At 43.0% G+C, this 144179-nt stretch overlaps 2 protein-coding genes across 4 annotated transcripts; one reads left to right on the top strand and one right to left on the bottom strand.

Moving 5' to 3' along the window:
• Positions 1-78135: 78135 nt before the first annotated feature.
• Positions 78136-121305, top strand: SRFBP1 (serum response factor binding protein 1). Of its 2 annotated transcripts, XM_077936109.1 has the most exons (8): positions 78136-78278; positions 97074-97162; positions 98250-98322; positions 109290-109361; positions 114992-115073; positions 117429-118161; positions 119611-119648; positions 120960-121305. In XM_077936109.1, exons 1-8 carry the CDS (start codon positions 78249-78251, stop codon positions 121136-121138), a joined length of 1296 nt encoding a protein of 431 aa, XP_077792235.1. In that variant the 5' UTR covers positions 78136-78248; the 3' UTR covers positions 121139-121305. The 2 variants fall into 2 exon arrangements, with proteins under 2 accessions (XP_077792235.1, XP_077792236.1); XM_077936110.1 differs by lacking the exon at positions 109290-109361.
• Positions 121306-124738: 3433 nt separating this feature from the next.
• Positions 124739-139023, bottom strand: LOX (lysyl oxidase). Of its 2 annotated transcripts, XM_028748775.2 has the most exons (7): positions 138009-139023; positions 136381-136489; positions 134307-134444; positions 132427-132583; positions 131049-131144; positions 130807-130922; positions 124739-128646 (listed from the first exon to the last, which is right to left on the bottom strand). In XM_028748775.2, the coding sequence occupies exons 1-7, from the start codon at positions 139006-139008 to the stop codon at positions 128640-128642; spliced, it is 1623 nt and encodes a 540-aa protein (XP_028604608.2). In that variant the 5' UTR covers positions 139009-139023; the 3' UTR covers positions 124739-128639. The 2 variants fall into 2 exon arrangements, with proteins under 2 accessions (XP_028604608.2, XP_028604609.2); XM_028748776.2 differs by lacking the exon at positions 124739-128646 and having other exon boundaries at positions 130803-130922.
• Between the last annotated feature and the right edge of the window lie 5156 nt (positions 139024-144179).

Below are 144179 nucleotides of genomic sequence, written 5' to 3'. Positions count from 1 at the left end.
TCCTTCCATCCAACTTTATTGTAGATTCTTTCAACTCCCGCGAAGAGTTCAGCTCCCAGTTGCTGGATGTTCCACTATGAGGAAACTTTTTGTTTCTCATTCTTCCCTTCTTCTGAGATAACTGACTTCATTTTGAAATTGTGAGTTATAAATGGAGTACTGTAAATAGTTGGATCCTGCTAGCTAAATGGTCTGAGCCATGGAGTGTTACAAGAATCTTGGCTCCCACCCCATTTTATTTGCTTTTTTCAATTTTTACATATTTTTTTTTCCTTTTCAATGCCCATTTGATTTCCCTAATCCAAATGATAGTACTTTACCTTAGATCTTTCACCCTCCACTCACCCATTCCTGCTTGGGATGTTTTATAAAGTATTCTTTGAAGAACGTGTTTTTTAAAGCCCCCCACTCCTCTCTCTATCCCTTTAGGGTTTCTGCAAACAGGTTGGGATTAACTTGAAGAATACCTTTTATTGTTCTTTATTCCTCCCCATTTGCCACAGGGGGCATTTTCCAAGTACACACAGATACTCAAAATCCCATTAGATAGAGTTATAACTGAAAGGCATAATAGAAAAGGTTATTTCACACCAAGCGGCATTCAAGCAAGAAAAAGAGATGAGCAGAAAGCTATCTGTCCTTTGGAGATCTCTTCCAACTTTCCTGCCCCATGGGCTCTGAGCACAACTAGAGGAGCTGAGCAAAACGTCTCTTCTTCTTCCTTCTTAAAAATGTATCATCCCTTCCATTGTCTACGGGCCAAATAAATGTGATAGCTCTAGCCTAACTTTAGATTGTTCCTGAACAAGGCTTGTGGGGGCACACATGTGATTGCAGAGTCCATGAATAAGAAACATTTGTTTAAACCAAGCGGGGGGGGGGTTGCTTTTCAGTCAAAGGTCTCATTCTCAGGGTAATCTGTCAGCAGAGCTTCTTAGAACTTCCTCAAACTTCTTCAAATTTTCAACATCTTCACACTTTGGACTTCGAATTTCTTCGAACTTCGGACTTCTTTGAACTCTGAACTCAGTGCTTCTTCAAGCTTGGAAATTAGAACTCTGAACTTAGAACTTCCAACTTAGGACTTAGGACTTCTTTGAACTTAGAATGTCTTCAAACGTAGAACTTAGAACTTCTTCAAACTTGGAACTTCTTCAAACTTAGAATTTCTTCAGACTTGGAAATTAGAACCTGGATTTCCCTGCAGCCTGACCCACTCCACTGCTCCCCACCCCAGCAACTCCATCAGCTTCTGTTGCCAGTCCATTTGGGATGAAAGTGGGTGGGGAAATAAGTGGCAGGCATGGAAAGGGTTCTGTTTCTTTCCCCCATGCACTCCTCTTGCTCTAAAAATGGATTCTTCCTTTCCATTTTTGGCACAGTTGGAGCAGAAATGTCTTTAAATAAATGGTGAGTCTGTTTTGTGTCCCCACTCAGTTTGGACCCACACCAGAAGCCAATGGAGATGGTCATCTTTAAATGTGATCCTAATTCCATTTCATCAAAAGATATTATACTTAAGGTAAAGGTACCCTTGCCCGTACGGGCCAGTCTTGACAGACTGTAGGGTTGTGCGCCCATCTCACTCAAGAGGCCAGGGGCCAGCGCTGTCCAGAGACACTTCCTGGTCACGTGGCCAGCGTGACATCGCTGCTCTGGCGAGCCAGAGCCGCACACGGAAACACCATTTACCTTCCCGCTAGTAAGCGGTCCCTATTTATCTACTTGCACCCGGGGGTGCTTTCGAACTGCTAGGTTGGCAGGCGCTGGGACCGAGCAGCGGGAGCGCACCCTGCCACGGGGATTCGAACCGCCGACCTTTCGATCGGCAAGCCCTAGGCGCTGAGGCTTTTACCCACAGCGCCACCCGCGTCCTTTATATTATACTTACAGCTTCTCTAATGAGATGTCCATTATTTCTTTTTGCCCATTTAAATGCATTCTTGTGTGTTAACTGCTTAGGAACCGGGTTCTTGATATTACTAGAAACTTAGAGTGCCACCATTCATGGAAATAATGTTTTGGAGAGGGCGTGGTTTCCCAAATTTAACGTGAATTATTTTTCTGCACTCTTTATTCTCAAAAATGGGAATTATAATTCCTGCAAATTGATAATAATGATATTGATGAGAGTGTTTCACTGCAACAAGATCCCATGTGGGTCGTCCCCAGCATTAAAAATAAATGTAAATATTTCACTGCAATGCTTAAAGTCATCATTTCCAAACAGTCAAAATAGTTCTAATGTGCATGCCAGTTCAAGAGAACCAAACGAACAATTAAAAGGTCTGCTTTTCAATGTCAGAAGAATTGTGAAAAATTATTTGTTTTGGCAATAGATGAATCTTGAAGAGCCAAATTGGCTGCCACACACATTTTATTAACTTTAGTGTAATGTTTTCCACAGCTAATTTCCAAAATACATTATTCAGCTGTTGCCATGTTCTGTTAGCGTCAAACTCAGCTCCAAACAGTATTCAAAATGAAGTGTACTTTGAAATCACTGGGGCTTATCTATGCATTTTAATCCTATTGATTTCATCTAAACTTTAATGTGTATTATTTCCTCCAAATTGTGCCTGGGAGATGGGGGAGATTAATCAAGTACAAATACAATAGGATAATTAAGATGCAAATACAAATGACAAACTACTTTGCCATCATCTCCTATGGCATAAAATTGCAATGATTATCACTTCAGGACATCTTTTGTTCATCACTCCCTCTAATAGTGAATGCAGGTGGTAAGTGCTGAAAATTCAGCCGAAAAAATTATTTGTTTGCGACAAAACCAAACCAAACCAAACCTGGGGATGGGAGGCAGCCTGTCAGGCTTCTGTGAATTCCGATCCTCACCCCCCCCCCCTTTACAGCAGACAGCCAAGGAGTAGACAAGGAAGCTCTTAAAGGTAAAGGGGCCCCTGACCATTAGATCCAGTTGTGACTGACTCTGGGGTTGCGGCGCTCATCTCGCTTTATTGGCTGAGGGAGCTGGCGTACATGTGGCCAGCATGACTAAGCCACTTTTCGCGAACCAGAACAGTGAACGGAAACACCGTTTACCTTCCTGCTGGTGTGGTACCTATTTATCTACTTGCACTTTGACATGCTTTCGAACTGCTAGGTTGGCAGGAGCAGGGACCGAGCAACGGGAGCTCACTCCATCGCGGGGATTCGAACCGCCGACCTTCTGATCGGCAAGTCCTAGGCTCTGTGGTTTAACCCACAGTGTCACCCATGTCCCCTAAGGAAGCTCTTACCGGGTCTTTATTCAGTATTCACAGTGAGAAGCTCATGTATGCTGCCTCTAAGGTTAATGTTGTTGCTCCAGCTGAGCTCCTCCCACCCTTCCTAGCAAAAGCACTTCCCATTACCGTGGCCGCCAGGGGCTAAATGTCTCTGAGTCCTTTTCTCTTCCACTTTCAATGCACGCCGGGTTCTGGGAGAAGGGGGGTCAGAAATGCTCTCCAGTGATAACGTGTCAGCTGGCTTTAATTCAATACTGCCTTCCTCTTCTCTGGAAGGTTCAAGTGGGGATCGTTCCCCACCATTCCTCCTCAACCTTGTCCCCTTCAGTCCAGTCCCTGTGAAGACTAAGGATGTTCAATAGGTAGGTAATGGTTTACTCTCAGTGGATATGGTTATCCCAGTTTGTATGTGCATTGGATTTGAAATTGTTTTTACATACAAAGGTGTTTAATTCATTTTTAAATGGTTATAATTCTTTTTACGCATGGAATTTTGCAATTGTTTTCTTTCTTTCTGAGGTTTTTGTTGTGAAATTGCTTTGAGAGATTTAGAAGGAAGTTATTCCTAAATGGAATGAAAGAAAACAAAATGTCCCCAGTGATGTCATTGCAAGCACAATGACACACACACACACACACACACACACACACACACCCCGGCCTGAGCAGAGGTTCCCAAACTGTGGTCCGTGAGCTTCATTCAGGTGATCTAAAGTGTGCCTGTTGATTTGTGGTTGAAGTCGAGAGACAGCACAGCCATTACATTACATATCCCTACTAATTTCCAATTGTATTATTATGGTGTCAGGGACCAAGCTGAGGAGGGTTGCACTGAGGAGGAATGGTGAGAGCTGCCCCCTGACCCTGAATCTTCCCTGGAGCAGGAAGACAGTGTAGATTTGGAGTAGTGGTTTGCAGAGGGGCATAGTTCAGAAGGCAGAAGCTGGGAAATACTGGATGGGAAACAGCTAGGAGAAGAAACACTGGGAGAGAGAGGGTTAACAGATTCACAGTCACTGCACACCATACCTCCACCGCCCTCCCCAAGGTCAAGAAGAGCTCAGAAAGTCTTAGAACAGAAAACACGGAGGGTACAAGCTCACATTACAAGATGTAGGAGTGACGTAGATTAATAGGGACGGAAGGGTGGTGAGCCTTAATTGGGAGCATCCCACCATTTCTAGAGAGATGCTCTGGGTGATTAATAAAGAATCTAACTGGTAAGCCATTCTTTTCGTTTGATCTTCTTGGTTACTGCCATGGGAGAGGAAGCCGATTCCCAAGAGCCTGACATATGGCTTTTTTTATTTCTTATATTGTGTTTTATTGCATTGCTGTTTGAATTCATTGCAATTGCTGAAACAGGCAGAAAAAATCATTAAGTGGTCCACCCAGACCCTCAGCAATTTTCAAGCGGTCACTGTGGAAAAATGTGGGGGAAAATTGGGAATTGCTGCCCTAGGCTGGCCCAAGACACCTGAGACAAGCCAGAAAAAGGTGGCCCTTCTGTGGCAAAAGGTGAGAGTGAAGATCTACACTGGGAACAAAGGTGAGATGAAGCCAGCAACACCTGCGCCTCGAGGCCCCCAAGCCCTTCCCATGTAAATAACTTCACACAGACACATAATTTAGTTTAAGTTATTGGGCAAAATTTAGGCCACAACTTTATTGATTACAGCAAAGTGAGCAGTATTGGCTTAGGCATTGGCAACAGACTATAACTGACTCCTGCCTCTCTGGCTAGTAGTCTGAAAGGGTAAACACCAAACGAGGGAGCAACATCAATGAAGACCAACCGAAGCTCACCCCGGGGGTTCCTGTGGTCCTGGCATGTCCCTAGCCCCTCAAGCGGATTTTGGACGAAATCCAAGACCCCCAGGTTCCTTTACCGGAATACCCTGTTTTTGTAGTGGCAGGCGATGGCCGCACCTCCCCTCCCACACATTTCAATAAGCCAATGCCTAATCACCAAACCTTACACAGTTGTTTCGATTGCTAAGGGGGTAGGCAAAAACCAAGAGGCTACAGCCAGTCAGCCAAATGGAAAAATCCCTACCCAGCCCCTGTTCTAAAACAGGTGACCCAATCCAAAGCAAGACCAAAGCAGCAACACCTAAAACTAGGGAGGGAGGGCAGGTGTTTGGCAGCGAGGAGCAAGTGCCCCCAATTATGTCGCACTGCCGCTTTTAGAGGCCAAGGGAGTCCACCGTCCAACACGATTGGCCCAAACAGCCTGGCGCGATCCTGTTAGGCTTGGGCCATGCCCATAAATCAACACACTGAGTGGAGGTGCCTTAGAGGCCCGCGTGCAATCAGGACCCTCATTAAAGAGGATCCCATTTCCTATTCACCAAGAGGCCACCCTAGGGGTATGGGAGGGGGCTGCCGAGGAACATGCCACAGCTGCTGCTGCTGCCACTGCTGCAGCCACGAGTGATGCATTCCTGAGATGCATAATGGCATGTGGCTTTCCAGAAGAAACTGGAATGCAGAACCCATCATCCCTAGCCCTTGACTAGGCTGGCTGGGGCTGATGGTCATGGTAGTCCAACAACATTGGAGCATCACAGGTTTCCCATCGCCGATGTGCTCTACAGCAGGAAACAGAAAGGAAACAGGCCATTCATCTCCATGTTCTTCCCCATCCATTTGAGACAAGAAATGCAGGTTTTCAATTTGCTGCGCAGCAAAAGTAGCCAGCATTTGTTTCCAAGAATAGCGTTTCTGGTCAAGCAGGGCTTTACACTGGACCAATTCCCAGCTCACAAGGCCATCAATAAAGAAGACCCATCGGTGTTTTGCTTTGCCGCACCGTCTCTTGCTAAAATGAAAGCATACGTGGCTGGGGAGGGCAATTCATCAGCGAGACACCCTTGAAATCAAGCGATTGTCTTCAAAACCATAATCCAGTAGGGGTTTTGAAATTAGATCTTAATCGAGTTTGCCTCTCTGGTGGATGGATGTTCCAAGCTAAAGGCATTTGTTGTAGACAATCCATGCGCATCTCTGGATCCACACTGTTTACTCTCTAGTAAATGAGTAGAAGATTGCAGCCTCAAGCAATGCTTTCCTTATGATGATAAATGATTTGCTTTAGGGTGTCCAGATTCTAAAGAAGCCAGGACTCCAGCACCTTTTATTTTAATAGCATGGCTTGCATTACGAGCTACACATATTGATCATCCCACTTTTACACAACTATCAAAGGAGCAGGAATCCTGTTCTTTTCTGCAGCAGGCCGCCCTCATTTTTTGGTGTTACTGAACTGAAACACCAATCAAATCTCCCCCCCCCCCCACGCATTGGCCACAGTTGTTTCGTTAATTAATAAATCACCTGAGCTGGAAAGTGTAGTGAATTTATTTAAGATGGCAATCTTATTCGTGCTCACACAGGGGAAAAAAGTCCTATTAGAATTTTTTTTTTAATTAAACCTGCATGACATTAGGCTGCAAGGTTGCAGTCCTGACCACACATACTAGAGAATGCCCACACTGAGCTCAAAGGGACTTACTTCTAAGTAAACCTGCCTAGGAGGCTCACATCGTTGCAACCTTCTGCACCCTGACATGGAAAGAAGCCCGGTCAAACGTAGTGCAACTTCTAAAATCACTCAGAAGTTTCATCACTCCTCTCAAACCTATCATTCTCAGCAACGAAGCTTTGTCCTTCTCCTGTGAACAGGAATGGAGGCAGAATATGGCCACTGAGAAACCAGAGAGATGTACCAGCATGGGGGATTTGCAGAAACGTAGCATTTTGAATAGGAAATGTGGAGGTGGGAAAGAATGTCCTGGACGCCTGAACTGAAGCACTTAGAAGTTAAGGATATGGAAGAAACCAGAGGCCTTTCTCCTGGGCATGGCCGGCCAATTGGTGTTAAAGAAGGATAGAACTTTCTTTATGTATGCGACAAGAGCAGCAAGAATACTCATCGCGAAGTATTGGAAGACACAAGATTTACCCACCAGGGAAGAATGGCAGATGAAGTTGATGGACTATATGGAACTGGCGGAAATGACTGGCAGAATCCGAGACCAGGGAGAAGAGTCAGTGGAAGAAGACTGGAAAAAGTTTAAAGATTATTTACTGAAATATTGTAAAATTAATGAATGTTAGAAGAATGCTGGAATGAAGTTACATGGCTTTAGTAGAAATGTTATAAGGAATTAAGTATAAATAGATTAATAGAATATTAAAGGAAAAGATAAGGTTAGAATGTGTTAAGATAATTATAGGATAGAAAACAGAGGAAGATGGAAAGGAATTGCTGAAACAATTAACAGAAGTGGAATACAAAAAGGGAGGTGTGAGGAGGTCGTTGAAATAAGTGAATGAAAGATAAGATACTGAAATTGTTTGATGTGTTTTAAACTGTTTTTGTTTTGTTTTGTTAGTTTAATGTGTTGGTGTTATGTAGTGTTTTTGTATTGTATTGTATTGTTCTTTTTTGTAGTGTTTAAATTGTTGGAAAAGAAATAAATATTATTTTCAAAAAAAAAAAGTTGAGGATATGCAGGGTTCACGTGAAATCGGATATCTTGATTGAGTGGTACCCCTATGTGTGAGAATGGGCTAGGAGTACCATTTCAGATGGCCATGCTCTAGACACAGGGACATCGGCAGTGGGGTTAGGCTGGGCACAAATGGAGGATGGGATGGGTTGGCCTCGCTCCTGATTCAACACATGACTAATGCCCTGCCCTTAAGTGATGTGTGAATGTGCATCTATTAACACTTGCATTCTATATCTCATGTTGCTTTCTTAGACGCACAGCATCCTAGCTCACTGCCTGCTTCCCAAACGCCTTCTGCCCATCAACTTTCCCCTACATGCTCCGTTAGAAGTTGAATGCAATGGCTATCTTTCAAAAAGGGGGGGGGGGGAGACCTCATTGGAATATATGGATGAGATGGAAAAGAGCCTTGGTTTGAAATATAAAAAAATGAGAGCAGGCAGCTTTGCAGGTGGAAGAACTCTAATAAACTAGGTTTTTATTACACACACACACACACACACACACACACATATTTATATATATAACACACATTAATTTTAGAATTTGTGCATGAGACATTTTCCAGCACTCTTTTTGCTCCTTTTACTTATTAAAATTCATGAATGGGGGAAAAAACCCATAGAAGATACACTTTTACTGTGCCAGTGGCGCTGTGGGTAAAAGCCTCAGCGCCTAGGGCTTGCCGATTGAAAGGTCAGCGGTTCAAATCCCCGCGGCGGGGTGCGCTCCCATTGTTCGGTCCCAGCACCTGCCAACCTAGCAGTTCGAAAGCAGTCCCGGGTGCAAGTAGATAAATAGGGACCGCTTACTAGCGGGAAGGTAAACGGTGTTTCCGTGTGCGGCTCTGGCTCGCCAGAGCAGCGATGTCACGCTGGCCACGTGACCCAGAAGTGTCTCCGGACAGCACTGGCCCCCGGCCTCTTGAGTGAGATGGGCGCACAACCCTAGAGTCTGGCAAGACTGGCCCGTACGGGCAGGGGTACCTTTACCTTTACCTTATTAAGCACATATATCCTCCTTATTCCACAGTTTAGTATTCTGCCTTTCGACCACTTTGGAATCTGAAGTGACTTTTAGTCATAGCTGAGATTGTTATCCTAAAGAAGCAATTTGGATTCTTGGAAGACAGCTTTTCAGTGTCAATTGTATCCTTCCTTGTTCAAATCAGCAGGTAGGAAACTGTAGGTTGTCTAAGCGCTTTAAAGAGGCTTCCGACGGAAGCAAAGGCATCCTAAATTTAGATCAGCAGAAAAAGTTGGACTTATAAATTGAACAAAGTGTTGTGAGTGGGGGGGGGGTTTGGGGGGGTAGTGGTGGTTAGGCTTTATACCTTAGTGCCACCTAATTCTTGGATCAAGAAGGGATTCAGTTGCTGGAAAAGCCAGGCTAGCTTCCTAGAGAGGTAATGGCCTAAGTATGGTTTCTTAAGGTAAAGGTAAAGGGACTTCTGACCATTAGGTCCAGTCATGGCAGACTCTGGGGTTGCAGCGCTCATCTTGCTTTATCGGCTAAGGGAGCCAGCGTACAGCTTCCGGGTCATGTGGCCAGCATGACTAAGCCGCTTCTGGCGAACCAGAGCAGCACACGGAAACGCCGTTTACCTTCCCACCAGAGTAGTACCTATTTATCTACTTGCACTTTGATGTGCTTTCAAACTGCTAGGTTGGCATGAGCAGGGACTGAGCAATGGGAGCGGGGATTCGAACCGCCGACCTTCCCTAGGCTCTGTGGTTTAACCCACAGCGCCACCCGCATCCCTTGTTAAGGTAACGAAGGGCAAATGCCAGAGGGCAAGTGGATGGGGGTCCCTTCCTCAACTGGCTGGTAGTTAGAAGGGCAAATGTCAGAGCTGAAGTGTGTGAGGGAGCTAGAAGCAGGTGGAAGGAAGCCTGAAAGGGAGAGAGATGCTTGATTTCTGCTGGAATCCAAGGTAAAGGACACCCGGACGGTTAAGTTCAGTCAAAGGCGACTATGGGGTGTGGCACTCATCTCACTTTCAGGCCGAGGGAGCCAGCGTTTGTCCACAGAGAGCTTTTCGGGTCATGTGGCCAGCATGGCTAAACTGCTTCTGGTGCAATGGAACACAGTGATGGAAACCAAAGCACATGGAAACACCGTTTACCTTCCCACCACAGCAGTACCTATTTATCTACTTGCACCTGTGTGCTTTTGAACTGCTAGGTTGGCAGGAGTTGGGACAGAGCAACGGGAGCTCACCCCATTGCGGGGATTCGAACCACCGACCTTCTGATTGGCAAGCCCAAGAGGCTCAGTGGTTTAGACCACAGCGCCACCCATGTCCAAGGCTAGAGCTATGGGAAAAGCAAACCCAGTCATGATCTCAGGAACACCGCACAGACAGGTGAGCCACAGGGAGGGGTGTTGGTTACCTCCAACATTTATTAGTTGAAAATGTTCACCTTGGAGGTGTGTGTGTTAGAATTCCTGCTCCATGATTGCAGTCATGGGATTTTTGTCTATCACATGACAGTATATGTTTTGACTCCACAGAGTGGGAAGTGACGGAGACAGGATGTTTGTGTTACTGTGTTCCGTGAAGTGGGACTATTGTCCTTTGTTCTTTTTCTCTTTGCTGTCTGATGCTAGAAAGAGAAGGAGCCATGTGTGTTTATATGTAAATAAAGTAGATTAGCCAAAATGCTGAGTTGCTGAGGTCTGTCACGCAAGGTGTGCAAACTCTGCAGATCCCTAAGTGTGCCGGTGTCTGTTGGCATCAGTCGCTGTGATGTTCGGGCTGAAGAAAGCTTTTGAAGCTCCCGAACGATCGACCAGGAGGAAGAGAACATGCCAGTCGGCCATGTGTCTCTGCCCGGGTCCTACTCAAGTGCAGGACGAACTCCTGACAGTGTGCACCCCAATGTTGGTGAGTATGCATATTGCATCGTATGAATTGGTGCTGCACAGATATTTTTATAGATGCATTTATAAATAGACACTGCAGGAATCTTCCTTTCAACTCAGCTCTAGCAGTAGCAACACTAAGCTGAATGGTGCCCAAAGCACTAGAGTACTGAGGCAGGTGGGGGGGTAGAAGGAGAGACTGAAAAGACGCACTCTGTCCCTTTTATTGCAAAAAGTAAATCCCGAGAGCGCATGGAAACACCGTTTACCTTCCCGCCACAGCGGTACCTATTTACCAACTCATGCTGGTATGCTTTCAAACTGCTAGGTTGGCAGGAGCTGGGACAGAGCAACGGGAGCTCACCCCGTTGTGCAGATTTGAACTGCCAACCTTCCAATCGGCAAACCCAAGAGGCTTGGTGGTTTAGACCACAACTAACACTTACTTCTACATCCGTTATGTTTATAACCATACATATCCTTTATTTTGCAATATTTTTAAGAGGGGTGGAATTGAAGCTGCCTGAGGATATTGATTTCTTTTAATTGATATTGAATAGGGGCAAAGGAACCAGAGTGTCTCCGTTGTTGTTTTTTTGTGTGTGTTTTGCCTCTCTTTCTTCTCATCACTTGTTTCTTAGATATTTTCATTGCCAAGAGAAATTTCAATTTAGATTTAAGCTTCAGGGGGCTGAACAGCAGGGGTTTGATTTAAAGCACCTAATTTCCTCTGGAGGTAGAGCCATTTCATTCCAATAGCAGTTAATGGAATATTAAAATCCCAATTTATGCTATTTGCTCCTTTTTTACCCATCTGTTTTATTATTTACTGTGGAACTTAATCTCGAAAATAATTGTTTGTTTTATCAGCATTCCAGTAGATAGCTAAAGACAAAGGATGGAGACCACTTTGACCACCATTAGAGGTAGAACTTGCTGTGATGTTTTTCAAGAACTTTGTTGGTACGTTTAGCGCTTGACCTTGGAAAAAAGACAACCATGACTCTCCTGTGCATTTTGAATGTATATGGTCAAACCATTGGAATCCAGCTGTTCCCTTCTTTCTGCATAAGGCAAGTGGGAATCAAACCCCTTTTTTTACAACTGGGCTTCTCTAGGGAGATTTCTTTTAATAGCACAAATAGAATTTGGGGTGGGGATGGAGCAGAGAAATTATTTCTGAAGTGCACAGCAGTGGGACAAAAGAGCCTTCTGGAAACAGGCGGGGGGGGGGAGAATCTGGGAGATAACTGTGTTTTTTTAATCTGCTGGCTTTCCTCTTTTCCCATTGCAACCTTTAAATGCACCATTGATTGTTGGGCTTGTGAACCAACAGGACCCTACAAGATTCCCCCCCCCCCCAAAAAAAAAACAAAAATTGCAACACTAACCCAAGTTACAGGAGGAGTAAGAAGGAATGTTTAATCTATGGCTGTCCTGAACTGAGCAGGGGGTGGACAATATGATTTTCACGAGTCCTTCCAATACTATCATTCTGTGTAATGGTATCAGCTGGCTGTTAGGTCTATGTACTGTAACTATGTGTCTATTCCAGAGAACAGACAAATCTGGGACTTGCTGAAGCTGGAACTAACCACAGAATATATCATACCATATCTATATTGCCTCAATGATATGTAATTATTGCAGCAGTAATTTCCCGGCATCTTTTGAGCCTCAACACAACAGTTAAACCCAAAGGTTTCTGTTAATTAAATATGTGGAGGAGCATTAAAATATGTGGACTCCAACCTTCAATCTGATGAGTTACAGCCTGGGCATGGGTTTACCACCTTAGCGAGAATTGTCGATTTCATCCCATTGTAGGGATCAGATGGGATTGCCATGAGGAATTATAAAATATACATCAAGCCATCGTGTCCACGATGAAGACATTGTGTTGACTGGGTTTGATATATTGACGATAATTTCTGATTAAATCCCATAAGATTCTACCTTCATGTCCTTTTGATGCCCTTTTGCCTCTACTGCCCATTTCTCTCCCCTCACATGCCACGTACACAGCAGCTCAGCAGTTGCTTCGCCAGGCAGGCATCCTGGGCCATAAAGATTGTGGGCAAGCTTATTTGAAGTAGCTCTCCAATGTATATTAATCTTAGGATGTTAATCTTAAGGCCAGGAAACAGATCTCACATGAAGGTGATACTGATTGCTATCCTCCTGGCCATCCTCATCATGTGTACTGATTGTTTATGACCTCCGGGTTTGCCAGATACTCTTCTTTGTAGTTCTCAACATGTTTACCCCAGAAATATTTGTGCATAATTAGTTTTAGTAGTTTAACTTTCTCCCCACGTGGGGTTTGATGAAATGCTCAGAGGAAATATGATTGGTTTTTACGAGCACTGTGTAAAAGATTCTTTTGCTAATAAAATGGCCTGGCGAGGGGTGTGGTGTATGCACTTTCTCCAAGAGCCTTGCTGGTCAAAGCCTCGTGTCTTGTTTTTTAATCAGGGTCCAATCCTTCCTCTACTTTGCAAACGCAACACCCATGATGTGTAAGCAGTAAGCAAGTTGTGCCATAGATCTTTCCCTTCTGTTCCTCCTGAAATCTTCCACAGCAAAATCTTCTCCAGAGGGTTCAGGAGACCTGGAGCTGCAGAAGATGCTGCAAAGGATTGTCCATGCAGTATCAAAATTACCAGCGGACCACAGGACCCTTGCCCGATTTCTCCCCACTTCAGCCCCAGCTGAAGTGACTTCTGGTAACTCTTCTTCCAATCTGCTGGAGAGGCTTTTAGGGTAGGATGCACTTGTGAAAAGCACAGATTTGTTAAGTCAATATGTGCTTCCATTACTGCTAAACGTCCTCATCATATTTTGTCGTCAGGACTAGGAAGGTCTCCATATCAAACAGAGGAATTGAAATGTAATATGTGAAAGTGGTTTAGCTTAAGGCTTTTAACAAAACAAGCAACAACAACAACATTACAGCCGTTAAACTAATTTTTGGCCTATATATTCATGCCTAAAGGTAACCACAAATGAGTGTAAAGGTTATTGAACTTTGCTGATGATATTGGTGTGCGAGAAAAACGCACGACTACAAATTGCTTTGTCCTTATTCTTTCCTGGATATCCTTGTAGGCATAATTTATTTCGGAATGCCACAAACGCTAGTAGGGCAGTTTGGATTGTGCCGCTTTAATGTGTCAAAGGGTTTTTTAAAGGCTAGATCACAAAACTAATTGCTACAACTGGGAATACATTAAAAGCACTTAGCATAAACAAAGGAAGGAACAAGGCATAAAACAAATTAGCAGCTTCTTGAATAATAAAATACAGGTGGGCGTTTGCTTTGTGCCAACCAGATTTTATGGGTTCCTTGAGGCAAAGACCATGCATCTTTTTCGTTGTTGCCGTTTTGTTATAATGCTTAAATAGCTGAAGGGTTCGTTTAACTGTTGCCCTGAAAGCTGTAAATAATCACCTATGTGCAAACCATGGCTTGGCAACCAGACCAAAATGGCAATATCACGGACAATTCAGCATTTTGAATATATGTTTATATATGCAAAGGATCAAGCCAATGAGTCGCTGCAACAACAGCTTCTGTACCCATTTTCCTAGCTGAAATATATCCCTGTTCCAACAAGTTCATACACTCCAACTGTCTGTTTTTACCAGGACAATACTTTTCCTATCTTGTCCCAGTTCCAACTTTAGGGGAAATTTGGAAGTGGCTTGTTAATATCTTGCTCACGTGCACAAGCATTTTTCTTCTGCCTCATTCAGTGCTCTCTTTACATTCAGTATCTGAGTGGGAGATAGATGCATATTGAATTTAAAGCACATGCATCCAAAGAATTCTGGTAACCATAGTTTACCCTAAAGGTAAAGGGACCCCTGACCATTAGGTCCAGTCGTGGCCGACTCGGGTTGTGGCGCTCATCTCACTTTACTGGCTGAGGGAGCCGGCGTACAGCTTCCAGGTCATGTAGCCAGCATGACTAAGCCACTTCTGGCGAACCAGAGCAGTGCATGGAAACGCCGTTTACCTTCCCGCCGGAGTGGTACCTATTTATCTACTTGCACTTTGACGTGCTTTCGAACTGCTAGGTTGGCAGAAGCAGGGACCAAGCAACGGGAGCTCACCCCATCGCGGGGATTCGAACCGCTGACCTTCTGATCAGCAAGTCCTAGGCTCTGTGGTTTAACCCACAGCACCACCCTCGTCCCTATAGTAGTTTACCCTACAGTGTTACAATTGCCACTATCCTCAATAAACTACGGTTCCCAGGGTTTATTAGGGGAAATGTAGTTCAAATATTTGGTGTGTGTGCAGCCTAAAAGTGCCAGGATACTGCCATATGCTCCACATTTCTCTGATGAAAATAGGGATGTCCTATTTAGTAATAATAATAATAATAGCCCACCTATCTGAACTGGGTTGCCCCAGCCACTCTGGGCAGCTTCCAACATATAGGCAGTCCTGTATAGGGAAGTTTTCTTAATGTTTAATAATAAAACATTAAACATTAATAAAACTTCTCAATACAGGACTGCCTTCAGATGTCTTCTAAAGGTTTTCTAGTTACTTATCTCCTTGTCTCAGCAGGTCACATAGCTCCATACCCTCAAACATTTCTCCAGTGAAAATAAGGACGTCCTAAGGAAAAGCAGGACATTTTGGGATCAAATCATAAACGGGACAGATTCTGTAAATCTGGGACAGTCCCTGGAAAATAGGGACACTTGGGGGGGGGGGGTCTGTACTGCTTCAATCATTCCTTTTCTCCCCAGAAACACCTATTTATTTTAAATGTTACTATATATGTTGGAGGTGCAGTCATTCTGTGCTACGTACAGCCAGATTCACTGATAATAACCACAGACATGTTCATAACCACATATGTAGAGAAATGGGCAATGCAGGCCTCACACTAAAACCTTGCATGTTGCACTGTGACAGATAAAGTCAACACAGGCCACCAGACAAATTGTTCTGAACTCCCACCAAGCTTGTCAATGCAAAGCCAATTACAAATCAAACCAAGGGGAGCTAACCAATCGCTAAAAAGTTCCAGAGGTGATTTTTAGCTTTTAATTACAATCATACAGATATTTATCACACTTTACATCATTGGGAAGAAAATAGTGACTTCCAGCTTAATGATCCAAGTCAGGCTGCAAGAATATCAAGGCGACTCTGGGATTATTCCAGCTATTATTATAATTAATCGAGAGACTCCCAGTGAAGGTGCAAATGCTTATAATTTGTTTGCTGCAAACCTATAGTCTTCTTTTTTTCTTACGCCTTTGTATAAAATGTCAAAGAAAGATCGCCACCATTATCTTATTTGCAATCACTCGTTTCTTCGAGAAATAATTCGGAAATGTGCCAGCTGTTTATTTTGGAAAGATTGCAATCAGCTTTCCCGTTCCGGCATGTGTGTACATGAAACTCATTTGCAACTTTCTGTGATGTTGAAAGGAACACTCATTAGTTGCTAGAAGCCTGAAGCCAAGGAGCTGGCTGCTTAGTTCAAAAGAATATGTGAAATTCAGCCCCAGATTTATCTTTCCCACCCCATGCTTCATGGTTATTGTCAACTCCATTGGATTCCCAGGTCACAACAAGAAATGGTAGAAGCCATGACTGCCAAAATTCCACTGGCAGGAGTCTAGACTCCTTACTTAGCTACTCACTGCCATATCCAGCTTGCTCTCGTCTTTGGCTCTCTGTCACCTTCCTGTCAATATTGCACAACCCTCTCTTCTATCTCAAGGCCCTGTGTGGCTCCATTATCCATCCTTCTATCCAGATCTTGCCTTTGTAGGCAGTTCCTGACTTTCATCTCCATTTTTGTAGTGCCTTCCCCACAGTTCTCTCTTCAACGCTACCATGAAACCATACTGCCTCCTCAGATCTTGACCGCTTTGACATTTCTTCAGAGCTATCTCTCTGCTTGGTTTTTCTTTCTCTGAGTTTTCCTTTAAGCCTCCTTTCCCACTTATCTTTCCAGCCACCTCTTTTTCAATCCTGTGGTGGCCAATTAGGTAAAAAAAAGGGGGGAGGGGAGGCAAGTGCATTGTCCAACAGAGGAGAGAAGGGGACACAAATTGGCATAAGATTTCCATATCCTAATTTATGGCTGATCACTGCAGATGGTGACAGCAGTCACAAAATTAAAAGATGCCTGCTTCTTGGGAGAAAAGCAATGACAAACCTAGAAAGCATCTTAAAAAGCAGAGACATCACCTTGCCAACAAAGGTCCGTATAGTTAAAGCTATGGTTTTCCCAGTAGTGATGATGGAGCTGGACCATAAAGAAGGCTGATCGCCAAAGAATTGATGCTTTTGAATTATGGTGCTGGAGGAGACTCTTGAGAGTCCCATGGACTGCAAGAAGATCAAACCTCTCCATTCTTAAGGAAATCAGCCCTGAGTGCTCACTGGAAGGACAGATCCTGAAGCTGAGGCTCCAATACTTTGGCCACCTCATGAGAAGAGAAGACTCCCTGGAAAATCCCCTGATGTTGGGGAAGATTGAGGGCACAAGGAGAAGGGGACGACAGAGGACGAGATGGTTGGACAGTGTTCTCGAAGCTACCAGCATGAGTTTGAAGACAGGAGTGCCCGGTGTGCTCTGGTCCATAGGGTCACGAAGAGTCAGACATGACTAAATGACTAAACAACAACAGCAACTACAGTGGTACTTGGGTTACAGACGCTTCAGGTTACAGACTCCACTAACCCAGAAATAGTACCTCGGGTTAAGAACTTTGCTTCAGGATGAGAACGGAAATTGTGCTCTGGCGGCGCGGCGGCAGCAGGAGGCCCCATTAGCTAAAGTGGTACCTCAGGTTAAGAACAGTTTCAGGTTAAGAACGGACCTCCAGAACGAATTGAGTTCTTAACCTGAGGTACCACTGTTCTGTGTTATAGTCTAAGGTTTTAATGATATATTATGATGATATTTTAATGGTATATTATGAGCTAGTTGGAAAAATAGTTTCTTATGTTCCTCACAAGGTATGCTTTGCCTTTACCCGGAATTACAAGGGGCTTTGACTGGCTAACTAAAACTTTGCCGGCACATTCAGAGTGACTTCGATTACAGTCAGTATTCCACCAATGCAGTACATGCACAATAGAATTGTAGACTTGGAAGGGACCCAGAGGATCATCAAATCCAACCTCCTGCAATGAAGGAATATACAGCTGTCCCATACGGATATCGAACCTGCAACCTTGGCGTTATCAGCACCACGCTGTAACCAACTGAGGTATAATAGACTGCATCCAGTCAATTTGGACATCAGTGTATTATCGGATCATGAGGCAGGACTGACAATACCATCACCCTTAATAGGTACAAAGAGAGGGAAAGAGTAGATCTTTTTGCAACGACATAATTTCACTCATACTTTGACTTTACTCAACAGTGCACGGACTTTTCCAGAGCTCCGCTCATTTCCCCTGACAGAGAGGGAAGTGTGCAGCCTTAAGCTATTGAAAACACACCGTCGTCACCTTTTGAAATGTATTATCCTCAGGATCCAATTGTTAATCCAGGTCTGTGAAGCTCACTTGAAAGAATAGAGGGCCCCCTCAGAGAAGAATCTAATCTGCCCACTATAGATCTTCAGAGTTGGCGGAGTATGTGTGTTGTATTTAATTTTCTTCTTGCGCTTTGCACCAAAGTTTAAGGCAAAGTCAAACGCAGTCACAAGAGTTTTTGCTGGCCAACTTTGCATCAAAGAGCTCCTTTTAAAAGGGGGAGCAGTAAATGCGCTAATACCTATAGCTAGGCATAAAGGAGCAGGGAACATGAAAAGCAGCAGATACAGAACAGAATCAAACAGGTAAATCTGTTAAAATGTGTTCTCTTTTTATATGCTCCTGACCTCTCTGAAATACTAAGGGCAAACACTGGCTTTTTGTCTACAGCTATGGCACATTCTTTGGTGTGGTTCTATCCTGCTAGGCTGGGGTAAAGCAGCAGCCTTTGGGAGGTCTGTAGTGTGTGGTACCATCCAAACCCCATTTTCTTAGCAATGATGAATTGCATTTCAGGTTGCGTCTTTGGTTCCCAAACCAAAGCGCTCCAAAACCAAGGTGTACTTTCCCATAGAAAGCACTGCAAAATGGATTAATCCATTCCAGACTTTTAAAGACAACCCCTAAAACAGCACTTGAACATGAATTTTACTATCAAACGAGGCCACTGATCCATAAAACGAAAGCAATAATCGGTGTATTATACTATAAAATAAATAAGACAATAAATAAATAGATGATAAAAATTATTATTATTTCTTACCTGCACTGATGGTAGTCATTGTCTGGATGGGGGGCTTTTATCTATTTCTGCAGTCACACAATCAATCAATCAATCAGTAGCTGAACTGGGTTCCACACAGTCACAAAAACAAATGAACTGAAAAAGCCTCAAAAACAAAACTGCCTAATAAATAGCAAAAACAAAAGCGCCAAACTTAATCTGTTCTGGAAATCTGTTTAACTTCTGAAATGTTCCAAAACCAAAGTGCAGCTTCCGATTGGAAACAATAGCCGACAGCCGCTGTGATGGCCTAGGATTCGGACTCGGATGCTGAACCTGAGGGATCCCAGCCTGCACAGGATTCCCCGCTTCCAGAACCAGCTGAGCCGGGGCTGGGGCATGAGCCTGAAGGGTCCTCACCTGTGCTGGATCCTCAGGTGCAGGCACCAGCTGAGACTGCTCTGGCTCCTGAGGTGATGGAGGACCCATTGCCTGCAGGTGCTCCACTCTCAGCCCCGTCAGGGGAAGAGGAGGTTGCCTCTGGGTCTGGTAACCCTCCAGCCTCTCCTGAGCTGCAGAGGCTCAAGGCAGCGAGGCGGAGGGAACTAAGTTCCTGCATGAGGAGTGCTCGCCTCCAGGCCAGGAGAGGCGAGTCACCAGAAGATCGGGGCCGCCCTATGCCTCGGGGCAGATAAAAGCTGGCCAGCCCCAGTCCCAAGTTGTGGGAGCAACATTGTTGGTTGCTAGTTCCTGCCTGAACCCTGTCCTGCTTTCCTGCCTGAGCTCCTGACTTCCCCTGACTCCCTGCCCTGCACCCAGCTTCAGCTACTACAGACTGCCTCCATGTTGCGCCTTTGACCACGGACCAGACTTGGACCTTGCCTCTTGGGTAACCCACGGGACCAGCACAGCCGCATCGGATTTTCAGCTTCTGAAAAACGTTCGAAAACCAGAACACTTACTTTTGGGTTTTTGTTGTTTGAGAACCAAGATACCACTGTATAGCGATTTAATTCACCAAAATTGTAAGTGCTATGTGTTTAAATTTGATTGGTTGATAAATGAATTCTCAAGAGTCCTCTAGTTGTTCTCATGTGATTGGCCAACACTGGTCACATGCAAAGTATCTAGTGAAGGAGAGACTCCCATTTTATGTGAAGCAAGATGACTGTGTTTTAGAATCCACTGAGAACACTGCTGAGTTGAGTAGAGTGTCAGAGTGCTTCTTCTCTGCTTGAAAGAAAAAGAGCAAAGCTGAAGGAGAAGGTAAAAGTGGAAATCTCTCATAGGAACTGCAAGGCATAGCCTAACGGAGATGCAAAATGATGAGTGCTGAGCTCTGGAAAGAGAGGAAAATACAGTTGTTTGGAAGTTGGAGGAAGAGACTCTAAGCCCATGCTTAGGCAAGCATGTGATTGTAAATATTATGTTTCAATTTATCTATAACTATTGGTTTCTGCAAGTAAAGTTTTTGAATGTTAAAGTCTGGACACTGGTCTTGCCAAAGAAGGGTGTTAGTCACATATGTTGAGTAGAATACTTGTAGCCTGCAGACCCTCTATGTGTCCCTATTTTCCCGGGACAGTCCCGGATTTACAGATGCCGTCCTGGTTTCTGAATTGATCTCAGAATGTCCCACTTTTCCATAGGATGCCCCAATTTCATCAGAGAAATGTTGGAGGGCATGAGTGTGCCATTAAAACTGACACATGATTCCCTCTTCTACATAAATATCAAAGGTGCTGGAGCTCCTGTCCTCTTCTGCATCAAGCTACCTTATTACTACCTAAAAGCTGAGCAGCCAAGATCTTCTTGGGATGGAGGGCTCATGATCAGGATGCAACTACTGAGAAGGTATCCGCTTATGTAATCAGCCATTTGCCCAGCTTATTTATTGAACTATCTTGATGCCATCTTCCAAACACATTGGTATTCATGGTAGCTCACAGTCAAGTGACCATCACTGAAGACAAAAATACAGTAACTTAAAAAACAAAACAACAAGCTACCGCATCAGCAACACCAAAGAACTGATGCATCATCAGTGTCTGAATCAGCAGGAAAAGCCATTTTGTCTCACTATCAGGAAACCAAGCAAAAAATAATAGCCTTTCAACCATAATCAGACGAAAAGCTCAGGTGAGCAAGACAGCCCTCTCATGCGAAGGGGGTGTCTTGCATGAGAAGTGACACAGCCCATTAAGTAGAATCCAGCTTTTTTCAGTTATACTGTATAAATCAGATATGAGCTTTGAAATGCCGAAATGCCAAGGATTACCGCTGATCCCATTACTACAGCTAAATGCAAAGTTAATGAGCTGCAGATTCTGCTATTGCATCCAAGTAAATAAAATACAACAAGATGTCAGGAACATTTAAACAGAGAAAATGTGTATTATTACACTGGCAAGAATACATTTGTGGAAAACTATACACATGGCTGTTTCTAATAAAGAGGCAATTGTAAGTTGTCAGGTTCCCCCATCCCTTTCTTTCACTAACGGAAACAAGTCTATTCACAAGCATAATTGTCCTTAAGTAATTCAGTGCTGGGGCACCCTCTTGTGGACAGAAGTACCAAAAGGGACACTATCCTCTTTCAGCAGAAGAGCTTTGTCTGGAGCCAACCCTTCCATTAGGCCGCCTAAGGTGGCATCTTCCCACTGTCCAGTGGTAGGGCTGGTCTGTTCAAATATATTAGCAGGCTAGATCAGATGGTTTGGGCAAAATAGCTTGGGAATAGGACTGGACTATATGGGACCAGTTTGCTGCATCCTGATTTTGTATATGGGAAATGGACATGAATCACCATGAAACTGACAGCAACAAAGGCAAGTAATTGAAAGCAAATGTGTGAGCTTGTGTTCAGGATGCCATATGCATTATACGCAGTGCTATTTTTCTAGAAAAGGAGGCGCCAGAACTCACTGTGAACGCCTCACTTGTTCTCTGCTGGGAGCCATCATGGTGTAGTGGTTAAGAGCGGTGGACTCATAATCTGGTGAACCGGGTTCGCTTCCCCGCTCCTCCACATGCAGCTGCTGGGGGACCTTGGGCTAGTCACACTTCTCTGAAGTCTCTCAGCCTCACTCACCTCAGAGTGTTTGTTGTGGGGGAGGAAGGGAAAGGAGAATGTTAGCCGCTTTGAGACTCCTTAAGGGAAGTGGAAGGCGGGATATCAAGTCCAAACTTCTTCTTCTTCTTCTTCTTCTTCTTCTTCTTCTTCTCCTCCTCCTCCTCCTCCTCCTCCTCCTCCTCCTCCTCTTATAATGTCAATGGCGCCCACCTGAGAGGTGCCGGAACTGAGTTCCAGTGAATTTCAGCTGAAAAAAAGCCCTCTATAGCTACTCTTTTTTAGCACGAGCAAGTGACAAGTTTATGACTGAAGTGCCGGCCCTTTGAGTTGTTTGTATGCACAAATAATAGAATTGTAGAATTGGAGGAGACCTTGGGGATCATTTAGTTCAACCCCCTGAAATGCAGGAATGCGCAGCTGCCCTATAGGGGGAACAAACCTGAAACTTTGGCATCATCAGCACCAGACTCTAACCAACTAAGCTATCCAGGCTGATGATCAGCACTAGAAGGAAACAAACACTGTTTTTCAGCAACGCCCAAAGTAGCATTAGATTTTTCTCCGATATTAATTATTACACTGCACAAGTGGTGGTTGTTTTAGCAAGCATCAGGTGACCCCTACGGAAGACTGCAGTGTATAGTCAAGGCATTGTTGCCACTGCAAGGAGATTACTGCCTCTTTGTTACCATCGGGCTGTTCTTCTGCCAGTGTGACAGAAGCATCCCATATAGAAATTTTGCAGGTGGAGCTTTTGGGTATTGGAGAGAACCTAACAAGAGCGCTGCTGGATCAGAGTATCCTGTTCCACAGGAACCAGTGCAAGCAAGACGTCAGTGTTGTCATGGAATTCGACTCAATATTGATCCAAAGCAAAACTCCGACGTATAGTTAGCAGAATAACAACTTAAACACGTTGCAGGATTCCCCCCAAAATAGACCAGAGGCAATGAAAATTTCATCCAGCAGAGCTTTACTGCTACTGAAGGCAAGTGAGCATAATGGTCACAAATCCAATACATTCAGGATTGGCACTGTCCATAAGAAATCCAGTTGAAGCCGACTTAAACCTTAACACTATCTATGTACAGAACACCACACCAGACAGAAGAGAGATAGAAAGAGAAAGTGAAGCTCAGGCTTCTTCTGACCTTATTATTAGTCAGCATGACCTTGACAGAAGAGATAACAGAACCAGTTTAAGCCAGCTGTGCTCAGCTTCTCTGAATGTATAACCCAAACAACATGAACCTTCTGTTTGTTTCACACAGAGAAGCTTCCAGAACCCTTTTGAATTAAGTACAATAGGAAAGATCTTTAGACGTGAGATCAATACTTTCTGCACTAAGAAATGCAAGCAGCAACTCTTGCGATCCACAGCAACTGGTCTACAGATGTGCACTGCTTCTGATACGGGTTGGCTACAACATAGCCATCATGACGTGTCAATGAAAACGTTTACTAACAATGTTGTCCTATGCATTTGTGTGCAGCCTGGATAGCTCAGTTGGTTAGAGTCTGATGCTGGTGATGGCAAGGTTGCAGGATCAATCCTCATATGGGGTGGCTGCATATATCTGCATTGCAGAGGATTGGACTACATGATCCTCAGGGTCCCTTCCAACTCTACAGTCCAATGATCTTTACCCAGACGTAAGCCTCAATGAATTCAGTGGTGTTTATTCCCGGGTAGTTTTCTATAAGAAAGCAGCATGAATTGCTATGAGTCAGACTGTTTTTTAAAGGATGAGTTTGTTTTCTTGCTTTTGAAAAGCTGGCAACTTTAATTATAGGTACGGTATTCATGTGACAAAAATAATATCGGAGAGAAATGGGAAATGTGGTGAACTTGATCAAAGAGACAGAGATAGTGTAACAATCCTTTCCATTTGCTGACATACAGCAGAGGAGAAGAGACACTCAGAAGTAAGCCACGTTGACTTAAACGGGACTTACTAGCAGGTAAGCCTGTACAAGATTTCAGCTTCATTTTGGTAAATCTATATTATTCTGACATACCTAGAGACCCCACAAAAATGTTGCACCATCTTCTATGGATTTCATGAGGGTCTTCAAAAAAGACTTCAGAGATACACCAATGAATGCTGTCAATTGTATTGGTGCAGCTGATGATCTTCATATGAATTGGCCTTAGAACATTGTTTTATCTCTCACTTGAGCTGTTAAGGATCTTCCAGCCATAATTCAAGATGTTACGTTTATAAAGACACAGAGGGGGCCAAAGACCCTTCTGCCTCCTGCAGTTGGTGCCCCTGCTGTTCAGGGTAGCAAATGTGCATGCTTCTTGTATTGTTGAAACACACAACAGGGCTTTTCCAGTTCATCTTTGTGGATAAGGAAGTGAATAAGGCACACGGAACAGGAGATTTTTCACCTTCAATATAATCTCATACAGATCAACCTGCAGCTTCTATATTAATAATAATTATATTAGTTAATTAAATTTGCATGCTTTCCTTCATCCAAAGATCTCAGGGCTACTCACAGCATAAGAATACAAGATAAAAACACAAAATACATACGAAAAACAAGAACAAGAAAATACAAACCAATAGCACCTCCCAAACACATTTAAAAGGACATAGGATGTCAAGCAACCAGTGGGCTGGTTGATGAGGAACATTTTTACCTGGTGCCTAAAGGTATATAATGAATGGGCCAAGCAAGCCTTCCCGGGGATAACATTCCACAAAGATCTATATCCACAAAACAGGGTTTAGAAACATGAAGCCCTCCATAGGTTGATAAGTGACAACTGCCATCATCCTTGACCATTGGCTATGCTGGCTTGAGTTGATGTGAGCTGAAGTCTGACAAAGCGTGTTCTCATTAATAGAGAGCGCATGTTGCGGTGGGGTCTGGAAGGCCACCTCTCTGTTGCTGGGCGGATTAGTTTGGATGACCATCCGCAGTGATTGGGCGGTTGGGTTGTTGGGCAAATTTGGGTGTTGTCATTTAGGGGGTTGGACCAAAGGTTATAAAATGAAGTCACCCAGCTCTGACTAGGCACTTGCTGTGTGCATCGGATCACCCGCCCACCCACCCTAATTTAGGGCTCCTGGTTGACCTTGCTATGCCTGTCATGGGGTCGCCTGCTTTTGGGGCAGGGGCCTGGTAGGAATTTTGTCCACTTGGCTGATTGGCTGGTGCCATTTTGTTTTTGCCTACTGCATAGCAAATCGTCACAACTTGTGAGGTTGCGGTTAGGCATTGGTTAAAAAATTGGTTGGTGGAGGGGCATGGATTGGCAGTGCCTGCCCCTCCAATGCTGCTGCGGAAAGGGAATCCCGTTAAAGGAATCCAGGGGCTTGCCATTCTTTCGTCCGTACCCCTGAAGGGGGCTTAGGGCCATGCAAGCCCCAGGGAACATGGGGGTGAGGGTCTGGTGCCCAGCTCCATGCTCTCCCCAATATTGTTTTCCCTTACTGGCTTTCGCTGGAATCCGGAAGTCAGTTCTGTCCCTAGGCGTGGGGACAGATAGTCATAACCAATGCCTAAGAAACCACTCACATTTATGAATTATAATAAAGTTGTGGCCAAAATTATGCCAAAAACCTTAAACAAAAATTATGTGTGAAGTGGGGGTGGATTGGAGGACCTCAACACGCAACATCTGGAAGGTTGCATGTTCCTCATCTCTGGTATAAGAGAATCAGCCATAAAAAAAATGAAAAAATGACAATTATCAGACACGTTCCTGCACAGCCCAGGGTGCATATCTTATGAATCATAAAGCTAAGAAACATTTGGATGGATAATACTTTCTTACAAAATTCACAGACATGGAAGCAGATGAAAAGGACACATAGAATTTCCTCCCCAATGGTTTTGGCAGAGTTGGTACCAGTGCTTCTTGGGAGTCAGCCAAAGTTGTCTTCCGAAGTAGGGAGATAGGCTTATCAGCAGACCTAAAAGAATGGAAAAGATTAGCCAGTTAGAACAAAAGATAAAAGCAGCAACCACAAGGCAGGGGGAGCTGAATGCAACGCTACAGGAAATCTCTTTGGAGAAAAGAAATATGGAATATGTCCCTGCTTTTCAGGCAGGAATGAAATGTCGAGAAAGGAAAATTGCCACAAAACCCTTGACAAAAATGGCAACAAACCTGATAAACTTTTAACATAATGGAAAATGATTATAGCAAGCTCCATGATGAAGGGGAGAAGGAAGGGATGCCCCATGTCCATCTCTGATGATTAGAGTGTTTTCTATCATTGAGCAGATAAATAAATAAAATCCCAGGAGAATTGTGACACCTTCTGGTCCGCTCCTAAACAACACAGAACATGAAATCTGACCTGCATCCTGGAAGCCCAGTAGACAAGCTACTACTCAGGTGTGTAAGAATATGGCAGAACTCCATATCCTCTGGAATCCAGGCTAAAACAACACCTTCTAGTACAGCAGTTCTCAACCTGTGGGTCGCAACCTCTTTGGGGGGTCGAATGACCCTTTCACAGGTGTCGCCTAAGACCGGGGTTGGCAAGCTTTTTTGAGGGTGGGCTCCTCCGCCGACGACAGCCTCTGCTGTTCGCAAGGGCTGGCACTGGAGCCACGCTTGGCAGAGCAGTGGTGGCACAGGTGGCAGCAGCACAAGCAGCGGCGGCGGCAAACAGCTTGCTCCTATGAGGGACTGCTGGAAATGCCCTCGGCCAGCTCAGTCTAGTCCCCTTCCTCCTCTCAGCCACCCGCAGCCGCCACCCGCCATTGGCCAGGGCCTCAAACCTTAGCAGGTGATTGGCCAGCAATTTGCTACACTGTGAAGAGGGAGAAGGGGGGAAATGTCAGTGGGGGGGGGAACGGTGCCCGAGACACTACTCCTCTATCCATCTCCAGGCAGGTCCGCCCACATGCAGATACGCCCACATATGAGTACCCGGCATGATGACATCATTGTGCCAACCCCATCACATGCACCCTGTTGTTATATTAAGACTGTTACCCATGCTACACCATGCTTCAAGACAAAATTTCATTTATTTGTCATTAGAAATATTTCACAATATATAATTACATATTGTTTTTTGTGATTAATCACTATGCTTTAGTTGTGTTCAATTTGTAACAATGAAAATACATCCTGCATATCAGATATTTACATTACGATTCATAGCAGCAGCAAAATTACAGTTGAGTATATATTATTTGAGTATATAGAACTAGTTACATGACAGAAAATTTCAGGGACTGGTTGATCCAAAAGTTTAACAAAGAATGGGATATCTATAGACTATATTTAAAAGAACATTGTCCCCACATCATATCTCTAATATGCTTTGACTAACTCTCATAGTAACAAGTCAAAAAGAATTCAAACAACATTTAATATTGGTTAAGTTTACTGAAAAACAGATGCAGTCAATAAAGAAATAAAGGACCCACACAGAGGCGGTGGGAAGTCCCTAAGGAGAGAAGAAAGTTACTTTATTTTTTTCTCTTTCAAGTTATATTGTCCTTTTTTGTATTGGTAGTGGTTTGCTTGTAATGCTTTTGTGTTTTGGTGTTTCAAGGTGAATGGATGTATTGTTTATCAACCAATAAACCCAACCCTGTATCCCCTGATATTTAGGACCACAACCCCAAGTGTCCCTGACCATTAGTCGTGAGGGATGGGGCAGAATAGTGTTGTAGTTCAGAACATTTGAAGGGTGCCAAATTGGAGAAGGCTGGTTCAAACTTCATCCCAATTATATTCCATACAACATGTTACAATTTTGCAAGGATTTGTTAAGGGTAAAGGTAAAGGGACCCCTGACCATTAGTTCCAGTCGTGGCCGACTCTGGGGTTGTGGCACTCATCTCGCTTTATTGGCTGAGGGAGCCGGCATACAGCTTCCGGGTCATGTGGCCAGCATGACTAAGCCACTTCTGGTGAACCAGAGCAGCGCACGGAAACACCGTTTACCTTCCCGCTGGAGCGGTCCCTATTTATCTACTTGCACTTTGACATGCTTTCGAACTGCTAGGTTGGCAGGAGCAGGGACCGAGCAATGGGAGCTCACCCTGTCATGGGGATTCGAACCGCTGATCTTCTGATCGGCAAGTCCTAGGCTCTGTGGTTTAACCTACAGCGCCACCTGCGTCCCTTGTTAAGGGTAGGATACCTCTAAATTTAGGATTTTCCATAATTTCCATAACTATGTGTCACTGTCGCTAACAGCTGTTATTTTGCAAAATATACCCTGGATGCCGCCTCAAGAAAATTTTTGTTTGCTGTCTTATGCAACCACGAGAAAGGCGTGTAAGCTGGAGTTGAAATAAAGGGAATAATGATTAAGCTTGCATCTATTCCAAAAACCACCCTCTCCTATCCTGCAAGAAAAATGGGACATGAGTTTTTGCTCACAAGTAATAGGCATGCATGGAGCAAAGCTCTGCGGGTTCCTTCAAGTATACCATAGTAGCTACAACATCACATATCATTTCAGAAGCTCAGTGAAAAGCCACAAATGTTATGGAACATTAATCTGTAATGAGCATAATTTATGAGAACATTTGTCCTACAAAGGTGAAGGTATTTCTTCATAATAGGGGCATGTTTCATCTGGTTCTACTCTGGTGTTGGCTTTAGCAGGTATCTTATGAAAGCAGCTGTCTTAGAGGAGATATACATCAGGGAAAGATTCCCTGAAGGGAACAATCATTTGAAGGATGTCTCTTTACATTTAGTGGGGATGTTTGTCCTTCTTCAGAACAGCACAACCTAAGCTTTGCAAATGTAAATCCCAGTGGCCCTTGCAACACCAGCTGACATCTCTGCTTGCTGTCTCATTCAATTTTACACGACTGACATAATTCACAATCACATGCAGCTTGCCTGTAAATTTAATCCCCTTTACTCTATTAATCCTATTCATTTTCCTACTAATCTCTCATCATTTATATTGCAGATAAGGGGGTGAAAAACTGTCCCATTTGTTTCCATGAATGCTTCCACCTTGGTGAACAATGTGTCATCACATGTTGAGGACACTTATCAGCAAATGCAGCAATGTGGTTCTTAGGAATAGACAAGGCTTTTGTACAGTAGAACCTTGGTTCTCAAACGGAATCCATTCTGGAAGTCCGTTCGGCTTCCAAAACGTTCAGAAACCAAGGCGCGGCTTCCAATTGGCTGCAGGAAGCTCCTGCAGCCAATCGGAAGCCACGGAAGCCACGTCGGACATTTGGCTTCCAAAAATAGTTTGCAAACCAGAACTGTTACCTCTGGGTTTGCAGAATTTGGGAGCCAAAACGTTTAAGAACTAAGCTGCTGGAAAACCAGGGTATAACTGTACTCGCAGGCTTTCTAACTCCTAAACAAGTTACTGTTTCTTTTTCCCATTGATCCACACTAACTAATATTTTGCTTTAGCGACTGAAAATCATAGATATTCACAGCATCCCTTATTGAGACCTCCGCAGGGGTCTGTTTCTTTTTAGAATGTAGCATTGTGGATGTTTTTGCGTCTTCCTGGTCTGAGTAACAGGATAAGACAAAATCCATAATGAACAAAATAGATGCAGTAATCAGTTCTTAGTATATTATTGATACCGGCTGCAAACCTGTGAACACTTAGCTGTGAACACTGTTGAACGCTGGGGTTTATTCTGAGTAAGCATGCAGAGCTTCTCCTGCAAAGGTGTCAAACGAGTATGCTTCACTGACAGCAGTGCTCATCAAAGACTCATTGATACAGTAAAAGTAATACATCTGCACAGATTCAGCAGAAAAGAATGGAATGGATAGGATATTTTAAACCACATTGCTAGTGGGAAATCTGTAAATCAATAGGCATGTGCCAGTGATTTTAATGATAACATTACTGTGCAGTCTAGAGACAGAATCAAAATGCAGATGTGCATGATTATATATATTAACATAACCAGATGCTTACAAGACATTTATGGCAATTAAAGTGACATTAAGTAGTATGCTGAAATACAGCAATCGTTTCCCTGGTTCACCCAAAAGAGAAAGCGGTGGGGTTGTTGTTGTTTTTTTACTGCCAAGCATAACATTTCAAGAAGAGACAGATATTTTAAAAGTATATAATAGCACACCTGAACGTAGTTCTAAAAATGGCTAACTGGCTATGGGCAACTTCTGAAAAAGTATTCCCACAAGTGGCTCAGCATTTTCAATGCATGGCACCCATCTCTCTACATGCCGATGTGTCAGATGCAAGCAGGCAGAGAGACAAATATTTCCACATTATAATTTTCATTGTAGGGTTCCTTTAGCAACTGCTTCCCAGAACTTTGGGCGAGGGGGGGGGGTCATAGGAAGTTGGTGCTTTGAACGTCAAGCAAAAAGGAAGTGACTGTATGCACTGGTGAGATAACCAATAAACAGATGTGGGTTTTTTTGAAAATATGGGAACTGAAAATATGAGGGCAGGATGTAAGTATGGCAATGCATCAGTGTAATATAAGGTGAGAGAATTTAGAGCCACAAAATCTGAGGAGCGTCTAATTCTGTCTGCCTTCCCGTAAAATATGAGTAAACAAACTAACCCCTGTGTTGCAAAATATGAGTCAGCAATATCAAAAGCAACAAGATGGGCAGAAACAATAGCAATGTGAAAAACTTTATGGAACAATTCAAAACATCAAAACTAACAAACGCGTAAAATATGCCTTTATTACTATTAGCTGCAATTTTATCATTTTTTAATATATGCTGTAAGCCGCCCAGAGTGACTAGAGAAACCCAGCCAGATGGGCAGGGTACAAATAATAAAAGGAAAGGGAGAAATAGAGGGAAGTTGGGGAATTTATAAAAAGAAGGTGTTTCTATGGAGATACAAGATGTGCTAGGCAATCCAGATAAGACGGCAAACACATACAGTACGCTCCAACGTTTATCCGATGAAAAGAAAGAAACCCTATTCCATACCCTCCAACATTTATCCGATGAAAAGAAAGAAACCCTATTCCATACCCTCCAACATTTATCCGATGAAAAGAAAGAAACCCTATTCCATACCCTCCAACATTTATCCGATGAAAGTAGGGACGTCCTATGGAAAAGTGGGACATTTCAGGATCAAATCAAAAACTGGGATGGCTTCTGTAAATACAGGGCTGTCCCTGGAAAGTAGGGACACTTGAAGGGTCTGCAAACATGGAAAAATCCATGGAGGAATGGCCCATTTTGGGAAGAAGAAAAAAAGCTCAGGAAAAAGTCTCAAGGCCTGAATATTTCAAGGTCAAACCAGATATGCCTAGACATTGGCATGCATGTTTTCTGTTGTGTAAACTGCAGCCTTCAGGAAGCCTTTCTCTCCCTGCTAGAGTGCTAATACATATCTCCTCTCTGAAAATGCTATTTACATTTCAAGAAAAGCCTCCTAATGCACTACTGGGAACTTCAGTTTAAATCCAAGTGGCAGCTTTAGAGAGATTATATTTGCCAAGAGCATAGGCAGGGAAAGGGTTAAGCTCTCCCTCTGCACCTCCTCTCCCCATGGCTCCAAGCTCCCCCAAGTTTGCTATTTGCACAACAAAAACCATGCATGCCAATTGTATTCCCCTCAACACAGTGTTCCCCAAAGTTCTACACTTGACTGAATCTTCATGGCATCCATGAGTGTTTATTGCCTACGGTGTGTACCTTTAACCCTGAAGATGTTTCCAAGGAAGGAGCTGCGTTGAGAAGAAGAGGAGGAGGAGTTTGGACTTGATATCCTGCCTTTCACTCCCCTTAAGAAGTCTCAAAGCAGCTAACCTTCTCCTTTCCCTTCCTCCCCAACAACAAACACTCTGTGAGGTGAGTGGGGCTGAGAGACTTCAGAGAAGTGTGACTAGCCCAAGGTCACCCAGCAGCTGCATGTGGAGGAGTGGAGACGTGAACCCAGTTCACCAGATTACCGCTCTTAACCACTACACCACACTGGATACTGCCACACACAGAGAGTGAAAGAAATCGTTCTAAATCATCCATCAGAGGTTTGGATTGATGGATTGATCCAACAATACTACCCAATGGTCTCTTTTACACATCTCTTTTAAACATGTTTAAAATAAACCAGGGTTTAAAGGTGAATGTGCAGCATGCTCGTGTACACTGCTGAAATTGCGAGTGCTTTAGCCCTCTCCTTTTCCTGCTTCTGGGAGCTAAGCTTAGTGTGAGGTCTGAACCCAGGCTCACGGTTTGTTTCTCTCCAAACAAACCATGAGCAGTAAGCTAAGAACAAACCTCGATTACAGGTCATAGGTTTTTAGAGCGATAAACAAGCCACCTCCCAGGTTAGCTCCTCTCAGAGAAGCGAAGCGCTCTTGTTTGTTGCTTTTTTCTAGGTTGCACTAGTGCACACGACGGCATGAGCTCCTGTTGCTCTGTCCCAGCTCCTGCCAACCTAGCAGTTCGAAAGCACACCAGTGCAAGTAGATAAATAGGTACCACTGCGGTGGGAAGGTAAACAGTGTTTCCATGCGCTCTGGTTTCTGTCACGGTGTTCTGTTGCACCAGAAGTGGTTTAGTCCTGCTGGCCACATGACCCGGAAAGCTGTCTGTGGACAAACGCCGGCTCCCTCGGCCTGAATCAAGATGAGTGTCACAAGCACATGGTCACCTTTGACTGAACTTAAGCCTCTAGGGGTCCTTTACCTTTACCTTTTAGTACAGTTTAAACTGATCTACATACTAAGTAGGTCAGTGTGTACGTACATTAAAAAGCAGTATAGTGATCCGAACTATATGCTATTCCCATGGGGAATGCCATCCTTGTGGCAGACGTCTCCTACAGATCATAAAGCAGAACTGACCATGCAAAATCATCATTTAGCGAGTTACAGTGCATGTTTTGTGGACCTGGCAAAACCACCACACAATGCTTATGCATCTAGTAGTTTTATTTCACAAAGATTCGTGTTCTCTTTTACGACACAGTTCCCATACCCTATACTAAGTAGTACATCATTTCAGACAAGGTCATTTATCATTACAGTACATTATGCACTAATTTCTTGCATAACCCGGTAGCGTAATTCTTAATCATGCATGCAGCTCACATATTATAAACAACAGATATTAAAGCCATTTTGAAAATGACTCTCATTACAGGGATGTCAAAAGCAAGGATAGATTTATTTCCAGATTTCCTCTTGTGGCGGAACACACAGTGCACTTACTCTACATACTAACAAGATCAGTTTTTTTTGGTTGAGGCATTTTTTATTTAGTTGAAATGAGCCACTGTTTTAATACAGAGGTGGTGAGTCTCAGGCCTGTGAGCTGAAGGTGCCTTCAACCACAGCATTCCTATCTCACCCTCAGGATGCTGCCTAGACCAGTCCCTTCAACAGCCAATAATAATAATAATAATAATAATAATAATAATAATAATAATAATAATAATAATAATAATAATTATTATTATACCCCACCCATCTGGCTGGGTTTCCCCAATCACTCTGGGCAGCTCCCTATAGAATTAATAATAATAATAATGCAGCGATAAAACACCAGACATTAAAAGCTTCCCTAATAGGGCTGCCTTCAATCATAGAATCATAGAACTGTAATGTTGGAAGGGACCATGACGATCATCTACTCCAAGCCTCTGCAATGCAGGAATCTTTTTCCCAACATGGGGCTCAAACCCATGACCCTGAGATTAAGAGTCTCGTGCTCCACCACTAAATGTACTATTGTTGTGTCAGGGACATGTTGCAGAACATACCTGAAAAAGCTGATTATGCTGGGTGGCCCTGAGAAGCAAGATCCACAATATTCAACTGTGCTTACTCCCAGGAACGAGTGTATAGGGTTTCAACTTTAATTAATCAAACACTATTCAAAAAATGGGACGCGGGTGGCGCTGTGGGTAAAAGCCTCAGCGCCTAGGGCTTGCTGATCGAAAGGTCAGCGGTTTGAATCCCCTCGGCGGGGTGCGCTCCCGTTGCTCGGTCCCAGCGCCTGCCAACCTAGCAGTTCGAAAGCACCCCCGGGTGCAAGTAGATAAATAGGGACCGCTTACTAGCGGGAAGGTAAACAGCGTTTCCGTGTGCGGCTCTGGCTCGCCAGAGCAGCGATGTCACGCTGGCCACGTGACCCGGAAGTGTCTCCGGACAGCGCTGGCCCTCGGCCTCTTGAGTGAGATGGGCACACAACCCTAGAGCCTGTCAAGACTGGCCCGTACGGGCAGGGGTACCTTTACCTTTTACCTTTTTTATTCAAAAAATGAAGCGTACCCTGAGATCATCTTCTGTGGCCCTTTTTCTCCTCCTTCAGAGGTCTGCAGAGTGGCAACGCAAGAACAGGGCCTTTTCTGCAGTGGCTCCCCATCTGTGGAATGCTCTCCTCAGGGAAGTTCACCTGGCGCCTTCATTATACACCTTTAGGCGCCAGGCAAAAACGTTCCTTTTTAACCAGGCCTTGGGTTGATCTGATTTACATCCTATGCCCTTTTAAAATGTGTTTTAATGTTGGGAGGGGGCTAGAAGAAGAAGAAGAAGAAGAAGAAGAAGAAGAAGAAGAAGAAGAAGAAGAAGAAGAAGTGTGCACACGAATAGGGTTTCATCCCTTTTGAAGAAGGAACACCTTATATTATGATGGCAAATCCATTGCCTTCTGCCCTGGAAAACACAATATGATTCATGATTGCTGTAAAGTTTATCACACCAGTTTCTATGGGAAGCCATATTTCCGCAACATGAGTTCGGACAAGTTTCTTTTACCTCTTACGCAAGTACATTGATCCTGAAAACCACTCTATGAAAGTATGATTAAATGCTACGGCAGAATTTAATTTAAAACCCACTTATTGGTCCAGAGAAAAAAGCAGCCGAATCTTAATGTTCCTATTTCCCTCCAGAAAAGATAGACATAAAATTAAATAATAATAATACAGGAAAAAACAGTATTAATCCAGATGCCTGAAGCTGTTGCTTAGGGTAATCAACAAGTAAAAAGAGAAGGAGAAAGATTCAAGGCTTAATTTTAAAAATCATGACCTGCAGTCATTATTTTGTTCCAGGGGCAGTTTTAAAAACAAACACAAGCCTTCACCCTTTCGCACCTAACTCTTTACTACAGGAATGTTAATGGCGAGAGAAATTCACATTCCTTTGCCAAAATGACTTCGTCACTCTAGCCCTGTGAATTAAGGTTGTGCATTTGTCTGTGTTAATACAAGAACAATGGCTACAGGAACATAGCAAGCTGAATTATAGAGAGTCAGAACTCCACTCCATCTAGGGGCAATTTCACACCATGTATTTAAAGCACCCCCAGCACCCATTCAAAGCGTATGACTTCCCCCAAAGAATCCCAGAAAAAGTAGCTTCCCTTAACAAATTACAGTTCCCAGCATTCTTTGGGGGAAGCCATTATTAACGGAAAAATCCGAGGGCTCCCTTGGACAAAAACAAAGACACCAACCAGGATTACTTGGAGCAAAATAGCAGCCTGTAGGCTTGGCCTTTATTGATCTGTTGCAACAGGGTGCTCCCCTCAACCGCAGGAGAAAGGAGGGACCCAGAAAAATGGAGTGCAAGGCCTTATAAAGACTTTTGAAATTGCCACCCTGTAGATCCAGACCACCCCCAGGAACATCATACATACATCACAGAAGGAGTGTAACCTAAGACCACCTCTCAAATACATCACACCTACATCACAGAAAAGGCGGTCTAAAACAGAAATTTGAATGTTGTTTTTCTCCTGTTCTTGTTTATCTCCTGTCTGGCAGGTTACTTGATTGGATTGCCTGGGGAGCCTGGCTAGTCTTTTGTAAATACTTAGTTCCTGGGCCATGTCACAGGCTCACACTCTATTCAAACACAGACATACCCTTAAGACAGGATTTGTGAAGGAAAAGACAATGGGGAGGCTTTTCCACTTTGACCTTGCAGAGAAAACATTTGGTCAGTTTAGGAATCAAAATGGTTCCAGGTTGGCCTTCCTGTGCTGATCTATGTATGTGCTTGGATGGTACACTTATGAACATTACCATATATAAGACCTCAAAATTCCTATCACACCATGCACTTCAAATGTATGGCTTGGATCTGGCATAGGTCAACAAGGACGGGCAACAGTTTTCCAGGGTTTCAGGCAGGATGCCTTCACGGTCCAAAATGGGATTGGACATTGCATCTTTTGCCTGTAAAATACATGCTTGACCATTGTGCTGGACCATTCAGCTATGGCCCTGAACCAATGCTTTCAGTTTGGCTCTGTTAATAGTAGTTTTGCCACCGCCTGGGATATGAGCAGGATTTTACTCTGCTGCCTAATCTCTCCTAATGGACATAAACTGATTTGTATACTCTTTCTTTTGCTTTCAAATGTCAAGGAAATAAGCCAGTACAGTGGTACCTTGGTCCTCAAACTTAACCCGTTCTGAAAGTCTGTTCCAAAACCAAACTTACACCACTCTCCTACCCTCCTCACACCCTTGCACACCCCCTACCCCCAAATCTATTCTGCAAGGTTGGGGGGAATCCAGAACGGGTTTGGCGGATTGAGGGAGGAGGGAGGAGGGGGGAAGCCTCATTGCACCAGCAGAATTTATGCTCTGCATGCATGCCCCATTTAGTGCTTTGCTGCATTTCACCCCAGATGTCCTAATGGTTCATTGATTAAAAAACTCATTTTTAACTCCCACCAGTGTCTGGTATGGTATCCATTCAGAAAACCTAGGATACTTGCAGTCTCAGGGCTATTTAGAATTTTCAGAAATCATGAATTTGTTGATGAATGCAAAAAGGGGTTAGTAACCTGTCAGGGAACTGCCATCGGAAGGACAGGAGGTGGAAGGGCTCCCTGAGGTTGAGACAGACTTAGCAGCTGAAGAGGGAACCAGCAGGGGGAGAGGAGGGGCTCCAGGGGAAAGTGAGGCGGAGGGATGGCTCAGAGACACTTCCAGCGAAAACAGTGGGGAGGTTTCAAGACCTCCTATAGGGACACCCACTCCTCGCCGGAAACTGTCACGCCGAGAGTCCAGAAGACGTGTTTCCGTTAAGGAGCTTTTATGCTGGAAGAGATTCCGTAAGAGACCACTTTCGGATTCTGCTAGCGACTGACGGAGCCATGCTGGAGGGGCTCCGCCGTAGGCAGAGGTTTGAGGACTTGACCAAACTCTGAGGGACTTGCATTTTACGCACAAGCAGCTCATCATCCCATTACATAACCATTTAGAAATGCCCCTAACCGCACAAAAAATCCACTTCTTTTTTATTTTTATTTTTTAAATAGCTTATTTGCCACACTCACATTCTCATAATCTTAAAAACCGCAAAATAACACACCATGTGCTCCAATCTCATTAAAAGGAAAGAATACATTAATGCATAATGCAATATAATCCACTTCTTTTGACATGTGGATTTGTTGCAGTAGGGTAATTTAATCCACTTTAAAATGCGTGTACCAAAATTTCATGATATGTACTTGAATTGCTGCTGCAAGATACCGTCTGGAGACGCCCTTAGTTTTTCTCAACCTAATGATCAGTGGCTTCAGCAATTTCAATTCTCCCTGCCTCCCAGGTGAGCACATCAGGTTGGGAAGAATCTGGCAATATTCCCAATCTGCTTTGCCTGCTGTTTTCTGAGTGAAGATCTGAAAAGGCTTCATTCACGAAGCTTCAGGTATTGCAAGAAAAGTGCGAATCAGATCTACTTGCTGCTAGATCTGTGCTTTCTGTCAGAAATGTTGAGGCTCTACCAGGTTTCTACCTTTTGGCTAAAACACCCCAAATATCTTCCTGGGAAGATCCTAATATTGCCAGCCTTAAATCCATGTATCACTAATTGTTTTCCATCTGTATTCTAGATGGTAAAGTTTGATAGTTTATCAGTTCTGGCTTTCTTCCTGCAAGCATTAGGATGAAAAACATTGCTTTAGAAGAGCAAACAAAAATTGAGCTTTACGGATAATTAAATTAATCAGAGGGGGTTTTTTTGCAGGGAGAATGGTGCCTACAACCAAGCGCTTAATTGTGTGTGAAGGCACATTTTTGTTCCTTTGACACATGCAATTACAATGCTACATTTGCTGCATGCAGATCTGTTTTTGTTGACTAATTCCACTTATGGGTTGTTTCCTATCAAGTTGTGTCACACAACTTTGGCACTTTCAGACATCCGGCAGATGTGCTACTCAGTTTTTGGATCTCTCGCATAGCAGGAATTGGGAAGAGAATAAAGTGATGTTTAGCAGGAAAATGGAAATCTCATCCATTATTTGTCATCTGCCTCTCAAGAGTAGACAAATTGCCATCTTTGCAATATTTGTTGTAAAGATCTCCAAAGATTATCCCATATCCATTAGTTAAACCCAGGTTTAATCCTTTCTGGTGATTTTTGTTTTACTCCCTGCCATAGGATTTTTATTTTTATTTTTTTCATATCTTAATGAGGGAGGGACTTTGCAAACCCTGGAGTTTCCCAGAGCGGAGTTCTATTTCTCACTTATATGCAGACGGTGTCCCTTTGGGTTCATTAGGAAAGGCACTCAGACAATTTGTTTGCTATTAACAAGTCGGGGCCTGCAACAAAATGTTGCAGCATGGAGTGCCGTTGTCCAGGTTTCCTCCCACTCCGTTGTATTCAATATTTCCCAGCAATATGAGTAAGACAAACAAAATAGGACATGGAGCATTAAAGGACACTACTCCAAACTTGTGCAAACGGGAATTTATTTATTTTTACAAGCTCAACATTTGTTGGGGCCAAATCCATAATGCATTTTCAGTTCATTTGAGTTGCTGGGAAATAATCCTGGTTGCCAAATGACAGCCTGCTGCCACCTTTAGCGCTTTCCAGATCAACGTTCACACCAAGGTCGCATGTCTGCACTTCTGCCACTGAACGAATGAATGACAAGTCATGTGTTTGATCATTTAGAAAGGCATGGCCGAAACTCAAATAAGAGAAACTGGAAGCATCGGATGCTAAATTATTCTGTGTCACCCTGTTATTCGAAAATACAAATTAGCCTGTGCTCAGGGCAACGAGCTGTTGAAGTTTTAATGTGGAAAGTTCTGCTTATTACCATTAATTAGAGGTGTCCTGACAACTGCTTATCACTCACATGCCAAAGAGGACCATGCAGAGATGCCCAGCAGGACATGAGTAGCAAGTAATTAACGACATCATTTTGCGAGACCCACCTTAGGACAAGCCAAACTCTTGACGCGTGTGACATTTACTTACAGAAAATGAATTATACATGGTGATGAATGGGTCCCTGAAGGTCCGAATCGGGATTAGCCTCGTTTCTGATGTGCTGGTGTTGAAATGTGACAAAGGCAAGACACATTAAAATTTAGCATATATATCTTAGTGGAAATCCAGCAAGGCAAAGGGCAATTATACACCCCTACCAACAGCAGTAACGCTATATTAATGACATTGCCTCATACACAAATTCTCAGTTCTTATTTCTAGACCATCTAATCAGGCACTTGCCTTGGGGAACTTATATTGAAAAGTATAGCCGAAGTGTTCTAAACAGAAATGAAAATTGTGTGTGGTAAGGAAGGTGTTTGAGGTTGCTCTTGTTGGGGATGGATGCAAATTTTCAGAAGAGAAAGCCTTGTTCCGGTTTCGGGTCAAAAGGAACTCTTTAGTAAACATAGGATATGCGGAGTCGGACCAATGGTACCTCTAACACAGTATGTATCGTTACACGCCACCCCAATTTCAAGTGGTGTGAGATTTCAGGGATACCAGGCGTACCAGTCAGGGCCTTTCTTTCCTTTTGGACAATGAGGCACCGCAAAGTCTGCAGTGTCTTTATGACATAGGGTTTATTTATACATACATACAAAGGTAAAGATAAAAGGTAAAGGACCCCTGGACAGTTAAGTCCAGTCAAAGGCGACTATGGGGTGCAGCGCTCATCTCGCTTTCAGGCCGAGGGAGCCGGCGTTTGTTTGTAGAAAGCTTTCCAAGTCATGTGGCCAGCATGACTGAACCACTTCTGGCACAACGAAACACCATGACGGAAACCAGAGCTCACAGAAATGCCGTTTACTTTCCCGTCGCAGCAGTACCTATCTATCTACTTGCGCTGGTGTGCTTTCGAACTGCTAGGTTGGCAGGAGCTGGGATGGAGCAATGGGAGCTCACACTGTCCGCCAACCTTCTGACTGGCAGGCTCAAAAGCAGGGGTAGGCAACCTAAAGCCTGGGGGCCGGATGCGGCCCAATTGCCTTCTCAATCCGGCCCACAGATGGTCCGGGAATCAGTGTGTTTTTACATAAGTAGAATGTGTGCTTTTATTTAAAATGCATCTCTGGGTTATTTGTGGGGCATAGGAATTCGTTCAATTCCCCCCAAAAAATATAGTCCGGCCCACCACATGGTCTGAGGGACTGTGGGCCGGCCCCCTGCTGAAAAAGGTTGCTGACCCCTGATCAAGAGGCTCAGTGGTTTAGACCACAGCTCCACCTGTGTCCCTGAGACGTATATACAACCTATGCCTAGATGGAGGGGTTCACAGCACTGGCACCCCAAAAGGTCTCTGCTTCTGCCATAGTAAAAAGGTAAAGGGACCCCTGACCATTGGGTCCAGTCATGACCGACTCTGGGGTTGCAGCGCTCATCTCGCTTTGTTGGCTGAGGGAGCCGGCGTACAGCTTCTGGGTCATGTGGCCAGCATGACTAAGCTGCTTCTGGCGAACCAGAGCAGCGCACTGAAACGCCATTTACCTTCCCGCCAGAGCGGTACCTATTTATCTACTTGCACTTTGACGTGCTTTCAAACTGCTAGGTTGGCAGGAGCAGGGACCGAGCAACGGGAGCTTACCCCGTCACGGGGATTCGAACCGCCGACCTTCTGATCAGCAAGTCCTAGGCTCTGTGGTTTAACCCACAGCGCCACCCATGCCCCTTATATATCCCTTCTGCCATAGACTTGTACTCAAACAGAGAGCAACCACAATGCCCAGCCCACTCTCAAGCTTACATCCCAGCTAACTCTAACCCACTGGTCTAAACCCTCGGATTTTTTTGAGGGAGACAGAAAGGCTATTCAATTTGTGCTTTTCACATCTACCCCCAGGTAACCGTGAGTACAGGGCTGGCACCTGAGGGTCCTTTAGGGGAAAATTGCTACTTAATGCCTCACACCACTGGAACTGCCCAAGTGAGTAATGGCTTGGCACACAGAGACCCATTCTGAATATTTGATTTAATTTCCTCAGGATAGCACACACAAATCCAGTTTATCTAGTTTCATATAACATTCCTCCACCCGACACCTTTTCTGCCGATGTTACTGGTGGATTGACTGAGCTAATTGCCACCTTCGTCACTGGGACAAGGGGCATGCAGCATTTTCTCATTTAGTCATGTCATGCTACCGAAAAAGCCCCTACGGAGATGTTTGGTACAGGTTGGCAACTCTCCAGCTGACGCACAACAGGGCTTAAACAATTATGCAGGATGTGAGAAAAGATACTGTTAAATGCTCTTTAGAACCACCCCTTCTGGGTTTAATTCTGTTCTCTCTGATAGACATTTCTGAAACATAAGCCTGGCCAGGTTCTTTGAACCGACTGATCCACTTTGGAGAAAAGGAGTAGATATTGACTCTGCATATAAATCCCGGAATTCCCCCTGACCAAAAATTTTCTGTAATGTCACGGACATTAGAATCAAAGGGGAAGCTTCCAGCCTCTCAATCTTGCATTCCTGGCTTGTATATTATACAGATTCCAAATAGCCCTCCAGATAGTCAGTACAATCATACCTTGGATCCCAAATGCCTTGCAAGTCAAATGTTTTGGCTCCCGAACGCCGCACACCCAGAAGTGCGTGTTCCAGTTTGTGAACGTTTTTTGGAACCTGAACATCCGATGAAGCTTCCTCAGCTTCCAATTCGCTGCAGGAACATCCTGCAGCCAATCAAAAGCCGCGCTTTGGTTTCCGAATGTTTTGGAAGTCGAATGGACTTCCGGAACAGATTCCGTTCGACTTCCGAGGTACGGCTGTACCTATTGGGCAGGTCACCTTTAGCTTCCTTCTAATGGACTTGGGGAGATGTTTTAATTTCCTGCATCCAGAACAACTCTCTGGATCACATAGCAGCTGGCCTGATGCGTGTACAAAATTCTCAGTTAGTGGTGCTGCTAGTGGTGTATCTTGAGGCTGAGATTGGGGGCCTCACAGCCCAACGTGCTCACATATGACCACCCAGAGAGCAGCAGATGATGAGGGCAGCATTAAACAGGGCCTGCTGGCCACAGGAGCCTTTCTTCTCCTTTGTAAAAGCCTGTTTGATGGCAGAAAGTGAGGAGGAATTAAAGAACCTTTTATTGAGGGTGGAGGAGGAGACCGCAAAATATGGTCTGAAGCTCAACATCAAAAAAACTAAGATCATGGCCACTGGTCCCATCACCTCCTGGCAAATAGAAGGGGAAGAAATGGAGGCAGTGAGAGATTTTACTTTCTTGGGCTCCATGATCACTGCAGATGGTGACAGCAGTCACGAAATTAAAAGATGCCTGCTTCTTGGGAGAAACGCGATGAAAACCTGGACAGCATCTTAAAAAGCAGAGACATCACCTTGCCGACAAAGGTCCGTATAATTAAAACTATGGTTTTCCCAGTAGTGATGTATGGAAGTGAGAGCTGGACCATAAAGAAGGCTGATCACTGAAGAATTGATGCTTTTGAATTATGGTGCTGGAGGAGACTCTTGAGAGCCCCATGGACTGCAAGAAGATCAAACCTATCCATTCTGAAGGAAATCAGCCCTGAGTGCTCACTGGAAGGACAGATCCTGAAGCTGAGGCTCCAATACTTTGGCCATCTCATGAGAAGAGAAGACTCCCTGGAAAAGACCCTGAGGTTGGGAAAGATTGAGGGCACAAGGAGAAGGGGACAACAGAGGATGAGATGGTTGGACAGTGTTCTCGAAGCTACCAGCATGAGTTTGACCAAACTGCGGGAGGTGGTAGAAGACAGAAGTGCCTGGCGTGCTCTGGTCCAGGGGGTCACGAAGAGTCGGACACGACTAAATGACTAAACAACAACAAAAGTCCGTTATAGCCACAGGGTGGTCAGTCAGGCATGTAGATATGCTCATCTTATTATCTTTACTTAAAAATAGTTTACCCTTTTCCACAAAAAGGGTGCTTATTTCCAAGCTAGGGCTTATCCACTCTTCCTCTTGTCCCCCCTCAAGGAAAACAGCTCTTTAGTGCTCAATCAGAGCAAATGGCCGTTTGGGTTTTCCCAAGATGGCCATTGGATCGCTAAAGGGTGGTCTTTTGAATCAGGGCAGCTAAAGCAAATCCCCGTTCTTGTAGTCATGGCCGCACTATGATTTAGTGAGTTTGAAATATGGAGCTGCACAGGCTCAGTTCCTCTTTTAAATCTGGGTTGGCAAACTGCTTTTGTTTTTTGCTCCCCACGTCGCTGTTGGTTACCTCCAGGAATAGCTAAGAAGCCCTCTTATTGGAGCACTCCTCGTTGTAATGAACTGGGCAGTGGGGGGTGCGATATGGTTAACAGATTTTTTTTTCAATGAATTCGGGGACACTTAAAAAAAAAATTTGCTTTATTATCCATAATTACATGGTTTTCATGGGGATCCAGGCTCTACAGTCCTGTGCTCCTGGCAAAAAAACAAAGCCCTAGACAGGATCCAGTAGAAAGCTGGAAGTTTATTCTTTGGAGGAAAATAAATACCTGTACAAATAAATTAATTCTCTAATCATTATAATTCCTCAGGTTTCAGGACTGAACCCTATCTCAAATAGCTAGAAATATTTTTCAGAGGGGGAATAAATCCCCTCAGCCTTGACGAGACAGCAGGTTCGTGCTAGTTTTTAAAAGGAGAAATGAAAGAGCTGGAAAGCCTGGCTGTTGTGTCAAGCGACACAGGGGGGAAAGAGAAGCGCTTTGCTCATGCTCAGAGGCACTCTTTCCCCCTCAGCCGTGAGTGAGCCTGGTGCATGGAGCTTCACGAGGTATCCTGGAGATCAGCAGGCTGAGAGAGGAAAGCCTTTCTCTGCAGACGCAGCAGCAGCAGCCACTGCTGCCCCCAGTGTCCTGCAAGCCTCAGCTTCTCCTCCAGCTGAGGCTCCTTCCGAAGCTGCCTTGTCTTCCTTCCTTGCCGCCAGCTCCACATTGCCTGCATGTTTGACAAACTGGAGGGGGGGGGGGAGAGGCGGGGAACAAAAAGCTCCTTGCCTGCTCGCCCACTAGTTCAAACGCAAAGAAAGAAATAAGAAAGGAGCCCTCCACAAACAGCGAGGGAGGCAAAGAACAAAACACATGGGGGAAAGCCCACTTAGCCAGGAGGCATGCAATGGGAACCTCCGTTATCCCACTGGGTGGCCTCCCCACTGCCTTGCTGATCAGTGCTCAGGGTGCCTCTTCGCTGTTCTCTGGTGCTAATTGACGGAATATAAGGTGGGTTAAACCTCAGCACCTAGGACTTGCCGATCGCATGGTCGGCGGTTCGAATCCCCACAGCGGGGTGCGCTCCCGTTGCTCGGTCCCAGCGCCTGCCAACCTAGCAGTTCGAAAGCACTCCCGGGGGCAATTAGATAAATAGGAACCGCTTACTGGCGGGAAGGTAAACAGCGTTTCCGTGTGCTGTGCTGGCTCGCCAGATGCAGCTTGTCACGCTGGCCACGTGACCCGGAAGTGTCTGCAGACAGCGCTGGCTCCCAGCCTCTAGAGTGAGATGAGCGCACAACCCTAGAGTCTGTCAAGACTGGCCCATGCGGGCAGGGGTACCTTTACCTTTAAGGGGAGATGTGGGATGCGGGTGGTGCTGTGGGTTAAACCACAGAGCCTAGGACTTGCCGATCAGAAGGTCGGTGGTTCGAATCCCCGCAACGGGGTGAGCTCCCGTGGCTCAGTCCCTGCTCCTGCCAACCTAGCAGTTCGAAAGCACCTCAAAGTGCAAGTAGATAAATAGGTACCGCTCCGGCGGGAAGGTAAACGATGTTTCCGTGTGCTGCTCTGGTTCACCAGAAGCGGCTTAGTCATGCTGGCCACATGACCCGGAAACTGTACGCTGGCTCCCTCGGCCAATAAAGTGAGATGAGCGCCGCAACCCCAGAGTCGGTCACGATTGGACCTAATGGTCAGGGGTCCCTTTACCTTACCTTTAAGGGGAGATGCATTGCAGGATCTCCGCAATAGCCACCTGATGTGATGGGAGAAGGGTGGGGGGGTGCTTTTATGCAATGGAGCAGGCTGTTTGCATCAGTTTGTGCTTATCTGTGCATATGAGTGAGACAAAATGAAGAGGGGGAACCCCCATCCAACTTTTGCCCACCAGCATGTGGGATGTAGGTGTATTTTGCTGTTTGCTGGCTCTCAGCCAGCAGCACGTTGCCTCATTCCCATAATAATAAAAATAAAATTTTATTTATATCCCGCCCTCCCCAGCTGAAGCCGGGCTCAGAGCGGCTAACAACAATAAAAGTAACACAATTTACAGGGGTACCTCAGGGGTACCACTGTACATAAAATCACAATCAATTGATTGAAATGCATTCTAAAACCCATTCATTCTAAAATCAATTCGAAATCAAATTAATGGCAACCATTGGGCTAGAGTTCTGTGAGGATTACCAAAGGTGGGGGTCAGACTGTGCCTTGGCCAAAGGCCTGGTGGAACAGCTCTGTCTTGCAGGCCCTGTGGAAAGATGTCAAGTCCCGCAGGGCCCTAGTCTCTTGTGACAAAGCGTTCCACCAGATCGGGGTCATGGCCGACAAAGCCCTGGCTCTGGTTGAGGCCAGCCTAACCTAGGATGGACTCAAACTCTCTTCTGAAACTACACACTAAAGCAGGCTTCCTCAACCTCTGCCCTCCAGATGTTTTGAGACTACAATTCCCATCATCCCTGACCACTGGTCCTGCTAGCTAGGGATCATGGGAGTTGTAGGCCAAAAAACATCTGGAGGGCCGAGGTTGAGGAAGCCTGAGCTAAAGTCTGCCTTCAGGGAACCTACTGTGAACTGAATGTGAGTAAACGTCTTATCGTTACTTTTAAAAGAAGACTGTTTTGTCTTTATTCTTTTAAAGAGGGAAACAAAGGGGATTTACCAGGATCAAACCCCCCAATCTGGACAAAGCTTAAGTAGAAGAGTTTGGATTTGATATCCCGCTTTATCACTACCCGAAGGAGTCTCAAAGCGGCTAACATTCTCCTTTCCCTTCCTCCCCCACAACAAACACCCTGTGAGGTGAGTGGGGCTGAGAGACTTCAGAGAAGTATGACTAGCCCAAGGTCCCCCAGCAGCTGCATTTGGAGGATCGGGGAATCGAACCCGGTTCACCAGATTACAAGTCCACCACACTTAACCACTACACCACGCTGTAAAGAGATTCAAACGAAATCTACCAACTAACTTCCTGCTATATACTGGGGAACGTACTCTGCCACTGACTCACTAGCATGAGTGAGGAAGGATAATATTTAATCAATATATTCTCTCCTAGTATCCACAATATTCCCACACAGCAGACCTGAACACCACCTGCATGCAATTCGCAATCCATTGGGCCCCCTCACATGGGGTCCCCAGGTGCAAAAGGTTTCCCAAGCTCTTCTGTTGAGTATATAAGGGCAAGGGGACTACAAGTTGGTTTGGGAAGTCTTGCTGAAGGCTTCACATTAGGAAATTACTGAAGTATAGACAGCAAAAGGATTAATAAACAGAATCAGTATATTAGTGTGCTGTTCACATATACTAGCAGCCTCATATCCAATGTTGCTCTGGAATTCTAAGAAGCCAAAGAAACAGTGCCGTTTTGAAAGTTGAAGTCTACCATCTTGATTCAAAACAGCATCCAATTGCATCCAAACATCAACCAAAAAAACCTCCTTGATATCAGGAACCAATCGTTCAAATCTGATTACAGCAGGTATGTCCAAAGTCCGTTTCTGGGGCATAATCCGGCCCACCGACTGATTTAATCTGGCCTCTGTGGCAATATACAGTGTGATGTAGTGGTTAAGAGCGGTAGTCACGTAATCTGGGGAACCGGGTTTGCGTCTCCGCTCCTCCAAATGCAGCTGCTGGGTGACCTTGGGCTAGTCACACTTCTTTGAAGTCTCTCAGCCCCACTCACCTCACAGAGTGTTTGTTGTGGGGGAGGAAGAGAAAGGAGAATGTTAGCCACTTTGAGACTCCTGAAGGGGAGTGAAAGGCGGGATATCAAATCCAAACTCTTCTTCCTCTTCTTCTTCTATACATCCTGGGCTAAAATCCTTAAAAAAGCTCATCAACTTCAATCCTCAACAAGTTTGGTCAGCCCTCACGCATGTTCACGTCATCAAATCTGGCCCTCTTTGAAAAAAGTTTGGGCACCCCTGCATTACAATATCTTATGCGTTGCCCAAATGCATAGAGAACACACCAACAAAGAGCATTCCAAAATATGTAGCAGATCAGTCCGCTACTCAACGTAACATTAGGACATAGGTGCATCTTACAAACAGTGACACTATGCCATGAACAAAACAAACTGTAAAATTAACATTGCTGTCAAGTGGCATGGTTATTCTGGAAATGTTTCCTCTAGCTAACCAACAATGACCTGTACATGGCTGTTTCTACAGTCCTTGAGACCTCTTAATTATAGTACAGCAAGTATTATGCTGCTGAAAAATACAGTGCATCTCCTTAGCTGACTTCATTTTTGAAAGCTGTTAAGTACATTAACAAATTAGCATCACTTATTAATGCCATAATTCCGTTATGCTGTTTGAACACTGAATAATGCATAAACATCATGCATGAGTCTCATTTAGGGACAGTTTATCAGGCAGAAACATACTGCATTAGTGTTCCTAGCAGTGATGAAATCCAGCTGTTTCTGATATTGCCCCACAATGCAAAAGAAACATTCCCCCATCTTTTAAATCACATGTGAACAATCTGTGGTCCAGGGGCCATATGTAGCCCCCAACCTCATTTTATGCTCACCCACCTCCTGAAGCTATCTCATTCTTCCTCTGTATTTTTCTTGGCTTTTTAAGAACATAAGAAGAGCTCTGATGTCTCAGCCAATGACCTATATCATGGGTCAGCAAACTAAGGTGCACAGGAGAAAGAAGGATGGGTCAAGCAAGAGATGGGTCAGTCGATTTCCCACTGTCTCCTATAACCAGGAGGGGCTTGAAAAGGTAAGAGCAGTGACGACTCCCGTGCAGGAGAAGTCTCAGTTTACAGGCACACAACCCATCAGAGAAGGCTATGTAAGCCCTGCTGCTGCAACTGATCTATAGGGCTCAGACCTGTGGACCACTGCTGGAAGTGTGTGTTTGTATCGGAGCACCGTGGAAGCTGCTGTAAGTGTTTCTCTTGCCAAAAAAGCGCTAACTGTCAGATGTGTGCTCCTTCCTTTTCTGGTATGGGCCACAACACACAAATGTATTTCCTTCTGATGTTTGGTCTCTTTTTTCTGACTCTGAGGTGTAATTAGCAGAAGAGGTGAACGAGTCAGTAACACAGGTCTTGGACTACGGCAATAGAAAAAGAAATCTAAGAGGAAAACACGAAGCACCAACAGTCATTACTGTGTCTCTCGATCATCATTCTGACCATCGCGGCACAAAATGTCATGGCATCGTCATGTAACAGAACTCGTGCTGTTGAAGAAACAGAGGCTCCTTTTCCACCCCTGTCATTAACTATCAAAGAATTATAATCAGCTTTAAAGCTATAAAATTACTGTTCCACTTTATCAAATGTGACAGCTATCCTCTTGTGTCCAAAGATAACATTTTCTTGTGTGATGATTATACATTCCCATCAAGCTGTTACTACATCTTGCTACTAAGACTTCGTCTTGTTCGGTTTTCGCCCTCCCTGGCTAGCTCTCCTTGAGAACATATTCATTACACACTTGATACAAGACATAGAAGAATCTCATGTTCCAAAGTTGCGTCTCTCATCCTCTGGTGCTCAGTTCATCTTTATTGTATATGTTGTATAATCTAATATGAAACTTGGATCACTTCCAGATGACTTGCTTCCTCAAGCATTCATTCTGATTATTATTTTTTTGCAGGGAGGTTATGACATCACATCAAGCAGTTATTTTCTCCCAATTTGCAGCACATTACCTGTAACTTTCCTTACTGCAAAAAGTCCAGATAGTTTGGGAGTTTGTTGTGTGCGAGCATCAGATCCACATTAACTGTGTAACCTGAATTTGCCGGCACCTGTCTGAAAGCGGCTTTGGCCTTCTGTAACAGAATTTACCGTAATTCTATGAACAAGAGAAGCTATAGCTCTGGGTCCTCAGCACCATAGGACTCATGAAGCACTCTTTGTATATTTCAGTTTGCAACAAATGGTGGGTTGGCTCAAAACTAGAATAATTCCTAGGACGACATGAGAAAAGGGGGGAAACTCTTCATGAAGACCTTCGGCATGGGTGGTTTTAGGGTAGCACATAGGGTTGCCATATGTCCAGATTTTCACAGACATGTCGTGTCCTCTTTTGGGGGGCCAGCTGTTTTGGGTGCTTGGCTTTGTGCTGTTTCCAGTGGCCACCAGGGCTTGTGCAGCCTTCCTGGGGCTGCTCAGCCTCCCATCGTCTGGAGATTGTAGCGCCTTGTGAGCTGGAGGCCAAAGACAGCAAAGGTAAGAAAGGAGTGGGAAGGAGGAGATGAGCGGACAGGTGAGAAAGAGGTCAGCAGCAGGGAGGGGGCAGTGACAGGATTGTGGCACAGTGTGGAGAGGTACCTGAAATGTGCCCTGTTTTTTTCTCTTTGGAATATGGCGACCCTAATTTTGCACAGGGCACCACTCAGTTTGAGAGTCCAAATCTGTATCTCTCTCTCTCTCTCTCTTGCTTTTTTTCTGGGGGGGGGGGGGACGCAGGGGGACGCATACCCCTAAACATTCTGTGAATCTAAGTTTGACCTCATTGAGGGGCAGTATTTCAAAATGAGTGGGAAAATGAGTGTACCCCTAAACATATTTTGGGGGGGGGGAGCACTGTATATATATTTATTAATTTTCAATTATAGTCCAACAATAGCTTCATTATTACAAAACTAATATATAATAAAATTATTAATACCAAACGTTCAAATACTGAATTTTGTAATTTAGATAAAGTGGCCCCCTGCATGCTAGATTTGATGATTTGATTATTTTTGTTATTTCTGCATTCCAAAATCTTATTAATTTCCATTACATTATACTACTACTACTAATAATAATAATACTAATAATAATAATAAATGATTTTCCCCAGACACTCTGGGCGGCTCCCAACAGAATATTAAATAGACGATAAAACATCAATCATTAAAGCACTTCCCTCAACAGGGCTGCCTTCAGATGTCTTCTAAAAGTCAGATAGTTGTTTATTTCCTTGACATCTGATAGAAGTGTGTTCCACAGGGCGGGCGCCACTACCGAGAAGGCCCTCTGCCTGGTTCCCTATAACCTCACTTCTCACAGTGAGGGAACCGCCAGAAGCCCTTGGAGCTGGACCTCAGTGTCCGGGCTGAACAATGGGGGTAGAGACGCTCCTTCAGGTATAATAATAATCTCTTGTGCAACAACTGCAATAATAACAACTTCTATTCATGTTCACACATTAAATGATTTATAAAACTACAAATGAGGAAATCAAACTGTATCCTTGTTCTTCCTGTGTGCGGCAATTATTCTGTCTGTGGTGTTTTTTCCTGTCCTTGTCAGATGTTATGCCTTTCTTTCCCCCAGTTGTTGCTGTTATCCGCCATGCCTTGGACGGAGCTGATATCACATTGTTGTTTCAGAAATTTCTCCATCAATTCTGCCACTGTCTTTGGGCACATCCAAAATACTATGATTTTACACATGGTTTTTGATATGCAATATCAGGCACTTGTTATATATATAAATGTTATATTTATAACATTCAAAAAATAGTCATGTCGGGCAAATTTGAAAGCTAGTTCTGTTTTACAAATGTAGATTAGCTCTGCAGTAGCTAGCAAGCTTTGACAATGTCTTCGTACACAGCAAAATACTACTATGGCTTCAGCTGTTACATTTATTTGATATCTTCTTTCAATTTCTGCTTTCCCCTTGAATGACTTTAAATGTAACTTATAGTCACTCGCCTTTAAATATGCAAAAAAAATGGAATGGAAATGTATCTATGTGAAAGCTTATGCCTGCCATCTTTAAATAAAAAGGAATACCTATGCTTTGGTTTCTGTTTAATATATATTCCTTAGAGGTCACCCCCCCCCAGCAAGTAAGCCTCAAAATGCCTGCCAAATTCTAAGTTTCGAGGTACACGGGGAGCCAAATGGTACTGCAGCTTTCTTTATCTTCTTCTACAACGTCTTCCTTCAGCGGCAAAGTTGTGTCAAGAGCTGGGAAGCATGCAAAGGTCAAATGGATGAGAATGTGTTACCTTCTCCCAAAATTTCCCCCTTGATCAAAGGCAAATGGCATCCTCTGAAAGCTGATTGGCACTGAAAGGCAGGGCATTATTTTTTAAAAAATGAATATAAATATATTGTCCCTTTGTTTCAAAGCCCTGCCTTTTTTGTTTTAAACAATCTTGCTTTTTCTGCATTTATTTTAATTTATTACCTAGATTTGTACCCCCTATAAAAAGCATCTCACAACAGAACAACCCAAATGCTGAGGATTGCATTGTTTTTCTTCAGTAGGCTTTCTTTCCAGCCACAATTGCTGGGGGGTCAGGGCTTCTGTCACTGTCAAACAGGTGACAGCTCTCTTTGTTGTAGTCTCTTCTGTGGCAAATGGAGTTCCTCTTTGAAACATTCGAGACCAACCTAGATGAAATATACTAGGAGTCGCGTAGTCATTTCATGCTCTTTATTGCAGCTCGAAAAAGGGTGAAATTGAAATTTCCCCCCAAACCTCAGGCTTTATATACATTATTTACACAATGGGTCCCGTCAGATTGGCTGATTCTGCTTCCCTCCTGGAGCCTGATTGGGCTGCTCCTGCAGGCCAATCAGTTGTTGCATTCTAGGATCCTACCATCCTAATAGGTTGATTAACTTCCTCCTGGGGCCTGATTGGGCTGCTCCTGCAGGCATGACTTCAAACATATCATGGTCACACTTGCCTCAGAAGGAGGCCATCTGAACTGGCGCCACTGCAGAGAAAAGGAGGTTATCCCTTCCCCTGCATGTTTCCCTACCGAAATTCCATGCCAGATGTTATGTACTAAGCTTGGATCCAAGAACAATAGGCAACCCTGGGAGTCCGCCTGAGTGCCGTGGTCCCACCTGCATGTGGACTTCGCTGGCCCCTTCCAGGGAAGGACATTCTTCGTAATGGTGGGCTCATACTTCAAATGGCTGGAGGTCACCCAGGTACCATCCACTTCCACGGCTGCAGCCATCCGTGTACTACGTAGGCTGTTTGCAACCCATGGGTTCCCTGACACCCTCGTCTCGAACAACGGAACAGCATTCACGTCAGAGGAGTTCCAGACCTTCGCAATGCAAAATGCCATCTGCCAGGCACAATCAGCACCGTTCCATCCTGCCACCAACGGCCAAGCAGAGTGCATGATGCGGACCACCAAGGGCGCCCTCCACCGCATGACACAAGGGGACTGTGGGAGTACCGCCTCGCTGCATTTTTCCTAGCTCAGCATAGCATCCCCAGCACAACGACCGGCCGGAGCCCAGCGGAACTACTCGTGGTCCATCACCTCACAACAAGACTGGACTGCCTTCACCTCAGCAGGGCCCATGATGAGGCAGCAGTGGGGGAAGGTAGGAACCCCCAGACCTTCCAGCCCCACGACCCAGTGTACACAAAGAACTTCGGGGCGGGCCTGGCATGAGTTACCCGCCATAGTCACGACTGGCCCCGTGTTGTACGAGGTGCTAACGGAAGGGGGGCAAGCCTGGCGCTGCCACTGTGATCAACTATGGCGACGATTCGGGGGACGACCATGAGGAGGGCTGGACTGAGGAATCCCAAGGGACAGCAGAAGGGTGAGGCCCATAGAACAGGAGGAGCGGGTAAGGGAGGCAGAACTAGGAAGTCCAGAGGTGACCCCCAAGGCCGAGCAGCCACAAGAACCAGAACCACGACCGAGTGGACCAGTGGCGCCCGACCCTACAGCCCCATCACAGCCGGCAGCCCTGGGACAAGAACCAGAACCAGGAACCCCTACCGAGAGACACCTAAGACCACAATGCATACGTAGGCGACTGGCATACCTCGACGACTACGAATGCTAACCTTCTGGGTGCAACAGGAACTCAGAGGGGAGGGGTGTTATGTACTAAGCTTGGATCCTAGAACAATAGGCAGGTAGGATCCTAGAATGCAACAACTGATTGGCCTGTAGGAGAAGACCAATCAGGCTCCAGGAGGGAAGCAGAATCAGCCAATCAGACAGGACTCATTGTGTAAATAATGTATATAAAAGCCTGAGGTTTGGGGAGAAATTCAATCACTGTTTTACAAGCTGCAATAAAGAGCATGAAATCACTGCAGGACTCTGAATATATTTCTCCAGAGCTGCTGTTTTCACCCTGAAATGTGCCGTTAGGAGCAGAAAGCAGCTTTGGGAAATGATTTTCAGTGGAGAAATGATCTCCCTGTGCTGTGGCCCCAATCCAGCAGCTATTTTAAAATGTGTGTGTTGGGGGGGGGTGTAAAATGCAAGAGTGACACTGGCATGTCCTACAGCCTTTTTGATTACCTTAAATTTTAATATAGGACCATTAATTAAGCTTAGAAGTATGATGGAAGAGTATGAATAAACCGACTTATAATCACAAAAAACATCAGATAATAATGAGCTGCATTGTGCTTGAGGAAATTTTATTTGTGAGAAATGAATGAATGTGTCTAATAATATCATGAGCACAACTGGAGAGGCCCTCCTTGAGATTATTACCATCTGTGAGGCTGTAATTAAGGAATGAGAGTAATTTCTGAAATATAGAAAATCTTATAATACTGCTTTCATAACTCTGCTCCGAAGAGTCTTATGAGCAGAGGATTTAAAAAAAGAAGTAATTTCAGACAAGGTTCAGTGAAGGGCACACACAAAAGTGCAGTTATGACAGCATGAGTTATTTGTTTTACTTAAAAGCTACCTAAAGTTGAATCTTTCTCCTAACTAACTACAGCACCACAATCCCCCTTTTAGTTTTGGGCTAATTTCACTTTCTACTAGGTTCCCTTTCCTCTCTCCACTCTCACTTCCTGGCTGATATCCAGTATCCTAGAAAGTTCTGAGACTTTTTAGGTGCCAAAGATATCTATTTTATTTCCACCTGCATAGAATGGTCTCCAGACTATTGATTCAGTTTTATGGACAGTTACACTAGTGACCAAAATTTTGGGAAAAGTGTATCTTTGAGGTTTGGTAGCTCATAACATCATTTCTTTTTTGAGTAATACCATAAAATTATATATCAGTGGAAAGATAATTTAATGAAGAATGTAGTGCAACAGAGTTTGTTCAATTATCTGTATTCTATCAAAAGTTACAGCCAAATAACCAGAAAAAAGGAAGCACAACTTGCTTAGATTGATATGCAGTAGCTTTCGTTCATTTGAATGTACAGTAGCCATGGCCGGATTTAGGTTTGATGAGGCCCTAAGCTGCTGAAGGTAATGGGGCCCTTTACATGTCCAGCTGTCCGTTGTCAACAACAAATGGTCGCTGTTTTTTTGTGTTGAATATGTGCTATATTGTAATTTATTGACCTAATAGGTATCTAAAGCCATTCGCACATAACAAAATATATATTTTATCAAAGTAATTGTTGAATTGAAATACAATTAAGAAGAAGTATATTAATAATGAATTTTTGGGGTGGGCCCCAAGAGAGTGGGACCCTAAGCTATAGCTTGTTTAGCTTATACGTAAATCTGGCACTGACTGTAGCCAATGAGCATGAGTGTTTAGAGAGCCAATCAGGAGTTATGAGGCATCAAACCTCGGAAATACACTTTTTCCAAAAGGTTTCCACAATTTTGGTCACCAGTATAGGTGTTGGCTGTTCCACTGGCTTTTTCTGATGTTGTTGGTGTTCCCAGTGTCATTTCCCTCATAATATAAAAAGAAAGAAATGGTAAGCTGAACCCTTGAGAGAATGGCCATTTCTAAAAGGTGCAGGGGAGAGAGAAACAAACATTTTGCACAGGCTTGAAGGCATAAGCACAAAATGATTTCTCTTTATCCCAAATGCACCGGGATCACATGCAAAGAAAATGTCTTTCGGGATAGCAGCAAGAGAGATCTAGCAAAAAAATGCCTTAAATCAAGCAAAAAGTTGTCGACTGTAATTTGTTCCAGAAGTCTGTTTGGCTTCCGAAACATTTGACAATCGAGGCATGGCTTCTGATTGGTTGAAAGAGCTTCCTGCACTCAGCAGAAGCCGTGTCAGACTTTCAGCTTCTGAAAAATGTTTGAAAACTGGAGCATTTAATGCTGGGTTTTCAGCATTCAGGAGCCGAAACATTCCAAAATGGAGCCATTCAGGAACCAAAGTTTGACTGTATTACTATTCAGCGTATGGCGGTTTAAGTAGTAAGTCCACATCTTACAAATGTCATTGCATGGGCATATGTCTCTTGTATGTGTTCTCCAGATCCTTAGTACTGTACTAGACCCTACTGGAGTCTATCGTCAGATTCCTGAACTGTATATTGCTAATGGAACACAAGCCTTTCATTCCCTAAATTATGATTGTTAGAATTCCTGCTCTGTGATTGCAGTCATGGGATTTTTGTCTATCATATGATGGTATGTGTTTTGACTCCACAGAGTGGGAAGTGCCAGAGACAGGATGTTTGTGTTACTGTGTTCCGTGAAGTGGGACTATTGTCCTTTGTTCTTTTTCTCTTTGCTGTCTGATGCTAGAGAGAGAGGGAGACATGTTGCAGTGCTCCTTGTGAGTTTATATGTAAATAAAGTAGATTAGCCAAAACTCTGAGTTCTGTCACGTGCATGATGTGCAAACTCGGTCGCTGAGATGTTCGGGCTGAAGAAAGCTTTTGAATCTCCTGAACGATTGACCAGGAGGGAGAGAACATGCCAGTCGGACATGTGTCTCTGCCAGGGTCCTACTTGAGTGTAGGCTGAACTCCTGACAATGATATCATCATTTGTTATTTTTCATGTCAAATATTTATTTTCAAGTTGACACAGTCCTGCTCTTAGTTTCGGATTAGTAAAATACATAGCTAGACATTTTGTCAAGGCAGTAGAATTTGGGTCATCAATGGGTATATGGATCCCAAACGGATCCCAGTTTATGGATCCCAAATCGCCCCCCCCCCCCCCCGAGGGAATGCAACCCTCAATCCTTCATCCTTGATTTATGTGATTTGTGGACCCACCCGCAGCGACCCCTCCCTGGGCAGCAAGGCCTAACCTAAGAAAGGTGAACAAACTGGACAACATTCTGGAATTAAAAAATTGGCGGCAACTTTATTGATTCCAGATGTAGGTTGTCTTTGGCATAGGCACTGGGCGTTCATCTCTCTCAGTCTCCTGGTGGAGAGCTGAGGCATGACAAGGTTGATCCTATGATGGACCACTGCAAGATGCCTGGCTACATGAATGGCCTTCCCAAGCTGCTGAAGGAAGATCTATGGCCCATCTGCCTTGGCTTTTGGACAGAGACTTCTATCCAGACCCCTCTAACTGAGTTCCCTGTGAACACACCTCTTCTGAGGCTGGGGTGATGCACCATTTGCCTCATGTTAGACCCAAGGCCTTATTTGCCAAAGTTGTGACTATTGCTGCAAATCTGTCTGTAGGCAAATTCCTTCCCAGTGTTTGCTTCCTGTTTGTTACAGTTGTCATTAATTGCTAAATTTAATGAACACTAGTTTGTTTCATGATGACTTGAAAATGTTATAATGTTCATATAATCAAAATGATTTGTTTTCATTTTTCTTTTCTTTTTTAATTGCAATGGTGTGCTTTGAAACGATTTGGCATTCTGGAAGGAAGAAGCAATCCTGACTAGGGAAGAACAGCTAGCCCAGCTCCTAGATACTACACCGAAATGGCAAAACTAACTGGGATACTCAGGAACCAAGAGGAAAGACAAGAACTTTAAAAAAGAATGGGGGAAATTTATAATTTACTTAGGAGACCATTGTAAGCAAATTAAAACCTTAGCTGGACTTTAAACCTCACTTGTAATGTAACAAAAATGATGGACAATTGAGAAGGATGAAAAATTTGGATAATGGACTGATATGTACAATGGACCCTCTGGATATGGATTTAATTTGTTCCAAATTAAACAAATTGTTTAATTTGTTTGCGCACCCCAAAAAATCCATAACCAGAGGTTCTGCTTCTGCGCATGCGCGTGGCGCGATAGAGCGCTTCTGCACATGCGCAAGCGGTGAAACCCGGAAAAATACTTCTGGGTTTGCTGCTTTCACAAACCAAAGTTTACGTAACCAGAGCGATACATAACCTAAGGGTCCACTGTAGTTGTAAACATTGGTATAAGGACCCATGTAGAGGATGGGGGGGAAGTCTGGAGATTCAGAGAATCTCACTAAATGGTTATATAAGTAATTTTGTTATAAACATATTTGTAAAAGCAAATAACATATGTAATTTTCTTTAGAAAGGAATGATTTGGCATTGAATTATTATTGTAACGATGCATTGGTCGGCATTTTGGTTGTTCTGTTGCGAGAGGCTTTTTATAGTAAAAGACAGCGTACAAATCTAAGTCAGAAATTAAAATAAACGCAGAAAACAGATCAGATCAGAGAAAAGCAAAGTCATGTGGTTCTGCGTGTCAACTTACTCTTACAATCAAGCTGTTAGTTTTACGATTTGGATCAGAAACTTCTGAGATTCTCCGGTGCCCTCGAGTTCAAAGACGTGCTTTCACAGTGTGACACTTGAAAAGGGAAGTACGCAGTTTGAATGCTGCCGCATAGGAAAAATCCACAATGCTTCAAAAATAATATGTTCCTTTCCTTTCATTTTCTTTTGGCACGGCAGCAGAGAGGTCCACAAAGGACAGGGTAAATGGGAGAAAGATTGCAGGCTGCTGAAATAAAAAGAAATAAATAAAAACAAGAAAATGCCAGAATAACACTTCATATCCCAGTAACCAGTTATTTCAGCAATTTTCATCGTCACATGCAATGCTGGGAGCATCTATTAACAACTGGCTGTATTTGTATTAGGAGAAAATCAATATTATTGAGTGCTGCCTCAACTTTACAAAATCTTCGGAGATATTGCTGCGGTGCACTGCTTGCCAGTTGCTAAAATTTTAGCTCCCCCAACCCTCACCTTTTCTGTATGATCTTTTTAAATTCTAAAATGAATTAGGCCACCTGGCTTACTTATGAGACGACTGGATTGTGAAACTCAAATTATTCCTAATACTTTTAGTAATATTGATATTGCTCTCTCTGTGTGTGTGCAGTACAAAAGGCTACAACTTTGAAAACAGGATCTGTCATTTTCTTGTCTACGTACTGGAGCCTTCAGAAAGAAATGCCATAAGGCGGGGAAATGCCATAAATAAGTCAGAAATTAAATCTTTATAACAAAAGAAAAAACGCTATGGAAAACTGCAAAGAATTTTCTTTTGCTCTCCAGCGACATCTGGTGTTACATGTTTATAATGCATTCAAATCACTGCTTTTTGCCTAACGTAGCTGCGTCCTGAGACTTTCTTCATTGACAAAGCCATAGAATCAAAAGCTTTATAGCTGAACGGTGTTGTCAAAGCTTGATGGTGCTGTTATTGAGCTCTGATATAGCATGTATCATATGCTAAACACTGTACGCAGAAATTTAAAAATAAATAGGACTTGCTGGCTCATATTATAGGAGCTTAAGATGGAATCTATGGATAATGAGTGATATTCCAAGCCATACTCAGAGCAGACGCATTGAAATAAATAGACTTAACTGAAGTTCATTGTTTTCAAAGTAAGTCATACACTGTATGGATACAACTCAATGCATGGAGCGAGAAGTTCTCTGTTTCAGTGTTTTGTTTTGATTTGAATGGAATCAATAGACAACTATGTGCAATTCGGGACCTTATTCTAGATTTTGACTGGCAGAGAGAGCCCACTTACAAACAAATTCTACATGTGTGAACACTCATTCTGTTAATCTTTATTTTCTTCATGCAGTCATACCTTGGATCCCAAACACCTTGCGAGTCGAACGTTTTGGCTCCCGAATGATCAAAAACAAGGAAGTGAGTGTTCCAGTTTGCAAACATTATTTGGAACCCGAACATCCGACGTGGCTTCCGATTGGCTGCAGGAGCTTCCTGCAGCCAATCGGAAGCCGCACCTTGGTTTCCAAACCTTTTGGAAGTCGAACGGACTTCTGGAACAGATTCCGTTCGACTTCTGAGGTACCACTGTATACACTTGGTACCATTTGGTGGAATGGGAGGATACAATTTAGCAATTAAATAAAATGTTAAGACCTTTGGATCGTGAAGGGTCCAACATATGGATTACAGATGGGTGGATGGATTGTAACTGTATGACAGTAAACTTTCTAAGGTCAAGCTCCTGCATTTCATCACATAACTGGAATCAGTCCAAATGCAAAACCAGTAACAATCATAGTATAACTATGACCAAAGGGACCAAATTGGAAGGGAAAAGCAGAGTCTGAAGTCCACTGTCATAATATTAAATGTTACTGGCAAGAGTAGACTTTTTCTCACTATTGGTGCCTTCACAAATGTCTTTGTGTTTTCCATCTTCTACAGCATGGGTAGCCAACATGGTGCCCTCCAGGTGTTGTTGGACTCCAGTTCCCATCAGCCCCAGCCAGCATAGCCAAGGGCCAGGGATGATGGGAGTTGTAGTCCAGCAACATCTGGACATCCCCACGACAGCTACCTTTGCTCTATCGTTTGGCTCTCTTTGCCAGAAAATGTACACAGAAACCAATTTATATTGGTTGTGGAATACAGGTTTATCTCTTACTTATATGTTGTGTGCCACCAACAGATTTGCAGCACTGAGGAGTTCATCTACTATGAGCAAGTTTTGAGGTTTAACTCATTTGCACACATTAACTAACTTGAAATGCTGTGATTCGACATTGCAAGTTGGCCATCGGCTATATACTGTCATCATTTTTGGGCACAGTAAATAGAAAGGCAGTGACATGGGTGAAACTGGTGGAGTTTCTTCTGAAAATACATTTAAAAACATAAATCTTCCCATAACGTTACTGTAACCCAGTAACCTACCATAATTCAATGAAGTACTGTTACTCAGTGGGGTTCTTACATACATTTCCTGCACAACTTAGTTCTAAAAGTTCAATAACTGTGACTGCTTTGAGCTTGAGTTCAATCTTGAGCAGCTAAATAGGAAAAATGCAAATGTTTTCATACAGGCATTGCTGTGTATCAACACTGGAGAACAGGAAAGCCTGCACCTCTTTTCCAGTGCTTGGTCCAGCAGGGGGACCAAGTAGAGGGTCTCTACTAGAAAGCGAAGTGGGTGGTGCTGTGGTCTAAACCACTGAGCCTCTTGGGCTTGCCGATCGGAAGGTCAGTGGTTTGAATCCCCACAAGGGGGTGAGCTCCCGTTGCTCTGTCCCAGCTCCTGCCAACCTAGCAGTTCAAAAGCACGCCAGTGCAAGTAGATAAATAGGTACCACTGCGGCAGGAAGGTAAACGGCATTTCCGTGTGCCCTGGCTTCCATCATGGTGTTCCATTGTGCCAGAAGCAGTTTAGTCATGCTGGCCACATGACCCAGAAAGTTGTCTGTGGACAAATGCTGTCGCCCTTGACCTGAAAGCGAAATGAGTGCCGCAACCCCATAATCACCTTGTATGGATTTAACCATCCAAGGGTCCTTTACCTCTTTACCTTTTACCTCTACTAGAAGGAAGAGACATCCCAACTTCAGAATCTCCACTTAATCCAACACCTACAGTATAAGGAAGTCCAGGCGGTAATTCTCTTCTCATCATTGGACTGAGATTATGTGGAAGCTTGTAATTCACTTCTCCTTGGGTTCAGATTCCTTGGAAGACAGACACATCCCATATATCCCACATTGGAACACTTCCCAAGTATTTGTACTGAAATGTAGCTGAACTCATGGATTTTCAATTACTTGCTTCCTGGAGCTGAGCCATAAGCAATGTTATGAGATCTTAAAAATAATTCCAAAAGAACACAACACACACAAAAGGGGGATGTTACAACAAGAGGACCAGTGCAATATACAAGACACATTTCCTCCTCACCTTTCCAGAGTTCATGCTACATGCGTTAAGGTTGCCAAGCTGCCATTGTGTGTTTTCATAAGCCTTGCTGGATGCAAATGCAGAAGTTCTGCCAAGCGGCGTAAAATGATTGCAGATTGTCTTTTCCTTACACATTCTGGATTTTCAGTGTAGTTTTCCCCGCTATTGCTAAAGTCCAAATCATTCTGTACCATGCTGGTAAGTTTATATTATGTAATTTTTTTAGCCACTATTAGCAAACTTAAGCTCTTAGGTTTTGTATCCTTATTTTGTCATGTGAACATAGAAAGCAAAACTAATTATGAAGTAGATTCAATAGTATCGGCTGTAATACTAATCGGTTCCTTACATAGACCAGACCAAAAACTTCTTAACTTATATGAGCCAGGCGTAGGGGACCAGGAGCTCAGAGTTGCACCAGTGGATCCAAGTCAAGGTATGAAACCAGGTCAGGAGAGCAAGTCAGCATTGGAAGACAAACCAAGAAACAGGATTGAAGAACAATTGGTGCTATTTTTCTAGAAAAAGAGGTGCCATAATAACAACAACAACAACAACAACAACAACAACAACAATAATTATTATTATTATTATTTATTATTTGTACCCCGCCCATCTGGCTGGGTTTCCCCAGCCACTCTGGGTGGCTTCCACAAAGACCAAAAATACACTAAGATGTCGCACATTAAAAACTTCCCTGAACAGGGCTGCCTTAAGATGTCTTCTGAATGTCAGGTAGTTGTTTATCTCTTTGACATCTGATGGGAGGGTGTTCCACAGGGCGGGCGCCACTACTGAGAAGGCCCTCTGCCTGGTTCCCTGTAGCTTTGCTTCTCGCAATGAGGGAACCACCAGAAGGCCCTCGGCGCTGGACCTCAGCGTCTGGGCAGAACGATGGGGGTGGAGATTCTCCTTCAGGTATGCCAGAACTCACCATGAACACCTCCTTTGTTCTCTTATAATGGCAATGGTGCCCACCTGTCAGGGATGTGCTGAGGAGGACTGCACTGAGGAAGAATGGTGGGAGCCACCCCTTCCCCCGATCCTGAATCTTCCCAGGAGCAGAAGAATGTGTTGCTTGGGCAAGACTCAACTGGAATAAGACATCTTCATATAATCTCTCCAAGAGGTTCCAGTAGCCAGTGTGGATTGGTGGAGTCAGCCATGGACCTGAGGGTACTTCAATGCCAAGGGAAGGTTGATGCTACAACGTACATTTGAGTGGCTTACCAGATGAGGCATAGGCACATAGATTCATTGACTGTCGCTTCAAGTTTCTGCAACTCCAGAAACTACCCTATGGATCTCATGAAAATAAATTCCATGAAAACTAATACTGGGAAACATAAATTTGTGACATGGGTTGGGTACCCAATGCAAGTGTGTGGAATAACTTAGAGCAAAATATTTGTCACTGAAACATCCTGGAAAGGCAACGTTCACCAGTGTGGTGTAGTGGTTAAGAGCGGTAGTCTTGTAATCTGGTGAACCGGGTTCGCTTCCCCGCTCCTCCACATGCAGCTGCTGGGTGACCTTGGGCTAGTCACACTTCTTTGAAGTCTCTCAGCCCCACTCACCTCACAGAGTGTTTGTTGTTGAGGAGGAAGGGAAAGGACAATGTTAGCTGCTTTGAGACTCCTTAGGGTAGTGATAAAGAGGGATATCAAATCCAAACTCCTCCTCCTCCTCCTCCTCCTCCTCCTCCTCCTTCCTTTATTCTGAAAAGGGAACTCACTTATTCAGAATCTACAAAGAAGAAAGTGAAATTTCCCTTCAGCAGTCGGAATATCACCTTGGAGATACACACAAACTCAAAAAGGAAGATTCTTTTGAACAGTGTGAACTTTTTAGGAGATGTGTGAACTTTAGAAAAACCGTCCCTTTTCGGGAAGTCAAGTCTTTGAAGAGTGAGCTACCCTTTCGGTGTTTATTTAGAAAAAGATCCCTAGCAAGATAACACCAAAAGTGACATGACATCTACACCTCAGAGGTTGCCGTTAATTGACACTTCTTTTCCTTTGGGAAACTTGCTGCCAGCTTTGGTTCACGGGAGTCAAGATTACTATTCATCTCTGGGCTAAGGCTAAGGAAAAATGGCTGCGCTTGGGCATAAACTAATGGATGATTAGATCTGATTTTTGAGTGAACTCTGAAATTATTGTTCAGTGACATTTTAAAGCTGAGAGAACTTCACCGCATACATCCACCTTAATTGGCAGTTACATAATGTTCAGTCGACTGTCAGATTTAAATGCTTTCTCTGTCTTGCTTCCAGCTCCCCTTTCTGCAAAGGTGGGCTGGAGTAAGCCTAGCTCCTGTTTTGTTTCCACACTTGGAATGGTGATGAAGGAGATGAGGCGGTCAAAATACTTATTTGATTTAAACAAGCCTCTTCTCATTTTGAAGTCTGTTATAAGCTAATTTGGCAAATTTCACCACCCCACACTGGCAGTCTTGACTAGAGATGGAAAGGCCTAGGGGAAAAAAAAAAAACCTGGAAAAATGGGGGGGAAACAGGTGGGTTCCGTCCCCTCCCCATTTTTGTCCGTTTTTTCCATTTCCCCCCGGTTTTTTCCAAAGCCATTTTTTTCCTGGAAAATGGGGAGGGAGTTTTTGATATAGTTTGAATATTCCACACACTTTTTTTCAATTTTTTCTGGGGGGGGAAACGGCTTTGGGTAAAAACGGGGGGGGGAACTGTCCGGGTTTTTTCCAGGCCTCCCCATCTCTAGTGTTGCTCTATCCAATGCACAGATTTGACTCAGGAATGGGGAACCTGTGGCACTTCAAATGTTAATACTGTTTACTGTTGTTAACCGCTCTGAGCCCGGCTTCAGCTTTGGAGAGTGGGATATAAATAAATTATTATTATTATTATTATTATTATTATTATTATTATTATTATTATATTAATACTATGCAAGCATTCAAAAGCATGCTGGGTAATACCAATCCTGGACATGGTAGGCCTCTAAAAGAGAAAGAAAATAGCATAAATACAGATTTTTGCAATTCTGAACAGATGCAATACACATTTTCAAAGAAAACCCAATGAAAGAGAATTGACATCTTATTGTAAGGAAAAGAATAAGGGGAGGGGGATAGACAAAAGATAAGTCATGGATGAGGAAAATGAACAGGGGAAATGTTAATTAAAGCTAAATCCAGATGAATTCATCCTTTGTGGGGACTATATTGAGATGGGGTGATGATTAAGAGACGTCATACAGGTCTACCAAATACCTGCATAAGCCTCAGTTTCTGCAGTTCCCCAAGATGCCTAATTTTTTTCATGTCTGCAATACTTACAACCTTTTTTGAGCCAGTTCTCAATTGCAAAAAAAGAACCATCTTTCTATCCCTGGGCTATAACAAGGCAACTACACGATGAAGGATAAGTGGTTTTAATGTGACTGAGGAGTTCTGGATATTATTATTAATGATTAATAGCTCTCTGGAAATGAGAGAAACATTATGATAAAAAACAGGTCATATATATATTCCAGATGCAGAGAGAGAGAATATTCTCTGACTGAGATTCTAAAGCCAATTTTCAGGACAGCTTACAAGAGCTTTGACACATACATGTGAAATATTTAGCATTACACAGTTTTTGAAAAGGTGAAACAACGCTTTATGTATTTTAATTCAGTTGCATGTGGTTGAGTTAACCATCCCTGCATTCTTTCCTTTGGAAACTCCTGTTGGCTGTTTTCAAAGTGGCTTGCAGGTTTGATGCAGGTTCTTCCAAAGACTGCATATGTGTCAGTTTGCACTTCAATTCCCGAGTTTGCTTTTGAGTGAACGTGCTAAATGTGCTTATGATGGCATATGAATCACGACCCTACTTTAAACCACAGGGAGAATGGTTTACTGACAGGACAGGGACAGGACGAGCAAACACAGCAATATAACTGCTATAAATCCGCAGGTTTTCAGACTCATGTTTCTATATATTTAGCATCGTGACTCTGCTGAAATCTCACAGGCATATTCGCTCAGTAAATCATGTCAGCTGAGGAGGCATTGCTTTAGTGGAAATAATGACACATAGTGGCAAAAAGTCCCCAGGTATTGTAGCTGAACTGCTACTTGCCACAGTTGTCACAGCTCTGAAAAATGTCCAAACATCAAGCGAAGCACAAAAGCACTAACTGTTTAGAAATTGCTGAACACACACACACACATTTACAGTGATATCTTATATATTTCTGCAATATATATATATATGCTCCATTGTGTTCAGTTGGGTTTATGGATTATGGAAGAATATGTAGGGCAGGAACAAGTGCGGTTTTGAGATTTGGAGTGAAACTTTTTTAAAAATTGCTTGACATTTTAGGTGGCAGCATAACCTAATGTACCTGACTTTAATCCGGTGGGATACAAAAGGTTGTATTCAACCACATTCCACTCATGAGTCCGCCCATTAAAACCAATGAACATAAGTTAGTCTCTGTATTAACTTCACTAGCTCTATTCAGAGTAGGACTAGCATTTGCCACCTGAAGAGTTTATAATCAATCAATAAATACAGATATGTAATGTTTTATATATTCTTTAATGAAAAATGAAAAATTACAAGTGCCAAGAGTAAGATATGATGCAAAGAAGAAGAAACAGGAAACAGTACCTATGTAGAAAACAAAAGAGAGAACAAACAAACAAAAAGGAAAAAGATATTGTGTACATTATAAAAAGGAGAGGGGAGGATTTGCTAACCACCACCTTCTCCTTCTTCTTCTTCTTCTTCTTCTTCTTCTTCTTCGGCAATCACTCATAGCCGAGTAAGATTGTCTTCCATGAACACAGTCTTAACAGTGAGTCCGTGACTGTGGAGGCCAATTCTGATCATGGTGAGGGCTTACCAAGTGTGCCTTCCTCTTAGTATGTTTCTTCCTTTTGTCCTGTGTTTGAGCATCTTCAAAGTCCATGGCACCTTTGGTAAAGGCTGTTCTCCAACTGGAGCGCTCGCAGGCCAGTGTTTCCCAGTTGTCGGCGTTTATACTACATTTTTAAAGATTTGCCTTGAGAGAGTCTTTAAACCTCTTTTGTTGACCACCAGCATGACGCTTTCCATTTTAAAGTTCAGAATAGAGTAGTTGCTTTGGAAGTCAATAATCAGGCATCCGAACAACATGACCACTCCAACGAAGTTGATGTTGAAGAATCATTGCTTCAACACTGGTGATCTTTTCTTCTTCCAGTACACTGGTATTAGTTCGCCTGTCTTCCCAAGTGATATGTAAAAAATTTCAGAGACACTGTTGATGGAATTGTTTGAGGAGTTGGAGCTGGCATTTATAAGTGCTCCATGTTTCACAAGCATAGAGTAAGGTTGGTAGTACAAAAGCTTTGTAAACAAGCATTTCGGTTTCCTTCTGGTCCTCAAACACTCTATACTTGAATCGGGAGAAAGCTACACTCGCAAAGCTGAGGCGATGCTGGATTTCGGCATCAATATCAAACCTTTTGTTAACCAGACCTTAATTATAAAAATGAATTCCAAATATTGTTTAATTTGTCCACGGCAAGCCTACATTTGTACACAACTTGCTCAAGTGTAACCAGTTTGTACATATCTTCAATCCAATCGTTAAAGGGAGATGCATCTTAATTTTTCTAGTTCAGCAATACCAATCTTTTTGTCATAGTAAGAGCGCAGAGAGGCCCTTCATACTGCTCCTACAAACATATAACTTCTACAAGAATGAGCAAGAGATGAAAAGCTAAGTGAGGGTCACATTTGATGCGGACTTAATGAACAGCGTGCAGCTACGCAACCTTTTCCATAATAAATCACTAGTGCAAGGAAACCCAATTACTACTGTGTAGGCACTGTGCAGAAAGGGAAGGTTTGTGTCTTCACTCCACTCTGAGCTTGGAACGGAGAGTTCTCCCCCACCCTGATTCCCTGTCCGGCTGAGATTGTGTCATGCTGAAGGGTGGATTTAAAATACTTTACAGTGGTACCTCGGGTTAAGAACTTAATTCGTTCCAGAGGTCTGTTCTTAACCTGAAACTGTTCTTAACCTGAAGCACCACTTTAGCTAATGGGGCCTCCCGCTGCCGCCGCACCGCCGGAGCACGATTTCTGTTCTCATCCTGAAGCAAAGTTCTTAACCTGAGGTAATATTTCTGGGTTAGCGGAGTCTGTAACCTGAAGCGTCTGTAACCTGAAGCGCCTGTAACCTGAGGTACCACTGTACTTAAAATCAGCACAAAATAGCTGCTTGCTACCAACTTAAGTGCACATGTAGTTTGGCCCCAAGTGCCTCATTCCACTGGGATCTCTGAGGATTGCCACACCTTTGCTGTCACCTGTAAAAATCACTAATTGAGTAGAAGTGGGGAGGGAGCGCACCACTCTTTGTAAAATTAAAGAATGTGAATTTAGAGGAGTCGGTAAAATGGCCAAGGTATTAAACAAGAACTTTGATATATTCACAGGAGGACCTGCTGAAAACCTTGCCTTAAATATTTAATTCCACATTTGGCTTCCCAGCTGACGGCCTCTTATTAGAGAAATGAAATTTAGATTAACTTGGCGCAAAAAGCAGACGGATATCACTTAGGGGTTTCAGCAATAGAGGGGGAGAGATGGAAAACGCAAAGAACCATTTGCAAAAAAAAAAAAAAAAGATGGCTTTTTGCCCGAGGATTCATAGTTAGCATCCTTAAGAGGTCACAGCGTACATATAAATGAGGCGGCGGCTTCACTTCTTCGGATCTTTAATGAAGAAATGTTGTCTCTGGATGCTCTTAGTCCTTTCATGTGATGCCTCTTCATCCCATTCAGAAGTTTGCTGCATGCTCCCTTCCACCTAGACAGTGGAATTACTGGAAGCCTGGAATTTAAAACAGAGTAACGCTGAAGGCCAACTCATCCTAAGTTTTGTTGTTTGTTGATGATGATTTATTCGATTTCCCGCCCTGCCCTTCACCATAAGATCCCACTGTGAGTTATTTAAAGATACAAGAGTAAAACTTGTTAAAACAACTTAGTTAGAAGAACTGGATGGAGATACAGACTCTCTCACACACATAGTGTCAAAGTGGAATTAGCTATAATGAATGGGAATCACAGACCTGCGCAGCAGTCCTCACAATAGACTCATTCAGAGATTACTCTTTGGCCACACACACAGGAGAAAACATGTATATTCTGTTAAGTTGTGGGTGAACATATCAGATGACACAGCGATTCTTCAAACAGCTCTTGTTTATTCAGAGGCCAGAACAGAACTGAACTGAAGGGTTCAGTCAGCCTGCTTATATAGAGCTTCAGTACAACGCAACTGTAACAATTTTCTAAAACTATCCAATCACTGAACGTCACTTTCGATCCCTTATTTGCATAACTGTCTACAGTATCCCCCTGCTGGCCCAGGGTGAGAACTTCAGTACATAACATATTCCTTTGAAGCAGGAACTGAACACTCTACCTCAAGGACCACCTCTTTCCGTATGAACCTACCCAGACCCTGAGGCCCTTCTTTTTAAGATTTACAAAAAGTTATTGACATAATACTTCCTCCCTTGTCTCTGCACTTAAACAGCTGCTACAGAATCTGATTGCTTTTGGATCTTTGAATCCAAGCTCTTCAAATATCCTTTTACCATCTTTGAAAAATAGAAACTTTATTTATTTATTTGAGCAAGAGGATATGAGATGATGAGATCTGAACTCTTGCTTTGTATTATCATTCGCCTGGAATACTGTGTCATCTCCCCTCTCATAAAGCTTCCGGCTGGATGCATTGATAGCTGCACATTCTACAAAGCAACAGCGGGCTTTCTTGACCGTGTTAGGGCACATCAAAATATCCTGCCTCATTTGGAGCTGTGGAAGCCTCTAATTTTCTCAGTTTCAACACCCCTGAAAAATGACACATTTCGTTCCAAGGCAAAATAGCAGCAGTCTTAAAGGTAAAGGTAAAGGTGCCCCTGCCTGTACAGGCCAGTCTTTACAGACTCTAGGGTTGTGCGCCCATCTCACTCTAGAGGCCGGGGGCCAGCGCTGTCCGGAGACACTTCTGGGTCACGTGGCCAGCGTGACAAAGCTGCATCTGGCGAGCCAGCGCAGCACACGGAAACGCCGTTTACCTTCCCGCCAGTAAGCGGTCCCTATTTATCTACTTGCACCTGGGGGTGCTTTCAAACTGCTAGGTTGGCAGGCGCTGGGACCGAGCAACGGGAGCGCACCCCGCCGCGGGGATTCGAACTGCCGACCTTTCGATCGGCAAGCCCTAGGCGCTGAGGCTTTTACCCACAGCGCCACCTGCGTCCCTAGCAGCAGTCTTAGACAGGCAGTATTTCTGTTGCCTCTTCATCAGCTAATGAAGACATGCCTTTTTAGCTGACCTGTCCCCCCTCCGGTCTGCACCTGTTCGGGAACTGTTTTAAAGATGTTTTTATTGTTTTATTACTCGGTGTTTGCCATCCTGGGGTACTTAGGGAGGAAGGTGGAATATTGTTTAATTAATTGATAAATAAGATATCCCATGGACTATCCTTATTACAGAGGGGGTTACGCTCCTTTACACAACTCCATTATTTTGATGATAATGGAAAAGCGTCCCCGCTCCTTCACATGCAGCTGCTGGGTGACCTTGGGCTGGTCACACTTCTTTGAAGTCTCTCAGCCCCACTCAGCATCGCCACTTGAGCCAGTGCCATGAACTGGACTCATCCACCTCAGCCCCGACTGGGCTAGGCAAGCTGGGTAGCACTTCCAGAGACCACCTTCTGCACAGGAACAGGTCAAAGTGCTGTGGACTCACAGCTTAGAGTTGTGAGCACCGGATTCACTTCCACAAGAAGACAGTCGTCGCACAGCAGAGCATAGCAGAGTATAGCAGAGCATAAACGACTCGGAGAGCAGCTCTGTAGAATATCTTCTTTATTCTATCTACAACTATAATACACAACTATATACAGAGCTAAATGAGGTCTAAATGAAAATGCTGAACTGCTCTGAGTGTCTGCAGCTGCTCTTAGCAGCAACCTTATCTACAGAGATCACACACAGTCTCTCTCTAACACTCAGTCTCTCTCTCTCTCTCTTTTTGATGTGAGGCTGGAGCAGAATAAGTAGAGAGCAGAAACCGCCCACTCCTCTTTGAAGAATCAGCAGAGAACATCAGCAGATTCTTGGATATGGGAGGGGTGAAAACTCCTCACTCACAGAGTGTTTGTTGTGGGGGAAGAAGGGAAAGGAGAATGTTAGCCGCTTTGAGACTCCTTCGGGTAGTGATAAAGTGGGATATCAAATCCAAACTCTTCTTCTTCTTCTTCTGTAAGTTGCAAGTAGCTAGGCAAGTTTAATTTCCCCTTCTGCTTTGTTTAGGTAGGTGGAACTGACAAGGCACCCTCCAAATGCAGTTTTAGCTGGTGGGAGCTGCGGTCAACATCTTCTGAAGGGAAGGGCACCACCTTGGCCTAGGACTATCCAGAGCAAGTTCTCCAGCAGTTTTTGGACTACAGTTCCCATCATCCCGGACCACTGGTCCTGCTAGCTAGGGATGATGGGAGTTGTAGTCCAAAAAAAAAAGCAGAAGACCCAAGTTTGGGGAACCCTGATCCAGACCTTTGAAACAGTTTCTTCAGTAGGTTCATAAAACAGAGTCATCTGTGTAGAATGTGTAGGTGTGTTTTAAGATTATCACACACTGTCATTATTATTTGAACATTTTAAATAGCTATTTTAAACTCCCTTCACTGATAATGTTATTGTTTTATTCTTTTGTAAACCACTTTGGCAAATTCAAAAAATCCGCCCGGAATAAAATTTCACCTCCGAAAAAGAGGATCTGTCCAGGAAAAAACCAGATGTATGGCAACCCTACTCATTGTTGTTTTCTGATAACATAAGTGTTGTAACCTTAGATCAAGTGACAAAGGTTTTTGGTTGCAAATCTCCATTTTGAAGGGAGTTGCCTGTTTAGTCTTTCTCTGAAGACGACAAAGAACAGAAGGATGTAAATGGCTTTCTAAGCGTTGTCTAGCCTTAGGCAGGCGAAGGTAGGCTGGAATGGGGAGGAGAGACATGTTTTGATTTCTGGAGTTATCTTTTGTTTCTAAGATGCTGATCTTGTGTTGGACAGCCAAAGACAATGTATGGATATTTTGAATGCATCTTTGATGTTTATGTTCTGTTTTGAGTAGTCCTGCAAGTACAAGTTAGAATAATATTTTTTATGAATCTGGACAATGATTTCTTCCAAAAGGAGGATTCAGTTCTTATGCTTCCAGTCGCTTCAAACGGTGCAATATTACTATCTGCAATACCTGCGACTTCTCTTTTGTGGAAACAGATTTTCATCTTGCAGTGGTTGGTGACAGGTGCCCACTTGCATAAGATAGCTGACTGTAAATATAAAGAGTTTCATGAACCAACTGCATAAGAAGTTGGGTGTCCATAGTGCCTGGTCAAGAGACCAGATGAATTTTACCATGCACCTCCGATCTGAAATGCAAGAGTAATAAAAATGTGCTTCCATGTGTGGCTGGATGCTACAGATGACTTCTCCCCAGGGCTTCCGCATGTCTCCTTCCAGTTTACAAGTAGGTACCATATGGCTGGTAACAGTTCTCTGTAGTTAACCTTGTGTATTAAACCTTGTGTAACTGCTTATTAATAGGATTGCCTGTAACTTTTCGCAGCTGCAAGAGAAGCAGACTTTCAACATATGTTGCTTTCCTAACCGCTGCATCTCTATGACAATTAAACAAACAAACCAACAGACCCACACCTATTGAATTTTTGCCCTTTCCACAGCTATTAAAGGCACAGAACTTCAATCACAATTAACCGTACTGCCAACGGAGCTTTCGCCTAGGCAGGCAACCAACGTTAAGCTTTAAGTGATGTAACCATGTAATCAGCTATGAATTCTGATTACTTCAACTGCAATTAGGTGCTGCCACATCATCTCACAAATATCTACACAGCATGTTCATTATGTTCACCGGCGTAAGAAATCTCTGGCATATTGTCTGCAGGAGATTTCATAAAACATAGTCATATTTGGCTCCATCACATAAAGACAGCAGAATGACTATGTAATCTCAGGTACCATCAAAGCATTACACACTTCTCGGTATATTTGCTCATTTGCAATTTGTCTCATGTGTGGGTGGCATATTGAATCTCCTGCTTTCCTTCTCAGAAATTTGGTGATAACTTGGCTATGATAGATGTAGTGTTGATATTAAGTTCACATGGGATGCAGCTCAAGAGAAAACTATTTGTCCACCAGAGCAATTTGCCCAGTGTCTGGTCTTATAGATACCATCCCGTTTTCCCCTATGGTTTCAGATGCGCACCACAATTTAAGAAGGATATTGACAAGCTGGAACATGTGCAGAGGAGGGAAACCAAGATGATCAAGGGTCTGGAAACTAAGCCTTATGAGGAACGGTTGAATAAGCTGGATATGTTTAGCCTAGAAAAGAAAAGACTAGGAGGAGATTAGATAGCCATCTTCAAATATCTCAAGGGCTGTCACATGGAAGATGGAGCAAGCTTGTTTTTCCCCCTGCTCTGGAGGGTAGGACTCGAACCAATGGCTTCAAGTTACAAGAAAAGAGATTTCGACTAAACATCAGGAATAACTTTCTGACAGTAGAAGCAGTTTGACAGTGAACGGTCTCCCTCGGTAGGTTGTGGACTCTCTTTCTTTGGAGGTATTTAAGCACAAAGCTGTATTAGTTGCACTTCTTCCTGTGATGGAATGCTCTCTGCTGTGTCTCGTGTTGCTTTTCATTGCTGCCACTTGTGCATTTTGTGTTACTTCAGTTGTATGATGTTTTTACGGATGTTGATAGGTGAGCTGTGTTGGGTTTGACGTGAGATAAGCAGAATACAAATTATTTGCAGACATTAAAAAAATAAAACTCTCTGGCTTGTCAAGAGAAGAAAAGAGCTGATGCAAATTCAGTGTCCAGCTTGTCTTGCAACCGGAGTAAAACCAGATCTTACAGCCAAAGGACTGAACGATCCATATAAATCATGGAGATGGCTCCTGTTTGTGATATGAAGCTAATTTATTCATATCAGTCCCCTTTCTTTGCTTGTTCATGATGTTTATCAAACCAAGCCGATGTCTAAGTGTGAATCACGGCAGAGGACAAAATGCTTTATCAAAAGAGATGCCCAAGAATGGTCTGAACTAAGGTTCCTGTTAATCTTCAATTGAAATACTTTATTGTCACTTGTACAACTTGTATACAGTGAGATTACACGAGCACCCCCCACTCAGCTCTCTTAGTCTTAATTCCCCTTGTTTACTGATGCACACCCACCAAACCCGAAAGTTAGTTGCCCTGTTGTTATATTTTCATTCAGCAGCCTAACAGCCCACGGATAGAAGCTGTTCTTTACCCTGTTGGTGCGACTAATCATGCTTCTATATCTTCTGCCTGAGGGCAGGAGATCAAGAAAGTGCCGGCCAGGGTGTGAATCATCCCTGATAACTTTCCTCACTCTCCTGAGGCAATGTTCTTCCACTGTTTCATCCAGCAGCCCATAATATCACTACCCTTTGTAGGCACTTCCTATCAGTTGATGTCAGACCAGCGTACCACACCGTGATGCAGTATAAAAGGACACTTTCTATTGTTGACCGGTAGAAGGAGATAATCAAATGTTGATTGACATTGTTCTTTCGCAATACTCTGGGGAGATGGAGTCTCTGTTGGGCTTTCTTAACCGCTTGGGTTGTATTGATTTTCCAAGTAAGGTCTTCACTGAGATAAACTCCTAGGAATTTAAAGGAAGAGACTCTCTCCACACAGCCCCTCGCTGATGTACAGCGGGGCTAGTTCTCCTCTCTTCCTCCGAAAGTCCAACACCATCTCCTGCACTAGACTTCAGCCTTTTCATACCCAGAACCCACCTTTAACCCATTCCTTAATTTTTATCATATATCTGTCTGGTGGTAGTGCTGATGTTGCGACTCACATGACCTGGTAGTCTGTCCTGACTCAACCGTTGGTCTAGCGCATTCCTTGAAAGTGTTTGGTGGAATCTGAGTCCCATACCCACAGAGTCTTACCTTTCCACAACAACTTCAAACTCAGGTCTATTGTTTCTAAACTGAAGGGGAGAAAGCAGCAGTACTCACATTGCCCTCACATTCCTGCGCAGACACAGGGAAAGCCTCAAAGACAGTAGGGATACCAGTTTTGTTCCCGAATGAATATGGAACACTGTGAAATTTTAAAGCAAACACAAAGTGCAATTAGTAAGATATTAGTGTGATGAAAACAACACTTCAATACAAGCCGGAGGTTTCTGCCTTTAAAAAAAACAGCCACACAACTACCCAACCTCAATATGGAGTGCAGTGTGATGCAATTGCAATTATAGTGCAAGGTATCTGAGCTTGCACATAGGACACAGGTGGCGCTGTGGGTTAAATCACAGAGCCTAGGACTTGCCGATCAGAAGGTCGGCGGTTCGAATCCCCGCAACGGGGTGAGCTCCCGTTGCTCAGTCCCTGCTCCTGCCAACCTAGTAGTTCGAAAGCACGTCAAAGTGCAAGTAGATAAATAGGTACCACTCCGGTGGGAAGGTAAACTGCGTTTCTGTGCGCTGCTCTGGTTCGCCAGAAGCGGCTTAGTCATGCTGGCCACATGACCTGGAAGCTGTATGCCGGCTCCCTCGGCCAATAAAGCGAGATGAGTGCCGCAACCTCATAGTTGGTTGCAACTGGACCTAATGGTCAGGGGTCTCTTTACCTTTACCTTATCTGAGCTTGCAGCCATCCACAACGAGCTATCATTACTACAGGGTGTTATCATGGCAGTTAAACATATATGACTTCTTCACAGAGTTGGAAGGTAAGCTCACTGGCGGCTGCTAGCAATAATAGCAACATTGCCTTTCAGAGACAATGTGTTTCTGACTACCAGATGTTGGGGATTAACAATATGAGATGGATATTGCCGTCACGCCCTGCAGGCGAACCTCCTTGAGGCTTCTGTCTAGCCACTGCCAACAGAGCGGATGCTGAGCTAAATGGACCATTGTTGCAACCCAGCATGCCCCTTTGCAAAGGTACATAGATCCAAATGTTAAACCACAAATCCTATAAAACGGAGGCATCTGATTTAGATTTAATTTAGATTTCTCTTTTTAAAGCGTCTCAAAGAATATAATTCCTAGACAACAGTGCCACCCAGAGGCCAGCAAGTCACAAGTGCACCCCCCCCCAAAAAAAGTTTATTTGACTAATTATCCTAAACAACAGTGCCACCCAGGGACCAATGAGTAACCAGCAGGTTTATTTAAGTATATACAGGTATTAGAAGAAAACTATACGAATTCCGAATAAAGCACAGTAGCCTAGTCTCCATCCTAAGCAGTATGAACTGTAAGCAGCATGCAACTTGCATTGCACAGCAGTGCTGCTGCTGCTGTCAAGGGCTTTGCATTTGAAACATCCATACAAACATTGACAGCATGGCTTGTATCCAAAGTAGCACTCAGCCAGTTGTTGCATTAGCGGGAGGATTTCTGCTTGTTCAATGGAACTCCTCCCTCTACTCCCCCTGCACTCCCCTAAATCTGATCTGGAGGTTCCCCCAACCCTCCAGAGCTTATTTAGGGAGGGTGTGGGGGTCACGTGGGGGGGGGGGAGGAAGTTCCATTGCACAAGTGTAAATCCTTGTTCTAACGGAACAACTGCATGCTACTGCCCATTGTGGCTTAAAGAGCTGAAAAAGGCAATATATGTTGGCAAAAGAAATGAAGAAATGCAAATGTTTGCAAACGAATGTAAAATGACTAGAATTATAGCGCTTCAAGAGCCATAATAATAATAATAATAATAATAATAATAATAATAATAATAATAATAATAATAATAATTTATTTATACCCCGCCCATCTGGCTGGGTTTCCCGAGCCACTCTGGGCAGCTCCCAACAGAGTATTAAAAACACAATTAAACATCAAACATTAAAAGCCTCCCTAAAAAGGGCTGCCTTCAGGTGTCTTGTAAAAGTCAGATAGTTTTTTATTTCCTTGGCATCTGATGGGAAGGTACCGCTACTGAGAAGCCCCTCGGAGATGGACCTCAGTGTTCGGGCTGAATGATGGGGGTGGAGACACTCCTTCAGATCCATGCAGACCTTTTCCTGTTACATATTTTCCTAAAGGTGTTGTCACTTGGCCTCACACTGGGCTGCAGTCCGAACCAAGTACACTTAGTCGAAGTTCTAGTCCCATTGAACTGGATGAAACTGACTTCCAAGTGGACATGTACAGGATTGAGCAATAATGGGCCTATGAAACACCTCCCCGACCACACTTTTTTTAACAACATCCAACCCATTAAAAAAAAAAATATTTTATTAAGGTGATTTCAGTTAACAGAAATAAAGTGATACAGAAAAAAAGAAGGAAAAGTGAGAGGGAGAGGGAGAAAAATAACAACAAAGATACATATAAAAACGAAAATACACACACACACACACACACACACACACACACAAAGCAATATACAATATTCCCATACGTTCTTGTATAAATTGGTATAGTTTTATTGTCCCAGTGCTTGTGTAAATGCCAATAGCCTACTACATTTTGTATAAACTCATTCCAAATATTATCATATTTATCCATATGGAGTCTGTGCCTGTAAGCAGTCCGTTCCTAAATTGTCAGTGATATCATATCAACCCATGGATTGAAGGGTATCATACCTTTATTTTTCCAATTCCTCAACACCCAACCCTATAAATAGGTAGCGGGGAATACCACAAAGTCACTGGACCATACTTAGAATTGTAAGAGTTGGAAGGGACCCAAGAGGACTTTCTAGTCTGACCCCCTGCAAGGCAGAAATCTCAACTCAAGTCTCCAGGCCATCTAACCTCTGCTTAAAAACCTCCAAGGAAGGAGACTCCGCCACTTTCCCGGGGAGTCACAGGAAGGATTGCAGCCCGAGACTTATAAACACCTGGATGGCTCAGTTGGTGAGGGCATGGTGCTGATAAGGTTGCAGGTCCCCTGTATGTGACAGCTGCATATTTGGGTTGGACTAGATGATCCTCAGGGTCCCATCCAACTCCACCATTCTATGAAACTCTTATCTGGATTTGCCACCAATCAGCGTGGGTGTAGCCAAGTGGAGGCAGCTGCAAATCAACACAAAACTGAGGTTGTGCTCCCCCTAACAAAGATCCTGGCTATGCCCATGCCCACCCAGATATGTTGGTTTTTTAAAAACACAGTTTCTCACCATATCTATGAGAAACCTCCCGGCTCCTTTCCCGCTTTCCACGCCACTCTTTTTTATTTCATTAATAATAATTTTTAATAGTTTTCAATTACAATCCAATAACAGCCTCATTATAACAATACCAATTTATAATACAATTATTCAGTGCTTTTTTTCTGGGGGTCGCAGGGGGAGGCATACCCCTAAACAGTTTGTGAATCTAAGCTTGGCCTCGTTGAGGGGCAGTACATAGTTCAATATGAGTAGGAAAATGAGAACACCCCTAAACATTTTTTATAGAAAAAAAGCACTGCAATTATTAATACCAATCGTTCAAATACCCCAAACGATGCTGACATAAAAACCTTACTCATGTGCCAAGTTGGAAAAACGAATTTTTTTTTTAGTGTGTTTATCCCCCACCCTCTCGTCTTTCTCCACTGGATACCACATTGTCTTACAATGAACATAACCAAAAGACTACTTATTGCTATGATGATGATGATGATGATGTATTGAATTTATATACCGCCCTATGCCCGGAGGTCTGAACCAGAAAAGAAAGAGATGAGAGAGAGAGAGAGATTGCACGTTCCTTTGTCATTCAGGAAAATCTTTAATAAAAATCATTTTAAAAAGCCCACAGAGCTGAAGCGGACTCAAAAGCAGCCAGCTTGTCCTCCTCAACCATAGAGGATGAGCTGCAGAGCGGCACCCGGAAGGAGCGCGCCGGAAGGGACGCGCACGCGCGTTGTTGTTTCGCTCGCGTCCGTCGTGAGGAGAGACGCGAGGGGCGGCGAGGGTGAGCTGCGCGCGTGTGTTTGGGCGCCGAGCCGTCCCTTCCGCGGAGCCCCGGTGCGCGCGATCCAAGGGGAGACGATGGCGCAGGCGCTGAACCTCAACAACGAGGTGAGCGGAGGGGGAAGGCGCCCGGCGGGTTGAGGGTGACCGGTCGGGGAAATGCACGCGCGGGGTGGGCCGCGTAACGGCGCCCTCGCCCACGGGAGTCGAGGGCGGGAGCTCGGCTGAGTGAGGATCAGGGCCCTCCCAATACACGCCGCCTTCTGAGGGAGTCCTTGCGCGGGGTTGGACTGGATGACCCTTGGGGAACCCTTCCAGCTCCGTGAAGCTCATCCCACCGCTGGGCAGGAGACGTCGGATTACAGAGTTGGTCGAGGGACTTTTAATTATTGGCTTCGGCTGAATTTAAACCCCACCGGTCTACTACCCTTAGTAAAATAGAAAACAAAAGGTAAAAGACGTCTGGATGGTTAGGTTCAGTCACAAGCGACAATAATAATAATAATAATAATAATGATAATAATAATAATAATAAAATAAATTTTATTTATACCCCGCCCTCCCCAGCCAAGACCGGGCTCAGGGCGGCTAACAACCAATAATAAAAACAAGTTGATTAAAATACAATTAAAAAAAAACAAGATTAATATACTATGGGGTTGCAGCGCTCATCTCGCTTTTCAGGGTGATGAGTGTTGCACCCCATAGCCCATGGGTAGGCAAACTAAGGCCCGGGGGCCGGATCCGGCCCAGTCGCTTTCTAAATCCGGCCCACAGACGGTCCGGGAATCAGCCTGTTTTTACATGAGTAGAATGTGTGCTTTTATTTAAAATGCATCTCTGGGTTATTTGTGGGGCATAGGAATTCATTCATTTCCCCCCAAAAAATATAGTCCGGCCCCCCACAAGGTCTGAGGGACAGTGGACCGGCCCCCTGCTGAAAAAGTTTGCTGACCCTTGATAGCCGAATTCAGCTGGACTTTACCATCCAGGGGTCCTTTACCTTTTTTACCTTTGCCCTTATAGTATGTATTTTTCTGTTTTTATATTGTAAACTGCCCTGGGATCTAAGGTAAAGGTAAAGGACCCCTGGATGGTTAAGTCCAGTCAAAGGCGACAATGGGGTTGCGGCACTCATTTTGCTTTCAGGCCAAGGGAGCCGGTGTTTGTCCACAGGCAGCTTTCCGGGTCATGTGGCCAGCAGGACTAAACCACTTCTGGCACAACGGAACACTGTGACGGAAACCAGAGCGCACGGAAACGCCGTTTACCTTCCCGCCGCAGTGATACCTATTTATCTACTTGCGCCGGTACACTTTCAAACTGCTAGGTTGGCAGGATCTGGGACAGACCAATAGGAGCTCACTGCCACCAGGATTCGAACCGCTGACCTTCCTGATCAGCAAGCACAAGAGGCTCAGTGGTTTAGACCGCAGTGCCACCTGCTCCACTACTCTTAGTATCACAAGATTGTCACGAGAGCACTTGGACTAAAATGGTCAACCCAAAGCTTTGCATTTCTGGTTTATCACTGCAACAGTTATTAACACTGGGCTTCGGTAAAGCAAATAATTAAATCAGACAGCGCCTATAGGACATCGAGCGACAGAGTAATTTGGCCACCATAAGGAAATTTTGTCCATGGTATGGTTATTTGCCACACAGCCGTTTTGACACGATGGCACCCTATCTGCAAAATATAATAATTCCAAAATACAGACATGCTTTCAATTACGCAAGATTGAATATACTGTACTGCCCTTGGCTGTACTTGAGAATCAGTTTCAAAAAATCCCACTGGAAAAACGTTTATTTCCATGTGGAGATGGCAGTATTGAGTCAGGGCTCATGTGCACTCTGTATAAAGATTTGAGGAGTGAGGTGATTACCCCTCTACTATTGTCCATGCTGGATCACTCAGCCATTGCTACTGTGTCCTTCTAGCAGATCAAGACAATCAGGTGACAGCAAAAACTGCAGTTTTTTTAGCAGGGGCAATTAGAATAAGATCCATTCTTTTATTGTTGTTGTAAACCTCCAGAATGTATTTTGTATAGTTAAGTTTTTACCTCTATCTTCAGTTCATTTAATTTTATTGCTATGGCTAGTGGCTGAGGCAAATAAACATTCTTCTTCTTCAGGAGCTCTGCCTTGGCTGTTTTGGCTTTGTAGTGCTGCTGCAAAACTCCTGAGCTCACTCAGTGTCTGTTGCCCTGCAGATATAGAGTTGGAAGGGATCCGGAGGGTCATCTAGTCCCAACACCCTGGACAATGCAAGGATCTCTTTTGCCCAACATGGGGCACTAACCCACGAACCTAAGAGTCTCATGTTCTGCTGTCTGAGCTATCCCACACAACATTTCCCAGGTGCCTTTTCTTCCTCTTAGAGCAGCTGCAGCCCCATGTCTCTTCATGTTTACCCTGCTAAGTGCACCAGTTAAGGGTGCAGTGAATTGCAGTGTTGACTTTCCCTCTCACACCCGCCGAAGGGCCACTGTGTTAGGTCACATCCACAGCATACATTTAAAGCACTTTTCTAACACGGTCATGGCTACCCGCAAAGAAGCCCGGGAACTGTAGTTTCTTAAGGGTGCTGACCTCACAGTCCTACTATTGCCAGCACCTTTAACAAACTATAGAGTTCTCCATGGCTGTTAAACTGGTATAAGAGCACTTTAAGTCTGCGGTGTGGGTATGGTCTTAGTCTTTTACAGCAAAAACAACCGAGTGTCTTGTCACACCTGAAAAAAAATAATCAAATTTATTATAGCATACCTTTTTTGCAACTTTTCAAAATGCATGTTTATATTGATTAAATGACCTGTGGTCCGCAAAAGTTTACATTTAATACTCCTTATGTTGACCCAACATTTGGTTGAGACATTAACTTTGCCTTTCCTCCATTTCTGTGCCTTTCTTTTCTCCTCCTTCCTTTCTTTCACACAAACCTGTCTTCATTCTCTTCTTTTCATAGTTAGTTTTGTGTTTCACATTCTCCCACATCCTCTCTTTCCCTGTTTCATAGTGTTGCTGTGCATTTTTTGTGCAGAAGTAAAAGAGCAATCCAGCTCCCTTCCCTGGGCGGCTCTGCTGAAAACATGAGTGGGCAGGCACTTCTGCCAGTGGTGGCCTTCCTGGTGGCAGCCAGCACAAGCCCGCAAAACAGGGAATTGCGGGAGTAGAGAAGGTGTGGAACTGGGCCTGATAAGGATTTGCTGGTTCAGCTACTGATTGAGTCTCTATGCTGCACCAGCATGGATTGAGTGCAGTGAAAACTGGAAGCTTGTCGCCATAAGTGGCAGGGCTGCAGACACATTGTTCTGCACTGTTGCTTCTGCTTGGAAGTTAGACTTGCTCCCTAAGGCTTACAAAATACTTAAGGACACCAATTGTGAAGGAGAAAGTTGGATTTCCTCATACATGTGCATCTCTTTTGTGATTGCATGGAACAGCATCATGTCCGTGACGATGTAGGTCAATTTCTAAGGCTGTAAATGATGAACTGCTCTGTCCTCTGGTGTCCCACTGTAGATCCAGTTAGATGCCTTGACATTCAATTCTTACGCTTCTCTTATTTGACAACTTCCAGTGGGATCACTTTGTCAGTCTGTTACACCAAAAAACAAAGCAAGCGAAGTAAACTCTAGTTCATGAAAGCTTATTCCATAATAATTTTCTTAGGCTTTAAGGTATCACAGGATGCCTTCTTCTCTTTCATTGGGTGTTTGATATATTGGATACTTGCACCAAGTTTACCCTTGCTATCTTCTATGCTTTTTTAATGCTAGTTTTAATTGTTTGATATTGTTATGCTTTATTCTGATTTTAGTTGGGCTTTGTGTTTTTGTTTTTTGCTGTTTTTATTGTGAATTGTATTTTCTATTTTAGATTTAGATCTGACACACTTGTAAGTGTTAAAAAATACAAGAAGTGGTAGAAAATGTTTGCGGTTACAAAAGGGATAATATGTTCCAGCGATACATTTAATTTTGCGGTTGTTTGAATATCAGACTTCGAATTTAACACTGGTTTATACTATACATATATATATTTTAATACACACTATACTTAATCTGCTTCTCCCTGCTGTCCAGCTTGATCATGCAGCACCAAGGCTGCAGTTTGTTGTGAGTTCCCTTCTTTTCATATCCATGCAAAGCACTTTTGCATCGGAGATAGCTGTTATTGGGTAAGAACTGCATGAGTGTCTGTTGCTGACTAGGAATCGGGAGTAGGGACAAATACGTATTATTTTATTCAATTTCTAAATTGCCCTTCATAATCAGTTATGTTCCCAGGGCTGTTTACAAAACCAACGTCAACTTAATAAAACAATGACGTTCAACCAACAGTTATATTTTATTCAGAACAGCAGGACATCGCTCGTAATCCCTTCTCAAATTAGCTCCCCCAAAAGATCTGGGTGAAGAGGTAAGTCACCAGCTGGGTGCCAATAATGATGTCACCAGTCATACCTCCAAATGAAGTTTCATAGACAAGATGCCAACACAGAGAAGGCCTTATCGCATGTCATTGTCACATGAGCAGATCTTAATGCACAGGCAGGATAATAGGAATATATAGCCACAAGTGAAGAAGCCATTGTGCTGTATGTGTGTGAATATTATTGATCTCATTCAAGTCTCTGAACTGTTGGGAAAAGAAAAATGCATTGGTATGAAGCAGGCTTCATTTAAGGTTAGTGTTGGAGCAGGGAATGATCCCTATTTGCAATTATGTTTGCGATCTGGAAACAACCTTTTCCCAGAGACCTAAACAATCAGCGATGCATTGTTAATTTGTATAATAGAATTTTGTTACTTCCGGTCATGACTTTTTGGCAGAGAATAATCTAAAAGAAAAAAATAAGATGAAATGGTCACATATTTAAAAATATACTCGTAAAATGGCTTTATGTGCAAATTATACTTGAAAATGTTGCTAGGTGGCAGCACAAAATAAGTAATAAGCTCCTCTTAACCCCCACCCCTGCACTGCTTGTACAAATTCTCTTGCAAATGTGCTTAATTTACAGACAGATTAATTTAAAGGCTTAAATATATGTAGTGTTTCAAACAGAATTGTGAGATGTATTCTTTTAGGGCAGAATCTCCCGGCCCTTCAATGTTTACGTATACACTTTTAATGGCACTTGGGCATTTGGGGTGAAACTTCAGGACTTCGTTCTGCTTTCCTATAGATGGAGCATAGCAAAGCCCTCTCACCTATTTTGTGAGGAATTTGCTCTAGTGGAATAAATACTACCGCTTTGTTTCTCCCATTGCATCTATTATGTTTAAGACCACATTACACCTGTCCTGAAAGACCTACATTGGCTCCCAGTACGTTTCTGAGCACAATTCAAAGTATTGGTGCTGACCTTTAAAGCCCCAAACGGCCTTGGCCCAGTATACTTGAAGGAGCGTCTCCACCCCCATCGTCCAGCCCGCACACTGAGGTCCAGTGCTGAGGGCCTTCTGGCGGTTCCCTCCCTGTGAGAAGGGAGGTTGCAGGGAACCAGGCAGAGGGCCTTCTCGGTAGTGGCTCCCGCCCTGTGGATTGTCCTCCCACCAGATGTCAAGGAAATAAACAACTGACTTTTAGAAGACATCTGAAGGCAGCCCTGTTTAGGGAAGTTTTTAATGCAGGGGTAAGCAACCTATCCCTCAGCGCCTAGGGCTTGCCGATCGAAAGGTCAGCGGTTCGAATCCCCGTGGTGGGGTGCGCTCCCGCTGCTCGGTCCCAGCGCCTGCCAACCTAGCAGTTCGAAAGCACTCCCGGATGCAAGTAGATAAATAGGGACCGCTTACTAGCGGGAAGGTAAACAGAGTTTCCGTGTGCGGCTCTGGCTCACCAGAGCAGCGATGTCACGCTGGCCACGTGACCTGGAAGTGTCTCCGGACAGCGCTGGCCCCCGGCCTCTTGAGTGAGATGGGCGCACAACCCTAGAGTCTGTCAAGACTGGCCCGTACGGGCAGGGGTACCTTTACCTTTACCTAGGCAACCTAAGGCCTGGGGGCCAGATGCAGCCCATTTGCCTTCTCAATCTGGCCCGCAGACAGTCTGGGAATCAGCATGTTTTTACATGAGTAGAATGTGTGCTTTTATTTAAAATGCATCTATGGGTTATTAGTGGGGCATAATTTTTTTCAAAATATAGTCCGGCCCACCACATGGTCTGAGGGACGGTGGACCGGCCCATGACTGAAAAAGGTTGCTGACCCCTGTTTTAATGTTTGATATTGTCACTTTTTTATTATTAATATTCTGTTGGGACTGCCCAGATGGGCGGGGTATAAGTAATAAATTATTATTATTATTATTATTATTATTATTATTATTATTATTATTATTATTATTATTATTATAGTGAATCAAGTGGAATTGTAAGCTAGGTGAATCAAAACAATTTGTGTATATTGTTCAGTGGGGCTTACACTCTTGGAAATATATTTAGGACACTATCCATTGGTCTAGTTTACATGTGCATAAGCAGGAAGGTTCACACGTCACACAAAATTATAGCTTTGTGAGGCATGCATTAGCAGGAACAAAGTATTGATAACTTTAAATTTGCGTCCTCTCTTCTCCTCTTCCTTCCTTGCAGCTGCAACAAGTTCTACAGCAGTTTCCCCCCCTGATTTCCCTGAATCCTGGATTGTCATGTTATCCAGACCAAGGATCATACTTTATAACAAACTTTGGTAGGTTTTAAATCAAGCCAATGTCCAAATGTGGTTTCTGAAGCTCACTTGTTTAACTTAGAGTTTGATAGAAAGCACGATCCTTGGTCTGGACAACACACGAAGTTGATTTGGTAATGGAAAGCAAAACTTAAAAGCTACCCAACTTGTCCGCCCAGCTGCAGGGAGGAGAAGTGGGAAGGATGGTGGTTTCTTCCTGCTCATGCAAATCCCAGAATACCATTTCTAGGCTCTAGAAATCAAATCTTGAAAGCAGGTTTAGAACTGAAAGGTCATTTCCTAGCCCTTATGGGTTGTAGCTTGCAAAAGAGGTCTGGAACTACGATGGCCAAAATACTCACAGATCTGAAGTATAGAATGAAAGAGTAACAGAAACCCGGATTTCACGAAACTTTGAAGTGCTATAAAATTAAAACCGTTTGAGATAGAGGGGAAATATTTAAGGGGGTTTCTTTCAACCATAAGGGAAGGGTGTACACCAAGTTTCATCAAAACCCAAGACGGTGGGTGGCATGGCCGCGTTGAACTGACGTGGAATGACTTGGAGAGTAGCTGGCCACAAACTTCACACACACACACTTCCCTCTGCCCAGAAATAGGCTGATTTTTTCCCTTTAATTTCTAAGGATAAGAATGATGAGCTAAATTTAGACTATTATAGTAAGTTGATAATTCTACACATCTACCAAGTATCTGCTTCATAGAACTTTGTCGCTGTGTGCTAGAAGGCATTGGCAGACTGTATTTAATTCAATTTAGGCATGAATGTGTAGATTGTTAAGAAACAAACCATTCTTAGGTTGCCCTAAGCCTTTCTTCATCCTTTGAGAATACGTGTAACAAGTTTGTCTCTTGTTTAAAATAGTTTTAATATTCTCTAGCAAGTTCTTTAGTAAGAATTTCCTGTGATGGATTGAGTTCTGCTGAAAAAAAATCTCTTGACATTCTTTCGGACCATGTCAGTGTTCTCAGCAACCATTCCGATAAAGCTTATGAAATTTCCAAGCTCAGCCTCTGAGATAGAATTTAGAAGAACATTTCCCCCCCTAGGATCTCTTCCAGCAGCTATTATTCAAGTTTTGAGTTGCCACATCATCAGTTGCAGAACATTAAAGGCATACTGTGACCAGCAGATTCAAGCACATTTGCTTGCAGCAGATTATGAAGAAATTAAAAATTCAAAAGCCGCCTGCGTACTTGTTGCAAACTGAGCAGTATTAAATGAATATAGATGAAAATGAGATTTTGCCTCCCCCTTCTGCTCAGAGTGGTTTGTGTGAAGTGCATTTGGTTGGGCCACGTAGGCTAGTTAGAGGTTGCCAGAAATAAAACATGTGGCTGCTTACTTGAGCTGGTGCGTAATAAAAAAATTGCAAGCTCAGTCATGGGAGCTTGCTGTAGACTATATTTAAAGGAGCTGTAGCATAGCTGTGATGAAAACACTGACTGGTTAACTGGTAAAGCTACAGGTGTCTAAAAGAGATATTAATTGTACCAGGTAACTTTTAATCAGAACTGATCATATTAGTTATTGCACATGACATCCCTTCATTTTCAGTCATTGAACTCTTGAACACATCATTCATTTTTCTTTGTAATTGGGATGAGGCTGTTTTGTGTGTGTCTAAACTCTGAATGTCATTCCTAAACCTGAACAATCACATTGTGTATAACTGAAACTCTGATGCGTACAATTCAATTTAATTTGGTGTTTTTCCAGCATACGAAGGGAAGATGCAGGGTTCCCCCCCCCCTCGTCCACTTCTCAGTTTCTCTTCTGATTCAGTGACCCCTACTGCATGCAACACATCACAAAAGAGACCCTCCTGAACCTCCTTTGTAGAAATATGGCAACTTTTGCCTGCCTTCTCCTCGCCAGGCTCGGCAGTATGTTTCCTTTGTTTTTTCATGGTTCCCTGCTCCAGTTCTGCTGGCGAAGGCTTTGCAGTATGGTGGTTAGAATTCTTTTTGTTTAACTTTCTGATCCTGTCAAAAACAAGAGAGACACAAACCACAGCTTACACTCTCTTGGTGTAAACACTAATTTGAACCACTGAGTTTATGTATCTTAGGAGCTGTGGCCCTGAGCTACAAGGATCTCTTCTTTCGGCTTAAATGGAGCTACATGCTCAGTAGGTGATCCTCAGTTGTGTCCTGCTTGGCTGTGCTTTTCTTTAATCCACAGTAAATATTGACCACAGTCCCAACCATGACACTCTGCACATGTCTAGAGACCCCCTTGCCACTTACTGTTCCCAGCCTCCACAAGTAAATTGGGGCATTAAATGGGACATTCTGCCCCCCACTATAGTTCCCCAGCTCTGTATCCATCTCTCCATCCCCCCCCCCCCTTCACAACTCACCATAAACTAACAAGGAAAAGGAATAAATTAGTTTGGAATTCTCTGCCATGCATTTGTCTGATTGTCCTTTGCTTTAGAAACACTTTCCTGTTTGGCTTAGGTTGCCCTGGGGAAGATAAAACAACTAAAATTCTAATTATCATGATGATGATGATAACAACTTGACCTCATTCATTGCTCTCTCAGCACCACACTCTACCCATGTACAGTGTGGGGATAATCATGCCAGCATGCATATCTTTTTATGTTTGGAGCATTTGCAATGTGCCATTTAAATGCATTCCTTACATGAAGCTAGTTTAACCAGGCCTTTGGCTGATTAATATTCTACAGCCTTTTGTGTTTGCAGGTGGGTGGTTACTATTTTGTTGCTTCCATTTTGACTATTTATTTGTGCCTTAAAGGGCAGTATATAAATCAAACAAACAAATACATGTGGGAATGTTGTAGTAATATGTAATGTATCATTTGAAAAGAATGTGAAGTGTGACATTGGTTCTTGGTATCTTTCTTCAATGTTCCTTCCACATTAACAGGGATTTTGTCAGTCTTCAAGATATTTTTGAACAAGTTGGCAAACAGTGCTGTTGATAGTACCAGCTAGGTTCACAAGTAAAATCTTTTGATTTTTGTGACTTGGCAAATAAGATTTAACATCCAGGTCACTCCATTCCCGTTTTATATTTCCTGTCATTTTAGGAGTGTCAGCTGTTACAAGTTTTGATTATGAGACCATGTATTTGGCATAAGAAAAAACATTATTTCTTGCAGCAACTCCATGATAGATAGTGGAAAATAGGTGGCCAGTATTAAGTATGCAAGGAATGCCAACTGCCAGAAATGGTTGGGAGGAATAATGGTGTACACTACCCTAGAATGAGGTATAACTGCAGTTGTGAACACACGTATGCCACGCTGCAAGAGTCATTATCGAACTTATGGATGATGGATATTTCCTTCCCAGTTTTGGTTTCTTTTTGACATTTAAAGTACAGAGTCGAGAACCAGTGGATGTGGAGAGGAGGCGCTTGAAACCTTTCTGATCATTACAGTATTTATTGATTCAGATGGGGGAAAGCTACACAGAGGAAAGGGTTGCAGGGGATAAGCTGTGGTGGGAACAGGTGTAATTCTACTTTGTATATCAGAGCCAAGCGCCAAACTGGAAATCCTTTGTTGGGCGCTGATATTTAGTTACAATCTTAGTTCTTTTTTTCTTTTTCTTATTTTTTTAAAGAAAGCAACCACAGCAGGTAATGGATTAGTATCCATACCAAATTAGTTGCACTTAAATTCCCTTTGCAGTCATTGGGACAAATTGCTCATTACTTAAGTCAAATTGATTTCAGTTCATTAACTTTTTGCTCTACAGTTTTCTAGTGCATTTCTTTTTGTCTGTAGCTTTCTCTCACTGTGATGATTATGCTAATTTGTAAGTGATTATACTGACTTCCATATTATAATCCAAATAAGTTTAGCTAAGTGAAGCAATTTAGTCTATATTTGGTCTTTGTATTCCATCCAAATTGGATTGGTGGCTTATCATATTTGAATTAAGGCAAGCCATGAGAATAAAGCAAAGAAGAATCCAACGAGTTTGAAAGGGAACTTATAGGTTACTGCCAATTTAAGAGAATTGTGGCCATAGCATGTGTGTTCTATATAAAGCTTGCTACAGCTGTTTTCATGTCAGTTAAGGAGGCCTGAAAAAGGGGCTAGAATCTAAAATTCAGAAAACATCATTCTCTTAGAACTGACCATTCATAAATCTTCATTTTATTTATTTGTTTTTTTGCAAAATGATTTAATCTGCTAAAATATATCTACTGCTCATTTAAGTGTAGGTATTCCTTTGTATATAATTTTAAGTTTGCAATGCCTACAATTGTGGCAGCAGTTTGAGGGGGCACTGCTGCCAAGTTTATCTGTGTACATTTCTTTACTCAACACTCTCTTCATGCAGGAATGTTGAACAGTAGAAGAAATATTGTTTTACAAAAATTCCACAAAGTAGACAGACATTTTGTAAGGAAATACTCCTCACCTCCTTCTTAGTTTTTAAAGCATTTTTTTTCCGATTGAAGGAGGGAAATCTGCTTGTAATTGAAATCACACACCCGCATCCATCTCGTACCCTAATTTATGTCACAAGTCACTGGTTATTAGTCTCCTGTTTTCTAATGGTTCCACAGACCAACTTGAAAAGCAGGTGCAAAATTTGATGCTTGCTTGAGTAGCAGTTGCTCTTGGGGCAAGCAGGTGAGTGGCTGCATCTGTCTTTCATCACCACCACCACCACCTTCCAAGATGAAAAAGCATGTTGCTGTCAAAAGATGTGTCTGGCATCATCAAAACTCTCCCTAGGGGCCAGTGAAGCCGAGGATGCTGGCAAGACAAAGCTGTTTTAAGACTGAATATTGCTATCAGTCCCAAGGCAAAGTGTCTGCCAGTTGCAATTTGCAAGATGCTTAAGGAAGAGTGCATAATACTGGGTACAGTGCTCTTAACAAGATTGCCCAGGTAAGGATGTCCAGGGGGAAGAGGAAGGGAGTGAGGCTTAGCCTGGGGGAACAACGCAGGGCAACTTGAGTGAGAGATAAGTTTTACTTTACCTGATGCCAGATCTCTTATTTATTTCACCAGTTTATCTTGCTCTACAGCCAAAAAACAAAAAAGCCCCAGCCCACCCCATTGTTGTTTAGTTGTTTCGTTTCGTGACCCCGTGGACCAGAGCATGCCAGGCACTCCTGTCTTCTGCTGCCTCCCTCAAACTCATGCTGGTAGCTTCGAGAAGACTGTCCAACCATCTCGTCCTCTGTTGTCCCCTTCTCCCATTCCTGTAGTGGTTTACAAATTGTCATTGAGAAGCTAGTCCCAACTCTCAGGCTCACAACACAGGAGACACAACATGAAAGGAGAATGGACAGGAGGGGAGTAGGAAAAATGAGCTCAGGCACTAATTCTTAGTTACAGAGATCTTGTGGTGAATTGCAGGAATGGAAAAATTCAAAGAGGAAGACAAAATTTGCCAGTCTTACGAGAAGCCACTCTTACATCCTGATGCAAAGGCTGTTAAGGGGCGAATTTACACTGTGATTGCTGATGGTAGCCACTGCCATGTGCAAAATTAAGCTTTGTGCATGACGTTGAAGACACTTGAAAAAGTGACCTTGGCCAACAACATTCAGCAGTTGGATGGTCACCGAGTGCTGATGTCTTGTGGCCTCAGTGGTCATATGCCTTGAAACGAACAGAATTGAGGTGCGATAGGAATGGTGTCCCACTGAATGGCTTCCAAGTTAACATTGTTAGAATTATAGTCAAACCTGCATTTTAAGTTGTTTTATAGATGTATATTCTAAGATGTATATATCTAAGTGATTTAATAGTGTCCTTTGGCTTTTACTATAAATTCAGTGTCAGTTTTTCTTGACTCTTTTTTACTACTTGGGTGTTCAAGAACAGAATGTAGCTCTCATCCTAACACAGGTTGGTGTTAATGTTTTCATACTTTGACCTACCCACGGTGATACGCTTTAAGCTATAGATTTGTACTGTTCACAAGAGCTCTTTCCCCTTTTGGTCAGACTTTCCTATGAATGTTCTTAAATTCTTGGCTGTGGGTTCGCTTAGGTTGGACCCCTTCTCTCTCTTCAGATTTAAAGCAAGCCCCCAAAGTAGCCAAGCATAACATTTTATTCTAATGCAATACATCTTTCCAATATTTGCCACCCCTTACAAGGTCTTTACAATGTATAATCTTTGGCTGTGATCCAGCGAGTCCTTTTAATACACCCTCTTAGCATTCCATCACCCTCCGCAATCTCTAAAGCATGCCTTAAACTTCTCTGCAGTTTGTTAGTTGACTAGGCTCTGCTAGATTTTTTTCTTTCTTAAACTCCCTGCACCACAGTTGTCATGAGTGGAATAATCAGATGCTTGGGATTCCATTGGGTGTAGGAAAGGAAGCAAGGAAGTGTATTTGATTAACATTCTCAAGTAAGTTGAATCTGTAAGCCTTCTCAAAGTCGGGTTTATTTTGGCTGCATGGGAAAACATGATTACAGTTGAGTAATTACGTGAGAGTCAAATGAAGTGATATTTGAAAATGACGCAAGAATGACCTACACTTGTGAATTTGCTAGAGGAGGCATGGTGGACACATGGACCGCAGAAGTGCTGCCATTCCAATTTCCAAGTTTAGAACATGAATCCCCATTTCCTTTTTCTTCATTCTCATCTGGCTCTAATCCAGTTCAAACCTTACCTTGCATGTTGCTGCCCTTCCTCTTCCCTCCCCCTGCGATTCTCTGAAATTGCTATGTTAACCATCTTTAAGTATCTTCAGTTCCAAGCACGGATTTCCCAACCATCTGCTACATATTTCCCCATACCCAGGTCAATATCTTGCATTGTTAAGAAAATAACATTTACATTAGAAATATTAAGGTTTACATTTCAAAGCACTGCGGTCTGCGCAGACATCCCAAGCCAATGTGTTCCCACCATGTGCACAGTTGATATCTATTTGCTTTTGCACTTTACCAGCCCCCTTGGATGAATGGGTCCTGGCTTTTGCCCCAAACCACACAACAAAGGAAATTGCATGTAAGTGAAGAAGTAAACACTTGTTATATCAGCCTAGTGATACAGACTCAGTAGCTAGGAAAGCGCTCTTACAAAGGCAGAAGAGCAGCAACGAAAAATTCAGTCCGACAGCAAAGGCCAAGGTTACTGGCAAGAGCTCCAAGACTTCAGGGGAGCTGCTATGTTGTTTCAGTAAATTTCCCCGCCTCTCTGCCAAGCTTTTAAGCAGGGAGAAGAGGCAGATGAGTAACAAAGTCCATAGACAATTGCCGTATTTTTCCGTGTATTTGGACAAGGTTTTTTGACTCAAAGATTACGTCAAAAAACGGGGGTTGTCCAATACACGGAGAGTGGCATAGGGGGAGAAGCGGTGCACCGCCAGCCAGCTCATTGGTGAGAGCGCAAATCCCCCGATGCCGCTGCGTGTGGCGGGCGCTCCCTGGATCGTTTCCCGCACAGCGGCATCAGAGGAGGTTGTGCTCCCAGGAGCGCAACTTGCCCCAATGCCGCTGCACATGGGAAACGATCTAAAGAGTGTTTCTTGCCCACAGCTGCATGGGGGGAGAGGCTCAACAACTTTGGGCCATCTCCCCTCATTTCCCTAAAATGGAGTCCCCCAATACAGTATTTCCAGGACTCTGAGGGCAATGGTAGGATCTGCCGAAGCTGGTTGGTTTGCCAGACACATTCTAGTCCCTTCACATTTTCTGTCCGGCCACCAGACACCCAAGTCATTGCATGTAAGGTTATGTATTGCACAAAAAGGCCAGCTGTTCACAGCATCGCTGTCGTGCCTGAGCTCACAATGATTCAGGAGGCATATACATGCGCGGTTAACAGTAGGTAAGCCCTCTCGCATAGAAAAGGGGAGAGTCTTTGGCCCTTCTGCTATTTCCTGCAGTTTGGTGAGCACAAATAGGTCTTGCAGTTACAGAATCATACAATTGTATTCATACAATTTTCACTGTATTCAAGCTGCTAACCCAGAAGTGGCTTCAGCTGACACCCCACCGAAGCCAGTGAAATGCTCTTTGAGACAGTCTTTGGCATCTAAATGCAAGGTCAGATCTAATAGCTCTGTCAGGCTGTGGGAAATCCCAGTAATTTAGTAAACTGCTCTTCCAGAGAACTCTGCCTCCATCTTGTCTGGATTGGGCGTCACTTTATTACCTTTTCTCTCATTGCTGATCCAAACACGTGTTCAGAAGATTAATACCCTGATTAAAAAGGAAAATGTAGATGTTGGAAGCTTATTGGTTGAAATAAGCTTGCTGGAGACATGGGACAGCAGCTGATTTTTCCACATTATACTGATTTGGATTAATGTGCCAAATCAGTATAAGATAACATGTCCATATGTTCTTACGCTACAGGGTGTGTCCTCTTTCTTGCATTCATGGCCAGCAGTTAGTTGACCTTTGGTTAAATGGGTTCCTAAAAATATACTATGTCTCCACACATAGTCCTGGAAAGAATAAATTAAATATTGGATAGGAAGTTAAAAATACATGTTTGAGTACGTAATGATCTGCTGTGATTCTCTAAATTGTGGGCCTTGCCTGTGCCTGGTTGTTGTTGTTTTTATTATAGCTTGTGAACTTTTCATCTATATCAGCTAACGTATCCATGGAAGTAGGTGGGTTTGCCGTCAGTTTGCCAGATCTGTGACAGGCAAGAATGGAACCTGTGCAGCTATTACTGCTAGGGAGAATGTATTAACAGCTGCAGACATGTCAAAATCCAAGGCACAGTCCCTTGTTGGGGAGCAGTGTTGTAGTGACAAGTCAGATGTACAAGGCTGAGCACCTGATTCCTTAGGAGAACGTTGGAAATCTGGTGGGAACAGGTTGGATGGGCAGGTACAGGATAGAAGATGGGCCTTGTTTGGCCCTGAAGTTTTGGCAGAGAAACATTTATATAGGGTGGCCAAAAACAACTGATGGGAACCCCACGTTTAGTTTGAGTACTTGTTATTTATAAACTCCATTTCCATATCCGTACTTAAAAGAGTGGCCTAGCGAGTTCCGATTAAAATGTTTTTATTTTTTACATCATAGTTTATTTTAAGTTGTGTGCGCTGAGCTTTTTTCCTTATAAACACTATCAGGGATAATATTTATGGACAATCACTTGCTATTACAGGCATCGTTTATTTAAATTTTGACTCTGCAGAAGTGTTTTTGCAAGCCAGTGTTTCCTGTTTGCACGGTAGTAAGATGGAACCGTAGCATGACATGGTCACTCTGGCCAAATTTCTAATTCCTGACCCAATTGGTTTCAGATATGCAAACACTTTTACCTTGCAGTAAACTGTTTTTAAAGGGTTTTAGTTTTAGTATCATTTTACATCAATATTTGTTCCACATGGGGTGCATTTTCCCAGAGGGAGGCTGTCTTTTTGGAGACTGTCACAAGGAAAAAGAAAACAAGCCTTGCAAATTATCTTGACTCCTTTTCCCCCCAACCTTAAATAAGAGGTCAGGCTGATGGTTTGGAATTGGCTGTTACACTTATACTTCCCACTACCAAACAAATAGGAAGTGTCTACAGAGTCGGAATTTGAATAATAAACTACCCCTCCCATAGCAAGTAATATTAATAAATATTTTCTCAGGTCTTAGGGTAGGAAATAGTGACATTTTCCTTGTTTTTTATTAAATTTCTAGCCTGCTCTTCCAAGGACAGCAAGCAATACAATTTAAGGCAATGCAATTTAAAATAAAAATAAAAACATTTAGAGCATCTAAAAACATTTGAAAGCAATACAATTTAAAATAAAAGCTATTTTAAAAAATGTAGAGCATCTAAAAACATTTTAGAGCCATCACGTATCTTCATAGTTGCTAATTTCAAGGTTGCCATGGTCAGTAGTATCTCATCCAATACCTGGCTAGAAATAGATTTTTTTTTATTTTCTCCTGAAAGTCAGCAATGAGGGAGGCAGAAGCAGCTCGCCAGGGAGGGCATTCCACAAATGGAAGCAGCCCCTAACCCAGTCCCTGGTCAATGCCAACTGGGCAGCAGCTACAGGTAGCACTACCAACTGGGCCTCCTACACCCGGAGGTCTCAGGGCGGTTCACAGGAAAAAATCAGAATATAAAACCACAAAATGTATAATAAAAATAAAAACAACAACCCAGTAACCCCGCAACACACAAAAAACCACATTTTAAAAGGGCGTAAGATGTCACTCAAAGTAAGCCAAGGCCCGGTTAAAAAGGAATATTTTTGCCTGGCACCTAAATGTGTATAATGAAAGGGCCAGGCAAACTTCCCTGGGGAGAGCATTCCACAGACGGGGAGCCACTGCAGAGAAGGCCTGTTCTTGTGTTGCCACCCTCCTGACCTCTTGCTTGCATTTGTAGCTGATACTGTAGTGCGGGAAACTTTGTTGTACTACTAGCTCCCCACCCCTCAGACCGTTGTAGCGTAAATCCCTCACTTCTGTCCTTGTTAACAAATGACCCTATAACTCTATTAAAAACAGGTGCCACTTTCAAAGTGGCATTTTTTACTTCATTGGATATTTCATTGTGGTCATATAATAAATGGGAAGTCGTTTGACATTATTTGACTATCAGTTAACTGATGCACCAGTTTTCTGAAAGCCACTTGCTTCCCACAGAGGCCTTCCCTATCTTCCCGGAGAAAGATAGAAATGAGCTCCTTGTTCTGCTTCTCCCTACAGAATTGGCACCAGCAGCTCTCCAGGCAAGTAAATAGAAATACGGAGTAAGCTGAAAGGGCTACTTTAAAATGCGTTCCAAGTTCCTTTCTAGCGTTGAGTCTTTGAGGTAGGCTTCAAAAAACACCGTTATATCCAAATCGGCTTTGATCATAGTGGAATTAAATTAGATACACACACGCATTCGCACATTGCCACATAGCAGCTTTTCACTGAGTTGGATCCAAACTTACGTTTTTGTGAATGGAAGAGCTTCCATCTGTGTACTTTTGATCCAGCAGAGGGCTCCTATTAATGGAAGGAGAGGGAGAGGCAGTATTTACCAATCCTCCTTACCTCGAGGGTGTGAGGCGCTATAGGAGAAATTGGCATGTCACCTCCGTTCATCAGTGAGAACAAAGTCTAGATCTGGTGGTGTTCTCTGGTTAGAATTTAGTGTTCATTTACAGTCGTACCTTGAAAGCCAAACAGAATCCGTTCCAGAAGTCCGTTTGACTTCCAAAACATTCAGTAACCAAGGCTCAGCTTCTGATTGGCTGCAGGAGCTTCCTGCAGCCAATCGGAAACTGCGCCGGACGTTCGGCTTCCAAAGAAGTTCAAAAACTGGAACACTCACTTCCGGCTTTCGATTGTTTGGGAGCCGAAATGTTAAGCAACTAAAGCCATTCAAGATCCAAGGTACGACTACCACATTTCAGGTTCTCAAAGCAATTGACATAACCTCAACTATGGCACCATTGTAAGAGAGGCTAGTGTTGCTATTTTTGGTTATTAAACATACTTTAAATAACTTGGGTAGGCTAGCATTCTATTTTTAACTTTGGGGTGTGGTGATTTCTGTCTTATTTATATGGGTTGCTTTTTTTAAGGCGTTAACCCTTTCTTTGTGCTTCTTTTTTTTTTTTTTTTTACATATTTATTGCATGCTGACCTCATGTTGTAGGACATCATGGAAGTGCTGTAGGAATTTATAGGGTTGCCTAGAAATGTTTGATCTAAGATAAAATTTGGGTCTTCTTGAATGTCAGTGCCCATTTAGTCCATTCACTGCACCAGAAAACAGTCTATTTCTCTGTGAAATTGAATTTGAAAGAGTGTTTTACCGAAGAATGAGTCAGGTTTGCATTAGCATCATCTTAAATTAAAACATTCATGTGGTTAACTGAAGGAAGTCTTGTTCTGCAGAAGGCTTAGAAGAAAGTACAGGTGTTTTGTGGTAGTGTGAGTACATAAATGAACATGTAACACAAATAAGCTGTCTTCACCTATAGCCAAGCCTAGGTCTAAGAAAATTAAACATGACTGCATAGGAATGTCCTGGCTATTTCATGGCTTGTTTCTTTTCAGAACTCAGACATGTTTTGAGACTTGGTTTGTTTCTCAACTGGCTGGCTGTTTTTGGAAGCAGTTTTGACTTTTAACAGAAAAACTGAATTCAGTCTTTTGTTAAGCAAGGGAGCTAACTATGCTCAATGCTGTTTGTAAACTTTGAGTGTTTATGCAAAATATGCTATTGATGGTTGTTGTTTTTTACAACGCATTTTCTTTCCCCCAAAAAAACAGGTTGTGAAGATGAGAAAAGAAGTGAGGAAGGTCAGAGTGCTGACAATTCGCAAACTAACTAGACATATTGCAAAACTGAAGGCAAAAAAGTAAGCTTAACAGTTATTCTTTTCATGGTTTTCTGCAGTCCCAGGGCAACTGGTAGTAGGGGCTAAGGGCTCTTTCTAGCAGTAAAGTGGGAAGCAAGCGTCCTGCCCTGCCCCTCTTTGGCCAAAAATATCCCTCTTGATGACATATTTCTACCTGCAGCCTCCCCGGTGGTCCCAAGTCTCCTGATTAGTAGTGAAGGTCACATTCTTTCATTTTCTATAAAGTGCTTTAGAATTTCCGGGTTAGTTTGGTAGCTAAACCAATGCACTGTCGAAGCCTGGAATCGTGGTTAAGTAATCTCCTCCTTAACCAGGGGCATAGTGTGGGGAGGGCCAGGGCAGCTGTGGCCCTGGGCACAGATTTTTTGAAGGGGCATGACAAGGGGGTGCAGCCAGGGGTCCCCATCAAGTTCGGAGCAGTGAGAAGGCAAGCCAAGCTGCACCTGGTCCAGGCCTTGCGGGCTGGGACAGCAGCGCCTCCTCCTCCTCCTCCTCGTGGCTGGTGAAGGGCCACCAGTGTGTGCCCCAACCCTGAGCCGGCTGAGAGGGAGGAAGGGGGAGGGCACCAACACCGGGAAGAGAGCCGTCTCCTCCTTTGCCAACAGGGCACCTCAGCCCTCAGGTCTGTCCTCAAATGGCAGCTTTGAACCTCTTTCTTCCTCTCCTCTCCTCTCCTCTCCTCTCCTCTCCTCCCCTCACTTCACCTCACTTGCTGCCGACTCAGACCGCCGTGGCTCAGTTGGCGGTGAGGGCTTGGGCTGGTATGGCTGCCCCTCTCTCTCACACACACCCACACCCCGGGTGCCAGCAGCCCATGCTACACCACTGTCCTGTAGCCAAGCTAAGTCAGACCTTGGATTAGCTGCCATTCTGCACTCATATGATGTGCAAACCATTCCACTATGCTCCCAGTGCAACTTTTGCATTTCCTAACTGTGGATAAGAGATTGCAAAAAAGAAAAGGGGGGGGGGGGAGAGAACTGCACTAGGCCTTGGTAACTATTACCATGAATTATTTTACAGTGAATAATAATGGAACATAACATATGTAGTATTGCAATATTATTTAAATACCTTCCTCTTTCAGGGGCACGGAAGATGCAGTATTGAAAAACCATAAACGTGCAGAGAGGTTACTGGAAGAAATTCATGCCATGAAGGTAACGCTATGCATATGCCTTTGAATATCTAGTCTACAAACTGCTTAAATTACAAACATCTGTACAGGTCTTTTTTTTTTAAAAAAAAAATCCACTTCAAATAAATTTGTTTCAGATTTTGCATGGACTAGTTTTGGCTGTAAATAGAACATATGGGAGAGCAACAGACCACAAACGTGGTGGGAGACTATTTTTAAATTTATATTTTACTTTTTATTGGTGTAACTGTCAAGGTGCTAGACTAATTTGACTTGTACGTGTTGCCAAGCTAAACTAGCATTTGTTTCCAACAGACCAGTGTGCCTCAATTTTTAATTCCTGAACTGAATGATGACTGTTAAGTGCCTCTGCTGCTCAGAAATGCGATGGACATTTTGGTGGTTGACATCATAGTTCCTCGTCTTCCCACTTGCCAGCTCCTTACATTTTTCTGCAATGCTGTCACTGCTCTAATGTGCAAAGCAGTAACTGACAAAATGGATTGAAACCAAAGTATTTTTTCTCTTCTGAAGCCAGGGTATTCATTAGCATTTGCAAGGCTCTTTTACTTCTCTTACACTGACATGCTGAGCCAGTAAATGTCTGGCAGGCTTTTGAATAACAGATCTTTTTTGTAGCAATGAATAGCTTAATTACAGTCTCTTTTCTTCGTACAATATTTATAATTTTAAACGTCAAAGTGCAAGACTGGTCTTTCAGATTAGCCATAAGATTAAGCTGCAGGAATGCTGTTTTGCCCTGCTAATGAATGCATAGTTTACTGTTCTAAACAGGTGAGCTATAGTAATTTTACACAATATGCTGGTTCTTGGAAGTATTTAAGAACTCATTATTAATGAAAAGTAGATTAAACAGCTTCCACTTTGGTGCCTATAGAATTGCCTTAAAATGTATACAACAGTTTTCAAAGCACATGGCAAATGCACTGGTCTTTGTGATCGCCAAAGAAGAAGAAGATAACTTTAAAAGAGGGGAAATAAGGAAATGTTATTTTAAGTCTCTCTGAGACAGGCTACAGCCAAAAAAACAAAATAATAGCAGAACTGGGTTGGATCCAGAATTTTGCTTAGCAGAGTTTCACTGGCACTGGAAGGAAGAAGTGATTTTAGTTTATTTGTCCTTTTCTCCGACAACCCCTACACCTCCTGAAAACTGTTCCATAGGGTTGGAGACCTGCAGGAGCTCTAGAGAAAGCATGGCAAAAGGGGAAGTCAGTGGAAATCCTTTTCCATTCCTCTGGACAGAACCAGAACCCAATGCCTTCTATGAATGAACTCTTCCATTGAAGAAATAGCCACTCTGGATCCAACCCTTTGTCTTTTAGCTATCTTGCCCTTTCTTCATTCCATCAAAAATGAAGGCTTTTAGTATCTGTGGAATTGCAGGGCACAGCTATGTTTTTGGACTTGCATTACAGAAACTTGATGGTGTGTTTCAGGTATCCAGTTCCCTGCAGAAACCAGAAATACTGATTACTTGTACCATTAATACAGTGGTACCTCGGGTTAAGTACTTAATTCGTTCCGGACGTCCGTACTTAACCTGAAGCTGTTCTTAACCTGAAGCACCACTTTAGCTAATGGGGCCTCCTGCTGCTGCGCCGCAGGAGCACAATTTCTGTTCTCATCCTGAAGCAAAGTTCTTAATCTGAAGCACTATTTCTGGGTTAGCGGAGTCTGTAACCTGAAGTGTATGTAACCTGAAGCGTATGTAACCCAAGGTACCACGGTATAGGAATTTCGGCATGTTGCTGTCCCTGAAAGGGTTCAAGCCTTTGAAACTTGGAAGCACTCCTAAAGTGAACCGTTGCAAGCTTGCATTTGGAGCATTTGCAGAAAGGTTAGAGGACACACACAAAGCAGCCCCTGCCAAGATTGTCAACCTCCTTTCCCTGCTCCAAGGCCTGGAAACTTTCATTGGCGAAAGGAGGGGAAGTGGCTGAGGCAGTGAGTGCGCCTTGGGCTCCTCAGGTTGTCTTCTACTCCTGTTAATGGGACTGAGACTACCAGACCCAAAGTGCCCTAAAAGGCTTCTTTATGGAAATGATGTGTAAATTTTCTGTTTCCTACCATTATTCTTGGACTTGGGAGTCCAGTATCATCCCTGGCAGGAAAACACTCTCTGCCGTGGCCTGTGAAGCATCCAGTTCTACTGTCTTCTTCTTGTGCCTATAGTACATTTCAGACTTTGGGGGCAGTTCACAGGACTGAAGGGATTGTTTGCTTCGATCCTGCTTGCAAACATTTAAGCAGAGGCTCTCACATTTTACAATGAACTCTGCCTGAAAGATTCTGTAACTCCTGCTGTCAAGCTCAGGCATAGGCAAACTCCGGCCCTCCAGATGTTTGGGACTACAGTTCCCATCATCCCTGACCACTGGTCCTGTTAGCTAGGGATGATGGGAATTATAGACCCAAACATCTGGAGGGATGGAGTTTGCCTATGCCTGGTCAAGCATTTCTCTAGGTGAAGTTCATTATGTTTGTACCTCTTTCATATGTAAACATGATGTTTCTTTGCGAAACAGATGTTGAAATGGATTCGGGGCAAAAACAGCTTCAGCTTGAAAATAAACCATTTCTATTTTGCAACGTAACTTGCATTATATGAAATTTGAAATACAGACCACTGTGTGTCGAGCACTTTAATCTCATGTCATGGTGGGCTGTGAGTTTACCTGTTTTTTTATTTTAATGTAAAATACTTTTCGGGTTTAAAACACTCTGCTAGGTGCTAACAGTTAAATATGAAGAATTGTTCAGTAGTCACTGTGTATGGTACCCGATAAGATTTAGGCACTTGCGCTTGAAAAATGAATACCAGCCAGAGGATGGTATGTATTTGATGGAACTGTTGTCACTAACTGTTAAAAAGATTAAAGTTTTTCTCTATGGCAGGTTTGTTCTTATTACATCAGTGTGGTCTGCTCCAAGGGGCTTTCCCCCTTGATATTTGCACTTTATATTTATTAAAAGAGGACTAATAGGCATATGTAGTAATCAGATGATTCAGAAATCCCAAACATTCCAAACTCAAAAGCTAGAAATATCCTCTTTGCAGGGAAACAACACTGGTTAAAAATTCTAGCTACGTGGATGAAAAAACTGGGTTAATTGTTTGCAGGAGTTCTTGAAGCTATTGGAACAGAAAACTGTTTTTAGATTCTTCAGGCTTCATTTTGCCAGAACTGTATAAAACATTTATTTTAAAATACAGGAAAGAGACAAAGAACGCTATGAACCTTGCTAGTTCTTCCTCTGTACGTGATTTATTTTATGGATGTCCAAACTGGACATATAAGATGTATTTGTAGAAAAAGAGGATGGATTACAATAATACTATTATTTGGCCTTCATTGATTCAATTTATCCTATTTCACAAAATATTTATATCACATGACATGTTACAAGTTTTTATGTAAACCCATGACACTGTTCTGAAATGAGCATGCGAGGCCAGTGTAACAGAGCTGGGATGATGCCCAGCTAATCCCTACTCACGGTAGACCCATTGAAATCAGTGGGCTTATGTTACTTAAGTTCATTGATTTCCATGGATCTGCTGTTATTGTGGATTAGTTGAATGTTGCCTATGATCCGTAAACCCTAATTAAGAAATTGGGAACTTGCCATAAGATTCCATGGTCCTGGCAAGGAACAAATTCCCTCTTCCTGCCTTAACAGCAGTTAAGGCACACATCAGTATCAACACAGATGACCGTTAAAGCTAAAGAAATTTCAAGAATAATCTGTCTCCTATGGTTCAAAGTTGGTTATGAATTTGTCTCCATTCAGATACAGTGGTACCTTGGTTCTCAAACACCATGATACTCGACGACTTGCAACACAAACACTGCAAACCCGGAAGTAAGTGTTCCGGTTTGCGAACTTTTTCCAGAAGCCAGACGTGCTCTGTTTTGAGTATTATGCTTCCATTTTGAGTGACACATCTGTCGGTTTTGAGTGCCACACTTCCGTTTTGAGTGTTACGCTGAGGTCTGTCTGGTTTTGCTACTTATTTTGCGTTTTTGTTTTTGCTACTTTTTTGTGACTGTGTGGAACCCAGTTCAGCTACTGATTGATTGTGTGACTGCAGTACATTGTTTATTGCTTTCATTTTGTGCATCAGTGGTCTCTTTATACAGTTTAATTCATGTTAAGTTGCTGTTTTAGGGGTTATTTCTAAAAGTCTGGAATGGCTTAAGTCTGGAATGCATTGCTTTCTATGGGAAAGCGTGCTTTGGTTTTGGAACGGACTTCCGGAACGGATTAAGTTTGAGAACCAAGGTACCACTGTATGTTTTCTAGATAAATTTGTATATGTGTTTGTATATCAGCAATAGTTCTTTGGAATTGTTTGAGTGTATTTCTTCAAAGTGTGGTGGCAAATGACAGCGCATTGATCAAGTTGCCCTGTTCATTAGCTACACCTTGGATAATAGTTTTATTTTCGCCACAGAGGAAGTGGGGAAATCCTTCAACAGGATGAAAATGGGACTGAGCTATTATATCCAGCTCTGACCAGCAGGGTAAAGGTAAAGGACCCTGACAGTTAAGTTTAGTCGTTAATGACTCTGGGGTTGCGGCGCTCATCTCGCTTTCAGGCCGAGGGAGCCAACATTTGTCCGCTCCGCAGACAGTATTTCCGGGTCACATGGCCAGCATGACTAAGCTGCTTCTGGTGCAACAGAACACCAAAACCAGAGCAGCGCACGGAAATGACGTTTACCTTCCCACCAGAGTGATACCTATTTATCTACTTGTACTTTTTGGCGTGCTTTCGAACTGCTAGGTTGGCAGGAGCTGAGTCAGTTCTTTATCATTAATTTCTGAAATAATCACAACACATCATTTAACAAAACTGGATATATCTTCTCACATACTCTTTCATCCTCAAGTCGTTTGTTCTTCCGTAAGAGAATCAAGTCTTTAGGGATCAGCTGCCAGACAGGTGTAGTAAGTTATGTTGAAGTGCTATCAGTCAGAGTGCTCTTCAAGGATGTCAGTTACAAGCCCTTAGGAATAATACGATGACTGTTTGGGGATAGTACCTGAAGAAAAATACCCAAAGAGGCAAGGCCACCTTTGGCATTTAATCAAGGTGTGATCACTCACTCCTTGTTCTGTTCGTTGTCTCCACTCCCATCGATTTACTGCCTCCAGGACTGCCTTCCCCCACCAGCAACCTGTTAATCTTAAAAAGGAGGCATTGTACGTATTCAGGAAACAAAGTACTGCCTTGCTTTCACAATATAGTGGTATCTTGGTTCTCGAACCTAATCCGTTCTGAGAGCCCATTTGACTCCTGAAACAGTTTCGAAAACCAAGGCATGGCTTCCTTCACTCAATCGGAAGCCATATTGGACATTCAGCTTCCGAAAAATGTTCACAAACTGGAACACAAACTTCTGGGTTTGCAGCGTCAAGGAGCCAATTTGTTGGGGAGCCAAGCTGTATAGTTTCCTTGCAACTCCCTTGCACGCTTTAGAATGGCTGCAGTTGTACATGTATGCATGTTCACTTTTTGTGCCTATAATGTGATACATGCAAGACGAAGAGATGGAAGAGAGTTGCATTTTTAAAAAAATGTTTCTGGAATGAGTTGCAAGCTTGGGGGGGGGGTGTATTCGCGTGCATCTCTCCTCCCAGCGAGATTCATACATTCCTGGCATGAAGGCACTTCCTTCTGCTGTGTGAAGTTGCCACAAGTTGCCTTTTTTCTATATGTGTGCTGCTGTAGCAGGGTGGCAAATTATAAACAGATTAGAATGGCTATGGCAGCTTGAACTTTTGCTTTGGAAGAGTATTAATATCGCACAAGAGAAGAACAAATGGCTTCAAGATGAAATTTTTATGCGCCACATTGTCTCTTCTGAAGTCAGTTCAGGGAGCAGGGTCATAAATAATGTTTGTTTTTCTTAATTATTGGGTAATGACAGCCAATACAATCCAAAACAGCTTGATGGCTTGCCTTGTGCCCAAAATGGAATTTTAAAAATCTGCTCTGTGTTCCGACTACTTTTGCTGCTGTTCTCTTCTCTCTGCTTGAATCTCAACCATTTTAAGCATTCTTGCGATTGTTTTTCAATGGCTGTGCCATGTTGGTAAATATGATTGCAAGAAAATGGCTTCATTTATATATTTAATAAGTAGTTCTTGAACTTGAATTCTAAATTTGCTACCAAGTGGAGTTTAGAGTTTGCCTGAAGAATTTATAAAGCAAAAAAGGAGATAGAACTATGTACTGCTGGGTTTTCAAGCGAAGGATTTTTTCTACTTTACTTTTACAAAGTGGCATGAATATTTCATAGAATGTACTTGTAAGAGCAGTGGCTAGCTAAATTACAGTTATACCTATGCCGGTGAAATACCGTAACATTTAAATTTTAGGACTTCCAACTGTAATACCATTTTCTGCCAGAAAGGGTTTTAGTGGACTGTTCAAGTTCTAGGTCATGATGAGTATAGATTGGCTTTACCTGCAGCCAATCGGAAGCCACGGAAGTCCTGTTGGACATTCAGGTTCCAAAGAACGTTCGCAAACCAGAACACTCACTGTTTGCAGCATTCGGGAGCCAAAATGTCTAAGTACCAAGGTGTTCAGGATCCAAGGTACAACTGTATTTGAAAAAAAAAGAGAAAACTGCTTATGGTGATAGTTACTACCTAAGTAAGGTAAAGGTAAAGGGGCTCCTGACCATTAGGTCCAGTCGTGACCAACTCTGGGGTAGCGGCGCTCATCTCGCTTTATTGGCCGAAGGAGCTGGCGTTTGTCCACAGACAGCTTCCGGAGGTCATGTGGCCAGCATGACTAACCAGAGCAAACCAGAGCAGCACATGGAAACGCCATTTACCTTCCTGCCTGAGTGCTACCTATTTATCTACTTGCACTTTGTGCTTTCGAACTGCTAGGTTGGCAGAAGCTGGGACCGAACAACGGGAGCTCACTCCGTCGCGGGGAGTCGAACCGCCGACCTTCTGATCATCAAGTCCTAGGCTCTGTGGTTTAACCCACAGCGCCACCCACGTCCCACCTACCTAAGTACATGCCCACATATCAAAACTAGGAAAGCTTGTTCTTGCTTTAATCCTGATATTGCTTATAATTGAAATTTGATTTTGACTTTGGGGAAGGTGATGTGGAACACATTTCAAGGAAAAATTAGAGGATACTATCCCAAGCGAATGCTGACATACACAACCGAAGAATTGCTAAGGAAATGGAATGTTCAAACATTGCAATTTTGGTTTTTGTGATTGCCCCACTGAATGATGTTATGACCCAGCTTTTTCCTTTTGTCCAACTTGGTTTTTGTAGCATCGATAACCAAAATACTTTCTGCAGTAGCTTGCAAAGAGCAGTTTGGAGAGCGACTGCTTTTTAAATCACCACAAAATTACGGTCTTGCAAACGAATGTTTTCATCCTAGAGGAAAGACGGTTAATTATATTTCCTAGATGTGACTACTGACTTGAATGGGAACCATGGGGCTGAAACCGTTCCTCTAGTTACACTGTCTAAAATGCTCATATCATAGTTTCCAGTTTAAACTTTAAGCTGAAGTCATTGCTTCCATTTTGTCTTGGAAGCCTTTTAAAATCATGAAAATAAGTTTAGGAACATGTCACTGCATTTGAAAAGTTAACTGTGCCAACACTTTTGTACTTATCTGAATCGTATCTCACTGATTTCGTTGGTGCTTTTCCCAAATTCAACAACTTCAACAACAACAACAATGACATTTTATTACAGTCATAGACCAGCATAAGGAAAGAGGGGTACAATCATTTAAAATCATATAAAATCTAAAAAACTAAACACTGAAAGGAGTTAAAACAGAATATATATATATATATAAGTCCAAAAGAAGCTAAGAAAGTCTAAAAGAAGGGTTAAGAACATCAGACAAGAGTGAAAGAGTGCAAAAGGCTAGTATATATAAGACCACAGATATCAGTCTACAGTGCACTCCAAGTAAGTATGCAAGAATTACAATCTTAAATCTATATGTGAGCCAGTAGAGTTTAGTTTAAAAGGAAGCATTATCCAAAGGGGTTATTTTAGAGATTCTAAGGGCATATGCATGCCCAAGGCCTTTTTTAAAAAAAAAATGATTTTTTTGGGTATAATTTTAACATACCTTTGTTCTTGTTAACAACTGCATTAGTTGTTGGTTTTGAAGAAAGACTAGTTCAATTCTGAAGGTTGCAGCCAGGTAAGACTTGCTGAAATGAATGAACCAAAGATAGTCATTAATTTCAGTGGGGCTACTCTGAGTAACATTGAATACAACCTCCAGTTTTTTTAAAAGGAATTAAGTTTATTTGGATTCTTGTCGTTATTTGGGCCCCATTTGGTCTGCAAAGTAGTTTTCTCCAAACCACTCCCCCCCAACCCTATACTTAATGTCCTTTGTAACATCATCTGCAGGACAGGTAGTGACAAAACTGCAAAGGAGCAGTCAGTAGCCTTAAGGTGCCCTTCACAAGACTGCCAATCAGCCTGTCAAGAACTCTGTAGCATAGCTAGCCCCTGCCAAAAGTGAGGCTTGAAGTCATTGGCAGTCAGCTGTAAGGTACTGAATTTAACCTGGCTAGGATGGTTGTACCATGGAGTTCCTGATGGAGAACTCAGTATCGCAGCTGCCCCTGTTGAAAACACGGCTTGAGGTCCGCTGCCATCAGCTGATCGACACTGACTTCAACCCCTAGGGATTGGTTGTGTGCTCCTTGAATTCCAGCCTCAAAGGAAAGATTGTGATGTTGGGGGATGGGCAAGTGGGCATCCCTTCTGGGCATGGGGGGAACCCTGGATCTAGCCCACCAGCTAGAAAAGGCCCCGCCATGCCTTATGCATTCTGTCACTACTTGCCTAAGCTGGTCATTCTCATTTTACAGAGAAGCTTGGAAATGTAACCAGAGAGATTGTGACTTGGTTCAGCTGGCTCTGTTTGAGTTGTGATTTTAGACCAGGTCCACTGCACAACTTTATCAGTTACAGGCTATTTCTGTGCCATCACACGAGATGCACGCTCAATGCTTCTTTGTTAATTCAGTGTTGGCCTTAAATATAAACTTGGAGATACAGTCGTACCTTAGAAGTCGAATGGAATCCATTCTGGAAGTTTGCAACGGACATTTGGGTTCCAAAGAACGTTTGCAAGCCAGAAGAATCACTTCCAGGTTTGCGTCGTTCAGGACCCAAAACGTTTGACTTGCATGTCGTTCGAGATTCAAGATACAACTGTAGTGGGTATCAAGTTCAAATTAGTCTTAACTGATGATTCTTCCTTTAGGTTAGGTGGAGGTGGTGTTGGAACTCCTTGTGGGTGAAGTTTATTGTAAAGCTAGTAAGTGGGGTGGGTGTGTTTTCACTCCAAAGGCATGAGGATGTTTTTCCCCAGTTGGCACCAAAACTTCAAATGACATTCCCATCTGCAAAACCTGGTGTTAATTTGACCACAGTAGCTATCAGACGGCTGGAACTTTCATCACCTTGCTATGACCAAAAGGGAAAAAAATCCCCTTGCTATTTTAAATTTGCAATTCCAGATGTGATGTGTTACTTGCATTTCTTACCAACAATCAGACAATAAACAACAAGTTTTAAAATAGAATACTGGAACGAAAGTCACAAACTGAATTAGCCCAAGCCATTCTCCATATTGTAGCATATTGTGGAAGAATTAAGAACATTTTAAATGATACTCAGTGAACTAATTGTGTCTTGTATGGAGTTGCCAAGATACAGAAGTACATCAGGGTACCATAGGAGACAACTCCCAGGGGCTGTGGAGGCTCTGACCCCCACAATTAAATATTTGGGGGGCAGACCCCCACAAAGTTGATGGGCATTCCCATTCAAATGGTGTGTGTGCACTGTATCTTGTGATCGATTATGCAGGGTGGGGCTTACCTGCCCCCCTATATTTTATTCAGGTTGGCACCCCTGCATTGGACAGAACATCACTAAAGAATGCAATGCCTTATGTCAGTTAGAAATCATTTACATTTCCAGGGTGACCCGAAGTGGAAGCTGTGTGGATTGTTTTTTCTGAATATAGACGATTCAAATGCAGATTCTAATTTTGAATTTCATATCCAGTGGTACATTGGTTCTCGAACGTAATCTGTTCCAGAAGTCCATTTGACTTCTGAAACGTTCGAAAACCAAGGCACTGCTTCTGATTGGCACCAATGCCCAAGGAAACAATAGCCGACAGCCACATCGGATGTTTGGCTGCCGAAAAACATTTGGAAACCGGAACACTTACTTCTGGATTTTTGGCATGTGGGAGCCAAAATGGTTCAAGCACCAAGGCGTTCAAGAACCAAGGTTCCACTGTATTTTCTAAATAAGCATGCATACTACCTGTTAAACCAGCTGCTGTTACTCTGTATTGTAACTCTACCTCATAACTGTACATTGTATCTCTACCTAGTGTAGCCATTTACAGATCACCACCAAAAAAGGGGGGAATTGCAAAAAAATAAGGCTATTGTTGCCAATGTACTCCGAAAGAAAACTGTACAGGAGGTGGAGAACTGTAAATGTGGTTGAAATTTGGGGGCATTGTTTACTGCACTATGCAGCTGGCGTTATCCTAGAAGGGCTGTGTTATAGGTCAACTTGTGTGCATGTGGTGGATTTGTTTTATTTTATTAACATACAAAATCGAGCATAAAACAAAACCATCACAGAAAACAGATATGAAATATCAAAGCAGAAACAAGGAGGAGGCCAGAGACATCAGTAATGCCTTCCAGATTTTTGGTATAATAGAATTACAACGAGTATATTAAAAAAATTTAAACACCATTAACATAGATATCTCTTGTTTTTCAAGAGGGATGAGCTGCATTTCCAGTTAGATTTTAATCTAAATTAGATTTTAATCCTGTTTTGTCAAAAAGGGGAAATGAAAGCCTTTAGCTAACTCTATTTCTCTCTCTCTTTTCCCCCCACAGGAGATAAAGCTTGACCACGTTACCAAATTAGCACTCGAAAGAGAAATTAATTTTGAGATTGTTTGCAAAAAGGTAGGATTCTTTGTACATTTGTGTTAAGTCATCGTGTAAACATGCTTGCGGGAAGGAAACCACTTTCGACCTGAGCAAATATATTTACAGTGGTACCTTGTGTTACATACTTGAATCCGTTCCAGAGGTCCGTTCGTAACCGGTACGAGGCACGCTTTCAGTAATGGTGCCTCCCGCTGCTGCTGCGCCTCTGCGCTCGCATCCCGGGGCAAAGTTCGCAACAAGGGGCGTCTACTTCCAGGTTAGCGGAGCACATAACCCGAAGCTTTCGTAAGGGGGACGGTACGTAACACAAGGTACCACTGTACAGCCATCCCAAAGGTTTATCACAGGGTTTCATGTTATGTTGGTACTGATGGCGTTTGTCATTGTAGATCCTTCAGAGCACTTTTCTACCGTTCTGACTTTTCAACAACAAAGGTATGTGCAGATGCCTGCTTTGGTCATGATGGATGCCTTGATGAGATTTGTGCTCTCAGTTGCAAATGTCTCTGTCCTTCATTTTTTTCGGTGTACTGTAAGTTTAGAAGTAGAAAAACTCCATACATATCTCATGGAGATACTTTTCAGGTGTCTATTTAGATTGTCAGCACTTTTGCTTTTGAGTTGGGAGGTGAGCTGGGGGATAGGACTCTAGATGTTTTTGTAAGCACCTCACAGCGGATCTGCATTGTCCTATTTTATTTATAAACTAGCATCTCTATACGGATGCCAAAATAAATTGTATTTCAAATCTCATCTCTGGTGCAGTTGATTACATAGGTTTTAGGTGCAGTTGTCTATCCAAGAAAGAAGGCAAAAGTTGCTGGCTGGCATTTTGAGATACATTTTGCAGATTTTACATGGGTGACATTCAACCTTGTCAGACACTTTGCACAATGGACTTCTGTTCAGATAATTGGGGTTCTCTCTTCTCCCTGAAGCCCTTCATATGTCCCCAAAATCTGCTGCAGAGGCTTGGGGGAAATCCCATTTGTTCCTTTGGAGAAGAAGTCCCATCGTGTTAGCTGGTGCGACATTGGACCTTGCTCATTTATTTTTTCAGGGATTGTTTTTTCCAGGGGGAAAAAAGGATTTGGCTGCAAGTTGATCATTTGCAATGAAAACCTTAGTGTTGTAGGTTTGTCATTGCTTGAAATGGTCAACATTTGTTTTTAAAATCGTATATTTCCTTTGGTCAGTGGATAACTTAATATCAAGGATATCTTATCGCAGGATGGAGCAATTTATTTATTATTGAGATCCATCTTGTTTGTTAATGGATATAGTTAGTAAGAGGCAAACTTCTTGTGCCTGCCGGTGTCCAGCTTACAGCTGTTTTTGAAAGGGGAGAGTTCTCAGATTTCTACCAATGCCCTAGCTTTCCTTTCAAACTTTGCCAAAGCGGAATGAGCCGATGTAGGCAGATTTGCTTACTCTGTGTAATATAATTTAAGCATGTAATGTGAGTTTCTTTGGCGGAATTTCTGTTTCTAGCAAAACCACAACATACATACAATTCACCAATATGGTAGTTTAGGGTTTGTTGTGATCTCTTTTTGTTGTCGTTGGTTGATGTTTTTAAAGGAAAAACCAATTTATTAATACAAGGTACAGGAAGCAATGGCATTTCTCCTTTTGCTGCTTCTCAGTGCATTTCGTTTTGGCCACCACGTTTTAACTAGTATACATACATTAAAAGGAAGCGGAAATTATTTTCAATGCTTGGGGAAGATGAAGAATTAGAATGTAGAATTGAGTATGTTTAAGTGGAGCAGCTGATTACGGTCAACCTAGCACAATGTTCTCCACTCTCCTCCCCCATGTGCCCCCTAAATCTGTTCTGGGAGTTCCCTCAAGCCCTCGGAGCAGATTTCGGGATGGTTTAGGGCATGTCCTGGGGAAGAGGGGGAACCCCATTGTGCTAGTGCTGATCATTGCGTCAAATATTTGTGGGGTGGGGAGTCTACTTTAGAGAAGTACACGAAGGGAGAGTTTCTCTCATGTGCCCCTCAGTAATGGGGAACCTGTGGCCACAGGCCTTATTAAGTGAGCCAGGCTTCTCTGTTTGGGTCGTGAGGCCGTTTCAGCTAAGTCACACCCACCTGTACTATACCTGACGTCATAGATGTATGAAATAAGGTACAGAGCAGGAAATGGGGCTTGACAGCACCTGCAAGCTACACTGCTCAATACTCAGCTGTGCACTGGGCTTTAGAAGTTGCAAAACACTGACAATCAGCTTATCGGCAGTGCCTGCAAAGTACCGTTCTTCAGCCGTGTGGTTTGATTTGAGACCAGACAGACAAAGGGAAACGGGTCACCTGATGATACTGTGATATCAGGTGACTGACAGGTGGATGGCTCCGCCCACCTATCAGACAGGGCACCTAGTGGAGAGGAGAGAAGACTCCAGCCCACAGACCAGACCTAGTTCTCCCTCCCTCCATTGCGGTGATCTTACAAGGAGACCGTTTCTCCATCATCAAAAGCGTATAAAAGGCAAGAGTTTTCTTGGCCCAGATGTGGAACAGTCTGCCTCGGCCATCACTTTTTTTGTACTTTTTTTGAAGATGGGTGACAATAGGTCTTCCCCCCAATATATATGCACCAATAGATTGTCAGTTATTTGGGACTCAGTATAACTTTGGCAAGCTTTTATAGCTAATGATTGAATAGTATTTTACTGGTAATACTGTTACTGTGTTCTTTGTGAGCCATTTATACACTTCAAAAATAAATTATTTTTTTAAAAAAATGCTTAAGCAATGAATGCATGGGAAAGCCCGTTGCTTTTATGCAGTGCGCATTACAGCCACTTGAAATTTATTGATTCAGAAGTTTTGGAATCCAAATCATGATGTTTCTCTGCTGGCTCAAGGCCATTCACTTTGAAAACGTTATGTTTCCTTCATGCTAATTATACATTTATGTTGCTTGATAGAAGATGCTGGCATTTGTTACGACATTAATAACAGAACACATAATTACTTACTTGGATTTTTAACATTCTTTGCCTTATTTAAAAATTCTGTGTCCAGTCCTTAAGCCAAGAAGAAACAAACTTCTGTGAAATCTCTGCTGTCGTTTTTAGCTAAATAAGTCTTGGTATTTGCTGGTGACATCTTATACTTAATGTGTACTTTGTAGGAAGTGAGTGCTTGGGATTCTGTCAATACGCATCTCATCCTAAAGTCAAAAGATACATGTGGTGAGCAGGTGTCATTGCTTTTGTGATCTGCACATCTTCAGGGCCAGACCTTATACTAAGATATCCCAAATTACTGCAGAGGGGTAGCAGGTGTCATTGCTTTTGTGATCTGCACATCTTCAGGGCCAGACCTTATACTAAGATATCCCAAATTACTGCAGAGGGGTAGCCCTGTTAGTCTCTTGCTGCAAAAAACAATTAAACCCCAGACTGTTGTAGCCCCTTAAAGGCCCTTATGGCATTATCTTTTGTGAATTCAAACCCACCTTGTCAGATCACTCTGCTCAGTAGGGCTTTTCTAGTAGGTTAAAAGGCTGCTCGGAGTTCCCTGGACACGAATGCAGTAAGAAGCAAGTTTAATGTTTCTTCATAAGGCACAAGATAAGATACCCTAGGAATAACCTTTATAGAGCCTGAACAGTCCCCTGATTCTCTCTGAAATGGAACTGACTGTGGGTGTTTAAAAACCACTGTTTCCTGATAAATTTCCATGGCAAACAGATCCTAACTTCAAACACAAATGGTTGTGGTTACTCTTAAGAACATTGGCGATGTGGGAATGTTTCATGAAGGTGTAAGATTTGTCTCCCTGTGACGAACTCTGTTCCTGTAATGCAAATGATTCAGCCTTGTGGTCTTCAAAAGATTTGTACGTTTGAACTATGTTCTTAAATATTTTCACAGCCTTAAGAATTTGTTGTCTAGCTTAACGTCTCCTCGGTGCCAAAGGTACACTGTCTGCCCGGTGATTTTGGCTTTTGAACGGAAATGAACTAGCTCAAAAAACGGTTTCAAGAGTTAATATCCAGTCCTGGTGCCCGACAGTGTATTTTTCCTGTTGGTCTACCTCTAAACACTGTGCAAAAGCATAATGGATAGTTTCCATGTGTACTATAGCCTGCCAAATGGCTTTCCCCATCGCATAGATTATTTCTTCACCACCAGGAGCCTGGGGAGAATTTCAGTGAGAACAATCCATTTAATGGGGTTTTCTGTGGCCACCATACAGAACAGCTGCTACAAATAAGCTGTTTAATGGAGCTTTGCAATGGCAATGCAATTCTGAGACCCTGAGTATCCTGAGAAATGAAGGGTCCCCTCCGCTCCTGACTACAGAGGAAGTGAGTTCAGTTCCTAAATCAACGTCTTACGAATTTTGTCTCATACACTAGTCCAAAATCCTGCCTCATTGTTGAGTCTCCTACTGATGCAAGGCATGCCCTTCACATAAGGAGTATGGGCAGCAGAGATCTGGATGAGATCAGTGGCTACAGTCACTGTGGGAAAGACTTTAAAATATTTTTGTTTTGTTTGGCATTTTAACCTCTATGAATAAGCCAGCCTAGGATAATTGTTATCCACTAGGCAGTTGACTTTTTATTTTATTTTACATTTTTAATGCTATAGCATCAGAGGGAACTTTTAAGCTAAGATTGAGAAGTGAAAAAGTAATGCAGCCTATACATACAGTGGAACCTCTACTTACGGACGTAATCCGTTCCGGAGGTCCATCCATAAGTCGATCTGGGTCGCTGGTAGAAGCGCTGTTGGGCGCAGGCGCATTCAGCTGCAGCGCACTTTTGCATAGGCGCAAATCGCAACAAACCCAGTATTTACTTCCGGGTTTGCCGCGGTCGAAACTTGGATCGAGCCCAAGTAGAGGCGGTCGTCAGTAGAGGTTCTACTGTATTGACTTTGGAATAAGCCCCAATCAACTTGGTGGAATGTCCTTCTCAGCATACAAACAGAGCATCAGGTTTTAACTCGATTCATCTATCCATGCAGTCCTGTATCTGCTCATCAGAAGCACATCTTACTGAGTTCCATAGGATTTAGGATTGCAGCAGATATGTACTATAATCTGCATACCTTGGATGCTTCGAAAGACTTGGGTCAATTTCTTTGGCATAGTGTCATGGGCATTCTTATGGGAAAATACAACTGCTACCATCTTTTGCCAGGGTTTTATGTGCAGAAAAATACTTGTAAGCTATAAAAATGTGGATGTCACATTGTATGTTTAGCGACCCTTTTCCTCTCAACTGTAACTTTAAATGGGAGGAAATTGAATTTGTTGTAAAATGAAAGATTTTAATGTTTTCCATTCGTGCATGAACTAAAGGTATTCAGTACTCTCACAAAAGCTATGACTGCTCTTTGGTCATGAGAAAGTGTTTCCTAGTCCCTCAGGTTGGCAAAAGTAAGTTAGATTCATTTTTAGAAATACAGATTCTAGCTGTTCCTTAGTCTCTGAAAATAATAGCATTTGATCTTCAGAAATGTTGACGAGGGTGTAGTTTGGTGTAATACCACTGCCATTGGTAACCTTTCAAGCCCCTTATTACAGGATATGCAGATTTAATCTTGATAGGGTTGATTTTCTTTTTCTCCTTTTTGTTTTGTCACTCAACAAGATGCTTCGCCATTTTTTCTAATACAGCCTAATTCTACAGTAAGAGAAAGAGCCATTGCTAGATTGACAACGCACCCACTACTGAAGACAAAAATTGCCAATATTAAAGGTAAGCCAAAATTTGCCCAGCTAATTTTCGTACACTGGAGCATGTACAGCTTTAATAATAATAATAATAGTAATAGTAGTAGTAGTAGTAGTAGTAGTAGTAATAATAATAATAATAATAATAATAATAATAATAATAATAATATCATTGTCTTAAGCTGCAGTGTGTCTAGGCATTGATGACCTTCTCAAACTGAGTATTTGCAATAGTCAAGTAAGCTAAATGTATTGTATTCTGTGTACCTGAAATAATGGGAGAGAGAGATCTCAAAAGCAGTGCATCTACAGATGCCTAGCACGCTCATAAGCCAAATGTTTCTGGGTGTGTCTTAAGATTTTCAGGGCTATTCTACAACCATGTGCACTATTGCACGTATGTATTGTTACTCATACCAACAAGTTGGGGGGTTAGGCTGACTCATAATTACCACTCTTGCTATTTCCATAGTTGCTAAACTAGTGAAATTAAACAATGATTCAGGAGGTTCTGGTAGAACAATGAATACATACTGTTAAAGCAAGACACGCGAAGCTCAGTTTTTATTTAAAGGCTTTGAGAATGAGACCCTGATGAACTGCTTAAGTCTGTGTGTGATTGAAAGTAATTTCACTATACTCAGTAGGGCCTGTGACTAAGTAAGTGTGTCTACTTTTGCAGCCAATTTTTCTTGGTAATTTATTTTTTCATCTTGTTTTTTTTCTGAGAGCCCTGGAAAAGAAAGAGTCTCTAATTCCCCCACCTCTATCTTTACTCTATTACTTGGAGAAACTTGGAGTTTTGCATCCTTGCATCACTGGGGTCATCTTTAACTTCCTTTAAATTTTTCAGTTGTCTTTCTCTAGTAGCTGTAAGAATATGTTTAAGCTTTCAATTCTACGCATACTTGCCCACGAGAAAGTCCCATTGAATTTAATGAGAGACTTGGGGCCATCCCATGGCATAATTGTCGCTGGGAGCCATTGAGTAAAAAGTCCAAACACTCCTGCAGTCCTATACTCCTGACTACCTTTCCAGTGCCTCTTGGTGCATGGTTCAGTGAACTGGATGTAGAATCCAAATTGTGTGGGTGAGAAGGCTTCCTATGTCCTATAGCAGACATAGGACTCGGCTAGATGGGTAAAGAAAAAGCAATTTATATGTGTTCGATGTGCTATATAACATCGTGCCACCAGATGGCGATGTAGAGCCCCGTTTATCTCTACCTGCTTTCCCTGTTTAAATTTACAAAGCTTTAAACTGAAACGCTTCTTCGATGTGTCTAAATCCAGGCTTAGTAGTAGGTATGACTTTGGGCACACTTGTAAAGGTGTTGGTCGGATGCCTTATATTTGATGTAAACATATTCCTCTAGAAAACTGCCTTCCCTAACACAGACCCTGTCTGGACCATGTACTCTCTACCTTCATCATTCAGCCTGGGCACTGAGGTCCAGCTCCGAGGGCCTTCTGGCGGTTCCCTCAATGTGAGAAGTGAGGGTACAGTGAACCAGGCAGAGGCCCTTCTCGGTACTGGTGCCCGCCCTGTGGAACACCCTCCCATCAGATGTCAAGGAAATAAACAAATATCTGACTTTTAGAAGACATCTGAAGGCGGCCCTGTTTAGGGAAGTTTTTAATGTTTAATGCTGCATTGGGTTTTTAACATTCTGTTGGGAGCCGCCCAGAGTGGCTGGGGAAACCCAGCCAGATGGACGGGGTATAAATAATAAATTATTATTCTCTTCCTGCTACCAGAGACCCTCTTCACATGAGGTGCCACAGAGAAAAATATACCGTATTTTTCGCCCTATAGGACACACTTTTTCCCCTCCAAAAATGAAGGGGCAATCTGTGTGCGTCCTATGGGGCGAATACAGGCTTTCGCTGAAGCTTGGAGAGCAAGAGGGGTCGGTGCGCACCGACCCCTCTCGCTCTCCAGGAAGCTATCAGCAAGCCTGGGGAGCCCACGGGAGTTCCCGCAGGGCTCCCTAGGCTGTGGATAGCAGCCTGCTGCACGGAGTGCGGGCATGCTGAAGCAGAGCGCCCCGCACTTCGGGCAGACATCGGCCAACCCCACAAGCTCGGGGGACATCGGGGAGGCGGAGCGCCGCCATATCGCTGTTCCCCGACCTGGTTTGGTTTCCCCAACCTGGTTTTGGGGGGGAAATAAAGGGAAAATTTCCTTTATTTCCCCCCCAAAAAACTAGGTGCGTCCTATGGGACGAAAAATACAGTATTTTATGCCACCACTACACTATGCGGCCCCACTCCACCACCCACCACAATGAAATGAGTTTGCTTTAGAACCCCTTTTATCATTTCTGTGTTTTTACCATTTATGCTGCATTATTTAAAAAAAAAACTTGCTTTTTTTTAGCTGCTGTAAAAGCCTTCAAAGATGCGAGACAGAAGCCAGAAGGACCCATTTCTTCAGAAGAGCATAAATCGGAAGAACAACTTACCAAACAATCTGAGCTAACCCAGCATTCCAGTAGCAGTCTACATAAGAAAACAATTAAACAAGCTGGAAACCAAGACAAAATAAAGGTGAAAGAGAAGCCAGGCTCTGACATGGGAAAAGAACAAATTTGTGTGAGAGAGAAGCTGAAAATGGCAGACGGTGAGGAAATATGCCTGTTGGATGATGTTACAGTGCAGGCTGCAGAGCCTCATAAATTAGCTGCTCAGGCTCAAGTGGAAAAGTCAGTATATTCTGAAGTTACAAAATGTTTGGATGACCTCCTGAGTAGAACAGAAGTTGATGCACCTGATAGAGTGACAAGTGAGGAAGCTGGAATGGAGAAGGAATACTTTGATGACAGCACTGAAGAAAGATTCTATAATCAGTCTTCTGGCTCTGATGAAAATGATAGCGATGATGACTTCTTCATTGGCAAAGTAAAGAGAATGAAGAAAAAGAAGGGAGCAGCTGATATTTCATTACCTACAGACCAGAAAGGCAAATGTATCCAGCTCAAAAAGGGCTCGCAGTCTGACACAGCCCAGGACACAGACACAAAAGGCAAAAATCAAAGCTCAAAATCATTGAAGCTAGAATCCATGTTTTATTCTTCACTGTCAGACACAAATAAGTCCAAATCAGTGAAAAGGTAAGCCATCAAAACCCTCAATCTAGTTTGCAACCGTTTGGGGCAAATGTTTTCACCCTTCAAGTGGCTTACACGCTGTGAGAAGTCTTTGCATGTTTTCTGACTAGCCTCCTCTGTTGAGTCAATTTTTGCATTAGACTTTTCCTAGATGAGCTACCATGGGACGCAGGTGGCGCTGTGGGTTAAACCACAGAGCCTAGGACTTGCCGATCAGAAGGTAGGCGGTTCGAATCCCCGCAACGGGGTGAGCTCCTGTTGCTCGGTCCCTGCTCCTGCCAACCTAGCAGTTCGAAAGCACGTCAAAGTGCAAGTAGATAAATAGGTACCACTCCAGCGGGAAAGTAAACGGCGTTTTCATGCGCTGCTCTGGTTCGCCAGAAGCGGCTTAGGCCACTGTTGAATGGTTTCTTTAAATGTAAAGGTTCATCGTTGTTCCACCCGATGTGTATTTCTTTAAGGGGCCAGAGGAAGGGCCAGAGCAAAATAACGAGACCCAGCTTTACAGCTGTGAAACATAGCAGGTGCTGCTGAGTTGTATTGATTAAGCTGTGTCAGTAATTGGGTGTAGTATATAAGGAGCAGCACCTAGCTCTCCCATTACCCTGGGGTATGGGTTGGTGGTTGCGTCATGTTTGTTTGTTAATGTATTTAGTGTAAAAGGAGTTTTTGTTTTTGTAATTAAAACCTTGTAGTTATTTTTAAGTCCCTTTTTAATGCATGGTCTCCCCAGCAAGCTCTCTGCAGTGCTACCAAACTGCAAAAAGCCAACATGACCCAGAAGCTGTACGCTAGCTCCCTCGGCCAGTAAAGCAGAATGAGCGCCGCAACCCCAGAGTCAGTCACGGCTGGACCTAATGGTCAGGGGTCCCTTTACCTTTACCTTTACCATTGCTAGAGTCAATAGCTTTAAGGAAGTCATGGAAACTGAGCCTTATTCACGATGAGACCGTGAGTTTGGCTTGGCTATCAAACCCCATTTATGCAGAGCAGGGGCAAGGAAAAAATTGGCCCAATTGAGTGAAATTCTTAACTTCCTCAACTCCGTAGACCAACTGACAAGTGGGCAGGGTCGCTGCTTGTCAATCATCTGATGTAAAAATGATGCCCAGTGAATAAAGTTGGCCTACAAAGGTGGGCACAGAGAAGTCCCCATGCTGGAATGAACTCTCACTCATCAGCATATAGGAAAGGGGGTTCAATGCGACTTTCTTCAAGGAAAGCAGCCACATCTCTGCCTGCCCTCCACGTCGTGTCGCATATGATGTCAGGTGTGGAGTAGACGGGTGTGGTTTGGAGAAAGTTGCCTTGTGGGCAAATGGGGAGGTCTGGCTGCCCCAGATATAGATAATTCTCAGGTCTAATTATGTGCTTTAGGTTTCACAGATATCACATGTTTGTTGCACTCAATAATGTCTTGACTTCTGAAAATATCACTTTTTTCTGTTCTAGAACTGTAAAAGACCACCTTCCCAGAAGTAAAGCAAAAGGTAAGTCAAGTTGATGTTGCTACTTGCATCCATGCAGCATCAGAACAAAATCTCATTTTGTATTTAAATTGTAGCAGTAGTTTTTCAAATGCATTTAATTGTATTGATTGATTGATTTTTAAAGCATTGCACTTGAACTTTATATGGGCTTTTAAATTTTCAGTTTTTGGAAGGACATTTTTACAATCTAGGTTTGTACAGCTAATTTTACTAGCCCTACTCCAGGTCAAGCAATCACTATGATTTTACTGAAGTTTGGAATAATGTGCTATCCTTGTTTTCATATTTTCCAATAGGGTTTATAAGGCACAGGAGTCTCATTTTCATATTTTATTAAATTTCGGGAGGAATTCAGTGTTGCACCAAGAAGATCATTCCATCAGGGAAAGAAAGCACTGTGGCTTGTCATATGTAATAATCCCCTTTTCTCACACACACACACACACGGCACTGTTCTGCAAGTTCTCCCTGTCCCACCCCAGGGCCAATTTGGGCCTCTGATAGCCCAAGACTTTACCAGTGCCGCATAATTCAGTACTGTTTTATATACAATCAGAAGAAATTACTTTTGAAAACCACATATCTCTGTACCATATTTAGAAGTTTTGCTTGTCCTCCAAAACTGCATGATGTTCCACTTTGCAGTGTCATGCCTGGAAGCTTTCCATAAGATAATTAAAAGAATGTCAGTGGCTTCTGTTTAATGTGTAAAAGTAACCGGGGGTGTTGCATCATAAATATATAATAAATAATCCCTAAAGCACATAGGATAAGGTGGATCCCGACTTGTGCTCAGTGGAGCTCTGAGATCTTTTCCCAGGTGCCCCCTCAAATGCTGCTCAGGAGGGATAGGAGACGTTCTGAAGCACCATCGGAGGTGGTGCTGGGGGCTACACAGGGAAATGGGAGAAAATTACAGCTTCACCCTCTTTGTATATTGAGAAGTCTACTGCGTCCTAGGTGGGAAATATCCTATCTGTTTGCAGAAGATCAAATCTGGATCTAACTTCTTATCTCTGAGGCACCAACTAGAAGCTGTATACAGTGGTACCTTGGGTTACAGACGCTTCAGGTTACAGACTCCGCTAAACCAGAAATAGTACCTCGTGTTAAGAACTTTGCTTCAGGATGAGAACAGAAATTGCGTGGCAGCGGGAGGCCCCATTATCTAAAGTGGTGCCTCAGGTTAAGAACAGTTTCAGGTTAAGAACAGACCTCCAGAACAAATTAAGTTTTTAACCCGAGGTACCACTGTACCTCTGTGGTGTGTGAATTGTCGATGTTATTAATGTTCTATGAATTCCTGTGCAGGTTTTGAAAGAAACGGTCCACAGAAACAGATGTCCAAAGGTTTGAGTATGAAGCAAGGTATTAAGAGAGAACAATTGGAACAGCCACTTCATCCTTCCTGGGAAGCGAGCAGGAAACGTCGAGAGCAAGTATCTCAAATTACAGCATTCCAAGGGAAAAAAATTAAATTTGAAGACTAAGGGGGTGTTATTTCTTCTTAAGGCCTCTTTTCTTTTCCTCCCCTTTTTTTATCTCATCTGTTGACAACTTGTTGACACAGCTGTATAAACTAAAAACAAAGACATTTTCATTTATAGATTTTCAATATAACTGTAATATATAAAATAAATGGTTGATTTTGAAGTCATTCGTCGCAAGAGGCTTTTTGCTATAGAAAGTATTCTACATTTGTCAGGAATAGCTCCATTTGCCATGTTGCCATTTGCCATGGGAACTTGCATGAAAGATCATGGGTATCAACAATTGGTAAAGATGCACCTCTTTATCCAGGCCTTAGATTCAATGGAGTCCTTTTCCTTCTCCTGCACGACTGTTCTGTGCTCCTGTTTTGTTGCTTTGCCATTGGTTGTTTTGTGATTTTATTTTACGATTTGAATGCAAATTGTACTTGCTTACATCAAGACATTTTTGTGACGTTTGGGAACCATTCAGTGAAGGGCTAGCTAGAAGTTCAAAAATAATAGGCCTTTGTGGAAATCCCATAGGCAGAAAAAACATTTTGCTGTACATCATTGTTGTTGTTTAGTCGTGTCTGACTCTTCGTGACCCCATGGACCAGAGCACACCAGGCACTCCTGTCTTCCACTGCCTCCCGCAGTTTGGTCAGACTCATGTTTGTAGCTTCGAGAACACTGTCCAACCATCTTGTCCTCTGTCGTCCCCTTCTCCTTGTGCCCTCCATCTTTCCCAACATCAGGGTCTTTTCCAGGGAGTCTTCTCTTCTCATGAGGTGGCCAAAGTATTGGAGCCTCAGCTTCACGATCTGTCCTTCCAGTGAGCACTCAGGGCTGATTTCCTTAAGAATGGATAGGTTTGATCGTCTTGCAGTCCATGGGACTCTGAAGAGTCTCCTCCAACACCATAATTCAAAAGCATCAATTCTTCGGCGATCAGCCTTCCAACTCTCACTTCCATACATCACTACTGGGAAAACCATGACTATACGGACCTTTGTTGGCAAGGTGATGTCTCTGCTTTTTAGCTGTACATCATAGGATCTTGGAATTGTAGTTGGAAGCAACCCCAGAGGTAATCTGGTCCAATCCTCTGCAATGTAGGAATCTCAACTAGATAATACATGACAGATGGCCATCTAGCCTCTGCTTAAAAACCTCCAAGGAAGGAGAGTTCACCACCTGTTGTGGGAGATCGTTCCACTGTCAAACAGCTCTTGCTGTCAGAAAGTTCTTCCTGATGTTTGGTCGGAATCTCCTTTCTTGCAACTTGAATCTATTGGTTCGGGTTTTAGCTTCCGCAGCAGGGAAAAAGAGGCTTGCTGCATTGTCCATGTGACAGCCCTTTAGATATTTGAAGATGACTATCATATATGCCAAATGAGGATACCATTCTATGCACCTTGATGGTGTTTTGTTGCTTATTAAGATGCTGCAGGGCTTGGCTGTTTTTGCTTGAAATGTCAGAGTTTGTATTCAATTACTAGTTCTGGAACAAATGTATAAACAGAAACCACTGGAAAACAGCATGTGTCTTGCAGTGTGAATAACTGACATTTGCTGTCCAAATAAGGAAGACTCTACATCAGAGGTCAGGAACCTGTGCCCAAATGTTTCCAGTTCTTGTCAGCCCCAGTCAGTATGGCCAATGGTCTGGGATTTGGGGAATTGTAGTTCCAACATTTGGAGGGACATAAGTTCAGCATTCGTGCTCTAAAGGAATGAATCTGGTGTTCAATCGTATATTTATCTCCTTACTACAGTGGTACCTTGGTTGTTGAATGGCTTGGCTCCCGAACAAATCGGCTCCCAGTTTGCCAACGTTTTTCTTAAGCCGAACGTCCGACGCAGCTTCCGATTGAGTGCAAGAAGCTCCTGCAGCCAATTGGAAGCCGCACCTTGGTTTTCAAACCGTTCTGGGAGTCAAACAGACTCCCGGAACGGATTAAGTTTGACAACCAAGTTACCACTGTAGTGTTAAAGTCAGAAATTTGTATCTATACTGTCCAATGGTTGCATTCATTTGTGTTTTGATATTCTGAGATTAGAAGGGCATTTGACTGAATTGAATGTCATCTATTTTCAGATCAGTTAATTCTTTTGGTTATCTAGAGTGCATTAATTGAAAAAGTAGGGTGAAGTTGTTTGCTTATAATACTGCAGGATTTGTCTTTTATGTCCCAAAAAAAATATTTTCATATGGTCCTTCATTACTCTTGGGATTCAAGCTACGTGTTAACAAGCTCTAACTTTTAGTGACTCCACTGCTTTAAAAGCCTTTCCCCATTTTACATGCATGTTGAAGAGAAAAATATTACATATGTTAATGCTAGCCCAATATTAGAGTTTCCTATCCCTTTATTATTTAGTCTCTCATTTTCCTAAATTTACAAATACTACACAACATGCCCTGAATCTCACTAGTTGATAAACATCTTTCCATTGGAGAAAAACAAGTTGTGAATGGCTAAAGAAAACTTGCACACTACATACAAAGTAATAAGATAACGCCTTTTCCTGTTTTAGTTGAAAATAGAGAAACTTGAAAACTTCATAGCTTGGGTAGCATCTCTTTACATGTCTCTGGACTGCCAAGAGTGCTTAGTTTTTCTTGGCAATTGATGAACAGGAGAGAATTTCTTACTGCTATAACTTATGACCCTAGCAGTATTCCTATGGGATGTCTAGCACATCAAAGCATTTTTAAAAGTGCTGGATTTACAGCAAAGCTTTTGATCTAAGGAACAAGCTATGTAGACTTTGTCTACATAGGAGGGCAATACCAGGTGAATGTAAATCACATCTCTTGTTTTCTTCTATTCAGATAAACTAGTGTTTTTAAAACTGTGAGACATACAGAGAAGTAGCCCCAGTTGAAAAACACCAATATAGAAGGAAACTCTAGCAACCTTAAAATATATTATTGAATGTTTTTGTTTAGCGGCGTTTTGGACGCATAGCGGACTAGAACTCCATTGTGGTCAAACTATATTGATACAAAAGTCTCAGTCTTATACTGTATTGTATTTTGTAGAAATAGAAACATTCTGAACTCAAGGATACATTTGAACTCAAAGTAATTTTGCAGACAGGCTTACTAAAATGGTGATACAGGACAATAAACTAGCCTACTGAAGACCTGTTGACTATCCGTCTAGTCTTGTGGCATGGTCCTGATCATGAACATCACTGTTCTTTTTATCCTATGAGCTTTGTCCCATAATAATCTTGTCATAATGCATAATTAGTAGCATTTTTACAAGCTTTCCCTCTGGGAAGTAGTGGCAGCCCTTTTATAGACTGTTCTCCAAGCTTGATATGGTCTGTCAGCGATAAGCAAACTTTCTGCTTATATAAGAACTGTGACTGATACATACAATTTTCCTTATCCATGTGTGGTGACTTCTATAAACTCCTTTAGCTCCCTTAGGTTGACCCTCCTTTCCCTAGCAGGGTAATTACAAAATTATCTAAGGTTTGCATCTGAAGTATCATGTTTGTATTTTTGTAGATAATGAAATTCTTCCCCCATAGAGAAGAATGATACAATCATGTATATAGAGATTCCTCTTAACCTGTAAGAAAGATTTTGGTGAAAGCGGGAGAGACATTCTGAGCATTTGAAAAACAAATTTATTCAGGTCATTTTCACATAAATCTGCCACCACGATACAAGAATTAAACAAGAATATGGAAGTGCAATGAAGAAAACAAAGCTAGTGTATGAATAATTATAAATAACTTCTCAGAGAAAGATGCAAAGATTTTAAAAGCAAGGCTCTTAGAAAAAAATAATGAAGTAAATATTAGAATTCCTTGCAAGAAGTTAGAGTGGCTCTTCACTAAATTTGTAACATTTGGTTGCTTATAAATTTCCTGACAGAAAACTGTTTATTTCAATTCAAGTTAAAATATGTAAGCACCTTTGTAGTATCTGGAATGTGAAAATGATGTTTTTGGTGTAAGGCACAGGATAGACCACTTGTAAGAATATAGTACTTCAGTTACCTCCAACTAAACCTATGGGGAGGTAAAAAATGGTGACTGGGGGAAAAATCAGTTTACCATTAAAAATCCTTTTGATCTAAATGTGAAATATTTGAATTAGAAACATTTTCTGTGCTATAGTCCGAATAAGGGCCTGCCAAAAAAAGTGAAGAAAATCTATCTCTGTGTCATGCAGCTGGAAGGGAAAAGGATTAGTTTCTCGCAAAAAGATGTAGCCCATTAATTCCTCGTGTGTTCCAAAAACCACAAGAAAATCTTCCAAGCTGCCATGAATCTTCATGAATTAGTACCTTTCTTTGTTAGAACTGATCTTGGCAAAGTGAATCTTGGCTGAGGTCTGAATCCAAAAGTGTCAGATATTCCAGTTCACATCATATGTAACAGCAGATAACCTGCTTCCCTCCAATAAATGAAAACACAATTTTGTAACTGGAAACGCTGCTAAATGTGGGATAGTGGTCCTACGAAGTTGCTCGGCCCTATTCCTTGAGATGCCATCGTCATGCCATCAGCTTTCCTGATCCCCTGCTCTTCTCAGTAGTCACTGGCTCCCCAATACCAACCCACAGTTTTCCCTGCTGCTACTAAAACACTTTTAAACAGAAAGAAAAATTTCTACATATAAGCAAGCAAGGCTGCTTACACACAAATCATGTGGATAGTTAAAGGTAGGTGACCGTGTTGGTCTGTCGTAGTTGGGGGGGAAATAAAAAAAAATCCTTCCAGTAGCACCTTAGAGACCACCTAAGTTTGTTATTGGTATGAGCTTTCGTGTGCATGCACACTTCTTCAGATACACTCAAACAGAAGTTGCCAGACCCTTATATAAAATGAGAGGGTGGGGAGGGGTATTAGTCAGAAGGGTGGTGGGAATGGGTGATTGGCTGATTGGTGTGGTAGACCTGTTGACAACTGTAAATGACTGCAGTTGGTCTTGCAGGAAAAAGCAAGGGGTGAGATGGCTAAAAATAGCTTTATCATGTATAATGAGATAAGAATCCAATGTCTCTATTCAGACCAAGTCTCTCCATGGTTTTAAGTTTGGTAATAAGTTGCAATTCAGCAACTTCTCTTTCCAGTCTGTTTCTGAAATTCTTTTGTAATAAGACTGCTCCTTTGAGATCTTGTATAGAATGTCCTGGGAGATTGAAGTGTTCTCCTACTGGTTTCTCTGTCTTGTGATTCCTGGTGTCAGATTTATGTCCATTTATCCTTTGGCGTAGGGTTTGGCCTGTTTGTCCAATATAGAGAGCTGAAGGGGACTGTTGGCATTTGATGGCATACACAATGTTAGAAGATGAGCAATTAAATAGTCCTGAGATGGTATGTTTGATGTTGTTGGAGCCAGTAATGGTGTTATTCTCACCACCCTTCTGAGTAATACCCCTCCCCATATAAAGGTCTGGTGACTTCTGTTTCAGTGTATCTGAAGAAGTGTGCATGTACACGAAAGCTCATACCAATAACAAACTTAGCTGGTCTCGTAAGGTGCTACTGGAAGGAATTTTTTAATCATGTGGATAGCAATTGTTGTTGACGTATGAAAGGGCATTGCTTATGTTCATGTGTGATATCAGACATATTACACATGGTAGGACTGGTGATTTCAACATCCACCAGAACTATCCAAGCTAAGGGGAAGGCACTGGCAAGCGAAACAGGTCTTGTCAGCCTGGACAGACAGTGGTGTGGATGACATTTTTGTTTAAATTTGCAAAACAAATTATAGTACTAAAAGTGGAGGAGCTTGAGCGTCTTCAAGACAATCTGAAACGCGTATTCCAGGCCATCAAACATCTCCAAGAAATGGTTATTGAAAATGTCCTTATATTCCCCAAGCTTAATGTATATCACTTCTTTCATACTTAATGTATGGAACGCACTCAAAATGCAGCAAGTTTTAGTTCTAACAGCTAAAAAGCATGGCCAACAATTGAATATTTATAGGGCCTTTCAGAAAGCTAGTAGTGGGAAGGAAGACTCCCATCTGCTAGAAATTATTTCACAGTTTTGGGGGGTGGAGAAACCCATCTATTTCACTTTAGCCAAAGGAGGAATGATTCTTCTACCTCTAACAACCAATTTTCAATTTGGAGTTATGATTTTCTTCACTTGAATTATTTACAAGTTTGCCTGTTGAATCCTGCAGATGGCAGGTATTATCATATAATACAGTACTGCATTATTTAGTATGCAGCCTACTGAATATCCTGCTAGTATGGTTTTTTTTATATATAAAAACCTTCATTCTTTCTGACTGCCTACAAGGTTTAAAATACAGTATTCATGGAGAACATCCATTAGCTCCTTGTGAATCAGTCTTTTAAGCCTTATTTTGTGATGCTACCAAACTATATTACTCCTAACCTTTTTTTTTTTTTTAACAAATTAAAGTTTGCACTAAATAATGGAATATATTGAGAAATTCCACCTTTGTAAATAGACTTATTTTTTCTGCCAAGTGTATAGATCAGCTTTAATCCAGGTTACCCAAATTCTAGTAAGGGAGAATAGTTTCTAAATAATCGTAATTTAAAATCTTTAGAGCTGTACGGAAAGAAAGGAAGAAAATGTGCAAAGCAATCTGCAGCAAACATTGGAAATGGGTAATTCACTATTTCATATTTCTTCTGAGAAATTGGCTTGTGAAAATATCAATTGGCATCTGGTTTAAGAAGATACTTGCCCGCTAATACGTCTAAAATGCAAATACTTTCATCTGAAAAGGTGTAATGAACAGCCATTGCTATACACTAATGAACAGTTCTTAAAAAGTGAACAATACACTTTGTCCCAAGGATAGAAAAGTATCATCCTGGGTGTTTAGCTCTGTTGGAAGTTTCATTTCCCCAGAGTTTGGTCCAGATTTTGCCCCATGACCACTGATTTTTCCTCCTCCTCCTCCTCCTCCTTACTTTCAGTATTTATTATATGGCTGCAGACCAAATAATTGTGAAATTAGTTCCATGACCCTTTGGACAGCACTGCCCTGGCCACTTGCCAGATGGCAATAAACTTCCAAAGAAAATGAAATTGTAAAAAGCATAGTTTTGATATGGAGGGGTTGGAGTCTGTTGTTAAAAAAAGTAAAATGTGTAAGATTCCATTGGGCATATATGAACCTAAAGTAACTCTTTGAATCTCAGCCTCTTTGAATATCCTTTAAATTGTTCCTTAAGCTCATTCACAAATAGCGTACTGATTTTCCAGTAGTCAGAGAAAAGGCATTTCTGTGAATGGGTTAAAACTTCTTGTAGAATTTGAAATACTATATATAAAGCACCAATCTTTCACTGTCCTCAAAAGTTGAACACATGAATTGAGCGACAACATTCATTCTGAAGGAGGTCTTAATGCTTCAGTGTCATTAAAATTCTTTTTGTATATACTCTGGTCCTTTTTTCGTTTTCGCTTTCAAAAGTTTTTACATCCTGTCTCAAGTTTATAAAATAATTTCACCTCAAAACCTTGGGCACCATTGCATAAATTTTCTTTCATCTTAATACCTATTAAAGAGAAAAGAATTAGTCGTTAAGTATAACATACATCAAAACAAAAGTACTAAATAGACCTTCAGATATCGTCGCTGGATTTAAAATTTAAGCAACATTAGCACAACACTTTTCCTCTGCTTAAACTGCTCCTATTGATTGACCTAAAGGAGATGCAGTAAAAGGCAAATCACTATTGACTGTACCCTTGCACAGGTCTCTAATATTAACAAGTCTTGTTAAGAGTTTAAACACTCGTGCACTTAGACAACATTTCATTACTTCCAAATGGAATTGTGCCAGGTTCTTAAAGGGGCTGTTCCCAGAACGTCCTTTCAAATTATTTCTTAGCATAGTGAGAAGCTGCGACAAATTCCTCTTGCTGCTCTGCTAATGTCACTGCTGACCTCTTAAGAATCCTGCTGTTCTAGCTCTTGGGCTCTTAGAAACTCACACTTGCAAGAATTCATAAAAGCCTGTGGCGAGGCCTCTTAACTTGTTGATTCTGTAAACCAACTGCAACTTTGGGCTAGTGGTGACAAAAATAAGTTCAGCGGGTTGTTTGGATGAATAAATATAATTGCCTATTCTTAGGGCTAGTACTGGTGTTCTCTAGAATGTGTCTAATAGCTCGCTCCTTAATGCAAGCTGAAGAATAAACATGGATATTGGCACAGGGGTATTAAAGACAAACGTTGCATTGTTATATATAGATGAGCTCATGCTAATTACTGAACACCAGAGTTGCAACTTCCTCTGAAGCACAGATTCCCACCCACAACAGATATCTCCATGCAACCATGTTAACAATTCTATCTCCCCAGGCACACATTTACATGGAAAAACAGCAAGACCAGATACAGTGACTCCCATAATTGCTGGGGGAAGTCCTGTCCAAAAGACCATTGGCAGTGGTATCAGTGTCAAACATAATCCATCTATTTATGCAAGTGTGGGCCTGGACGATGGACCAGACCAACTGTATATCCCCAAGGGGCTTGGTAAAACTAAAGTCGGCTTGGATTCGTTTGAACTTCCTTAGCAATGTTCTCTGCGTTTTTGTAAGGATGCTCTGTATGTGGAATGCATAAGCAGTATCCGGAAAGTTGTGTGAGCCAGAAATAACAGCTGACACTTGCTAAGTCCTACTGCTGTAGGAATGTACAAATCCCTTTAAATCCTCAAAACAAGATTTCTAAATAAGTATTTCAGAAAGAATCTGACTTGAGTGTCTTGCACTGGCAAGCAATTCAACACTTGTGTTACTCTTAAATTCATTCTAGGCCATTCAATCTTACAGATTTTATGAAAAGCCAAAGGATAAAGCACATCATTTCACTATGAAGAGGTTTGAATCTGAAAGCAAAACAACTGAGTCTAAGAAAAATGACATAAACAGGCCATGTTCATACATTATGGTAAACCATGGTTAATGGTTTACTATTAACACTAAGATTGTTACTGCTTTGCTCTCCTGCATCTGTATGAGTGGGAGCAACAAACTCCAATCCCTGACCTAGGATTACACAGGAAGCAGGGATCATGTTACAAATAAACCAAGATCAAACCTCAAATTAGCCATGGTTTGATTGGAGTAACACAAACCATGGTCCTTGATCTATATGTAACACTGAGCCAGGGAATGTGTTCACAGTAACTATGATTTATTGTGATATATGAATACAGCCATGGTTACACTGACAGGAAGGGAAGCATGCATTTTATAGAATGACCCTTTTTAGTCAATAGCACTAAACTATGTTAGCATAATATGCACATAAATCAGAATCGCACAATTTCCCCCCCCCCTCCAAGACATTGGAAGCATCTGCTCTCACTTTTAACTTAACCATAGTTCCCCATTACATTTGAACTCAAGAATTCCAATTGATTTAAACAAGTGATGGTCATAAGTCATGGTTTGATCCTAGCTTGTTTGAACAAAGCCTAGTTTGAACTAGCCATTGACCCCCTGTGATATGAAAAGGAACTGTGTTAGTTTAAAAGCACAAATGAATGCTTCTTGAGCTCATCATTCTACCAGATAAGAGGAGGAAAGGAGGGATTATGTGGTTTGGCATTATGTGGTTGAGATAAGACCTAAAAGTCTCATTGGAAAGACCGTAAATATGTGTAAATTTTTGTGTAAAAATGTGTAAACAGGAAATTACTTACGGTGAAATTGTGCAGCCAGACGCATATGCATGGTGACCTGTATAACGGATATCGCAACGCACTACATTGTTGGAGTAGTCTGATTCTGGTACCAAGTAGCTCGGGTTTACACTAACCTGCAAAAGAAATGCATGCTGTACTTTGCATGTTCATATGTTGATATCTTATTTATTATTATTATTATTATTATTATTATTATTATTATTATTATTATTATTAACTTTAAAATGTAATTTCCATACCTTTAAGATGTAATTTCCAGGTTTAACATCTGTGATATCAATCCATTGGCAGTCTATGTCAGCATTGTATGTGTCGTAACACCCAGGGCTCAATCCCTAAAATTGAAGCGTAGCAGTATAGTGAAGTGAAAGTCTTAACTTTCTTTTATATATATATAAAAAAGTACAATGTTGACAAATGCCAAAAAGCTTCCCTAGATAATTACCAATTCTCAGTGATTCATAACACCTTACTGCCACCATTACTTCTATCAAAATGATTGCTCTCCTGCTATATAAATAGAATAACCCTTATAGAAAAGGTCTAAATTCTAGCAAAATAATTTTGCCTTCCAAAACAAACAAAAGATCCAGTATTTTCCCATTCAAAAGCAAAGGAGCCATTTTCATGAAAGACAAGGATATCAATGGCTGCTAGACACAATCACTATATTCTTACCCCCACTATATTCCCCCCCGCCCCCAGTTGTTGCAAGTCACAAGGACAGGACCTCCTTGCGAGCTTCCCATTAGGATAACTTGGTAAAACAGGACTTAGGCTCTTTTCATGTCTCATTGCTATTTTGCTAGATTAAAAGGGAGGCTTGACTTTCGGAAACATATTTTTGTCCTGAAATGACAGCTCCCCTTAAGCCATGAACTCACAGCCCTTTGGGTCTACGTAATGTGTGCGGTTCAGTTCCTTTCCCTACCCTGAAATCATTCTGAGTGGTGCCTGGCTGCCCCTACGAAAAGTACAATGTTTTGCCACAGACTGTGTGTCACTTGGCAAGGGCTGCGGCGAGAAAGCTCATGGGTATACCGAGAGCTGGCAGCTATGCGCATTTTTTAAAAAAATAGGATGCAGTCTTCATTTGCTGAGGAAAATACTTTGCAACAAGCACAGGTCTCAAAACAGCGGATGAAGCCGCAAGAATTCTAAAAGAATTCATTGTAGCAATCAGATGCTATAATACTTAAGAGACTCAGCTAGCCAGTTTGCAGAAACGTTAGGAAAGCATTCCAGGAGCTAAATCTGTAGGAGCTCACAAGAAGGTAGTTGCCAGTTGCCTCTAAACTTAGTTGTACCCCTTGCAACCAATGTGGGGATCAGAGCTGGAAGATATCTCAATGCATTGTCTGAAACTGGTTTGAAGGTCAGATTGTGATACCGGTTTCAACGTCATTATCCAAGAGATGGCATTTCTACATCTCTCTGTGAATACTGAATAAAAGACCTTAGTAAGAGTTTCTTGTCTTTCCATTACTGGCAGCCTGCCGTGAGGGAGGGGGAACAAATTCCCTGAAGCCTATATGTTGTTTCAGGGTCAAGACTGATGTTTGAAATCCATCTATATTCTGACAGCAAGAGATGAAAAATGATCAGCGACTACCTTACCTGTGTATGTGCTGTACACGCATACCTTCTATAGTATCCGTAATCGCAGGACGTATCTTCAAGACAAAAGCTTGCTTTGTGTCCTTCAGCTACTCTCCTTTGGGAGCTTGCTTCAAGCAAGTCATAATGGCTGAATTCATCCATACTGTGGTAGTGTCTGTTAAACCACAGGCAAACTTTTTTATTAAGTGTTAACCCAACCATAATAAAATAATAATAGTGGCCCAGCAAAACAACGTTGGCATAGAGCCTTACAATCGCTGTTTATTATTCCAAAATAATGGGCTAATTTTGTTGCCCTATGATACAGTTCTTCATATAGTTCCATTATTCAACAATTATGTTACAAATACAGCTCTTGAGAGTAAATTGTTGCATAGCATTTAGTTTGTTTAAAGACTAAGCAAAATCGTTGTTCCAAAATTTCCTGTTGCAAGAAGTAGGAAGCACCTAAGTATCTATATCGGAGTATCCAATTGTTACCCTTGAATTAAAAATGCTTACTTTGTATACTGTAAATTCCAAGGATACTATGGATTCTGATTCTTTTTCCATCAGCTGCCCCCAAGTATTTACGCAAAATATTTTCATATTTAAACTCCACTGTGTTAAATATGTTCTAGTTTTACACACATTGCCTTATTATGCTTCTGTTTATTCACTGGTCATATTGTGAAAGGCCTGTTCTGTTGCTACATTATATTTCTCACAGTAGAGTAGCTGGAGGGGAAATAGATTCAGGTAGATAGCTGTGTTGATCTGATGCAGTCAAAATAAATTAAAAAATTGTGCAGTAGCACCTTAGAGACCAACTAAGTATGTTCTGGGTATAAGCTTTCCTGTGCATGCACACTTCTTCAGATACCTTCTTGTGTGCATGCCCAGAACATACTTAGCTGGTCTCTAAGGTGCTACTGGACAATTTTTTTATTTATTTGGAGGGGAAATAGGTTAACTTTAGACAGCCACCTCAACGTCTTCTCTCCATTGTATTTTCTTATTGTTGATTCCAACAGAAGATGGAATCAAGCAACATGTTTCAACACAAATGTCCCTCTTTGGGTCTAAAGCTGCCTTTGCAGGCCCTCCCAAGCTGATGTTGAGTTGTGGTACCAAACATCTGGAGGGCACCAGATTGGCAAAGGCAGGTCTAAAATCAACCAAGGTAATATTTGCCCTACGTGTGGCCTAAGCAGCTGAAAACCAAAGGCTACCTTCTGTTGTACGGCAGTCTTCAGATCACAGAAACCATACCTATATTAGCACATCTTTGAATCCTTCCCATATGCAGGAAATGCTCATTGAGTTCAAGAGCTCGGGTACCAACATCACCTTGAGTCGACCGATTTCACCCATCTAACATTTCCACTAATTACTGAATAAGTATGCTCTGAATGTCCAAAATGTATACATGGAAGATGAACAAGTTACGTTTTCCATCACGTTGGAATAGCTCCTATTTATTTTCTACAGTGGAACCTCGGTTTTTGAACGTCTTGGAAGTCAAACGTTTCAGTTTACGAACGTCGAAAACTTGGAAGTAACTGCTTTGGTTTTCGACTGCTTTTTGGAAGTCGAATGGCTTCCGTTTTGAGTTTTCTGTAAGTAAATACTGCTGGAATTGCATGCTTTGGTTTTCGAACGTTTTGGAAGTCGAACGGTCTTCTGAAATGGATTATGTTTGAAAACCGAGGTTCCACTGTATTCCTAAAGCAGGGTCGTAAACTTGAGTTCAGTGGGTAAGGGTTCAACTCCTGCTATTTTCTGCATGGCAGCAAGTGCAGGGGAAGGGAGTGGAGTGGAGTGCTGGAAGCCACATCACAACAAACAAACAGCAAGTGAACATAATTGGAAAGTACCATACTGAGCCCTTCACTCACTGATGACAACTGTGCCACTCCCAAGAGTATCGTGGTCGGCTTGGCAAGAAATCCGATGTGCCTTGGTTTTTCACTCTCTGGGGGAATCTCAGAAGCATTCTATTATCATAATCTCTGACATCCGACCTGTAAGCTGAGCTGCAAAGATGTAAAACATACATGCGCATGAAATAGGCTTGAAATTGCTCGTTAAACACACTTTGCCTTATGGTGCGACATTTGTATTTATTATAGTTGAAACGATCTCTTGGGGCTTTTTAGAGAATGTAACATAACGAGAGCTGAAGCTGCTTAACAATGTCCAATGCAGTATATATCAGTGTTTTCCCTTCTCTACAGACCCTCTCAAATTGGCAGAGGGGGCCCTCTTGGTAGTTCCCCCACCCCTACTGTGAGAGAGGTAGACTGGGAGAGGGAGTTTTCTATGGCAACTCCTAAGCTGTGTAATTCCTTCTCCAGAGAGAATGAAATCTTCATTGTGCAGTTTCCATTATATGCTGAAGAAGTGCCTCTTTACCCTGACCTTTGACACCTGAAATATGTATTTTAGGAGCCACCCTATTCTATTGACTGTTATTGTTTTAACTGATTTTAATATTGTATTATTAAATTGTGGAAACCTGTCCTGAGACCTCATGGGTGGGGGGGGGGGGACCAAACAATTTACTATTGTTACTACTACTACTACTATTCCATTTGCTTTTAATGTTTACGTTTGACTCCTTTTTGATTATGCCCAGCACATGCCAAGTTGATGAGCATACCCAATTCCTCTCTTCAAATCAGAGGAAGTATGCATTATTTCAATAAAATATTTAGGAAAATATTTTTTAAAAAACTAAGAAGTAGTAGGCCATGGCTGAACGTCAGCTAAAACATATCCCATGCCTACTTTTATTTACTGAACTTCTTTTTGACTTCCCTTGTTGGTGTGCTATGAAAGGTGGATTTTCTGTTGCTGCAATAGGCCAAAATTTGCTTTGCGTACTGGACCACCAAAGTCCAAATCTTTCACCAGAATTTTTTGTTTCTGCCATGTCAGAGTAGGTGTTGATTCCTCTTCCTGCTGATCATGTCCATGTGATCTCCACTTCCTTCCTCTCCTGCTAATTTCAGCAGAGTTTCTATATTTCCACTTTAAAATGTCAACTAAGAATATGATGGAGTTGTGTAACATTAGCTAGCTATTTTTCTATCATACCCAAGTACAATATTCTCTTAATCAATTTGCTGGCACTACTGCAAGTGTAAAAAGCATATTACCAAATCTTGGCTGGCATTGCTATGAAGTAACTTTTAGAGGCTGTTTTGCATAAGATCTAAAATACATTTTATCCTCACAGCCTCATCTTATGCATATTTACAAAGAAGTCTCACTGAGTTCATTGGAATTTTCTCCCTAGTAGATATGCATTGGTTGAAAAGCCATGGAATAATAATAATAATAATAATCAGAAAGTAAATGGTTTATTAAGAGCTGATTGCAAATTGCAATTATCGAATAGCAAGATTTTGCCTTTTTTTAAAAAATCCCCAACTTATTTCACAATTTGTAAACGATGTTTTCAAGGGGGATTTGTTTTCAAAAATTAGCGAAGCACTGACTTAATGAAAAACAGGCACTTCTTAAGGCAGTAATTCCTAAACAATAAGGGCATGGAAGCCTTGTAGTTTGGTCATCCAGCTCTCAGCAGAGGGTAATAGAAACAGTATGTTTCATCAACTGGAATGGAGACAGAACTCTCTGCTACTTTTGAAATTAACTCCTCTTCCCTCTCGTTAAGCTGCCAGTGTGACATTGTGACATTTTTGTCAGCGTGTCCTGAACTGTGATGTAAAAGCAATGTTGTGGTTCCACACAAAGTTGGTCAAACTTTAGTCCTATTGAAAGCAACGGCACTTTTAAGGTAATAACAACCAATTTATCCCACCAATTTCAATGTGACATTCTGAATCTAATCTGGTGGGTGCCTCTTTTAGAAACCCTCGTTCGAAGACTCCAGATCTTCCCATCAGATTCAGTTAGGAATCCAGTGCCAACATAAACCAAGGGGCAGGAGTGACTCCTGTTTACCTTGCTAGGCAGTTCTCTTCAGCGGCACACCTCAGGTTGTACATGGAAGTCCTCTGCACATAAGTGGATGCTTGGATGTAGTATGGATCGGGTACCAAGTCTGGGAGACCTGCAGTGCATCATGCCACAACACACACACACAAAGAGAGAGAGAGAGAGGGAGGGAGGGAGGGAGAGAGAGAGAGAGAGAAACAACAGATCAAGCCCAGAACATGTTTGCAAACTTCATTTTGCCTATCTTAGAGGAGTCACAAACTAAATCTTCCTAAACACTACATACAATCCACATTTCTCACATCCATGGCTGGTTAACAAGAGCCAAGAGTCATTTTTCTCAAGATCAAAAGGGGGGGGGGGAATATGAAAAGACAACGTGCCTTGCAGATTGGCAGATACTGTGAAACACAGCACTCTCCAAAGCAATTTTTCTCATAAATCTTCAAGGCATTCTTCCTCATAAGGACACCAGCTGAGGAGTACACTTAAGTCTGCCAGATCAAAATACCAGAAATGTGTCCGACACTGTGGAGCTTTGCTCTTTGTTATATGGACCTGCAGCTATGCCGAAACAAATGATCCTGGGCATCCATTAGGCAGGTTGTGGTTTGAATTAACCCCGTTCAAAGAGCCTGAAGATGAAGGGCATCTTCCAGCCTTACTTTAAAGCAGAGAGACGGAGCATTGGTGCAAGTTTCCTTTGTTCTGGGAGTGGGGAAATTGGGGGGCAGGGGTGCTATAACCATAAGGCTTCTTTCTTCAAAGTATGCGGTAGGGGTCTTAATTGATCCATGGTTCAGCCCCAGCAGTTTGTGCACAGGAGCAGATTTAATAATAACAGTGCCTCTGAGCATGCGCAGAGAGCTTTTTTAATGGCTGGCGAGGGGGCTTGTGGGCTGGAGTTAGAATGTCAGTGTTGCAGTAGGACAGAACCCCACTCCCTCCAGCATAAAGGAAATGAACCACCGCTAAAATAACATAACTTTTGTCCTGAAAAACCTTCTTCCCACTCCAGCGCTCTGTACTGAATTGTAGAAGTTGATTTGTGGGTTGCTGTTGTTGTTTTTAACATTACTTTTTAAAGTACAGAGAAACAACCCTTCTTGGGGGAAAAGTTTCCAGTGAAGAAGGGATATTCTCCTGCAATAAGTTCCAGGCTGACAACAACGCAGACACGGTGAGGGGCAAAGGGGGAGGGCTGGAACCAGATGGCGAATAACGGCAGTGGAGCCGGCCGCCTTGCCAAGCGCTCCGTGTTAAACGTGCCGTCTGGCGGGGAGGGCAGGATTTGCCACGTGGCTGCGTCGGGGTTGGGTTGTTATTATTATTATTAACTGAATTTATATACCGCCCTATACCCGGATGTCTCAGGGCGGACGGCAGAACAAAATCAAAAGATAAAACCACAAAATATATAATCGAAATAAAAACGACTCAATACCCCCTCCCCCCCCAAAAAAAACACCCACTACATTTTAAAAGGTGTGGTTGGGGCTTTTTTTTGGAGAGCGACTGCTGTTGGCAGCGCAAGCGACCAAATCCACGTTTAAGTCACTGCAGGGGCGCAATTCCTCGCCACATTTTCTCTCGGAGAGGCAGCGCCCGTCTCGTGGCAAGCTGCGCGCTCTTACCGTACTGGAAGTAACCGGTGCCATAACCGGGCCGCTGTCGGCTGTCAGGCCGGGGCCGCTCGTACGTGTCGTAATAGTTATAGTACGGGTTGTCGTCGGAGTACTTGTACGGGTTGTAGGGGTCATCGCCCACCATGCGGTCTAAGCCGCGCGCCCGAGGGAAGTTGCTCAGAGGAGGCGCGCCGCTGCTGTTGCCCGGCCTGGAGGGGGCGCTGGCGAGGGGAGCTCGCCGAGAGCTGCTGCTGGCAGCGCCGTCGGCCCCGCGCCCCCTGTCGCCGGCGGGCTGCTGGTAGCCGGCTTGGAACCAGTGCTGCGCCTCGGGTCTCCGGGTGGTGCTGTCCGCGGCGACGGCTTGCGCCCTGCGCGGAGCTGTGCCATTGCCCCGGAGGAGCAACACGTGGCCGCCTTGCGCGGGCTGCTGGCTTGCGCGCCGTCGAGGCGGCTGGTACTGGGAGCCCACGCTGAGCAGGCTGTATAGCTGCCCCTGGTTCTCCCACTGAATCCTTTGCCTCCACACGGCCGGCGGCGGCGGGTTCCTTGGCTGAGGCAGCGCGCCCGACGGCGCGCACAGCAGGCAGCTCCAATAGACGCACGCTTGCAGCTGGGCTATACGAAGCAGCAGCGGCGGCCGGGTGGAGAGGCGCATGGCGGCGGCGGCGGCGAGTGGGGTACCCCTTGGCACCCCTGGGTCCTGGAAGGACCGTCGAGCCAAACAACAGCCCGACGGCGAAGCAGCAGCTCTTGCAGGCGCCTGGGCGCTCTCTTCGTACACAGGTGGCAGATTTCCCCTTTGCAACAAGCGTCCCCTCTCCTCCTCTCCAAGATTGCTAAAAGGAATGCGCTCGGCGCGGGACTGAGCGAGCCGCCTCTCCCTCTTGCTTTTGCTGGTGTCTGGAATAAAGCGGCAGCGGAGGGAGGGAGGGGCGGAGGGTAGGTGGGTGGGAGGAGATGAGGGCTTTTTAAACTTTTCTGGCACGTTCGCAAAGTTACACAAGCCCATTCTGGCAGGCGGCTCCTGCGCTATTTGTTCGCGTAATGCGCTTCGAAACGTGCCGGCTCCACAGTTCCCGGTCCGCTAAACAAAACAACAACAAGAATCCTCTTTTCGCATCTCTGCCTCCTCCGTCAGGCTTCCAGCCTCGTGCACGGCGGGGCGGTTGGTGAACCGTTGTTCTTCTTTCATCTGTTGCTGAAGGGGCTTCAGTGCGTTACAATGGAGCTCAGTCGGGCAAATAGTCGTGCGTTCGAGCCCCCAGTTGGCCAAAAGATTCCTGCATTGCAGGGGTTGGACTAGATAACCCTCGTGGTCCCTCCCAAATTCTATGATTCTGCGATTACAGCCTAACAGGATGGCCCCTCTAGAACTGGTCACATACACACGCGCGTGCACACACATGGATTTGTGAATCTGTCTGTGCTTGGCTACCCAGGGTTTAAATACAGGACCTTGCTATTCAAGCACATTCATTTGGAAAGGATCCGTAACTTGGCACAGAGAGAAAGAGAGAGAAGGAGGAGAAGACCTGAAGTACAGGACAAACAATACAGGACGTAGGGTTTTACATTGAAATATGGGGCAATCTTGTATTATGCAGAACAGGGCAGGTGGCAGCCCTGCGCTACCCCTGGCTCTGATGGCCCAGACAGACAGGACCAGACAGCTTATCTGCTAGGCGCTCGGTTCAGCAGGGGTCTCCCCCTCTCCACAATCTGCAGGCACCTCGCCATCCAGGGTTAACTGCATGCAGGCCTTTCGCTTCACTCAGACAAGTCAGGCTGCCAGGTGGCAAAGGACTGCCAAAGTATGCAGAGAGAGAGAGAGAGAGAGAGAGAGAGAGAGAGAGAGAGAGAGAGAGAGAGAGAGAGAGAGAGAGAGAGATGTTATTAGATCATCAGCCCAGCTAGAGAGACGAGAAAGCAGGCTAAGGGAGAGACGTGGGAGATGGCTCCGGTGAAAATACTTCCCAGAAAACATGTTTCGTTTCAACTGGAGCTCTGGCAGGGGAAACTTGGTGGCGGCTGCAGGGTGAAAAGGGGGGCGGGGTAATGCCTGTAACGCCCTTTTCATTATAGCCCAAATCCTCCTCAGATAAACTCAGGCATACCAGGTTTTGTTTTCTTCTCTCCGAGTCACATGATGAGAACTCCACGTCTGGTGGAGAAGAGGCTCACTTCAAATCGAGTTCTCCCATGGGGAGGGCTGCTCATCGCCCTGAGAATATCAACGGGGCAAAACGTAAGGAGTGGAGAAGAGGAGAAATTGGGTTCTCACTTCTCCATCCTTCTTTAGACAAAAGGGTTACTACCTCTGGATCTGAATCGAGATAACCTGACCCATGTAAAAGGTAAAGGGACCCCTGACCACTAGGTCCAGTCGTGGCCAACTCTGGAGTTGCGGCGCTCATCTTGCTTTACTGGCCAGCTTCTGGGTCATGTGGCCAGCATGACTAAGCCGCTTCTGGCGAACCAGAGCAGTGCACGGAAATGCCATTTACCTTCCCACCGGAGTGGTACCGATTTATCTACTTGCACTTTGATGTGCTTTCAAACTGCTAGGTTGGCAGGAGCAGGGACCGAGCAACGGGAACTCACCCCATCACGGGGATTTGAACCGCCGACCTTCTGATTGGCAAGTCCTAGGCTCTGTGGTTTAACCCACAGCGCCACCTATGTACCTAGCTAGAATTTAGGTTAGGGGGTGGGGCAAGACACCCACCTGTCGTGATCCTCTGTCTGGCTCTGTTTAACTGCAGGTTCAGAATGAAATGTCTCTACAAAAGTTGCTTTCTCTTGACCCCAAGGGCTCAGGAAAACCTGTCAAAATCTTTCTACGATTTCTACTTTTAGTTAAGTATTTTTATTTATTTACTTGATGGGGGGGGGCAGCTGTTAACACCCATGACCTGACTGCACTCCCGCCCCCACAAAGAGGGCAATTAAAAAACCTATTAAGTACAGGCTCCAGATATTTTTGAAGTATCTGCCTACGGTTAAAGGATGTATGTTAATGAAATGGTTGAAAAGGGAATATTGCAGACCCCTCAGTCTTCTCTAAGCAAAGCATACCCAGCTCCCACAGCTGGTCATCATAAGGTTTGGTTTCCAGACTCACTGTCACCTTGGTCATTCTCCTCTGCACATGTTCGAGCTTGTAAATACCCTTCTTAAACTTTTGTGCCCAGAACGTGGCACAGAACTCTAGGTGGGGTCCAACCACAGTAGAATAAATGTAAAGGGACCCCTGACTGTTAGGTCCAGTGATGGACGACTCTGGGGTTGTGGCGCTCATCTCTTTACAGGCCCAGGGAGCCGACATACAGCTTCCGGGTCATGTGGTCAGCATAACTAAGCTGCTTTGGGCAAACCAGAGCAGCACACAGAAACGCCGTTTACCCTCCCTATTTATCTACTTGCACTTTGACGTGCTTTTGAACTGCTAGGTTGGCAGGAGCAGGGGCTGAGCAACGGAAGCGCACCCCGTCACAGGGATTTGAACCGCCGACTTTCTGATCGGACCACAGCACCAGCCGTGTCCCTCAAGGTAGAATAGAATGAGATTATTACTTTCCTTGATGTGGACACAACACTTCTGTGGTTGCCCCCTAGATCCTGTTCACATGTACTGTTGTAACCAGGTGTCCCCCATCCTATATTTGTGAATCTGATTATTTCTGCCCAAGTGCAGAACCTTGGCATTTGTCCCTATTGAGATTTAACAGTATTTTATTAGTTTGGCCCCAGTTCTCCAATCAGTTAAGGTCATCTTGAATCCTGATTTTATCTTCTGAGGTATTAGCTATCCTTCCTAGTTTCATGTCATGGGCAGATTCATTGAGCATCTCCTATATTCCTTCATCCATGTCATTTATAAAGATGTTGAACAAAACTGGGCTCAGGACAGAACCCCATGGCACTCCATTTCCCCCAGAATGACAATGAACCCTGGGTTTGGTCTGTCAACCAGATACAAATTCACCTAATGGTTACGCTGTCAAGCCCAACTTTTCTGCAAGGATATCTTCAGGGACTTTGTCAAGGCATTACTAAAATCAAGATACATTACACCCACAGCATTCCCCTGATCCACCAAGCTTGCATCTCTATTAAAGAAAACAGCTTAATCTGGCATGACTTGCTCTGGAGAAAGCCATGGTAGCTCTTAGTAATTACAGCATACTTTTCATGTGATAGCAGAAAAGGTGGGTGTTTTGGTCCTAATTAAATAGGCAAGTGTTTTGGTTCTAACTAAAAAGTAACACAAAGTTCTTGTCTTGATCAACTTAAAATGCAGGGGTGATGAAGCTTCGTAGAATCTGAGTGCACAGTGTATAGGGGAGTTGGGCACAAACTATTCCATTTCAACAGAGGGAGCCAACTGAACCTGCAAATGTATTCTATCCAAACATGTTAGACCTTGCCAGTATTCCAGACAAAATGGAAACTTTTGAGCCAAGTTTACACTGGGGTGACTGAGAACAGAGAATGGAGCTCTTTGGCAGCACCCCTCTCCTGTCTGCAGTTTGAAAGCATGCAGGTGTGAGCACTTACCCCTTGCATCTCACCCACAATGTGCTATTTTATACGTAGCACTGGAGCCATTCTGCTCCTTTCCTTGGTCAGCCTCACATCTATTTTGCATATCTGGAAACCTTACTTGGAAAATCAATACAACCCAGGCGGTTAAGAAAGCCCAACAGAGACTCCATCTCCTCAGAGTATTGCGAAAGAACGATGTCCATCAACATTTGATGATCTCCTGCTACCGGTCCACAATAGAAAGTGTCCTTTCATACTGCATCACGATGTGGTACACTGGTTAGACATCAAAGGATAGGAAGTGCCTACAGAGGGTGGTGAATACAGCACAAGATATTATGGGCTGTCCCATGAATCCACTGGATGAGATAATGGAAGAACGTTGCCTCAGGAGAGTGAGGAAAATTCTCAGGGATGATTCACACCCTGGCCGGTACTTTCTTGATCTCCTGCCCTCGGGCAGAAGATATAGTAGCACGATTAGCTGCACCAACAGGGTAAAGAACAGCTTCTATCCGTGGGCTGTTAGGCTGCTGAAAGAAAAGATAACAACAGGGCAACTGACTTTCGGGTTTGGTGGGTGTGCGTAAGTACACAAGGGGAATTAAGACTAAGAGAGCTGAGTGGGGGGTGCTCGTGTAATCTCACTGTATACAAGTTGTACAAGTGACAATAAAGTATTTCAATGTCAGTTGTTACTGCTGCTTCATTATGAAGCAAGGGATTTCACGCAGCCTAATGTCGTAGTCCTGTGCTGCCAGCCACGGCAGTGCTCAGTGGAGGCAGAAGCCAGCCAACCAGCCGAGTCTCAGGGGGGTACTTGCCTGAAGGCAGAGTCAATATACAAGCTTCAGTCCAGACCTAAGGTCAGGAGTATCTCACTTCACATAGTCAGACAATCCGGAGGTCAAGAACGTCGAGGGCCCAAGGTCGCAAAAAGCAGCAAGGTCTGCCCAGGAATGACAAATACTGTTTCCAGCAACTGACTGAGGCTGGAAACCCTGCTTCAGAAAGCTGGAGCCAGCTGGTTCACATCAGGAGCGAGAAGGCTGATCAGCAGCAGGTGGAGTCAATTCTTCTGCTCCTTCAGGCTGTTGCTCAGCAGGTGAAGCCGACCATAGCTGTCAACGTTTCCCTTTTTTAAAGGGAAATTCCCTTATTCTGAATAGGATTCCTCGCAAGAAAAGGGAAAAGTTGACAGCTATGAAGCCATCTCCTGACCCACGGACACCTAAATGCAGATGCATGATAATGCTCTTAGCCAGGGCCAGATATAGGTTTGATGAGGCCCTAAGCTACTGAAGGTAATGGGGCCCTTTATCCGTCCAGCTGTCCTTCGTCAACAACAAATTGTCACTGTTTTTTGTGTTGAATATATGGTAATTTATGGGCCTAATAAGTATCTGAAGCCATTTGCACATGCAGAATGTAGGCACCCTGTATATAAAAGTAAAGGTAAAGGGACCCCTGACCATTAGGTCCAGTCATGACCGACTGGGGTTGCGGTGCTCATCTCGCTTTATTGGCCAAGGGAGCCAGCGTCCAGCTTCTGGGTCATGTGGCCAGCATGACTAAGCCGCTTCTGGTGAACCAGAGCAGCGTATGGAAACACCGTTTACCATCCTACTGGAGCGG

Source organism: Podarcis muralis, chromosome 11, assembly GCF_964188315.1.
Source record: "Podarcis muralis chromosome 11, rPodMur119.hap1.1, whole genome shotgun sequence".
Taxonomy (NCBI): domain Eukaryota; kingdom Metazoa; phylum Chordata; class Lepidosauria; order Squamata; family Lacertidae; genus Podarcis; species Podarcis muralis.
Note: the sequence above shows the minus strand (reverse complement) of the source record. Positions and strands in the feature narration are given on the sequence as shown.

Bases quoted from the DNA above. Each gene is read 5' to 3' on its own strand.
- SRFBP1 (XM_077936109.1), top strand. From the start codon at position 78,249: ATGGCGCAGGCGCTGAACCTCAACAACGAG. The intron at 97,163-98,249 runs GTAAGCTTAACA...TTCCTCTTTCAG, and splicing joins GCAAAACTGAAGGCAAAAAA to GGGCACGGAAGATGCAGTAT. The intron at 118,162-119,610 runs GTAAGCCATCAA...TTTCTGTTCTAG, and splicing joins AAGTCCAAATCAGTGAAAAG to AACTGTAAAAGACCACCTTC.
- LOX (XM_028748775.2), bottom strand. From the start codon at position 139,008: ATGGGCTTGTGTAACTTTGCGAACGTGCCAGAAAAGTTTAAAAAGCCC. The intron at 134,445-136,380 runs GTAAACAGGAGT...ACATCTTTGCAG, and splicing joins GAAGAGAACTGCCTAGCAAG to CTCAGCTTACAGGTCGGATG. The intron at 131,145-132,426 runs GTAAGGTAGTCG...CTTCAATTTTAG, and splicing joins CGTGTACAGCACATACACAG to GGATTGAGCCCTGGGTGTTA.